Source organism: Vipera berus (assembly GCF_964194415.1).
Source record: "Vipera berus genome assembly, chromosome: Z".
Classification (NCBI taxonomy): Eukaryota; Metazoa; Chordata; class Lepidosauria; order Squamata; family Viperidae; genus Vipera; species Vipera berus.
The window spans coordinates 31829980-31974158 of NC_138205.1; the positions used below are offsets into that span (position 1 = coordinate 31829980).

Genomic DNA, 144179 nt, shown 5'->3' on the forward strand with positions numbered 1-144179 from the left:
AACGTTGTCCATATATTTTAGCTCCAGTCCCCTAGTCATCTTTGTTGCTCTTCTTTGCACTCTTTCTAGAATCTCAACATCTTTTTTATATCATGGTGACCAAAACTGGATGCAATATTCCAAGTGTGGTCTTACCAAGTCTTTATAAAGTGGTACTAACACTTCACGTTATCTGGATTTTATCCCTCTTTTAATGAATCCTAGGACTGCATTGGCTTTTTTAGCAACTGCAGCACACTGCTGGCTCATATTTAAATGATTGTCCACTAGGACTCCACAATCTCTCTCGCAGTTACTACTGTTAAACCAGGCTCCATCTATTCTACACCAGTGCATGTGGTATTTCTTGCCTTAATGTAGAATCTTACTTTTCTCACCATTGAATTTTATTTTGTTAGATAAGGCCCAGATTTCAAGTTTGTCAAGATCCTTCTGAATCTTTTGGAGTGTTGGCTAATCCTGCCAGCTTGGTATCATTTAAAATTTTATGAGTTCCCTTTTCTGTTCCCTCATACTTCCCTCCATGTAGATGCAGTTCTGTTATGGACTACACATTGAGTGTGGTTGGTCAACTAGTCACAAATCCACCTATTAGTGATGCTGTCTAACCCACATTTTTCTATCTTATCAAGTAGTGGTCTATTTTATCAAATGCCTTACTGAAGTAAATTATGTCCATAGCATTTCGCTAGTCCACTAATTTTGTCACATTGTCAAAAAATGTAATAAGATTGGTCTGGAATGATCAGCCCAAATTAAAGATGTCATTTGAAAAATAATTGGTATAAGCATATACCTATTCCAAATATTTGACCACAGCTTTTAATTCAAGACTCTTATCCAGTTAATATTTCTAATATTTCTAATCCCTACAAAATTGGGACTTTCTGAAGATCTCAAAATGCTGAGAACAGCTTAAAGCAATCAGGACTCACATTTCAGCTGACCAAGAGTCCTTGTTTACTTCGTATTTGACAACAACCTCACTCCCTAAATGAATGCTTGCTTTTTTTTTAAAATCCCATTTATATCCCGCCCTTCTCCGAAGACTCAGGGCGGCTTACAATCTAAAGCACAAATCAATGTGCTTAGCAATAGCCTTCATTCTATGTATATTATTATTAGAGCCTTGGTGGAGCAGTGGGCTAATGCCTCCTTAAGTAACACCAGCTGCCTGCAATTAGTGCAGGTTCGCATCCCACCAGGCTCAAGGTTGACTCAGCCTTCCATCCTTCCGAGGTAGGTAAAATGAGGACCCAGATTGTTGGGGGCAATTAAGCTGACTTTGTAATAATGCCGCTTGGGGTGTGTGTGAAAGCCCTAACAAGCAGGCATATACATAGAATGAAGGCTACTGCTAAGCTTGTAAGCCGCCCTGAATCTTCGGAGAAGGGCGGGATATAAATGGAATTAAAATAAATAAAATAAATAAAAATTATAGTGAGGAAGAAGATGGGGGTGGGAAGAACTTCAGACTCACCGAATTTATTTATTTATTTATTTATTTATTTATTTATTTATTTATTTATTTATTTATTTATTTATTTATAAATTGAATAGTGGCTGATCCTCTACTGGCCTTCTCATCACCAGGAGGAAGATACTCTGCCTGCAGCTTCTACAAAGCATTTTCTATCTCCCTCCGCCACAATTGTGGGTATTGTACAGTTGAGCCAGAAATAAAACAGCTCAGCTGGTGAACGCAGATGGTGACATGCAATTCTGGAAGTCTGGAGCTGATTTGGGGGCTATAGAATAATCTCTTGTAGAAATGCCAGTTCTGTAGCTTAAAGCAATTACAGCAATGCTTTCTGCAACCTCATAACATGCAGAAATAAAAAAGAGCCTCAAGAAGCAGACACAGGCCACAACTGGAAGATTGTTGGACTCCTGACTACAAGCACTGGGGTAGGGGAGAGTCAGCTGTACCAGGAAAACTATAAAACTATCCATTACTTTGTCAGTTGGTAAACACAGATAGTGGCCTGCAATTGTAGAGGTCTGGAGCTGGTTTTGGGACTATGCAATGAACTTTTGTAGAAATGCCAGTACTCTAGCCTAAAGCAATAAAAATAATTCTTTCTGCAAACTCATAATAATACAGAGCTTGATATTATTATTATTAACAATAGCAATAGCAATAACAACAACAAAACAACAACAAACAACAACAACAATAATCATCATCATAATGATCATAATAATAGCCAAGATATTGCAATGGAGTTTGGCTTGGACAAATGTGCCACACTTACTCTCAAACAAGGAAAAGTAGTGAAAACTGAAGGAATAAAGATGCCCCACGAAAACAACATTAAGAGTCTGGATGATTACTACAAATACTTGGGTATCCTTCAAGCTGACAACATCAAGCACACTGAAGTCAAGAAAAAGATTAGAGGTGAATACATCAAGAGAGTGAAGAAGATCTTAAATTCCAAATTCAATGGAGGAAATACCATGAAGGCAATCAACACCTGGGCAATTCCAATCATTAGATACACAGCTGGAATAGTGGACTGGACTCAAGCAGAACTAAAACCAATGGATAGGAAGACCAGAAAAATAATGACAATGAATCATGCCATTCATTCATGCAGTGACATTGACAGACTTTATCTATGAAGGCAGATAGGTGGACGTGGAATGCTGCAAGTACATCAGATGGTTGAAGAAGAAAAAATGGCTTTGGAAGAATATCTGAAGGACAATGACGAAGATGCACTGAAATTAGTATATCAGGAAGGCTTACTGACTACTGGAGAGACCAAACTGGCCTACAAGAAAGACCAAATGAAGAACAGAATAGAGGCATGGGAAGACAAAGCACTACATGGCCAGTACATAAAAAAATAGCTGGGAAAGCAGATGATAACAAGACCTGGCAACGGCTAAGAGCAGGAAAGTTCAAGAAAGAGACTGAGGGACTAATTCTGGCTGCACAAGACCAAGCCTTAAGGAAAAATGCATACAAAGTCAAAATTGAGAAGACAGCAACAGACAGTAAGTGCCGCCTATGCAAAGAAGCTGAAGAAACAGTGGACCACGTGGTAAGCTGCTGCAAGAAGATCGCACAGACTGACTACAAGCAGTGGCATGACAAAGTAGCAACCATGGTGCATTGGAAGATCTGCAAGAAAAATCATTTGCCTCTAAGCAAGAACTGGTGTGATCATAAAATAGAGAAAGTCATAGAAAACGATAAAGTTAAACTTCTCTGGGACTCCAGAATTCAAACAGACAAGCACCTGCAACATAACACCCTGGACTTAACAATTGTCGATAGGAAAGACAAAAAAGTCTGGATAGTGGACATGGCAGTGCCTGGAGACAGCAGAATAGATGAGAAAGAACTGGAGAAGATAACAAAATAAAAAGACCTACAAATAGAAATATAAAGACTGTGGCAAAGGCAAGCAAGGGTAGTACCAATAGTAATAGGCGCCTTGGGTGCAATCCCAAAACAACTGGAGCACCACTTGAACACCATTGGCATTGACCTATTCGCCATTAGTCAATTGCAAAAGGCAGCCTTACTAGGAATTGCTTCCATCCTGCCACGATATCTATAATACCATCAAACATCTACATCTGCCTATCCCAGGTCCTTGGTAAGGACTCGATAGGTAGACAAAAATGCCAAATTCAGTCTGAACGTCTGGCTGACTGTGCGATGATCAATAATAATAATAACAATCATAATAACAACAATAACAATAATAATAATGTGGTGATGATGATGATGATGATGATGTTGTTGTTGGAAGGGACTTTGGAGGTTATCTAGTCCAAACCACTGCTCAGGCAGGAAACCCTATACCATTTCAGACAAATGGTTGGCCAGTCTCTTCTTAAAAACTTCCAGTGTTGGAGCATTCACAGCTTCTGCAGGCAGGTTGTTCCACTGGTTAATTGCTCTAACTGTCAGGAAGTTTCTCCTTAGTTCTAGGTTGCTTCTCTCCTTGACTAGTTTCCATCCATTGCTTCTTGTCCTGCCTTCAGGTGCTTTGGAGAATAACTTGTCTCCCTCTTCTTTGTGGCAACCCCTGAGATATTGAAACACTGCTAACATGTCACCCCTCATCCTTCTCTTCATTAAATTAGACATATCACCAAAAGAAATACAAGTGAAGCCTAACATAGTGGTTCAAAATATCATTTTTATACAGGTAGTCCTCAATTTATGACTGGTTATGATGAACCTACCTGGAGAGTACTTATGACTGGATTTGAAGTTCCAGTGATCAGCTCCCTGTCCCCCACCCCCAAGTCAAGTGGCCACACTTCAGGTAATCAGCAACAGGGCTGCATTCACAACTATTTGCAGTGTCCTGTGGTTTTGTGACCATGTTTTTTACTGAAAAGTAGCCTTTACTTCCAACTTTCAGCAAACTCAGCTCATAGGTTCGCTTAATGACCACAATATTCACTTAACAACTGTGGTGTTCAGTTAATGACCACATGTTTACTTAATCAGCATTGCAAAAAGTTAATGAAATCAAGTCAATCACATGACCAATTCACTTTATGATTATCCTGACTACTGTAAGGGCTATAATGGGCAGGCTCCATTATAGCTGTACCTCAAGGACTACCTGTATAGTCCTTTTAGGGAGATAAAATTAAGTCCTTTTATTTCAAGGTGTTCAATAATACTGCAGTAACCCTAAATACCTTTTGGAAATTTGGATGACATGATACAGATGACAATATGTCCTACTAGGCAGTAAAAATTAATTAAAATATTTTAAAAAATATTTTAACCTCTTCCCCCCCCCCCCACACACACAATATTACATGGTGGTGCCTGCAATACAACAAAAAAAACTCATTTTTTTTAAAAAACCCAGAAAATATTGCACAGAAACTTCTAAAACTTATGAAGAAACGGTCTAGCCAAAATTGTCAATTAAAATAACTGTAATAAGTTCCATTTGTATGCAGTGGAAATAAATGTGTGTGTCTTCCAAACTTGAGAGTACCACATCTGAATGAATGAATATGCAAACAAGGTTTTCATACCAAACATTGGGCTGCACTGGTGCTTCCTTTTTATTTTCTAAGAATGCCTCCAGAAGTAACTCTAGAAAATGCCAAGTAAAGTGTCTGGGGATCATAGTCCTTTACTGTCTAATCATGTCTTAAATTTGAGATTGAATGGCAAGTATAAAATTGCAATTTAGACAAAACAGAAAATGTAGATCTCTGGTACTGGGTGAGATATGTAATAGAGCAAGAATATCAAATGTAAGACTAGGGAGGGAATGGTGATGATACCAATATAGATCATAGCATTTTTTTACATGTTTGCAATTCAGAAGACAAATCATTTCAAGGCTACAAAAATATCTTCAAGTAGCATTTTGAAATACTTCCTGGAGAGCAGATTCTTTAATGCAAGAATGTCAGCTTGCAAGTAAAGCTTCCTCATTTGCCTGATAGTAAAGCCAAGGTCAATTTCTCAAGATTGATCTTGGCAATCTTGCCATGCCTGGGAAAATATTTATATTTTTCATCTGACTTTTCAGATTCCTGCTCCCATTCCCCTCCAATATGGAGTATAAAGAGTTCATGAAAGGCAAGGAGTTGATGACAAGGAATACTTACTTTAAAACACAGGAATCACCAATAGCATTTTTTTTTAAAAAAAGGCCTTGACATCTAAATTGAGGTTAGGATAATTTGCTTTTCTCAGCATGCAGAAACTAAGCATGCACAACTTAGTGATCAAGTGACTGTTGACTTAAAGTGTTTAGCCTTGGTTTTGCAATCACAACAGCAGCTCTCAATAGAGATTTGCTGCTTGATCATAGTTTCTGGATTTTTAAAAAAATCTAAACTGGTTTGGCAGCCTGAAGGGAAAAAAATGGAAAACCCACAGCCTAGAACACAGGTCTGCAACCCGTGGCTCCGGAGCCGCATGCGGCTCTTTCAGCCGTCTCCTGCGGCTCCCAGTCCTCTGCCATGTGCAGTCCAAAAAAAAGTGGACTAAAAAAGTTCAACCAACCAATTCAAATATGCAGGGTAGGTGCATATCTCTCCTTGGCTCCACTCTTCAGTCAAACCCTGTTCTGCGCATGTACGCGCATGTGCACACATTTTTGTGGCTCCCAGTTTTTCCTTTTGTGAGGGAACTGGTTCCAAGTGGCTCTTTCGCTGTTTCAGGTTGCTGACCTCTGGTCTAGAAAATGGCTATGCATCTGAGCCTTGTAGCCTTCTTACAAAAATTGCATAAATTGCTGGTTTATGACTGTAAAAAATATGTAAATGCTACTACCACAAAAGGCAATCCTGACAAAGGTGGGCATAGGTGAGAACGGGGCAGAAACTGATAGCTTGAAATACACACCTCCTGACTCTGTCCATGGTGCTGATATCTATTTATTCTGGTGTGTGTGTGGGAGGGAAATAACAATAAGCCAACAACAGAAAAGTGATGGATAATCTCTCAGCTTCTCTGAGGGCAGCAGTAAGAATTAGAAACACATTTCACCATGATTGCCTAAGATATTGTGACTTGTGTGATATGGAGCATGGAACTGAGGTAAATAGCTGGAAGAATGTAAAAACCAGGCCTCTTGTTCGTCCTTCATTCCCATTTGAGTCTTTCCCCAAGAGCTGGGGGAGCTTTTTTTTTAAAGATCCTGCCTTTATTATTTTGTAAATATTTCAAGTTATCAAATGTACCTAATACTCTTTCGTGCTCCTATTTTCCCCATAAAAAACAATCCTGTGAAATGAGCAGAGCTGAGAGAGGGCAACTGACCCAAAGTCACTAGCTGATTTTGTGCTTAAGGCCAGACTAGAAGACACACACTCTGGGTTTCTGGCCTGGTGCTATTAGAAGAGAATCTTGGTCCATTCTGTGGAACAGATAAACAAGCACAATGCGTGAAATGGAGGTAGACTTTATTTGACAAAATTTACAGTTCAGCTCTTCAAGGCAGTCATGAAATTAGAGCAGTAATATTTATAGTGAAAATGGGCTTTGATTGTGAGGCGTGTTGATAACATTGATTGAAGTGTTTTTGTTCTGAGGTGGCATAAAGGGTTAGGAAGTGTTGATGTTTTCTAAGTGTGGAATCTTCTCTAGTGGTGGAATTTTTATCAGGAGTCTGGTGTTTGGGATCTGGCTTCAGGAATTGTGATTTAGGAGGCTTTCATATTTTTGAGAGGATTCCTTCCTGATTCATTCATCTGTATCGGCTGCCAGTTTACAGGTTTTCAGCTTAAATTTAAATGTCAGTTTGTAGGTTTTTTAATATTTAAATATACAGATTTTTAAATTTTCAGCTTAAAGATTTTTATAACCTTGCGTGTGGGTTATGGGAGAATTTTCCTGTGGAATAGATAGAAAAGTGGGGCTTCCTGGCTAAAGAGGGTGTCACTGTTTTGGTTGATTTTTATCTTCCAACGGTGCCTTAACCACTAGACAAAACTCGGTTACTTTATCAATCCCTAACTCTGTTAATCATTCTGAAACACTAAGGCATGCTCAACTACAAATGAGTTGCCCACATTTTAGCCTAGTGTGCATTCCAAACCCATCTTGTGTGCCCTGTTATTATTCAGTATTTTATATGAATCCAGATAATTGAGTTGACTCAGTAAACCATGGTTCAGTTAGCCATGGATGTTTTACACACACAACTCCTGCCTTTCATAATTTTTTCCTCACTATTATACATACAATTTGCCTTCCCAAGTTGTGATTTAGTAGGGGCAACTATATCATTATTACTTCCTTGTGCATGCTAAGTTAAAATGAATGACTGATGTAAATTTACAGGTGGAAAAACTTTTTAAAACAGTTTATTTAAAAATGAGATGCATTCCAACAAGCGTTTGAAGAGCTAGCAGTCTCTTCATTCAACATAATGGCTATGCTTTATTTACAGAGAAGTATATGGCTAGTATGTTTTTTGTCTTTTGTTCAGTGTAGAATTGTGATGAAGGACTGAACTTAAAACTTTGAAGCTATGGATTCAATTTTTTTTTATCCACAGGTTTATTGGGTGACTTTGAATCTATCACTCCCAGCAAAACTCACAGGATAGGACTATTATAATAATAAAAGTGGGATTATGTTTTACTGAAATAAGACTGCTAGCAATTTAGTATTTGAAAATAATTTCTACTTCAATCTAAATCCAGAAAAATGTCCTTTGTGGCTGACAATAGGCTTGGCATTTGAGGACCTATCTTGAAATAGAGTCAGTTGTTGCAAACATTGGTGTCTGCCAGTTGAGCAAATGTTGTAACATACATGACATCACATATATGCCATGACTTTTTACTTGTATCAAACAACATGATATGCATCAGTTGCACGATGGCATCAACATTTTTTATCTCATAGTGGAACGCTATACATGCCACTGGCTGAAAAATATTTGTATCCCTGCCTTCTTGAAACCGTGAATAAGCAAATCATTTGAAAAACATCACAGTCTAATAAGAAGTCAGCTAAATTTAGGATAAATCTGCTCAAATCCAACTCCTGAGATATATTAGAAACCATTATAATGTGAAAGTATGAAATTGTATAAATTTTGTAATAGGTAAGGTAAAGGTTCCCCTGCACATGCGTGCTAGTCGTTTCCGACTCTAGGGGCCGGTGCTCATCTCCGTTTCAAAGCCGAAGAGCCAGCGCTTGTCCGAGGACGTCTCCGTGGTCATGTGGCCAGCATGACTAGACGCCAAAGGCGCACGGAATGCTGTTACCTTCCCACCGTAGTGGTCCCTATTTTTCTACTTGCATTTTTACGTGCTTTCGAACTGCTAGGTTGGCAGAAGCTGGGACGAGTAACAGGCGCTCACTCTGTTACGCAGCACTCAGGATTCGACCCGCCAAACTGCCGACCTTCTGATTGACAAGCTCAGCATCCTAACCCACTGAGCCACCATGTCCCCCAATTTTGTAATAGGTTTACTCTAATTTTAGTTCATTGGTCTCTGGCCAAGAAAGAGGGTAGGAAGTGTCTAGAGAGTGCCCTCAAAAATAAACCTTGATAGAGGAGGAGATGTAGAATATAATAAAATATTGCTGGAAGGGACCTTGGAGGTCTTCTAGTCCAGCCCCCTACTCAAGCAGGAGAACCTGTATCATCTCAGACAGTCTCTTGTCCAGTCTCTTCTTAAAAATCTCCAGTGATGGAGTGCCCACGATTTCTGGGGGCAAGCTGTTCCACTGGTTAATTGTTCTCACTGTTAGGAGGTTTCTCCTAAATTCCAGGTTGCTTCTCTCTTTGATCATTTTCCAACCATTGGTTCTCGTCCTTCTCTCTGGTACTTTGGTGGATAATGTGACCCCCCTCTTCTTTGTGGCAGCCCCTGAAATACTGGAATACTGCTTTCATGTCTCCCATATTTCTTCTTTTCTTTAGACTAGCCAAACCCAAGACCTGCAGCCATTTTTCATATGTTTTAGTCTTCAGGCTTTGATCATCTTGCTCTTCTCTAATTTTTTCCAAACTCTCAACATCTTTTTTGTGACTTTCTTCCCTTGGGTGTTTTTCTGTAAGCTGAACTGATGGACCACCTCAACATGTTATCATGTTGGCAGCTTTCAATCAGTTCAAACTGTTCTTTTCCATGACCAAGGGACTACAAGATTCTTATTAGGGAAATATGTGCCCAATTTTTCTGTGCCTTTACAGGTAGTCTTTGACTTATGACAGTTTGTTTAGTGACCATTCAAAATTACAGCAGCACTGAAAAAATGTCTTATGATTTATTTCATACTTATAACTATTGCAGCATCCCTGTGGTCATGTGATCAAAATTTAGATGCTTGGGAAGTGACTCATATTTATGACGGTTGCAGTGTCCCTTTCTTGTCTGGCCAATAACTCATTTTATAACCTGCTAAAATTATTAAATCCATTCTATCTTTATGAACTAACCACAAACTCTGTATGTTGACTGGAACTTTTGCACACCAAATTGTTTGTTCTGGTGCTTTTCACAGCTCAATAACATACAGATGTTCAGATGTGAAGTTTTATCTCAGTTTAAACAGGAGGACAAATACCATGTAGAGTTCTGCCTAACTGTCCAAGATTTAGAAGTTTGGACAGAGGGAAAATGGCACCAGGCATGCTCTTGTCATAACAAAGTTTGTTGATTTGGACTTAGTAGTAGGATTTGTAAACTCAGCCAGTTGTTCCTTAATCATGAAAACTTGCTTAAAAAAAGCATAGGCATATTATACGAACTCAGGCCAGCAAGTTCAAATAGCCAAGTCTTCAGGTCGCGGCAGAAGGAGCGAAGGTCGGGAGCCATCTGGAGCTCAACAGGGAGCTGATTCCAGAGGGCAGGTGCGCCCACAGAGAATGCTCTCCCCCTGGGGGCCGCCAACTGGCACTCCCTGACCAATGGCACCCTGAGGAGGCCCTCTCTGTGGGAGCGCACAGGACGATGGGAAGTTGACGCCGGCAGAAGGTGCTCCCGTAAATAATCTGGATCCATGTCATTTAGGGCTTTGTAGGTCATCACCAGCACCTTGAATCTCACCTGGAGGGCAACTGGGAGCCAATGCAGCTCGCGGAGAAGAGGTGTTACATGGGACTATTGGGAGACCCCCATCACAACTCGTGCAGCTGCATTCTGCACCAGCTGGAGCCTCCGAGTGGTCCTGAAGGGCAGCCTCATGTAAAGAGCATTGCAGTAGTCTATTCGAGAGGTCACGAGCGCATGAATGACTGTACATAGGGCATCTCGGTCCAGATAGGGCCGCAACTGGTCCACCAGGTGAACCTGGGCAAAAGCCCCCCTGGTCACGGCTCCTATGTGATCTTCCAAACTGAGCTCTGAGTCAAGGAGGATGCCCAAGTTGCAAGCCCTATCTACGGGGGGTAACACCTCACCCCCCATAGTTAAAGATGGAATAGGCTGGATTACCCGAGATGCAGGTATGTACAACCACTCGGTCTTATCGGGATTAAGTCGAAGCCTGTTCCTCCCCATCCAGACCCGAACCGCCTCCAAGCAACAGGACATCACATCGAGGGCATCACTGGGTTGATTTGGGGAGGAGATGAAAAACCACGAATGATCTCAGCCAGTGGCTTCATATAGATGTTGAACAGGAGGGGCGAGAGGACCGACCCCTGAGGAACTCCGCAAATGAGAGGCCTCGAGGCCGACCTCTGCCCTCCTGCCAACACCGACTGCGACTGACCCAGAAGGTAGGAGGAGAACCACTGTAAAACAGTGCCACCCACTCCCAACCCCCTGAGGCGCCGCAGTAAGATACCATGGTTGATGGTATCAAAAGCCGCTGAGAGGTCTAATAGGACTAGGACAGAGGAACAACCCCTGTCCCAAGCCCACCAGAGATCATTCACCAGCGCAACCAATGCCGTCTCCGTGCTGTACCCAGGCCTAAAACCCGATTGGTACGGGTACAGATAGTCAGTTTCCTCCAGGAACAGAGGGAGCTGATGTGCCACCACGCTCTCAACAACCTTCGCAAGAAAGTGAAGGTTGGAGACCGGATGATAGTTGTTCAAAATGGCTGGGTCCAGGGCAAGCTTCTTGAGGAGGGGCCTTACCACTGTCTCCTTCAAGGTGGCAGGGAAGCTACCCTCCCTCAAAGAAGCAGTTATTACTGCCTGGAGCCAGCCTCGTGCCCCCTCCCGAGCTGCATACACCTGCCAGGAGGGGCACGGGTCCAGTAAACACGTGGTGGAACTCAACCTCCCCATGATCCTGTCCACCTCTTCCGGAGTCACAGGGTCGAATTCTTCCCAGATAACATTCCTAAGACCGCTCATCTCCCCCTCCCCCGTCAGACTCTGCCCAGTCGGAGTCCAGACCAGCCCGAATCTGAGCGATTTTGTCTGCCAGATGCTGGCAGACAAGTATGCTGCACCTGGCTGGGTTCATACTAAATCAAAAACAAATGTTAGCATAATTGCAAGTGGAACCTTATCTGTGGCTCTCTTTGTTATCCATAGTTAATCTTGTCACACAATCATGGTTTATGGTATCAACACAATTTTGGGTGGTGTTATGACAAGCTATGATGAAAAATAGTTGGCCAATTATGGTGCCAACACGTCTGCAAACTCGTCATAGGAGTGTGTGAAAAAAGAGACATGGCATCTCTATGTTCTTTCCCTGTTCAAAGACATGGCCTCTTCCTTCGGCCAAATTTAATGGGTGAACCATATCCAACCAAAACCCGATCGCGTGTACTTTGCTTGTGAAATAATAAGAAAAAGCCTGAAAAGAAAGCTTTTCCCGCAAAGTGGGGCTTGGTGGGGCCCAGCGCATCTGTCTGTGAAGTGTTGCCCCTTTAAAACCCCTAGAGGCGACGTCAAGAAGTGATCCGAGCCGGTTCCTAGTCAAGCCAAGGCAAAGCTCAGCTACGAAGCCGCGAATCTCCAAGATCAAGAGAACGAGGGACTTGGTGTTGCCACCCAGTCTCCGGCTCTAATCACCACCATAAACAGGTGAGGGCTGCCAGCTTTTCCCTCTTCTTTCGTTCTGCGCGCCCATTTCCCGCCCCCCCTTTCTCTTTCCTTCTATCCTGTCCCGACTTTGTCTTTAATAAAGGGAGTGGGACGGAGCAGTAAGCCACTGTAAGCCTTCCCACGGTTTTAGTGTCTCCTCCTTCCCACTCCAACCCATTTCGCTCCTCTCGGCTGGAATGTTCCCTCACTGTCGCCCCGGTTCTTCCTTTGCATTGTCATCTCGCCTCTAACCCTAAACAAAATCTCTTTATCTTGAGATTTAGCTGTCGTTGAAGATTTGCTCCCTCCACCGAAACCCGTCTTCCTTCCATCCCTTCTTCTTTCAAATCTGTTCACTCCAAAACCACGCGGATCCTTTCCGATCTCTCTTTTTATTAATGGGCAGATTTGCCGGAGTATTGCATTCTCTCTTTCCTCTCCGTCTCTCGTTTAATCCTTACGCCCTGAGTAGCCTTGCGCGTGCGAGCTCTTGCTGTTGTTTCATTTTAGATTGTTCGCGGCTTTAAGTGTGGTACGGCTTGGAAGAGATCTGAAATGATGAATATAATTCCTCCGATTCCTCGCTGGAAAAAAAGGGGAGGAGATGTGTATTATCCACATCACAGAGAATAGCTGGGTTCATGTGACGTATTTAACTATGGTTAATTGAACCACGATGAACCTATGCCAAATTTCTGGGCTTTCATAACACACTGAATCATAAATTGGATTAGGCGATCAGTATTATTAAGCCAAAATATCGGTAGCCAGGATATGGCTTAGTGTATTGTGCAAAATGGCAATCATTGTACTACATGGGTTTAGTTGTAGTGCGATCCAGTATGTGAGTCTACTTTGAATTAAGTCTCGGTGGGAATTGCTTTCAGAGGAATGGGTGAAATGGTTTGCAGCTTGTTTCTGGTAAGATAAAATGATGATGATGATGATGATGATGATGATGATGATGATGATGATGATTCCTTTCAAATCCAGTTGAATGATGTTCTCTTACTGGGGCATGAATGAATGAATATTTTCTTTTTGCTGGTCAAAAGTATTTTTCCCCCTCTGAAATAAGTGCAGGAAAACCATAATATGCCTTTAAATCACTAAATCTTCACCATTCCCTGGGTATTTTAAAAGCGGTCCTTTTCTTTAAATTGCTTTGCCTTATTTCATCATAGTGTGATGATAGACAAAATGGATGGCACACCTTCTCACAATATTCAACTCCCTAGGTCTCTGCATTATTCCATAATATGGCAACTGTACAGTATTAGTGTTTTGCAGCAAATTAACACAAAGTAGGTGGTGGTCTGCATTTCTGAATTTTAGATAGATTACCTGTTTGGATGTCTAGGATACCTAATATAGTGCACACACACCCAACTCTTGAGAATTCAGAGATTCTGGAAACCTGTTTAGACTTAATGAGAAAAAGAAATTACATTCTATGTTTTCTCTTTTCTCACACTGTATGTAGCTAGGAGTATAAAAGATGCTGTTTTTTAAAAGAAATTAGGAGATGTGCTCTTTTGCTTTGTCACTTATGTGGCTGACTCTCCTCCCCTCCTTACAACAATCTTTTGAGGTAGGTTGAATTGAGAAAGTAGAACTGAAGTCACTTAATTAGATACGTGGCTGAGTAAATATTTGAACCATGGGTTTCAACCAGCACAAAAATTCAGGAGTAACCAAGCCTCTAGTCTCCAAGAGTTTTGAATTGCCTTCCCCTGATTCTTGGTCAATGACCATGCTGATTTTAGGGATCTATCACATCTAGAATAGGCAAAGTTCTCTAGCACTACTTTGAAACTGTATTAAAGTGATTGTTGCTGGCTAATGATCAGTCATGCACAAGGCAAGCTGTGATTTATTTTGCACATTTTCAATTTTAGATTATTTACTCCTGCCTTTATTTTATGTTTTATGTGGCTCAGTGGGTTAGGACGCTGAGCCTGTCGATCAGAAGGTTGGCAGTTTGGCGGGTTGAATCCCGAGTGCCGCGTAGCAGAGTGAGCGCCTGTTACTCGTCCCAGCTTCTGCCAACCTAGCAGTTCGAAAGCACGTAAAAAATGCAAGTAGAAAAATAGGGACCACTACGGTGGGAAGGTAACAGCGTTCCGTGCGCCTTTGGCGTCTAGTCATGCCGGCCACATGACCACGGAGACGTCCTCGGACAAGCGCTGTCTCTTCGGCTTTGAAACGGAGATGAGCACCGGCCCCTAGAGTCGGAAACGACTAGCACGCATGTGCGGGGGAACCTTTACCTTACCTTTACCTTATTATTTTTATAAATAAGCCAAGGCAGCTAACATTCCTAATACTCTTTCCTCCTATTTTCTACCCAACAACAACCGTGCAAGGTGCACTGGGTTGAGAGAGAGTGACTTGCTCAAATCACCCAGCCAGCTTTCATGCCTAAGTGAGACTAGAATTCCCAATCTCCTGGTTTCTAGTCTGTTGCCTTAACCACCAAAGTAATAATTTATTGTTAGATATATTGTAAGTGCCCAATCTCTGTTACATCATTGACAAAGTCCATTTAGTTAATTTTAGTTTCTGACATAACACTTTTATAAAGAACCAACTTTTACAGATAATGTGTTATTTATTTGAATTCAGCCAGCTGTGCTATGCCATGGACCGTTCTGCACATTCTGTCTAAATATTTATTCCAAATTGTTCTGATGGCAAAAAGGTGAAAGTTGCACAGATTATATTATTGGGGGGGGGGGAAGCGGATCACATTAACTTTGCAGATTAATTTTAAATTTATTTGGCATAATAAAGTGTCTGGTTTGCAGCCAGCCATCCCCCCCCACACCAAACCAGTGTGATTACTCATGATCATTAAGGCTTAATTCATAAATAGTTTATATGTGTCAATGCATCATCCATGAATCCACATTTTGTGAGAATGAGTGTTTTATATGGTAAAATTTACACTTTTACATTATCCTATCCATTAGTCTTAGATTTTTAGTTGCTGACCTAGCTTTTGAGAATTTCTTTGTGTGGGTTGGGGGAGCGGGTTGAGGCAAGAGGAGAAAAGCAATTGGATGTTTAAAATTCCAGTAGATAAGAGAGTATAGCTATATTTAACATTTCTTTTCAGCATGTGCAATCCCAGTTGTAGCCAAATTTTGAAACATACTTGAGATTTTATTTTCAAAATGGCCCTGAATGATCTGCATTTCCTTTTTTAAAAAAAAAATCCATCACAATAAGACTCTGTATGTGTCTCTATAAAAATAGAAAGCTACTAAGATTGCACTCTGTGGAGGTGGAGTGCACAGCATATTACATAATATGAAATGTGATGATAGGCTGGCACACCAAATAGATTAGTGGTCTGTTTGCCCCCCCTCCCCGGTCACATGAATTCATTTCTGCATAATGCACAAGTGTGTTGGTGCTGACGTTGATAATTTTGAATGGATATGTCATAATGATGTTGATTTCCTTGGACTACTGAATTGGGGCACATGGGATTAGTGGATGAATAGATTATGATGGCCTGTGTATGCATGAAAGATATAGAGGACTGCTTTGTGAAAGATTGATGCTTTCCTAAAAGCAACATGAGTACAAGCTCAAATTCCTACTGCTATTTTTCCTGTCCCTTAAACATATTTATTACCCTCAGTCAACCATCCATGACTGCCCAAGGTGTTCATACTGTGAACAGCTGCTCTAAATGATCTCTCTTAATGATCCTTCTACCTGCTGTCAAATAGTGGGAAAAATATATTGTTACTTATGCTGTTTGCATACAACCTATGCAGGAGATGCATAAGGAAGTATATCCCCCCCTTAGGAATGATGATGGCCATGGTTTTCCCTTCTAAATTATTCTTAAAAATAAAACATCTTTTGGGATCTAGATATAGCTCACCTTGCATTCAGTGAGGATTTCTGCAATCTTCTATAATCTTGAATCACTTTCTCAAATAATTATTTTCAATCATTTTCCTGAGGACATACAAAATAGTTTCAAGAGAAGTTAAACAAATAGTTAAAAACAATAAAGTTAACCATGCAACTTAAAAGGCATAGCTAACAAGAGAAACCTGAAGCTGCTCTGTAGGAGAACAAAGAAATTATTTCTATGTCACTCTCTTTTCAACCTTTTTCCTTCTTCGTTGAATGTCTTTCCACTGACCTTTTATTTATACCCCATTGGGGATAGATTGTCAAAGGGTAAGGGGGAAATCTATCTATAAGGTCACTGAAAACAACCTTATGACACACAATCAATTTATATCCCACATTTCTATCTAATGGAATCTCATAAGCATTTTTCCCTTCACTTTATAAAGTTAAATTGTTTAAAACATTTTCAAACAAAAATATTCCAGTTTGTGAATACTCCATGCTCCACAATCAGTTTAGCAAATATGCACCCAATGTTTTACTGCCATTCTATGGTATGAACTCATTGAATATTTTCTTTCCCAATTCTTCTCCATCTAAATTGGAATTGAGATTGGAAATTGGAATTCCATTCTGCCTAAGTCATACTCCAAAATTTAATGCCCATACTAGCTCAAAGTTCCCAAAAATTTACTGCTGATTTTTGTTTATTAAAGCAATTCCATAAGAGTTGCTTACTTTGCAACCTTAAGGCTTATGTAGACAACAAGAGCAATATGTGGTATAAAAACATTTTTAATGTAGCAGCAAAAGCAAGGATTTGATAAGATTGAAAATGCAGCAGGCAAATGGAAGCTATTCTAATCTTTAAGGAATTTATTGTGCTTTATTATTCCTGCTTGTCATCCTCCTCCTCCTCTTGCTTTTGAGATTTGCATATCCCTGAAGCATCCTTAGATGATCCTTATACAGATGGGAAACATAATTTGTTTTCAACAGTTTTCTGCCCTGGAATCTGTAGTTTCTGTTTGCCTGTGTCCAAGATGTGAAAAAATAAGATAATGTTGAAAGCCTAAAGGCCAGTCCAGAATTCTATTAAGTGATCATAAATCACAGTGCAAACATCTGAAATAAGAGGGTGGAATACCAAGAACTGATTGAGTCCTGTTTTGTAGGTATGCATTAAATTATAATATGTTTCTTGTTTTCACCCTCTGATTACTGCAATTTGGGTGTGTGGGATCCTGCAGGTTTTATAGACAGTCTGGAGTCTAACCACCTAAGAATCCTTGTTAGAGATTTTTTTTCTTACATGTAAAATCCCAGAAAATAGATATGGTAACCAGAGTAAAAGTTGTATGACCTTGCCTTCTGTCTTCACAATTTAGGCTGGGCTACCAACAATCCTTATTTGAATCTGTTTTTTGATTCTGAGATTCTTTTATACAGTTCAGTCTATACTTCCTGTAAGGAAAGGCTGCATCTCGCCTCTTAATTAGGACCAACTCCATTCCTAATGTATTATTGATTCTCCAATTATTGATTAACTGCTACTCGTGAGCATGTCAGTTCTCTGACTAATATTTTCCTCCTGTCAGCAGATTGGGTTGAGATTTCTCTTGTGAACAGTCAGTGAGGGTTGGACTAATAATGGAACACATTAGAAGAGATCAGCCCAAATGGCTATTTTGTTTACCAAGAAATCATACAAGGAATGTTGGCTAAAACTTTAGAATTTATAAGAACATCTGTATTTTTTCACATATAGCTGGTTCATCTGCACCTCACCTTGGGATGCATCAGCTCATGAATTGCACCGCTAGATCTTACAAAAAGAGACAATTGCTGAAAAAAATGTTAATATTCAGTGAAATTTGGCATTGTGTTCAACAAGTTTAGGGAGATCTTGGTTCAAATCCCCATTTAGCTGTAAGTTTACTGAATGTCTTGAGCCAGCTCCGCTCTGTCAGCCTTCACCATCTCCCAGTGAATTGGAGAAAGAAATAGAACAGTTCTATTGTTTGGAAGAAAATAATAATAATAATTAATATTTTTCTTGCAATATTTTTCCTAGTGTCTGGGAGTGTAATGGACTGTGGGAATGGCCTGAGGAGACAGGAAGGAGAGGGACATACTGGATGACCAGCATGTAAAAGTTCAGTTCATCCAAAGGGAGGATGGTGTGGGAAAAAATTCAGAAGGGATCCTTCCTAGTTTTCTAGAGTGTAAAAGCAAAAGGAAGGGGGAAGGAGAAATACTTTCAGTCTTGTAAACTTCTGTTAATGTAACCTAACAATAAAGAAAGACATAGTATTCCTGATTGCGCTTCTTGTCTAGATAAGCCCATGGATTATTGCTAACATCAATCTTGCAAGAAAAAGAAGCAATTTGATTGCTTTGAGGAAATTGAACCAGTTCATCAATCCTTTGGGAAAATGTGTTTTTAGTTTTTTGGCAATGACCCTTACAGGAAACTAGTCACAAAATGAGTAACCTCTCAATCCTGCTGGAAGGATTTGCCTCTAAGAGCTTACACCCCAACTTCACTGTATTCCATTACAGCTGTATTTGTTAAGGTCCAATAAGAACCAAGGCTTACTTTCTTCTATCTAACCTCTATTTAGTGTAGTAAATAGTTATACACTGGAGAAAGAAAGATTTGGTTTTTACTGTAACTTAAAATTATAGTTCCCCTTCATGGATTACTGCCTTGTCTTGGCGAAGGGGCTTGCGTAATTCAATGAAGCTATGAGCTATGCCGTGCAGGGCCACCCAAGACGGAAAGGTCATAGCAGAGAGTTCTGACAAAACACGATCCACTGGAGAAGGAAATGGCAACCCATTCCAGTATCTTTGCCATGAAAACCCTATGGACAGTACCAAAAGGCAAAATGATATGATGCTGGAAGATGAGCCCCTCAGGTTGGAAGGCATCCAATATGCTACTGGGGAAGAGCAGAGGGCTAGTACTAGTAGCACCAGAAAGAATGAAGTGACTGGGCCAAAGCTGAAAGGACGCTCAGCTGTGCATGTGTCTGATGGTGAAAGGAAAGTCCAATGCTGTAAAGATTTTTTCTCCATAGGAACCTGGAATGTAAGATCCATGAATCCAAGCTGGACATGGTCAAACAAGAGATGACAAGACTGAATATCGACATCTTAGGAATCAGTGAACTAAAATGGACAGGAATGGGTGAATTTAATTCAGATGACCATCAGGTATACTACTGCGGGCAAGAATCCCTCAGAAGAAATGGAGTAGCCTTCATAGTCAATAAAAGAGTAGTAAAAGCAATACTGGGATACAATCCCCAAAATGACAGAATGATCTCAGTTCGAATCCAAGGCAATCCATTCAATATCACAGTAGTCCAAGTCTATGCCCCAACCACCGGTGCTGAAGAGGATGAAATTGACCAGTTCTATGAAGCCCTACAGCACCTTATAGAACTAACACCAAAAAATGATGTCCTTATCATCATGGGGGATTGGAATGCTAAAGTAGGAAGCCAAAAGATAACTGGAATAACAGGCAAGTTTGGCCTTGGAGTACAAAATGAAGCAGGGCACAGGCTGATAGAATTTTGTCAAGAGAATACGATGGTCATAGCAAACACTCTTTTCCAACAACCCAAGAGACGGCTCTACACATGGACATCACCAGACAGTCAACACAGAAATCAGATTGACTATGTGCTCTGCAGCCAAAGATGGAGAAGCTCTATACAGTCAGTAAAAACAAGACCAGGAGCTGACTGTGGCTCAGACCATGAGCTTCTTGTTGCAAAATTTAGGCTTAAACTGAAGAAAGTAGGGAAAAGCACTAGGCCACTCAGGTATGAACTAAATCATATCCCTGATGAATATACAGTAGAGGTGACAAATAGATTTAAAGAATTAGATCTGATAGACAGAGTGCCTGAAGAACTATGGACAGAGGTTCACAACTTTGTACAAGAGGTAGCAACTAAAACCATCCCAAAGAAAAAGAAATGTAAGAAAGCAAAATGGCTGTCTGAGGAAGCTTTGCAAATAGCTGAGGAAAGGAGGGAAGCAAAAGGCAAGGGAGAAAAAGAAAGATGCACCCAATTGAATGCAGAATTCCAGAGAATAGCTAGAAGAGATAAGAATGCCTTCTTAAATGAACAGTGCAAATAAATAGAAGAAACAATAGAATAGGGAGGACCAGAGATCTCTTCAAGAAAATTGGAGAGATGAAGGGAACATTTCATGCAAAAATGGGTAGGATAAAGGACCAAAATGGCAGGGACCTAACAGAGGCAGAAGAAATTAAGAAGAGGTGGCAAAATTACACAGAAGAACTATACAAGAACGAGCTTAACATCCCTGATAACCACAATGAGGTGGTCACTGACCTTGAGCTAGACATCCTTGAATGTGAAGTGAAGTGGGCCTTAGGAAAGCTGAGCAACAACAAAGCTAGTGGAGGTGATAGTATTCCAGCTGAGCTATTCAAAATCTTAAAAGATGATGCAGTAAAAGTGCTACACTCAGTTTGCCAGCAAATTTGGAAAACTCAACAGTGGCCACAGGATTGGAAAGATCAGTTTACATTGCAATTTCAAAGAAAGGCAGTGCCAAAGAATGTACAAACTATTACACCATTGCACTCAATTCACATGCTAATAAAGTTATGCTTAAAATCCTACAAGCTAGAATCCAGCAGTATGTGGATCAAAAACTACCAGAAGTACAGGCAGGATTTCGAAGAGGCAGAGGAACTAGAGATCAAATTGCCAACATACGCTGGATCATGGAGAAAGCTAGGGAGTTCCAGAAAAACATCTACTTCTGCTTCATTTACTATGCTAAAGCCTTTGATTGTGTGGATCACAACAAACTGTGGCAAGTTCTTAAAGAGATGGGCGTACCAGACCATCTTATTTGTCTCTTGAGAAACTTATATGCGGGTCAAGAAGCAACAGTGAGAACTGGATACGGAACCACTGATTGGTTCAAAATTGGGAAACAAGTCTGGCAAGGCTGTATACTGTCACCCTGCCTATTTAACTTATATGCAGAGTACATCATGAGAAAGGCAGGGCTAGATGAATCAAAGGTTGGAATTAAGATTGCCAGGAGAAATATCAGCAACCTAAGATATGCAGATGATACCACTCTAATGGCAGAAAGTGAAGAGGAAATAAAGAGCCTCTTGTTGCGGGTGAAGAAGGAGAGTGCAAAAGTTGGGTTACAACTTAACATTAAGAAAACCAAGATCATGGCATCCGGCCCTCTCAATTCCTGGCAAATAAATGGGGAAGAAATGGAGGTAGTGACAGATTTTATTTTGCTGGGCTTCAAGATCACCGCAAATGGGGACTGCAGCCAAGAAATTAAAAGACGCTTGTTCCTGGGGAGGAAAGCAATGGCAAATCTAGACAGCACACTAAAAAACAGAGACATCACCCTGTCAACAAAAGTGCATATAGTCAAGGCTATGGTCTTCCCAGTTGCAATGTATGGCTGTGAAAGTTGGACCATAAGAAAAGCTGAATGCCAAAAAATTGAGGCCTTTGAACTATGGTGTGGAGAAGACTCCTGCGAGTCCCTTGGACTGCAAGGTGATCAAACCGGTCAGTCCTAGAGGAGATCAACCCTGACTGCTCTTTAGAAGGCCAGATCCTGAAGCTAAAACTCAAATACTTTGGCCACCTAATGAGAAGGAAGGACTAACTGGAGAAGAGCCTAATGCTGGGAAAGATTGAGGGCAAGAGAAGAAGGGGACGACAGAGAATGAGGTGGCTGGATGGAGTCACTGAAGCAGTAGGTGTGAGCTTAAATGGATTCCAGAAGATGGTAGAGTACAGGAAGGTCTGGAGGAACATTGTCCATGGGATCGTGATGGGTTGGACATGACTTCGCAACTAAGAACAAAAAATTATAGTTGTAGATTCCTAACTTAAGCAGAATAATATTGCATTGTTTATAGTTGGAATTTATAGTGATAAAAGTTTAACATTCTTTTCAGAATAATATTTTTCTTATCATGATATAATAAAACTGTTGATTGATTAATTATATACTGTTGAGTCATTTTTCATTTCTCCGTGATGATTTATCTCTGTTAATTCAAGACTCCCAATAGGGTACTTATTGCCACTATAACTGAGTCCTTGTGCTGGTCATCCTCTTCTTTGTTTCACCTTTCCTAGTGCTAAAGCCTTATTCAGGAAGCTAGGTCTTTGCATAATGGACTGAAATAGGATAATTTGAACCTGGTTATTTGTACCTTGAATGAGAACTCTAGTTGATTTATTTGCTGATCCGTTAGCATGTTTTCTTGGCTGTCTGTAGTATCCTCAAAAGGGACGCGGTGGCTCAGTGGGTTAGGACGCTGAGCTTGTCGATCAGAAGGTCGGCAGTTTGGCGGGTCGAATCCCGAGTGCCGCGTAACAGAGTGAGTGCCTGTTACTCGTCCCAGCTTCTGCCAACCTAGCAGTTCGAAAGCACGTAAAAATGCAAGTAGAAAAATAGGGACCACTATGGTGGGAAGGTAACAGCATTCCGTGCACCTTTGGCGTCTAGTCATGCCGGCCACATGACCACGGAGATGTCCTCGGACAAGTGCTGGCTCTTCGGCTTTGAAACGGAGATGAGCACCGGCCCCTAGAGTCGGAAACGACTAGCACGTATGTGCGGGGGAACCTTTACCTTTACCTTTTTTAGCATGTTTTCTTGGCTGTCTGTAGTATCCTCAGGAGACTTCCCCAAACCAAAGTTGAAAGGCGTCAATACTCTTACTATCCTACTTCTTTAAAGTCCAACTTTTGCTTCCATAGAGTATCACAGCATGATTTTAATTAGATACAGTGCTGCATTTGAGTATCTCTTCTAAGGCCTTTGTGGCTGGTCTACTAGTCTATATTGTATTTCTTGTTTGCTTATTCCATTACTGTTGTTAGCTGATCCTAAAAGGCTACTTTGCCAATTCTGAGGCTGGTGGTTCTGCTTGTTGTCATTAGTTGGTCTTTTTTGTATTTAATTTTAGTCCCATTTTTTTCTATTATGTTCTTTTATTTTTAGTACTAGGGCTTGGCAATGCTTTGCATTTTTAGCTATCAGGATATTGTAATGTTATCAACAGAGTGTAGGCTCTTGATGTTTCTCCAATTTTAAAGCATGCTCACTATTTCTAATTATACAGATAGTCCGCTACATATGAACATGATTGAGCCTGCCCATCATGTTGTTGTAATGGTCATAAAACAGGTCAGTCATATGAGCGACCAAATTTTATGACCTTTTTTTGTGAACAAGCAGTTGTAAAATGGCCATAACAAATGCTGCAGTTGTTAAGCAAACAAATGGTCCACTATAGGTATGGTTCTGCTAAAAACTGAAAGTAAGTGCCAGTTTTTAGCAAAATGCTGCAAATAACGATAGATGCAATTACACTCCCATGCACCTGAAGTTAGGTCACATGATCACAGAATGGAACTGATCTTCAAACATAGATTGTAAATCCCTGTTTTTGAGTCAATTGCAACTTCAAATGATTGCTGTACAATCTTTCAGCATCACCTAAAAAAGAAATGTCAGCATGCTGTTCAGTATATGTATGTAAACAATAAGCTATATTTATTATCTGTATTACTGAGGTAAAGAATGTAAAGAAGAGCAACTAAGATGATTAAAGGCCTGGAGACTAAAACATATGAAGAACGGTTGCAGGATTTGGGGTTGGCTAGTCTAGAGAAAAGAAGGAGAAATGATAACAGTATTCCAGTATTTGAGAGGTTTCCCCAAAGAGGAGGGGGTCAATTTATTTTCCAAAGCACCAGAAGGCAAGACAAGAAACAATGAATGGAAACTAATCAAGGAGAGAATCAACCTGGAATTAAGGAGAAACTTCCTAACAGTGAGGACAATTAACCAGGGGAACAGCTTGCCTTCAGAAGTTGTAGGTACTTCGTCACTGGAGGCTTTTAAGAAAAGACTGGACAGCCACTTGTCTGAAATGGTATAGGGCAGTGATGGCAAACCTTTTAGAGACCGAGTGCCCCAAAAGCACCCTACCCTGCCCCTGCCCCACCCTCGCTCCATCCCCTGCCCTGCCCGCCCTCAGGGCCACCTACCACCTCCACAGCCTGCTACAGATCGCCCAGGCGGCCCTGCAGTGCCATGTTGGCCACGCTCTCCGCCCATGCCCCAATGCATCACCTGCATGTGACGGGGCGCGAGGGTGGAATCTTGTCCCTGCTGCCCAGCTGCTATGTGCTTGGCTGCTCTGCTCTGTAGGGGCCATGCCCAGGGACAACTCTCCTCTGGGGGGGCTACTGGTGAGGAGGGGGCCACGGGGGGAGGCAGGGCTGGGGCGATGGCACGCGTGCTCACAGAGAGTGCTCTGAGTGCCACCTCTGGCACGCATGCCATAGGTTTGCCACCACTGGTATGGGGTCTCCTGTTTGAGCAAGGGGCTGGGCTAAAAGACATCTCTCTTCCAGCTCTATTCTGATTGCATTTTTTTATAAAAACTTAAGAGAAATTGCATTTTTAAAATATATTGATCTCAAAGAATATGAGATTAATAAGTAATTGTGGGAAAAGCAAAACAAATGAGATCTAGGCAGAGGGCTTCAAATATTTAGCTCTTACAAGCCTGGCTTTGAATCTTTGTGTTTTTCCTTGGTTGCGATGTATGGTTAGCAATTCTCTTTCCTTGAATGCAGTCTTCATTTTTTCCACAGCTGCACACTTGTGTAGTTCTTTTACTGTTGGAAATAACTGCACAAATTTGAATGGGGCAGATGGTAGATTACTTCATTTAGGTGGGCTTTTAATAAAACGTGCCAGCTTTTGCATATTCTTCATAACTGGGACGGGAAATTTTCAGATTTTTAAAAATTTGAATGTGGGAGAAAGTGAAATTGGCAGAAGATAAGTATCTTCTTGACATTTTTTTCTTATTCCTCTTCTTTATTGTCTAAAGAATAAAATGCAAAAACTAAAATAAAAAAAAATCACCTGGTGAAGACCAAGTCTATTATTTATAAATAATCTCTGAACTTGATGCAGGGTATCAGAATCAAGTGGGTGTATGCTACATTTTGAGATCATTTTTTGAAGAGGTGTTGTTCAATTCTTCTCTCTCTACAGGATCACCACAGAAGAAGAAATAATTATTTGTAATTCTGTCACTGAGAAGACCTCCCTGGTTGTCGAAATGCCTGTTGCTTCAACCAACTCTGAGACAGGTAAGAACTTATTCCTATTTCTGATCCATATTTTTCCAGATATTCTCCAGAAATCTAGAGCTAAACTCTAGTCTTTCTGGTGAACAAATCTGGTTGATTATTGCATTTTCTGTGAGATAAAGCAAGGATATGTAGGCATTTTATACTGCTCCCATAATTTCTTGCCAGTGTCAACTGGATTTACAGGAGTTCAAGTTGGAACTTACCAGAAAACTACAACATTCCTAATCCTTGATTAATGTAATGTGATCCATTTAAGTTTCAGTATTCATAAAACTTGCTTAAGAAGTTGATTGAGTTACCCCATTTTCTGCATTTGCTAAACCTCTGAATCATAAACTAACCCAAATTAGGTATACTTTGATTGCACCAATGAACGGGTCGGAACTGTTTTACAGTACTTCCATCACCTATTGATATTTTCTGGTTAGTAACCATAATAAAGATGTGTATGTATATAAACTAATCAGACTGGCTGGGTTCAGCTAAAAATAATCAAATTTAACAGATTGTACAGATGGAGCTGCTAGGTCTTTGACTTGATTAACTGAGTTGTACAAACCCAGCTATTCTGCTTTTACATTTTGCATTAAGGTTTGCTTTAATTTTAGACAGAGCTTTCTCTCTGTCAGTCTTTTTCAATCTGGTGGAGGCAGCCAGTCTTAGAACTCACTAGATCAGACATGTCAAACACAAGGCCCGGGGGCCGGATTCGGCCCACGAAGTGGTTTCATGTGGCCCGCGAAGCCATCCTGGAAATAGTGAGGGAATGGCCCCCACTGCCTTGGCTCTGGCCCAGAGACCCTCCTTCTGCCAGAGACCCTCAGATCTGTCCCACTCCTTCCCAGGCCCCCATAGGCACCCTTGATGTGAACGATGTAGAGCTGGCCATGCCCACCCAGTAGGCCATACGCACTCTAGCCACGCCCACCCAGTAGGTCATGCCCACCCAGGCCACACCCACCCAACCCCCTGAGGGCAACCGCAATGCTGATGCGGCCCTCAATGAAATTGAGTTTGACACCCCTGCGCTAGATCTTTTGTTTTACAATCCCCAACAGCTCCAGGGATTAAAGATTATGGATATGTTCCTATGCATACCAGAGGAGACATACAAGATGGTTAGCCCTGTCTTTTGCAGTTTTACTAGGACAGGAGAGATTTGGCCTTAAGGAAGTCCAAGCAACGGTGTAAGAGAGAGTGGGCTGCAGAGATTAACTAGGAGGAGGGAGACCCCCTAGACTACCCTTTGCCATTGAGAATTACCGGAATATTTGGGGCCTCTCTGCCAGCATCTCATAAGTTTATTGGCTGTGGGAATAAAATGAAGGTTGATCTCTCTATAAGCTACTTTCAACTCTTGGAGAATATAAACAATAAACAATTCTCTGCAATATTGGATCCACATATTTTAGTTATACAGACAATCTGTGTCTGAATTGTTAACAGACAGATTGTTTGGATTGATAAACAGTGCTGGTAAATATAGTAGTGGGGTCAGCTTACTCTGCACATTTCATTGTTAACTGCCTTATTCTTTGGATCTAGAGGAGTATAGTTTTATTTCTTCAAGATAGCATATTTCCCTCTCTCAGTTGTTGCATTGTATAAGTAGAAAATTATTGTTGATGTTCAGCATATACCTGTTTAATCTCTATCTGTGGTCATATGGTAGACATGCTCAGCTTTGTCCTGACATTGTTCCCCCTGTTCACACACAAGGAAACAGCTTCTGTTTTATTGTAGGATAATAATTTAAAGACACCATTAGTTAGTATTCAGCCAAGACATCATAATCCAATGCAAACAACTGTTTCCTGCCTTTGAGGGAGCCTCTTTTATGTCCAGAATCTTAAAATGATTTTGAAAGAGAATGGAAACCCAATAAGCCTTCTACTTGTCTCTGTGCATTCTCAACTATTATATTGGAATTAGGTTACTGTCCATTAGTTTTAAACCTGGAACAAGATTTGTCTATTAAAGAAATATTTCTTTTTCCTTCAGGGATAGGCAGGGTTTTTCCCCCCAGATAGTAATAATTAAATTTACATTTCAGCTGTCTAAAAAGCTCCAATTCAGATGCCATTTGTAGAAACCAGATGAAATTTTACAAAACTTTCTTTAAAAGGTGATCAAGCCACTTTCTAAATATGATAAATTGATTGAAGTGGGTTGTTTTTGCATCTTCTCAAATAGAATTGAATATTGAATGTAGTCTCTCCATAAAAACAATTCCTGATTTACTATTGATTTTTGAGGAGAGAGAAAAGAATAGAGGGTTAGGCTCAATAGCCAAAATGATTCTTTCCAGATGTATAATTCTGTGAAATTGCTGGTTTTGGTGTTAGTGGTGTTTGGGATTGCAAAGAGTAGACCTGCAAGTTGCTTTACTTAACTTGAGAAGGCAGCTGAGGATTTTCTGAATTTCTAAGTTTTCTACCTTTTTTTAAACTAGGGAGGTAAAGGTAAAGGTTCCCCCTCACATGCGTGCTAGTCGTTTCAGACTCTAGGGGCTGGTGCTCATCTCCGTTTCAAAGCCGAAGAGCCAGCGCTTGTCCAAGGACGTCTCCGTGGTCATGTGGCCGGCATGACTAGACGCCAAAGGCGTATGGAACGCTGTTACCTTCCCACCGGAGTGGTCCCTATTTTTCTACTTGCATTTTTACGTGCTTTCGAACTGCTAGGTTGGCAGAAGCTGGGACGAGTAACAGGCGCTCACTCTGCTACACGGCACTCGGGATTCGACCCACCAAAATGCCGACCTTCTGATCGACAAGCTCAGCGTCCTAACCCACTGAGCCACCGTGTCCCTCAGGGTAGGGAACAGGATACCAAAAGGTTTCAACATGTGACATTAGGGAATGCATGAAATAGAAAATGATGTTTTGTTTTAAACCTGAGAAGATGCATCATGTTTTGGAAGGTTTGTCAAAGCATACTGGGTAGGCAGTAGATTGGCAGAAGCTCTTGGCTGTTCCAGGTTTTGCCTGAAACAAATCCTGGAGAGTCTTACAAAGTGAGTAGACCTTGTCCTTTTCTTCCATCCTCCTCTCCTTGGCTTGAATATTGGCCTGGCTGCCCATCTTCCCAGTGCCTTGCTTCTCCTCTTTCTCTTTAACCGTTGCATTTCCAGTGTCATTGGCTTTCAATACAACCTAGATATAGTTCTCAACTTTTAACTGGTTGCTTAGTGACCATTCAAAATTATGTCAGAACCTCCAAAAGGCATGGCCCAGTTCCGTAGTTCTGATATCCCCCCCATCGTCATGTGACTGCATTTTGGCCACGTGGCAACCAGCCTGCATTTCACAGCTCTTTGAGCATCTCAGAGTCACATGACCCTGATTTACAAAGTTTTTGCTGAAAGTCAGTTTACATCCAGTTTTCACCAAAAACCCCCCACCAAAAAGCCAAAAAAACCCCCAATAGCAAATGTTGGGTTTACTTAACAATCATAGCATTCACTTAACATGTGGCGACTCACTTTAGGCTCCATTACGGTTGTAAGTTGAGGACTACCTTGTATCAGTCAATTCTTCTATACATAGCTAGTTTGCCACCTGCAATGCACGAAGAATAGGCACACAAGCACCAAACAAAATTTATTTATTTATTTATTTTAATTCCATTTATATCCCACCCTTCTCCGAAGACTCAGGGCGGCTTACAAGCTTAGCAGTAGCCTTCATTCTATGTATATGCCTGCTTATTAGGGTTTTCAACCCCCCCCCCAAGCGGCATTATTACAAAGTCAGCTTAATTGCCCCCAACAAAATGAACTAGCAATTTAGGTTGTCAAGACTGGATTGTGTTTAGCATGTATAGATTTCCCTGACATTGTATGCCATATGCCAAATAAATAAATAAAATATATAAATCCTCCATACCTCTGATTTTCTTGGGGTTTTCCTCTCCCTACTTCTCTTTAGCCTTCAAGCACTACAATCAGTGCCTGTGGCTTTTTCCTACCTAACCCAGAAATATATCTTCCAGAACCCATATGATTTAGTCTAAAGGTAAAGGTAAAGGTTCCCCCACACATGCGTGCTAGTCGTTTCCAACTCTAGGGGCCGGTGCTCATCTCCGTTTCAAAGCTGAAGAGCCAGCGCTTGTCCAAGGATGTCTCCATGGTCATGTGACAGGTATGACTAGACGCCAAAGGTGCATGGAACGCTGTTACCTTCCCACCGTAGTGGTCCCTATTTTTCTACTTGCATTTTTACGTGCTTTTGAACTGCTAGGTTGGCAGAAGCTGGGACGAGTAACAGGCGCTCACTCTGTTATGCGGCACTCGGGATTCGAACTTCTGATCTACAAGCTCAGCGTCCTAACCCACTGAGCCACCGCGTCCCTCAATGATTTAGTCTAGGTGGCCCAAATTTACACCTTTCAGCTTGCCTCTAACCAAAGGCTTGGAAAATGTTCCGTGTCTATGGAAACTCAAAGAAAGTGATAACCACAACATGCTTTAAGCTATGGTATACTCTGGAGGTTGCAGAGGGTCTCTAAGAATTCTCATGGAAACTGATCTGAACTTCCTGTGCTAATGTACAGATTGGTGCTTTTCCACCCACACTTTCCCAATGTTCTAATACGTTTCTTGACTAAAAAACACAACCCCAAAATCCTGCCAGTCCATCACTGGAGAGAAAACACAAGAATATAGTAAGGAAGGCTTTTCATGCAGATTTTATAAAAGTCACAGAAAGTTATAGAAATAGGACAACACAGATTCTGCAAAAATGAATTGACTAATTCAGCCGTGTTCTTTGCATTAAATTATAGAAAATCAATTAATAATGATGATGATGACAGCAACATAGTAATAAAAGAAATACAAGTGTCAAATTCAATATGCTACAATTAAATCAAATGATTTGGTAAAAACAACTGTAAAGTCCATATGTTGTTTTAAAAAGAGGGGACAAAGATAGGTAAAAATGTGAAACTAAATCATTATAGTATTTTGTAAAAGTCTAACTGAGTGAGTTGCTTGTCTTATGCTATAGGTAAAATAAATCAAAGAAACAGGATCAGATTGCTTGGGAAATCTTCTTTGTTGCCATTTGTTGAATCACAGGGAATCAGGTGGCTTATAAATTTAGTAGCTTAGTTATTATTATTAATATCTTTTTAAGAGTTGTTATTGGCTTTCAGACATTAAGGATACATGTTAAACATCCATGCTGCATATTAGGCAGGATTGGTCCTTTTAATGTTGTTTGTTTGTTTGATTTATTGACTTTTGTACCATCAAGTTGTTTTCTTCCTATCCTGTTTCTTTCAAATCCATAGGGAATATCATAGCTTGCACAGTTCTGATCTTTCTATGTTGTATAATACTTTTGTGAAAATGAATTGGCTTCATTAGTCTGACAGTATGCAACTGTGTGTGGCAAAGATAATTAGCACTTATTTCAATAACACTGTCGATTACTGTCTTTTCCCTCAGGTGTCTTGCAGGATCTGTGCGTGTGCATGCATACATCTCTGACCAATGCAGTGTCCATTAGCCATACATATAAATAAAAGCTCCAATGTTGTTGTTTATTTTCCATGTACATACTAAGAGGAAATGTATGCCAACTGCAACAATTTTAAAATTACATTGTGAAAAAGACTGGGTAGGATTAGTTATTGAATTAATAACACATTAACATATCTTTAAGAAAACATATTAGATCATAGAGTGAATAATAGATTTATAGAACAGTATTATAGAGGTCACTGTGTCTACCTTTTGCTTAGGACTTTCTAAGTTTGACTTAAATATCCTTCAACAAAGTTTTCCAATTTGGCTCCTATGTTTTTTATTTATGAAATATTTGGAGATCAACTAAATAATCTGTATTCTAAGAACCATATTGTGAAGTCAGTTGAGTTTAATTTCAAGATACATTTTGAATATTGTAAGAGAAGGAACATGCTGTACCTGAGTTTGAAAAAGGGGGATTATTTCTGCTTTAACCTAAGTTTATTCTTGCTTCTTTTTTGCAGCAATTTTGGAAAGTTCTGGGAAGAACAGAACTGTGAGGGTAACCCAGTAACCAAATTTGTACAAAATGCTAAAATGAGGTTGAGTGGTTTCTAATTCAGGATATTGTGAAAAGTTCAGCTATTGTCACAGCATCTGTGAACCGTAGCGAATGTTAAATAGAAATAGTGGCTTCTTTGAGGTTAACATAATATAAAAACAGGGTGATTTAGGGTGTTTTTTTCCCCTGGGCATAAATTTTAGTGGTTTTCATGAGTCATCTATTGGGGGACCAAATGTTCACTTGTATAATATGTAATCTAGTTTTATATCTACTTAGAAATATGCAGCAGGGAAAAAAAGTAGTTGTGCGTAAGATTGACACCTTGAATATCCTCACTACAAGATATTCAAAAAGGCTGCCTATAACTAGCAAATTGCTTATCCCTGAATAGCTTCTGCTGCTATTTTATCTACAAAATCATTTTAAAGAAATACAGTCTGAAGTTTGACAATGAAAATTGTCTTCAAAATTGTGGTTTCAATTGTCACATTCCTGCCCGTGGTTTGTTTGTCTGTTTCTTCATTTTATACATATGTCCCCATCTCAAATTCATAATTCTAAGCAGCTAACATTGTTCTTGGCTTCCTTTTTAGAGCTGAGAGAAAGTGACTAGCCCAAGGTTACCCAACTTGCTTTGTGCTTAAGGCAGGACTAGAATTCATGGTCTTCCTTTTTCTAGCCTAATGTATAACCACTACACCAAACAGTTCACTGACAACAATTAAAAACTACATTATAAAAATCAAGAAACAATATAAAGCCCATACAAATAGAAACAGCAGCCAAAATATGAAAAACAACAGCAGTAATTAGTACAGGCACTGCATGGGTCTACCACACCTTCATACCCAAAGTCTGATTACATCACTCATTTAAATTTTTAGTCTGACTTTACTGATTACATAGGAAACCTAGTCTATAATGCTAGTGATGTTGTGTAGAATCACTAGAATTGCCATCATTGATATGTACACAATAGTGAAAGTGTTGGAAAATATCTCTGAAATGAAAATTACAAAACCAATGATAAAGTTTGTGTGCTGGACTCTGTTTACAATGTGGATACATGTATGGCCACAGCTGCTATTTTTCAGGTTGGATAGTCTGTTTTTATCTTTTCTCTCCCTGAAAAAGTTGAAGTCCACACATCTTAAAGTTGTTGAGGTTGGGAAACGCTTCCTTAAAATATTGTTACCTTGCATTATTAGAATCTTCATTCAGGTTCAGCTTCTCCTGTCTGGGAAGAGAAAATGGATATCTCAATTCTAATGCACATACAGCTAAATGCTAAGAGACCAATTTATGTGTGAAGAGCTCTTTGACATGCTGGTGTATCTCATTAAAAATATTTGAAGATAACGTCTTTTCTAATCTGAGAGCATGGGTGTTATTGAGAAATAAAGTTGATATCCACAACTCTGAAGGCTGGGAAAAATGTTGTAAAACATGGTTACGCTACCCAGAGATGATAGCAATTTATTCAGTACCCCTGAATAGATTTGGCATAATGACCCATTTATTTTGGTTATTTTCCTAAGCCTCCTTCTCATCCATTGTCCCTATGTTGTGTTTTGATTGGTCTTTTTTCCTGACAGACACCCCTATAAATAATATATCCTATGTTACAAGTACATAGTTTTTTCTTTCCCCTTACAAGCATGCTGAGTTGAAATTCAGACACCTTAAAGTTACCAACATTGAGAAACACTGCCCTAGATTGTGCAGTGGTGGGGGTTTCCTAAATGATGCTGTTTTTCTTTACAAATAGTAAAAGATAGGTGCATCTGTGTTTTAATACCTCAATCTATATCTACAGAAGCATGATATATTTAGAAGATATGTTGGAACTGCCAGAATTTTCATCAGGCAATAAGGTAAATGGAAGACTATGCCTGAGAATTCAGTCAATGTCACTTGGCATGAAATATTTGTGAGACAACCCGTTTCTAGCACTAGATCTTTTTAGCCCCAGTTTCTCTCTTTGCAAAAAACTTGTCAGCTTCTCTGAAAAATAGTCAAATTATATCAGTCATAGTAAACAGTTTTGACAATATTTAAACGTTTGCTTTACCCATCCTGGTTTAGTGTAACCTTAGATGCAAATCTCTTCTCCTGTTGCCACAGAAACGAGGATGTAATAGGGTGAGTGCTGGAGAAAGAGGGACCAGCATCTTAGCAGCTAACACTTTTCACTGTTAAAATACTGAATCAAGTGGTGCTCAGACAGAAATCAACTGAAATTGCTTTGTTAATGCCTCTATTGCACACTAACAGAAATTACTGTCACATTTCAAGAAAAGGGCTTGCTAGTATTATTTTTATGAAACTTCATATTACTGTTGAGCTGTCTCCTTTGACAGCTATTTCAGAATTTCCATTGGCTCCTTAGAATCTCAAAAGAAAGGTAGAGAACACAAAACAAGGGCAGTTATTACTGGTTTGACTAATTTTGTTGCCTGCTACAGTACACTTAGTTTGACACTTAGACATCAAGCATAGCACTTCTAAATTGTTGGATAATGGTCCCCTGCCATGAAGGGACTATAGATCAGATGTATAGTAGATATTTTGAATGCAGAGTCTCAAATCCAGTGTCTTGTTTTCATAATTAAAAGGATGAAATAGCAGGCGATCAGAAAATCCTTTGCCGAGCTATGCTAAGAGTTGTGATTCAGCAGATGTTGAGGGTCACTTGTTTTCCATCTCTAAAATACAATATACTATGCTAGATAAACTGAAAGTGTAACCATTCCTATACTCTTTCCTTTTAATATAAGCCACTAGGTCTATCCTCACTCTTATTACTTTGACAAGATTAAAGGCTGTGGTCTATGAAGAATTAAGTTGATGTAGCTAATCCCTATGAGGAAGGTATTTTAGGGTGATGTGGAAAATTATTGACTTTACCCTTAAAAATAAAAGATTGAGCCAGGTCAAATTTGATTTGAGATGAGATAGAGGCTGACCCAAGGAGAATGTTTAGTTAAAGGTGCATTTTTCCTTCTTTCCTCCTTCATGCCATGTCAATGCCTGTCAACATGGTCTTGAACAATTGATGTAGAATATCAGCATGCCTTCTACTGTACATGCTCACATATATGTTACTAAAGACTTCTCATATAAAATGGAATGCTTTGGCTAAGATTATATAATGCCATGTTTCACTGGCTTGGGAAATTTTGAAAAGTGAGATAATAAAGGCCCAGTCTAGTACAATACCAACAAAGAAGAAAAATAACAGCTCTCAAAAGAAACCAGCATGGCTGCATAAAGAACTCTCTGATAAATTGAAAGATAAAAAGGACAAGTATAAGAATTGGAAAGAGGGGCACATAACTAAGTCAGAATATCAGCAAATAGCCCGTGCCTGCAAAGATGAAGTGAGGAAAGCTAAGGCTCAAAATGAACTAAGGCTTGCGACCAAAGTCAAAAATAACAAAAAATGCTTCTTTCAACATATAAAAAACAAGAAAAAAGTTAAGGAAATGATTGGTCCATTAGTGGGGGAAAGTGGCAAGAAGGTGACAAGCAATAGGGAGAAAGCAGAACTATTTAACTCGTTTTTTGCATCTGTCTTTACACAAAGGGAAAAAACAGTCCAACCTACCCAAACCAGTGCCATAAAAAACAGAATAGAAACGCAAGTTAAGATAGGCAAGAAAATGGTAAGTGAGCACCTGTGCAGCCTAGACGAGTTCAAATCACCAGGACCAGATGGATTACACCCCAAGGTTCTCAAGGAACTGGCAGACGTGATCTCAGAACCACTGAACTATATTTTTCAAAGATCCTGGAGCACTGGGGAACTACCAGAGGACTGGAAGAGAGCTGATGTAGTTCCCATCTTCAAAAAAGGGGAAAAAATAGATCCAGGAAACTACAGACCTATCAGCCTGACCTCAATACCTGGGAAGATTCTGGAAAAGATAAGCAAACAACAAATCAGCAAACACCTTGATGCAAACAAAATCATCACTAAAAGTCAACATGGGTTTGTCAAAAACAGATCATGCCAGACAAATCTTATTACATTCTTTGACCAAGTGACAAAACTAGTGGACCAGAGGAATGCTGTAGATATAATTTACTTGGACTTCAGTAAGGCATTTGATAAAGTAGATCACAACGTACTACTTGATAAGATAGAAAAATGTGGGTTAGATAGCATTACCACCAGATGGATTTGTAGCTGGCTGACAGGCCGTACTCAGTGTGTGGTCCTCAATGGAACCGCATCTACATGGAAGGAAGTGTGTAGTGGGGTGCCCCAGGGCTCTGTTCTGGGCCCAGTGCTCTTCAATATCTTCATTAATGATTTGGATGAGGGGATAGATGGGGAACTCATCAAATTTGCAGATGACACCAAGCTGGCAGGAATAGCCAATACTCCAGAAGATAGGCTTAAGATACAGAAGGATCTGGACAGACTCGAACACTGGGCACTATCTAACAAAATGAAATTCAATGGTGAAAAAAGTAAGGTTCTACATTTAGGCAGGAAAAATCAAATGCATAGGTATAGTATAGGTGGTACCTTGCTCAATAGTAGTAACTGTGAGAGGGATCTCGGAGTCTTAGTAGACAATCACTTCAATATGAGCCAGCAGTGTGCTGCAGCTGCCAAAAAAGCCAACACAGTGCTAGGCTGCATTAACAGAGGGATAGAATCAAGATCAAATGAAGTACTAATACCACTTTACAATGCCTTGGTAAGGCCACACTTGGAATACTGCATCCAGTTTTGGTCACCATGATGTAAAAAAGATGTCGAGACTCTAGAAAGGGTACAGAGAAGAGCAACAAAGATGATTAGGGGGCTGGAGGCTAAAACATATAGGGGACGGTTGCTGGAATTGGGTATGTGTAGTTTAATGAAGAGAAGGGTGAGGGGTGACATGATAGCAGTGTTCCAATATCTCAGGGGCTACCACAAAGAAGAGGGAGTCAAGCTATTCTCCAAAGCACCTGAAAGCAGGACAAGAAGCAACGGATGGAAACTAGTCAAGTAGAGAAGCAACCTAGAACTAAGGAGAAACTTCCTGACAGTTAGAACAATTAACCAGTGGAACAACCTGCCTCCAGAGGTGGTGAATGCTCCAACACTGGAGGTTTTTAAGAAGAGACTGGACAGCCATTTGCCTGAAATGGTATAAGGTTTCCTGCCTGAGCAGGGGGTTGGACTAGATGACCTCCAAGGTCCCTTCCAACTTTATTATTATTATTATTATTATTATTATTATTATTATTATTATTATTATTATTATTATTATTATTATTATTATTATTATTATTACTATTATTATTATTATTATTATTATTATTATTATTATTATTATTATTATTATTATTATTATTATTATTATTATTTCCACTAGAATGGAAGTTTAAGCACATTTTGCTTACCCAAAGATAATAAAAGAGGAGGAAAGGCACTGAAATGAATGAGGGAGAGTTGGACCCCCATGCATGTTGGAAAGTCAAACAAAAGTCAACCCAAACAAAACAATATAATGGAGAAAGAATGGTGGAAAATGAGAGACACAGACCTTGCCCCAGCAAAATTCTATGGACTCCCCAAGATACACAAAATAGGAGTCCCCCTCAGACCTTCTGTAGCACTACAAGACACCTCTACATACTGTATATCTGGCTAAATGGCTGGCACAACATCTAAGCTTCCTGACCCAACGACTGAATAGCACAGTCACATCATCCACAACATTTCTGACAAAACTACAAAGCTTAAATGTGGCTCCTAATGCATGTGAAGTAATAGATAGAAAACCAGAAGAAGAATACAACACAGATGAGAACAACCTAACAAGCATACAAATCATGAGGCTACTCCAATACTGTGAACACACCTTTTTCACATTCAAAAGAGAAATGTATGAAGAAATAAAAGGGACATTTATGGGATCCCCAATATCAGGAGTCATTGCAGAAACAGTCCTGTGTGAACTAGAACACCATGAATTTCAGAACTACACATCCAAATTTTGGTGCTGCTGTGTGGATGACATGTTTGTCATCATCAAACAAAATCCACTGAAAGACTTTCATGCCATACAGAACTTCATCTTCCTGGAATACAGTTCACAACAGAGGAATAAATAGCTAGACAATTATTGGTTTTAGATGTACTTGTCAACAGACAAATAGACAGAAGCCTAGAAACTGCAGTTTATTGCAAGGCCACAAACATCCCACGCATTCTGAATTTCAACAGCAACAATTTCAACAACCATTGTCAAACAAAAATATTGAATCAGAACATTATACAGCACACTGAAGCACCCTGCAAGCCAAGCAGCTGGAGAGCAGGTACCTACATGAACAATTCAGGCAAAATGGGTATGCACAGTCATTTGTTACAAGATGTCTGCACAACCTGGTGGGGAAAGGACGAAACAAGGCAGAAGACTAACTACATGGCATAGCCTGCCATACATCAAAAACATTTCAGAAGCAGTAGAGTGCAGCTTCTGAGATCTGCAAGTGAGCATCGCATACCACACAGAGGCTACCATATGAGGACGAATTATGCACTGGAATGATTGCTTGGAGGTCAGAGATACTTCCAATGTGATCTATTGGATCCCCTGCATGAATTGCCCCTGTGACTATGTAGGACAGACGGGGAGAAAGTTAACCATCAAATTGCAAGAACAGAAGTGAGTGGTCAGTCAAGGAGACCCAAACTCATTGGTAGCCTCACATTGCAACAGACAGGAACATACATTCAATTTTGCAGTTACTGAGATCATTGGATGAGCAGGCACAAAACAGTAAGGGAGGTGAAGCTTGGGAAACAGGACCCTCACCAATCAACAGGAGTGCTGATTTACCTCCAGTTTATCAAGTACTTAGGAGGTTGGGGCTTGGCAGCACAAGGAAACAACAGCCAATCAACACACCAATCTATATCTAAAAAGCTACACACAACAACCACCATATAAATATCACACAGAAAACAGCCCAGAGCAAAACAGAGAAGTTCCCTGAAGATAGACTCTATCATGTGTCCAGAAGCTCAGAAGACAAAAACCTCTGGTCCCAGTGACTAACTCAGATTGAATGTTGGAAAGTATCCTTTTTCAAGGGCATTTCTGGAATGTCCATCAACTGTGCAGAATATGATGGTCAATCAGCTCAGGGATAGTCTAGAAATGCTCTTTGAAAAAGGAGTATTTTTCAATATTTGTCAGACTGCACTTAGGATTCCTCCATCTTTTTCTTGTTCACCCAAAGATAGCTAGTAACCTCATTTTCCATGTGAAAGGAAACAAAAGGTGTGATGTTTATATGCAATAAAACCACCTGATACAGTCTGTGTACTTCTTTGCATGAAGTTTGTTTAGGAAAATAGAAAAGTTTGTTTAGGAAAACCAACATTAGTTCTGTTGCTTACCAAGGGTTGGTGAATATTCTGTGTATGACTCTGACATAAATGTAGCATATTCTTTAATTATTTCTTGGATAAAAGTGTCTTTCCAGTTTAAAACTAGTTTCATCTGAATTCTTGCATTCTTTCATATACATGGCGTTTGGGAATCCATTTATCACTATATGCGATTTATCACTAAATTTTAAATTTCTTGTGGAAATGTGATCCTGAGGGCCTAGACATGTTGAACACACCAAGGTTAGTCATTGAAAAATAGGCTGTGTTCAGCAGGTGGCAATTCTCAGATAATACACGAGGGTATTGTTAGCTTCCCTTCTTTGTGCCTCTGTAATTATCCCCAAGACCTTAGGTGATGCTTTGTGATGTCCTTCAATGCCTTAGGGATAATTACACTGACAACCATCTGTTGTTCATTAGAGAAATACCCCTCTTCTCTTGCCCCTCCTTATCTTCTTCCTTAGAAAAAATTATTATGCCTTATATAATAATAATAATAATAATAATAATAATAATAATAATAATAACAACAACAACAACAACAACAACAACAACAACAACAACAACAACAACAACAATAATAATAAAGTTGGAAGGGACCTTGGAGGTCATCTAGTCCAACCCCCTGCTCAGGAAGAAAACCCTATACCATTTCAGGCAAATGGTTGTCCAGTCTCTTCTTAAAAACCTCCAGTGTTGGAGCATTCACCACCTCTGGAGGCAGGTTGTTCCACTGGTTAATTGTTCTAACTGTCAGGAAGTTTCTCCTTAGTTCTAGGTTGCTTCTCTCCTTGACTAGTTTCCATCCGTTGCTTCTTGTCCTGCTTTCAGGTGCTTTGGAGAATAGCTTGACTCCCTCTTCTTTTTGGCAGCCCCTGAGATATTGGAACACTGCTATCATGTCACCCCTCGTTCTTCTCTTCGTTAAACTACACATACCCAATTCCAGCAACCCTTCCCTATATGTTTTAGCCTCCAGCCCCCTAATCATCTTTGTTGCTCTTCTCTGTACCCTTTCTAGAGTCTCGACATCTTTTTTACATCGTGGTGACCAAAACTGGATGCACTATTCCAAATGTGGCCTTACCAAAGCATTGTAAAGTGGTATTAGTACTTCACTTGATCTTGATTCTATCCCTCTGTTAATGCAGCCTAGCACTGTGTTGAATGTGAAGAAAGGGAAAGACAGGATGAGACTAACTGGCAAATGCAGTTAGTTTTCTCTGAAGCTGGGATTATGAGATCTGGTCTGTGTATGGAAATGAATGTGGTGCAGGACCTGTCATTCCCCTAGAACATGATTATGTAATATTTGGCTTGCCTGGGCCACATTGAGTGAAACTGAATTGTCTTGGGCTACATATAAAACATATAATATAGTTAATATATATGAGTTACATATTAATGTTAAAAGTTTATGATCTTATGAGGCCACATGACTACCTGTGGCATGCAAGCATGGGTTGGATCTGCCTGCCCTAAAAGGAATGGACCAGTTTTCTAGACCAGGGGTCCCCAAACATCCCCCCCGGTCCATGGACTGGCACTGGTCCACGCAAACAAGCAAAGCCCCTTCCGCAGGATGCAGGCAGCATGCGAAACCGTGCCCCCTCCAGTCCCCAGAAAAACCTCTCTACATGGAACCAATCCCTGGTGCCCAAAAAGCTGTTCTAGCCAGCAGTGAGCAGAGGCAAAGTATAGAATGATACATAACATCTGGCCTGTGCTTTGCATCATAGCTAATGTGTTGCTCTCATATTCAGCAGAGAATTCTATTCTGTCGTCAGAGTTGAAGTAAAATCAACTAGCAATCTGCTTCACTTGGGTAGATAAAACTAGGAAAAACACCATTTATCCTTTATCTCAGTCAGGGTACTGAGGCAAAATATAAAATTTAGTGGTTTTATTTTATTTTTTTATTATATTTTTATTAACCATTTTTAAGAATGGAGAAAAGAGAAGAAAAAGAAAAAGATGGGAAATAAAGTGAATAATTAGGGAATTGGTTGTTGTTGTTAGCTGCGAAGTCGTGTCCGACCCATCGCGACCCTATGGACACTGTTCCTCCAGGCCTTCCTGTCCTCTACCATCTTCTGGAGTCCATTTAAGCTCATGCCTACTGCTTCAGTGACTCCATCCAGCCACCTCATTCTCTGTCGTCACCTTCTTCTATTGCCCTCAATCTTTCCCAGCATTAGGCTCTTCTCCAGTGAGTCCTTCCTTCTCATTAGGTGGCCAAAGTATTTGAGTTTTAGCTTCAGGATCTGGCCTTCTAAAGAGCACTCAGGGTTGATCTCCTCCAGGACTGACCGGTTTGATCGGCTTGCAGTCCAAGGGACTCGCAGGAGTCTTCTCCAGCACCACAGTTCAAAGGCCTCAATTCTTTGGTGCTCGGCATTTCTTATGGTCCAACTTTCACAGCCATACATTGCAACTGGGAAGACCATAGCCTTGACTATACGCACTTTTGTTGACAGGGTGATGTCTCTGCTTTTTAGTGTGCTGTCTAGATTTGTCATGGCTTTCCTCCCGAGGAGCAAGCGTCTTTTAATTTCTTGGCTACAGTCTCCAACTGCAGTGATCTTGAAGCCCAGGAAAATAAAATCTGTCACTACCTCCATTTCTTCCCCATCTATTTGCCAGGAATTGAGAGGGCCAGATGGTGCCTTAAAAAATAAGCATCTTTAATGTTCTTTTAAACTTTAAAATGTTCTTTAACATAGTCAATGAAGCAGAAGTGGATGTTTTTCTGGAACTCCCTAGCTTTCTCCATGATCCAGCGTATGTTGGCAATTTGATCTCTAGTCAGTGACCACCTCATTGTGATTATCAGGGATGTTAAGCTCATTCTTGTATAATTCTTCTGTGTAATTTTGCCACCTCTTCTTAATCTCTTCTGCCTCTGTTAGGTCCCTGCCGTTTTGGTCCTTTCTCATGCTCATTTTGTCACCTCTACTGTATATTCAACAGGGATATGATTTAATTCATACCTGAGTGGCCTAGTGCTTTCCCCTACTTTCTTCAGTTTAAGCCTAAACTTTTCAATGAGAAGCTCATGGTCTGAGCCACAGTCAGCTCCTGATCTTGTTTTTACTGACTGTATAGAGGTTCTCCATCTTTGGCTGCAGAGCACATAGTCAATCTGATTTCTGTGTTGACCGTCTGGTGATGTCTACGTGTAGAGCCGTCTCTTGGGTTGTTGGAAAAGAGTGTTTGCTTCAACCATTGTATTCTCTTGACAAATTCTATCAACCTGTGCCCTGCTTCATTTTGTACTCTAAGGCCAAACTTCCCTGTTATTCCAGTTATCTTTTGGCTTCCTACTTTAGCATTCCAATCCCCCATGATGATAAGGACATCACTTTTTGGTGTTAGTTCTATAAGGTGCTGTAGGGCTTCATAGAACCGGTCAATTTCATCCTCTTCAGCATTGGTGGTTGGGGCATAGACTTGGACTACTATAATATTGAATGGTTTGCCTCCGATTTGAACTGAGATCATTCTTTCATTTTAAGGACTGTATCCCAGTATTGCTTTTCCTACTCTTTTATTGACTATGAAGGCTACTCCATTTCTTCTGAGGGATTCTTGCCCGCAGTAGTATACCTGATGGTCATCTGAATTAAATTCACCCATTCCTGTCCATTTTAGTTCGCTGATACCTAAGATGTCAATGTTCAGTCTTGTCATCTCTTGTTTGACCACATCCAGTTTTCCTTGATTCATGGATCTTACATTCCAGGTTCCTATGGAGAAAAAATCTTTACAGCATCGGACTTTCCTTTCATCACCAGACACATCCACAGCTGAGCGTCCTTTCGGCTTTGGCCCAGTCGCTTCATTCTTTCTGGCGCTACTAGTACTAGCCCTCTGCTCTTCCCCAGTAGCATATTGGACGCCTTCCGACCTGAGGGGCTCATCTTCCAGCATCATATCATTTTGCCTTTTGGTACTGTCCATAGGGTTTTCATGGCAAAGATACTGGAGTGAGTTGCCATTTCCTTCTCCAGTGGATCACGTTTTGTCAGAACTCTCTGCTATGACCTTTCCGTCTTGGGTGGCCCTGCACAGCATAGCTCATAGCTTCATTGAATTATGCAAGCCCCTTCATCACAACAAGGCAGTAATCCATGAAGGGGAAATGGGGAATTTACAGATATAAAATCAGATAGAAATCTTCAGTTATTTAATTAGTGTTAAATAACTGAATAGGTTGCATTATTTTAAAAACACATTGATTCAAGTAATACACAGCTGTATCTAAATGTTATAATCAACACAGTGTGATTCATAGGTAGGAACTATAGTACATCCCATTTGAGCAGTTGAAAATCTATCCTCATTTAATAGATCATTGAAGATCAGAATATTAAGATTTCATGTCAAGTGAAATCCAAATTTTAGATGTGGCACAAGCTAATAAAAAGTTAAGCCCTGCAAAAGATTTACTATTTAACTATGAATATCTGTACATCTAATTCAAATATGAATTTTGAACATCCAGGTGAATTTTCATAACTTAATTTATGAATCTTCTGCAGAAAGAATTGAATATATTTTCAATAGGAAATGTAAAGTATCCTTGCAGCAGTTGCTGTGTGGAAAGTTAATTTGGTATATTTTGTGGGAATGTGAGATTTAGTAATATATAATAAAAGGAATAAAAAGGAAATTCAGCTTTTAGAATTTGTTTCATTCTGTTAGAAATTATTTTCCAAAATGTTTGAGCTTTACAACATCGCTACCTAATATGGAAAAAAGATCCAACCATTTCCAACAATTTTTAGCAAATAATCTGTCCAGCTTAGTAATCGGTAATGGAATTATATATGCCAGCAGCAAAACATTTTATTCCGCTTTTCTTTAAGTGTAATAGATTTCTTCCACTGAAATTGTTACAATTGCATTGCAATTATGTCTAAATTCTTGTTTGGTTTTTAACTTGTTGGTTTCTGAGTCATATTTCACAAACAGTTTATAAAAAGAGCCAAAAAAATCTCTGAATTTGTTTTATAAGAGATTCAAATTCTATGTTTCTTTGGGTTTCTGCATTCTTTAACACTATTTCATTCATTTGAAGATTTTGAAACTGTGTGTGTGATTCTGATAATTCTGCAGATTAAAAAGATTTCGTATTTGGTTTATTGATGAATGTATGTAATGAATGTAACAATGTGATTTGTTACCTTTCCAGTGAGAAAATTTGTGTTATCCTTTTTGTGAGAATATTGAGGCAAAAGGTGAAATTGTGGACTGATTCTTTTTTTTTTAATTTATCCCAGACTTTAGATATACTGCTTATTATTGCATAATCTTTTATAAGCTGTTTATTTCTGTTTCTATCACTTCAATGAAATATAAATGTCCATTTCATACCTGTGACTTTTAGGCAATTGATGCAAGAGTTGCTCATACACATTTTTAAAACATTCTCTCTGCAAAAAACCAGCACTATATATTTACACAGCAAGCGTAAGATTTACCATTCTCCTTCATGTCTGCAGTAGAAAATTTAAAAAGATGAGACTGATTCCCTGTTGCCTGGATTGGTCTGATTTATGTGGCATTACTTTTTGTCAACTCTTAGCAACCACATAGATTTTTTCCCATGATGATGTATCAGTAACCGGTTCTTTCAGGTCCCCTGACAATATACTCATTGCCTTGCTGCTGATTATCCTCTTTTTTTTCCAACTTTCTAAGCCGTAGAATATTCTCTAGAGAAATAAGTCTTTGCATGATATGTCTGAAGTAGGATAATTTGAGCCTGTTCATTTGTGTCCCAAGTGAGAATTCTGGGTTGATTGTTCACTAAGCCATTTGTTTATTTTCTTGGATGTCCATAGTATTCTCAGGAATCTTCTTCAACAGCAAAGTTCAACAGTGTCAGTACTCTTCCTATCCTGCTTCCAAAGTCCATCATTGGATTTTATTACTTCACACTGCTGCAAGGGAAAGACAGGATTAATACCTCCATACTTTAAAACTTCCCTGAAGAAAATAAGCAGACAATAGAGTATGTTAAAGTATACAAACGTTTGTGTTGAAATGTATATTCAAAAAGATGAGAGCACACTGCATCTACTAACAAACAATGTTTGCTTAGGGGCAGAGGAGCAAGAGAATTTTGTTGACAATGAAGTGACTGGCACAATACTTGGCCTGAGAAGTTTGCTCACTGACACCTTCCTTAATCCCTTAAATTTCTCCCAGTCTCTGGAAAGCAGAATGAGTCAACTCACCATGGCCATCTCAGTGCTGCCTTTTTTCCATGGCCAACTCACTATGGGACACAGGGTGAGTTGTCCTGTGGTGAGATGATCACCCCAGGTTGGCTACAGTGAGATGACTGTGGCGGCATGTACATGGTCCTAGAGCTTCTGAGGAGATAGAAATTTTTGTAAGTTGAGTGCTAAGATATACCTGCTAACTTTTTTAATGTCTTTAGAATGATAAGGGACTCATGATGGGTTCTGGGACACATTCAGAGTATAATAACTTGCCAAAATCTTATGCTTTGTTTGCTGTGTGCTAGCTTTCCTGTTAATTTTTATAATGTTTGAAAAAATGAGACATGAAGCCCAATGTGCATTCTGGAAATTATATATGGACATAGTGATGCTGAAGAACATTGCTTGGAATAGGCAAAAAAACCAACTTTGATTTATTGTCCAAAGTGGTTTCTTTATTTTTTTTTATAAAATGCTACCTGATTTTTTGTTTCTTTCCACTGTCTTTGTTATTCTGCTTGCAATATTAAGAACAAATAGACTTTCAGGGAGAGAAACAAATAAGATAAGATTAGCAACAGATGAACCCCTGGAAGAGCTTCAGTAATTAATATTTGTCTTTAGATATGACTAATGCTGAGTTTTTAAAAATAATTTCCCCTTGTAACTTTGGAAGACTTTCTGCCCTGTTGATTGACTGAGAATAAAATCTTAGTTATTAAATCCTGTATAGATGAATTTATGAAATGGAGATGAGGCCAATGCCTGTGGCACTCTGCCAGTGTTAATCAGCATATTGGGATTGCTTGCCTTAGTTTCTGTCCTGGATATGCTGATAAGAGGAGGGAATGTCAGTTTGACCTAATTCTTGCAAAAGAAGTAGAATATCAAAGGACTTTGTCCCTCTAGCTTTGGTTATATCTCCCATCTAAATCATTCAGCATTGGCTGGAAAAGAACAAATTCAAGTGGACAGCTTATACATTGAATATAATCTATATACAGTATCTTTGTGGGTTGGACAATATGCTGTAGAGCAGCTTGACTAAATCACTGTGCTGAGTTGTTTATACTTCAGTGATCAAGTGTACCCAACCATTTCCAATGGAGCAATTCAAAATGTGAGCCTGATCAAATGCAGAATGCAAAGGCAAATTGCATGACATAATAGCAAAATCATGGTTGTTCTTAAACTCGCTTAAAGTAGTTTAATGAAATAGCTTCAGCAAACACACAGTTTTTTCTGGCAGCAGAAGTTAAGAGAGCAGGTTGAGATGAACTATAGTCATATATATTGAGCAAGAATGTTAGGTTTTCAGTCTTTTGGCTGCTAATTTAATTAGAAAAAAACATGATTTTTAGAGACAGCGAAATGCAACAGTGAGATTAGACTGAGATTAGCAAGGAAGAAGTTCAGATCTTCATTCAATAGGGAATTTATTTTGTAATCTAAACACAAAGGCATCTGTCTCTGCAGCAGTTCTTGAAGTGACCCTGTAGTATTTGAGACTCATTCTGGAAAAATGTCAAGAAAATAAGTTCAATTTCTTTGAAAAATCCTAAAGTGCTGCTGGGAGAAAAAAAGATTATCACAAATTGCTTTCTTTTTTAGTACTGCTGATAGCATTTCTGGACGATGCTATTGACTTGTAACTTGTAAGAAGAGACCTCAGTTTTTGTGAATGAATTACTGATATATATTTATAAAAATTGTATATTTCCTCCTTCCCTCCATGTATATTTCTCAGAATTCTTTCCATTTTCGCTTTGTTTTTCATTGCCACGTGGTTTCACCTCTGTTCTGCATGTACAAGATGTGTTACTTTTCATCTGCTGCTTTTCTATCTCTTGAAAGGCTAGAGCGGATAAATTAACACTGTTTTCATTATTTTTATTTTAATGAGACTAATGTTAGTGCTGTCATTTCTCTACACAGCTATGCAACAGGTCCTGGACAACCTCAGTGATCTCCCCAATTCCATGGGAGCTGGAGATTTGGATCTCATCTTTCTCCGTGGCCTCATGGAGAGTCCAATAGTAAGGTCATTGGCTAAGGTACAGTTAAATGGGTAGTCAGGGATGGGATTGTAGCTGAGCAAAACCTGCACCTTCAGTTCCACTTGCTTCTACTACATCACTTACTGTTACTTGGTCTTGCCCACAACATATTTTTCCAAAATAGTTTAGTTAACAATTTCCTCTGTTCCTTTGTCCCTCCTCTATGCTTCCTTCCTCATGAATACATTTGTATCTTATATTCATTCAAAAACCCCCAACAATAACCAAGTTCATTCCACTTTGTTTATGAAAAGAATTGTTAATTTTAATAACTGTTTACTGAAAAAAAATCACCATTTATAGCTGCAGAATCTACCAAACAGGAAAATGTGAATAACAAAAAAAAGAAAGCTGTTCTTTGCAACAAAAAGTTATAATCTACTGTCCATATACAAAAGCTTAAAGAATCCTGGATGATCCCAGATTGGTGATTCTGCAGTACCTCCTTTCATCTTCTCTCCTGGGAAATTACTGTAATGTTTCAGAAATTCTTCCTAATTTTATCTAAAAGTTTTCTTCATACTAAGAACGAGTTCTGATTCTTGTTTGCCTTTTAATACTTGTTCAATCACTTCTTTCTGTTCCTGGTATCTTCAACACTTACCATTAGATTCCCAGCATTTACTAGCATAAAATTTTTTATTTGTAACTTTTCCTAGAAAAACATGAACTCAAAATCTGGTGGGATGCTACATCTAAGCTGCATCACTTCAGTTTTGTTGGTTTGCCATTGCCTTCTGCTGGGGTCTGTTTTAGACTTAGTTTATTTTATAGCCTGTGATTTCTTGATGGGCCCCCCACCAAGTACTAACCAAATCTTAGTTTTTTGAGATCAGCAAAGGTCATTTGTTATGGTTGTTTTTAGTCCATCCTGTTTTGTTTTATGTTTAACAGTTTTAACTGTATGTCTTCTAAAATGTCTAGAGTCTATTGGAGTTGGGTGGCTATGGTACATTTCATAAATTGTCATTTTCCTCTTCCACCATCCTGAATGTTGGCTCATGATTGATGAAGTGATTGTGTGTCATCATTTTTTATCCTTAGCAACCACAAAGGTAAATTTTCTCTGTGACAATCCATTCTTTACACGGTCTCCCAAGTCTTCTAATGGTGTGCTCTTCACACTGTAACTGGCCCATCCACCTTGCTGCTGTCCATCCACTTCTCTTTCTTTCTATTTTGCTGAGCATTAGTGAGAGCTAGGTCTTCACGAAATGTGTCTGAAGTAGAGTCATTGGAAAGTGTTATTTTGTACCTTGAGTGAGAACTCTGAATCTCAGTTTGCTGTCAGTATTACAACTAAGATTAGAATGGGAATTTACAAACGTCAGTATATTGCTAACTACAGTTTTCAGCACTTTTCACCATTAAACAGGCTAGTTGGGGTTGCTGGGAGTTACAGTTTAGCAACATCGGGAGAGCTAGTAGTTCTCTACTTCCAAACCTAAGATAAAACTTCAAGCAAACTGGAAGACTCCTGCCCCAAAGATACAACTAGAAAGAAATTGTTTCCTCTCCCTCTTTTTTCATTATTCATTTCTGCCCCTCTTGTTTCCACTAATTAATGTCTCCAGTTTTGCACTTGTTAGAACCCATAGGAAATACAATATAATGAAAGAAAAATAAATTCATAGAAATAACGCATGGTGAAAGGCAAGCAGCAGTTCATGTGTTGCTGGTCTTTGAAGGAAAGGGCCGTTAAATGTGACTAAATTCGCTTAAACAGACCAATAAGTGTCTCAACAAGGAATTATATTCGCAATACAATGCCTGTCCCAGAACAAGTAATGAGGCCATATGCTATTTCCACCAAGGCTTCCAATTCCTGAAGGACTGCAGCTCACTCATCCTCAGAAATTGGCAGCAAAGGCTCTCCTAGCCATGGCCTCCATCTGCCTAACAAGCAGTAGCCCTGAGTCTAGCAGTAATCTCAAATGTGTGGTTGCTTTTTAAACGAGAGCGACATCCCGCCCAGTAGCACAGCTGAGCTGGAACAAAGCCATTCGCTTTTGGAATAAATAACACCCATCTTGAAGAGATTCAGCTTAAGTTTGTTCTTTCCCATTCAATTCTTCACAGACTTCAGATACCAGATCTAAGGCCCTTCTGCATTTGGGAGCCCAGCCTGGGGTAGAAACAAATATCTGCATATCATCAGCATATTGATACTTCTTTGTGGGTTAATAGATGACATCTGTCAGCTTCTTCAAGTAGACATTTGTGTGATGTTGTGAGGAGGCTAGGAAAGAAGCGAAAAGGAGAATAGATATAAATAACCAAGAGATAGTTGACAGATTATCTCTTAAATTGCAGTGCATCAGGAAACCTGGAAAGAAGCATTTCAAATCATCTCAAAAAGAGTCTGTCTGAATGAGCTTACTGTAGGTGGGAGTGGAAACCACATTGTGGGCTTGAACATGAACCCATGTTCAGTCAAGCTCACTTCCAAACTTCCTTTCATTTGATAAACCAAGCAGTGTCTCAGAATAAGCAAAAGGAGAGAGGCCATTTCAGAATTTGATCTGCTGAATTTCTAGTGAAATCCCTAAGGCCTGCTAAAATTTGTGTCAGTCCATGAGGCTTCAGGGATGTATCATTTAACTAGTCCTTTGATCCTTCAAATATCAGCAGGGGTGACAGAATGTAATCCAAATAATGCAAAGGATTCACAATTACATCTTCAAATTTCAGATGACATGCCAACTATTCTGGATTTATTATCTGGCTACCACTGTGAATCAGGCTAGAGATTACTTGGAACAAATTCATGGTAGTTGTGCAGGCCACAAGCTCCTAAATCTTCTCAGAATCCATCCCCATCCCAAAGAAGTCAACAGTCTACAATAGTATTTCTCAACCTCAGCAACTTTAAGTTTCACACTTGCCAGCATGCTGGAAGTCGAAATCCGCACATCTTAAAGTTGCTAAAATTACTGGCTAGAAAACTAAAACCAAATCTCAGGAGTTTTCCTATTAAAAATACTGAAAGTCTTCTGACCAAATGCTTGAATGATATCCTCCATGTATTTTAGATGATCAGTTTCCTAATCCACGAGCATTACAGGGTTGGGATGTAGAATTTGTCTTTATTCCATCAATAAAGATGTTCACCGCCCTGAGTCCTTCGGGAGAAGGGCGGTATACAAATTAAATTATTAAATTAAATAAGTGCAGCAGCTTTCCACTTCAGTATTTTCCAGCACTGATTTTGGCAAAGAAAAATAGTTCCCAGATCGGATTCATATTAAGCCTGCTCTTTTCACCCTCCCCCAATCTGAGCTGATTCCATGAGTGAAGTTAAGCCTCTATTTGCCAGTCTATTATTTTTAGCTCTTTCTCTTTTGTGTCTGTTTCCCTGCTTGAGGCTTATCTAGAGCAGCTATTCATCTTTCATACAGCAAAGACCTGTTTGATTTCTGGCTACATGCCACTGAGGGCCAGGAAAAGTTCTCAGTTGTCTCACTGTTCCCCTTGCTGTGCTTCTGAGCAAGTGGGTTGTGTGTTTTCATACAGAAGAGTAATTACTTGGCTTCTTTTTCTTTATAACATGCACAGCCTATTCTTTGTCTTTGTCTTCAGAAAGACTTGACAAAGCTTGACGGGCACCCACTGTGTAAAGCTATTTAATTCTAGAGGTGTCTGAAAGCCTTTTATGCTTATTAAAAAAAAATCAACAAACCTTAAAGTGGTGATCTTGTAATTTTTAGGGAACCCAAAGAATATAACTTAATATCCTTATATTATCTGCCAGGATGCAAGGCAGGAGGACAAAGGGTTAGCATGGGTTTATCTGTTTATGTGTCCCTTTAATCCCGTCTTCTTTGCTCTTTCCCCATCCACCCTGTAGGCTCATGAGCGGCTGGAGGAGACAAAGCTGGAGGCTGTGCGGGACAACAATTTGGAGCTGGTCCAGGAGATACTTAAAGACATCACACACATTGCTCAGCAAGATAGCACAGCAGCTGAACTGGCCCGCATCCTCCAGGAGCCCCATTTCCAGGTAGGAGGGGAACCTTCCTGGGGGTCAGGAGAAAATTGAGGAGCAGAAAGAGAGAATTCCAGAATTTTTGTATGCTTTGTTGATTTGTTTGTAGAGTATTTGGCATTGACTTGGCAGGACAAGGAACAAAAATGGTACAGTTAGGTAAATTTAGATTCTGGACTTCATAATCTCATAGGGGGCCTGCTTGAAATTTTATTACATTTAGAAGCCTTCTGTTCCTGCTTAGAAATCTCCTAGATTTCTTCCCCAAAGTCTATTCCAAAAGGTTATATATGTATTAATTAGAGAGAAAGAAAAAAGGGACAGAAAGCAATGAATACTAGTCATTGTGTTTTGTACCAAGCTGAGAGTGTTAGCATTATATATGATTGAGATGGGTACTGCCACTTACAGCAGCATTTCATTTGCTGGGATTTTATAAGAAAGGCTATCAGATTAGTGCTTTTTAAAAAAAAACACAAAAATCTGAAACATCTGGATGATTGAAATAATTAATGACCTGCATTTATAACATTCTATTCAGTGGCAGCTGCATGTTTTTTCATCCAGGTGCTGAATTAAGAAGGAGTATCTCTACTGTGTAACTTTGACACATATTATATTGCAACTACTTGTACTCTAGTATATGTATAAAAGCGGTTAGATTTGTGTAGCTCGGGGTCGGCAACCTGAAAAAGCAAAAGAGCCACTGGGAACCGGTTCCATCACAGATAAAAAAAAGTGGGAGCCGCATGCGTGCATCCACGCATGCGCATAAAACAATGTTTTGTGCATGCGCAAAATGTTTTTTGTGCATGCGCACGCGTGGATACACGCGCGCGGTTCCACTTTTTTTTATGTGGACGCACCTCCACGCCAGCGGCAACGGGTCTCCGTGGTGACGGGTGCTGGGTTGCAGCGCTGCCTTCAGCCCGGGCGTCGCTGGAGCCACCCCCGCACCTCCAAACTGCCGCCCGACCTCCGCCTGAACACCAGCAAGTCTCGACATGGGTGTTCGGGTGGAGCTGCGCACGCACCTCTCCAAACCTTTGGAGAGGTGCGCACACAGCTCCGCCCGAACAGCGGTTTGGAGACCTGCTGTTGCCGGTGGACACACCTGCACGCCAGCGGCAACGGGTCTCTGTGGTGACGGGCACTGGGTTGCGGTGCTGCCTTCAGCCCGGGCGTCGCCGGAGCCACCCCCGGGACCTCCAAACTGCCGCCCGAACACCATCAGGTCTCGACACGGTTGTTCGGGCGGAGCTGCGCGCGCACCTCTCCAAACTTTTGGAGAGGTGCGTGCGCAGCTCCGCCCAAACAGTGGTTTCCAAACGGGTGTTCGGGCGGAGGTGCGAGAGAGGTGCGCGTGCAGCTCTTCAAACCTTTGGAGTGGTGCGCGCGCACCTCCTCCTGTTCGGAGAGGTGCACGCGCACCGGGTGACTGGGAGCCGCAGGAGATGGCTCAAAGAGCCGCATGCGGCTTCGGAGCCACGGGTTGCCGACCCGTGGTGTAGCTGAAGAGATTTTATAGATTGTTTATTATCTGGTAAGTTTGTGTAATTTAAAACATGGTTATAAAGCCTTTGAATTGGAACAGATTTATTATTAGTAAATTTCAACCACACTGAGTAAAGTGCCTTGCAGCTCATTAGAGATGAGTATGTGTTAAGTATTAGATATACTTTAGTTCTTTTTAGCATGGTCTGTTCATAAGGGCCCATGTTTAACCATGATGATGCCAAAAGAATGAAATATGCATGGTGAACTCATGATGCAAGCTCTCCCCTTCACATTATGTCATGTTGTTTCACTCTACACTTTGTCATGTGTTTCCACTGCTCCCAGATGACATGTTTAAATCTAGGATGGCTGTGTGGCCTAACTTACACTCTGCTTGAACTGCTGTCCAGTTGTCATCTGGCTTTTTAAAAAAGATTAATTAGAAGCCAGAAGATCTGGAATTGTCTGTCCATATTTAGCATTTAGATGGCAAGCTATTCAGCTTGGTCCTTCTCTCTATCATGATACAGAAATTGTAGCCACTAATTCTGAAATTGAATCTATGCATATACATTTTCAGAATCAGCAACTTTTTCTGTCCTTTGTTATGATTTTTTTTCTTTTTGGATGTATATATGAACCTGTGTATTCAGTTGAATAGAATGGCACAAATTTCAATATTTATTTATTATTTATTTTATTTATTAAATTTTTATACCACCCTTCTCCCGAAGGACTCAGGGCGGTGTAAAGGGCAATAAATATCAAAATATAAATACAAAAGTTAAAAAAGAAGTTAAAAAGGATTAAATAATTATGCCCAATATAATACAATAATAAAACTGTGTTAAAACTAAATCCAACCCCAAACCCATCAGACCAGGCCAGATTGTTCAAATAAATAGGTTTTTAAATCGCGCCGGAAGGAGCGAAGGTCAGGGGCCATCTGGAGCTCAACCGGCAAGCGGTTCCATAGGTCTGGCGCACCCACAGAGAATGCCCTCCCCCTGGGGGCCACCAATCGACATTGACAGCCTCTACACCAGAGACAAATTCCTTATGTGTCTAATCACACTTAGCCAAATAAAGTATTCAGTTCAATACAAATGATAATACACATTTAAACAATATGATAGAATAATGGATCGGATGTCAGTAACATGTTTGTGTTAATCGGGTCAGGATGGGGAGGTAACCATGGTGGCACTAGAAATAAGATGGCTTATTGTGTTAAACAAGCACATGCCAACACCATTTTCACAACACTTTGGAGCAACATCTTCATTAGCTCCATGTTTGTGGTTCTCATGTATTTATTTTTATAGGAATAGTTGTAATTTAATTTCTTCCTCACTGTCCAATTTTCAAAATTCTCCCTTTGGAGTTCTATATTGACTGTTTTAAACTTTGTGTGAAGTGTAGTTGTTACACATATTTCACAATAGAAAACCCACATGACTATGCTAAATAGGAAAATAATTTTATAGCCCCATTTAAAAAAGTTTTCTCTCCTGTCCCCAAGGTAAGGAAAAGTAAGCCATGAAAATTTTCATCTGCTGTAAGTTCTGATGTTTGTAATTTAATGGAAACATCTTATAGTATTCTTTAGAATCTGAGCATTTTATTTCCATGTTTCCACTTTTGACTATGTAAAAACAACATTAATAAAGGAGACAATTTGTAGCTCAGTATTGACACAAGCTCTCTGGCTTGGTGCTCATAAAGGGCTCTGCGCGCCACCTCCGGCACGCATGCCATAGGTTCGCTACCACGGCACTAGAATATAAAACTGTCAGCAAACTGCACTCCTTACTAGCACTGATAATGTAACCTAGTTTTGGTAATGAAAGGTCTGCAGGAAAACAAGCAAACTCAGAGAGTACCAAGGACCCTTCACAAAAACAACATTGCTGTCATGATCTCCTGTCAGTAAATCTAGAGGTCTGCAATGAAGGGAGGCATTAAAAACAAGTTGTGAATTACCATAAAGCTAATGTTTCTTTTTCTTCCATTCAACCATATCAGATTCTCAGACTGCCTGAACATGTCCCTGCAGTTTTCTTGGCAAGATATGTTTTGCTATTGCCTCCTTCCTGGGTCTGAAAGAAAGTGACTAGCCCACAATCACTCAGCTGGCTTTATGAGTAAATAGAACTCATGGTCTAGAACTCATGGTCTTCCCCATGGTGCCAATATATCAAACTGGCTCTCAAATCTAATATAACGCCTGTTTATTTTTTAAGATTCCCAATCCAGGAAAGATAGCTCTAATGACTTTGTGAAATCCTGTTTTTTGAGTTTCTAATACAGGATCTTAACAGACATTGTTTTCATGTTAGGTAGATAAAAGTTCCCAAGTTAGAATTGGTCTGCAATTATCTTTCAGATTAGGGAAATATTTGGATATAATTACCCAACCCAGGGCAAGACTTTGTAAGTTTTACTATCACAAATATAAAAGAGGCCAGATGTATGTTGTTGCTGTTCAACTATGTTGTGCTACAAGTTAATATACCGTATATACTTGAGTATAAGCCGAATTTTTCAGCCCACTTTTTGGGCTGAAAAATTCCACTTCGGCTTATACTCCAGTCAACAAAAAAACTTACCGAGGACTTGTGCGCGGCCGAGGCTTTGGTGCTTCCGGGATCGCCCGCACCTCTCCCAAGCCACCGCCGTCCGAGACCTGCCGAAGTTTGGGGAGGTTTGGGGAGGTGCACGCGCACCTCCCCAAACTCCGCGCCTTGCCTGCCTGCTTCTTTCCGCAGCGGAAAGAAGCAGGCAGGCAGGGCGCGGAGGAACGGAGACTTGCCGACGTTTGGGGAGGTTTGGGCGCCTCCCCAAACCTCGGCAGGTCTCCGTTCCTCCGCGCAGACCTGCCGATGTTTGGGGAGGTTTGGGCGCCTCCCCAAACCTCCCCAAACCTCGGCAGGTCTCCGTTCCTCCTGCCGACCTTTGGGGAGGTTTGGGCGCCTCCCCAAACCTCCCCAAACCTCGGCAGGTCTCCGTTCCTCCTGCCGACCTTTGGGGAGGTTTGGGCGCCTCCCCAAACCTCCCCAAACCTCGGCAGGTCTCCGTTCCTCCTGCCGACCATTGGGGAGGTTTGGGCGCCTCCCCAAACCTCGGCAGGTCTCCGTTCCTCCGCGCAGACCTGCCGACGTTTGGGGAGGTTTGGGCGCCTCCCCAAACCTCCCCAAACCTCGGCAGGTCTCCGTTCTTCCTGCCGACCTTTGGGGAGGTTTGGGCGCCTCCCCAAACCTCCCCAAACCTCGGCAGGTCTCCGTTCCTGTTTGGGGAGGTTTGGGCGCCTCCCCAAACCTCCCCAAACCTCGGCAGGTCTCCGTTCCTCCGCGCAGACCTGCCGACGTTTGGGGAGGTTTGGGCGCCTCCCCAAACCTCCCCAAACCTCGGCAGGTCTCCGTTCCTGTTTGGGGAGGTTTGGGCGCCTCCCCAAACCTCGGCAGGTCTCCGTTCCTCCGCGCAGACCTGCCGACCTTTGGGGAGGTTTGGGCGCCTCCCCAAACGTCCCCAAACCTCGGCAGGTCTCCGTTCCTGTTTGGGGAGGTTTGGGCGCCTCCCCAAACCTCCCCAAACCTCGGCAGGTCTCCGTTCCTCCGCGCAGACCTGCCGACGTTTGGGGAGGTTTGGGCGCCTCCCCAAACCTCCCCAAACCTCGGCAGGTCTCCGTTCCTGTTTGGGGAGGTTTGGGCGCCTCCCCAAACCTCCCCAAACCTCGGCAGGTCTCCGTTCCTCCGCGCAGACCTGCCGACCTTTGGGGAGGTTTGGGCGCCTCCCCAAACGTCCCCAAACCTCGGCAGGTCTCCGTTCCTGTTTGGGGAGGTTTGGGCGCCTCCCCAAACCTCCCCAAACCTCGGCAAGTCTCCGTTCCTCCGCGCAGACCTGCCGACGTTTGGGGAGGTTTGGGCGCCTCCCCAAACCTCCCCAAACCTCGGCAGGTCTCCGTTCCTGTTTGGGGAGGTTTGGGCGCCTCCCCAAACCTCCCCAAACCTCGGCAGGTCTCCGTTCCTCCGCGCAGACCTGCCGACCTTTGGGGAGGTTTGGGCGCCTCCCCAAACGTCCCCAAACCTCGGCAGGTCTCCGTTCCTGTTTGGGGAGGTTTGGGCGCCTCCCCAAACCTCCCCAAACCTCGGCAGGTCTCCGTTCCTCCGCGCAGACCTGCCGACGTTTGGGGAGGTTTGGGCGCCTCCCCAAACCTCCCCAAACCTCGGCAGGTCTCCGTTCCTGTTTGGGGAGGTTTGGGCGCCTCCCCAAACCTCCCCAAACCTCGGCAGGTCTCCGTTCCTCCGCGCAGACCTGCCGACCTTTGGGGAGGTTTGGGCGCCTCCCCAAACCTCCCCAAACCTCGGCAGGTCTCCGTTCCTGTTTGGGGAGGTTTGGGCGCCTCCCCAAACCTCCCCAAACCTCGGCAGGTCTCCGTTCCTCCGCGCAGACCTGCCGACGTTTGGGGAGGTTTGGGCGCCTCCCCAAACCTCCCCAAACCTCGGCAGGTCTCCGTTCCTGTTTAGGGAGGTTTGGGCGCCTCCCCAAACCTCCCCAAACCTCGGCAGGTCTCCGTTCCTCCGCGCAGACCTGCCGACCTTTGGGGAGGTTTGGGCGCCTCCCCAAACCTCCCCAAACCTCGGCAGGTCTCCGTTCCTGTTTGGGGAGGTTTGGGCGCCTCCCCAAACCTCCCCAAACCTCGGCAGGTCTCCGTTCCTCCGCGCAGACCTGCCGACCTTTGGGGAGGTTTGGGCGCGTCCCCAAACCTCGGCAGGTCTCCGTTCCTGTTTGGGGAGGTTTGGGCGCCTCCCCAAACCTCCCCAAACCTCGGCAGGTCTCCGTTCCTCCGCGCAGACCTGCCGACCTTTGGGGAGGTTTGGGCGCCTCCCCAAACGTCCCCAAACCTCGGCAGGTCTCCGTTCCTCCTGCCGACCTTTGGGGAGGTTTGGGCGCCTCCCCAAACCTCCCCAAACCTCGGCAGGTCTCCGTTCTTCCTGCCGACCTTTGGGGAGGTTTGGGCGCCTCCCCAAACCTCCCCAAACGTCGGCAGGTCTGCGCGGAGGAACGGAGACCTGCCGAGGTTTGGGGAGGTTTGGGGAGGCGCCCAAACCTCCCCAAACAGGAACGGAGACCTGCCGAGGTTTGGGGAGGTTTGGGGAGGCGCCCAAACCTCCCCAAAGGTCGGCAGGTCTGCGCGGAGGAACGGAGACCTGCCGAGGTTTGGGGAGGCGCCCAAACCTCCCCAAAGGTCGGCAGGAGGAACGGAGACCTGCCGAGGTTTGGGGAGGTTTGGGGAGGCGCCCAAACCTCCCCAAAGGTCGGCAGGAGGAACGGAGACCTGCCGAGGTTTGGGGAGGCGCCCAAACCTCCCCAAAGGTCGGCAGGAGGAACGGAGACCTGCCGAGGTTTGGGGAGGTTTGGGGAGGCGCCCAAACCTCCCCAAAGGTCGGCAGGAGGAACGGAGACCTGCCGAGGTTTGGGGAGGTTTGGGGAGGCGCCCAAACCTCCCCAAAGGTCGGCAGGAGGAACGGAGACCTGCCGAGGTTTGGGGAGGTTTGGGGAGGCGCCCAAACCTCCCCAAAGGTCGGCAGGTCTGCGCGGAGGAACGGAGACCTGCAGAGGTTTGGGGAGGTTTGGGGAGGCGCCCAAACCTCCCCAAAGGTCGGCAGGAGGAACGGAGACCTGCCGAGGTTTGGGGAGGTTTGGGGAGGCGCCCAAACCTCCCCAAAGGTCGGCAGGAGGAACGGAGACCTGCCGAGGTTTGGGGAGGCGCCCAAACCTCCCCAAAGGTCGGCAGGTCTGCGCGGAGGAACGGAGACCTGCCGAGGTTTGGGGAGGTTTGGGGAGGCGCCCAAACCTCCCCAAAGGTCGGCAGGAGGAACGGAGACCTGCCGAGGTTTGGGGAGGCGCCCAAACCTCCCCAAAGGTCGGCAGGAGGAACGGAGACCTGCCGAGGTTTGGGGAGGCGCCCAAACCTCCCCAAAGGTCGGCAGGAGGAACGGAGACCTGCCGAGGTTTGGGGAGGTTTGGGGAGGCGCCCAAACCTCCCCAAAGGTCGGCAGGAGGAACGGAGACCTGCCGAGGTTTGGGGAGGCGCCCAAACCTCCCCAAAGGTCGGCAGGTCTGCGCGGAGGAACGGAGACCTGCAGAGGTTTGGGGAGGCGCCCAAACCTCCCCAAAGGTCGGCAGGAGGAACGGAGACCTGCCGAGGTTTGGGGAGGCGCCCAAACCTCCCCAAAGGTCGGCAGGAGGAACGGAGACCTGCCGAGGTTTGGGGAGGCGCCCAAACCTCCCCAAAGGTCGGCAGGAGGAACGGAGACCTGCCGAGGTTTGGGGAGGTTTGGGGAGGCGCCCAAACCTCCCCAAAGGTCGGCAGGAGGAACGGAGACCTGCCGACGAGCCACGGCCACACAGGGTATTCCTGTGTATTCAGGCTTGCAAAATGGCGGATCGAGCCTCTGCTGGCGGCAGAGGCTTGCAGAACGGCGGATCGGCTTATACTCGAGTCAATAACTTTTTCCAGTTTTTGGGGGTGAAATTGGGGGTCTCGGCTTATACTCGAGTCGGCTTATACTCAAGTATATACGGTAATTTTGACCATGGGCTAGAAGAAGCTAAAGAAAAGTTGCAATTACCGTACATTCTAAGTGGTAAATGAGGCCTTCTATCAAGTTACTAATGTGAATGTTGTTGTTTTGTAAGAGTAAATTAAGGTAATGGTTTGGAGAGGTTTGGAGAATGTACTCTGCTCTAATCTGTGCAGAGAATGTCATTTTATTTGGGTAGAGTTCAAGAGATAAATCTGTACAACCTGAGGGAATTCCTTCCTTCTCCCGTAAAAGATAATTTCTTGGGCAATATTCATTTACCCACAATGCAACTAATAGGATTTTAAAATATGTTTACTTGTAATATTTTTATCTACCCATTTAGTTTTATTGAATGAATGAGCACAAACTCAGACAAGCAAAAGGGATGTTTTTTTCTTTCTTTTTCCTGCTGTTCCCATCCTATACGTATTTCATTGCAAATGGTTTTCAAATTTAATGAAGGGTGATTCCTAAGTAATAGTTTCACTATTCTGCAAAATACAGCATTCAGCATGTTCTATCCCAAGACTCAATCTTCTACCCCATCATAAATATTCAAATTGTGCGAGGGCAATTCGGAAATAAACCTCCATTTGGTTATCAATGACAGACACTCGCAGATAGAGAACTTGTATTATACACATTAGAAACTACAACATTACATTACTTTTTGCCATAATTGCCATTCAAATTGAGGCACTTGTCATAATGTCTTACAAGGTTTGAAATTCCTTCTGCAAAAAAAACTCCCACCTGGGAATGAAGCCACCCTGTAACAGCATTGTGAAGGGCATTGTCATCATCAAAGTTGTGGCAATGCAGGTCACTGTTTCATTTAAAAAACTGGTTCATTTTCAACTGATCTAGCGGACGAGCCAACTGCAACAACCACCTTCTCCTTCCACTCCTCCACCATAGGACGGGCGTCACTATCCCCACCTATTTCTCGCACATGCTCAAATGGAGGCTTATTTCTGAATTGCCACCGTGTATAAAGCTAGGGATCATTTAACATAAGTAAGCAGAAAAAATTCTGAAGAGCTGAAAGAGTATTGTGTTGAAGAAGAGGCTTCAAAGGTTCTGCAGTAAATCTAAATAGTTGAGTGAAAACTAGCAGTGTAATGCATTCAGGCAGATCACTGCAATGTGAGGGGTCAACAACACTTGGCAGGTGCAGCCCTAGGCAGATGATTTTTCCAGTATCTTTGGAGACGAATGTAGTTTCTGGACCATAGGGCAGTGTTTCTCATTCTTGGTGACTTTAAGATTAGCTGGCTGGAGAATTCTGGGACTTGAAGTCTACACATTTTAAAATCATCAGGGTTGAGCAACACTGCCACATAGAGTGGCATGTTGTTACTACAATGATTGGAAGTGTTTCTTATGTGAGGGACAAACAATACTGATCAACACATTGTCCAAGTTATCTTAGTTTCTTTTTGCCATTTGTTGATTGAGGTTGGTTGGTCCTGGCATCTGTTAAGTAAATACACTTTCAAAGGGGAGGAGAGTTTGCTGCTGGGGAGTGTTCTGATTTCCATGACAATGTAGGGAAGGCCTCTGGCCATTAACAAGGCCAATATCTGCTGTGATTTTAGTTAACTGAGTTTTAATATCTTGGTTCTACTCTTCTATATAACTATAGCCTTTGAGGGATAAGGAGTGCAGAATTATAATTTAACATCCAAAGCTTTGCAATTGGTTTTGGTTTTCTAAATGGTGGAATGAGTATCTGTATGACAATCTGATGAATAAGGCAAGTCTCCCTAGAAACAAAATCACTTAGTTATTTCTCTGTCATCAGCATGGTGACACGGTACGTCTCCATCTATCTTTAAAAAGTACGGTCCATGACCACCAAAAACCAGAGCCCACTTTTTCATGAAGAATGCAAATTCCATCTGTAAGTCTCAGAGACGTAAGTATGGCTATGGAATTGGTAGGTTCCCATGAATCCATGTTGTGTAATGGCATATCCAGAATGAGCGTAACCAATGATGGATAAGAAGAGAATATCAGTCAGACAAAAAAGACTAAGCCATTCCCCTCTTTGTGTGGGACACCCTATGTATTATACGAAACATGTATTTCACTAATTCTACTGGGCCTCTGTTCAGAAGTTGCTAGAACCGTGGGGATTCTGCTGCATTCCCTGCACATTTTCAACAACAGTATTCACAAGAGAAGGTACAGGTTCATAAGAGCTTGAGGGTAAGCTCCAAGCAAATCTCTGGGTTGTATGGCTCCTAAGATTACTATAGTCTTGGTTTTTGTGCGCCAGTGTGCATGTCCACCAGTGCGCTGATTTCCACTAACAACTTCAGAATCATCTGTTGCTGTGTGCTTTACCCCAGACAATAGCTATTTTATAGCAAAAAGAACTTGAAGCAAAGCATGAATTAAAGGAGCATGGGAATCTGAGGTTCCTGCAGAGGTTAGAAACTGTCTCTTCTGCCAGAGAGTACCAAAGGAATGTTAAATGCCATAAGCATATTTTAGAATCTGCATAAATATTTGCACTTTGTCCCACTGTCAAGTAGCAGGCATAAGTAAGAGCAACAGGTGCTAAATCTTAAGTATCTCAGGCAAAGAAGAACAGCATGAAGGGAATACACAGAACATCCAGCATTCAATTTTCTAGAGGCATCCTGGTGGCAAAAGCCACCAAAGAAAAGAATGAAATTTGAGGAAACAAGATGGAAATCCTTTGACAATTGGATCAAGCTTCATTGAGAGCTGGCCTGGATGAGGGGTGGAGGACCCAGTTGAATCAGCATCTTCTTTGCAGTCCTTGGTGTTCATCACAATACAGTGTAATTTTTTTAAAGGTCATCCTAATGTGGGGGCAGCAAAAAACGTATGCTTAAAAGAGCAATTGCTAGTTCTGCTTCCCCATCTCACTGTAACGGATTGGAAGTGGTTTCTGCAATGAAAGAATGCAGTGATTTAGTTAAGGCAAAATATTCAGCAACCCATTGATGACAATATATAGTCCACAGGAAAGTCTTTAGAGCCTGCCTAGTACAGTAGCTGGGTAGAGATAGGAAAGATACAAGGTATTCACAAGTCAAGGAAAGTCTTTTGACACAACTCCTACAAGGGAGTTGCAATCAGGAGCTTGTGACTGTACTAAACCAAGTACCGTATAAGACGACTGGGCGTATAAAACGACCCCCCAACTTTTGAGATGATTTTCAAGATTTTTCGTCTTATACGCCGGAAAATCAGCGAGCCCGGGAAGGCACACCCTCCCCTCTCACTGTGGAGGAAGCAGGGCAGGCTGGCGTCTGGCGGGAGCCGGCAGGGCAGTCCTGCGCACGCGCGTGCGCACAAGACTGCCCTGCCGGCTCCCGCCCGACGCTCTTCCCTCTTGAGGCAGCATCGCTCCCCGGCTCCTAAGGAGTCCTCGGGGATGCTGCCTCAAGAGGGAAGGACTGCCCTGCCGGCTCCCGCCCGACGCCGGACAGCTCCGCCGATGCTGCTTCAAGAGGGAAGAGTGTGAGGCGCCTGCCATGGCTCTTGAGGCAGCATCCCTGAGGACTCCTTAGGAGCCGGGGAGCGATGCTGCCTCAAGAGGGAAGAGCGTCGGGCGGGAGCCGGCAGGGCAGTCCTGCGCGTGCGTGCGTGTGCAGGACTGCCCCGCCGGCTCCCGCCAGACGCCAGCCTGCCCTGCTTCCTCCACAGTGAGAGGGGAGCGCGTGCCTTCCTGGGCTTGCTGATTTTCCGGCGTATAAGACGACTGGGCGTATAAGACGACTCCCCAACTTTTGAGGTGATTTTCATGGGTTAAAAAGTCGTCTTATACGCCAGAAAATATGGTAGCTCTTTCATAGAAGAACAAAATTGAAGGATTCTGGAATCCCTGGGGCAGCCAAGCATAGTACATTGGAGTTTCTGATAGATGAAAGGAAACAGATACGGTATTGTATATTAGGATATAGACAACCTAAAAAAAGACCAAAGATTCACAAAAGAAAAGCGAGATGCATCTGGTGGAACAGAAGCAAGGACTATGCTGGGAACAGGAATAATAAGATGAATTGGAATCACAAACTGGTTTACATATCTAAAATCTTGGAACAAAATGGAAAAGATGAGTCTCTTATTGAGTCACCATTTGGCCTTTGGAACCAGCAGAGTGGATGTGCTGGTGTGTCAGAAAGTAGGTACCAAAATTCTTTGAGTGAGATAGGAGGCTGTTAGAGTAGCCATCCTCCTCCTATTCTTCCCGAGAAATTGTATACAGGTAGTCCTTGTTTAACATTAACATGTTCAGTGACCATTTGAACATGGGGTACTTATAGCAGATCCTTGTGGATGAAGCTGTTGCAGCATCTCCATGGTCATGGAATTGCAATTTGGCATGCTTGGTGATTGGCTTGCAATTATGACATCACAGTATGCCATGGTCACATGATCACTATTTGCAACCATTACTGCTGACATCTGACAAGCAAAGTCAATGGGGAAGTCTCCAGAAGGTTGCAAATGATGATCACGGGACATGCGACTATGTGGGATTTGCCCAACAAGGACAACTGGAACCACCGGAAATGGCATTGTAGGTCAGAGCCATCATATGATGTTGTACCTTATGACCACATTGCTTCTTGAAAGTTCGAGTCACAGTGATTGTCAATAATAATAATAATAATAATAATAATAATAATAATAATAATAATAATAATAATAATAATAATTTTATTTGTATACTGCCCTTCTCCCGAAGGAGGGCGGTGAACAGGGCAATAAATACTAAAATACAAAGATACAAAAATTAAGAAAAGATTAAACATAATACCCAATACAATACAACAATAAATACAATACGTTAAAAGCAATAATAAAACCCAAACCCATCAGACCAGGCGGGCTTGTTCAAACAAGTAGGTCTTTAGATCACGTCGGAAGGAGCGAAGGTCGGGCGCCATCTGGAGCTCAACCGGTAAGTGGTTCCACAAATCCGGCGCACCCACAGAGAAGGCCCTCCCCCTGGGGGCCACCAGGCGACATTCTCTGACCGGTGGCACCCTGAGGAGGCCCTCTCTGTGGGAGCGCACTGGGCAGAGGGAGGTTGATGCCGGCCGCAGGTGCTCTCTAAGGTACTCCGGACCCATGCCATGTAGGGCTTTAAAGGGCATTACCAGCACCTTGAATCTCACCCGGAAGACAACTGGAAGCCAATGCAGCTCACGGAGCAAAGGTGTAACATGGGAGTATCGGGAGACTCCCAACATGACTCTCGCGGTTGCATTCTGCACCAGTTGGAGCCTCTGAGTGGTCCTCAAGGGCAACCCCATGTAGAGAGCGTTGCAGTAGTCTAACCGAGAGGTCACGAGCACATGAGTGACCGTACGCACGGCATCCCGGTCTAGATAGGGCCACAACTGGCGCAACTGGCGTACCAGGCGAACCTGGGCAAAAGCCCCCCTAGTCACAGTTACTAAATGATCTTCAAAAGAAAGCTGTGAGTCTAGGAGGACTCCCAAGTTGCAGGCCCTATCTATGGGGGGTAATAACTCACCCCCCATAGAAAGAGATGGAATATTCTGAATTTCCCGAGATGCTGGTACGCACAGCCACTCAGTCTTGTCAGGGTTGAGCCGAAGCCTGTTCCTCCCCATCCGGACCCGAACCGCCTCCAGGCAACGGGACATCACATCGAGGGCATCACTGGGGTGGTTTGGGGTCAAAATAAAAAGCTGGGTATCATCAGCATACTGATGATTCCCAACTGCAAAACCACAAATGATCTCACCCAGCGGCTTCATATAGATGTTGAACAGGAGAGGCGAGAGGACCGACCCCTGAGGAACTCCACAAACGAGAGGCCTCGAGGCCGACCTCTGCCCCCCTGCCAACACCGACTGCGAACGTCCCAGGAGATAGGAGGAGAACCACTGAAGAACCGTGCCTCCCACTCCCAATCCCCTGAGACGCCGCAGCAGGATACCATGGTCGATGGTATCAAAAGCCACTGAGAGGTCTAATAGGACTAGGACAGAGGAGTATCCCCTGTCCCGAGCCCTCTAGAGATCATTCACCAGAGCGACCAATGCCATCTCCGTGCTGTACCCGGGCCTGAAGCCCGATTGGTACGGGTCTAGATAATCAGCTTCATCCAGGAGCAGAGGGAGCTGATGCGCCACCACGCTCTCAACAACCTTCGCAAGAAAGCAAAGGTTGGAGACCGGACGAAAGTTGTTTAACACAGCTGGGTCCAAGGCAGGCTTCTTGAGGAGAGGTCTCACCACCACCTCCTTCAAGACGGCGGGGAAACTACCCTCACTCAAAGATGCAGATATCACTGCCTGGAGCCAGCCTCATGTCCCCTCCCGAGCCGCGTAAACCAGCCAGGAAGGGCACGGGTCCAATAAACACGTGGTGGAGCTCAGCCTCCCCATAATCCTGTCCACTTTCTCTGGAGTCAAACTCTTCCCAGATAACATTGACAAGACCACCCATGTCTTGATCGTCAGACTCTGCCCAGTCAGAGTCCAAACCGGTCCGAATCCGAGCGATTTTGTCCGACAGATGTTGGCTAAACTCCTCGGCACAACCCTGCAAGGGTTCCTCCCTCACCTCCTGATTAAGGAGGGAGCGGGTCACCCTAAACAGGGCGGCCGGGCGGTTATCTGCGGACGCGATGAGGGTGGCGAAGTAATTAGACCTTGCCACCCTCATCGCCGCGAGATAAGACCTGATACAGGATCTTAGTCGCAATCGGTCGGATTCAAACCAGCTGGATCTCCAACAGCTCTCTAGGCCCCGTCTCCGATGCTTCATCTCCCAAAGCTCCGCGGAAAACCATGGAGCCCACTGGGATCTGCACTGGGTCAGGGGCCGCAAGGGTACAACTCGATCGAGTGCCTCCGTGGCTGCCTTTTCCCAGGCTTCCACTAAGGCATCCACCGAGTTGTGAGCAAAGGAGGCAGGTGGGGACCCCAGCGCTGCCTGGAACCTGTCAGGGTCCATTAAGCGCCTGGGGTGGAACCATCTAGTTGGTTCAACAAGCCCACGGCGGGGAGTGGCAAAACGGAAGACCAGCCACAGGAGATGATGATCGGTCCATGACAGGGGCAAAACAATTGGGGAACCCCCACCAAGATCATGTAACCACCGTCCAGATAGAAAAACCAAATCAAGGGTGTGGCCCCCCACATGAGTCGGTCCCTGAATTACTTGTGTCAGGTCCATGGAAGCCATGAACTCCCGAGCTAACTCAGATGATCCTCCCAGGGATGGTAGATTGAAGTCACCCAAAACCATAAGTTTGGGGAACTCAATCACCAGCCCCAAGAGGATATCAAGAAGCTCAGGCAGGGCTGCTGCTGTGCGACTAGGCGAAAGGTACACCAGCAGCAAGCCCAACTGCGCCCTAGGACCACATCTCAGGAGGAGGGACTCACACCCAACTATTTGGACAACGGTGGCCTCCTGCGGGCACAAGGTCTCCATCATAACTATTGCCACTCCCCCGCCCCTACCCTGAGCCTGAGGCTGGTGCAGCACCCGGAAACCTGGTGGGCAAAGATCAACCAGAGGAATACCACCCTCTGGGCCCAACCAGGTCTCCGTGATGCAAGCCAGGTCCGCATGCTCACCCTCAACCAGATCCCGGATGAGAGAAGCCTTATTGACAACGGACCTGGCATTCAAGTACTCCGGCCGGAGCTCAGGTGGCTGCACATCCTCACTCCCGGAACCTCGGGGCAAAAACAGAGGGTCGGAGCGCCTCACCGCTTGGAAATAGCAGAGACACACTCCCGAATGTCGATACGGCCCTCTGTTCGTACACCTGCTGCCATTCCCTAACATCGTGGGAATAGGTAGTCCCACGACCCGCTCCAGAGCGGAGGCAACCAACCCCAGCTCCCCCCCATGTGATCAATCCCGGACCTGGCCTGAACAACAGTAAGCAAGGACTACTTTGGAATATTGAAGGAGTTTTTCCAGAGGCACTTTAATTTTGACCAGCACCCACCTCTGCCAGCAAGATTGTCCTGAAAAAGGGGGGAAGGATGCAGTGTCTCTAACCTGTAAATTATATTATTAAATTACAATATACAAGTCCATGTCCATACACAATATATATTGAATCTATGCAATATATTTCATCTAATAGTTGATTTGATTATAGTAAAATTAGTTAGAATGGCAAAAATGAAAATGGCACTATAAATGCAATAGATTATTAAATTAAAGCAGTCTTTAAGAACAATCACTGTTGGAATGTTACCTTTTCTGGATGTAAGAGTGTCTTCTAATGTCTTTGTTTCATTTTTAAGCACATTTAATGTTATAATCAACATTTCTTTGTGTTTAAATGTTTTATGACTGAGCTAACAGCTTACAGTATTTCCCTGGGAAAGTGTTTTGGGGAGGAGAGACGTATTTTTCTACTTTAATGTGAACTTCCTACTGGATAGCTACCTGGATGGGCATTGGCATTCAAGACCATTTGGATACCCACTGACATTGCCCATCCTAGCCTTAGTCACCCCCCACCCCCAATATGTTTGATTTGCCAGTTTCTGGTCTCAGCTGATTATGTCTTTCCTTCTCCCCCCCTCTGCTCTGTCGCTATCCCTTTCTTTTCCTTTTCTCAGTCCCTTTTGGAAACCCATGATTCTGTTGCCTCTAAGAGCTACGAGACTCCACCACCCAGTCCTGTCCTGGACCCCATGTTCAACAACCAGCCAGTTCCACCAGATGCTGTACGCATGGTGGGAATTCGTAAGACTGCTGGCGAACACCTGGTGAGCAAATACCTTCTATAGGTTGGATTTTATACCAGTTGTTGGCTTATGTATAGTGTCAGCACAAATTATGTTCAAAAACATAGAACAAAATCGTTGCCCCAAAGAGCTTACCATCTAATATTTGACACCTGAAGAAAGTGTTACAAAACAAAAGAAGGTTTGATATAAGCAGATTTATGTTGTTTGATGAGAATGAAAATTCATCTTTTGTTAATGGAGAGGACTGAGTCTAATTGTTTAGAAATAAATATCTAATTGTTTAGAAATAAATTATTTCCAAATCACCAGACAGTGCAGTCTATTCCTGAGTGAATATAAATTTATATAAATTGCTAGCCAGTTATCCAGCTACATGATATGGGACGAAAATGTAGAGAGGAACTGAAAGATCACAGAGTGAGGAATGCTTAAAGTTTTGAAAATGTCTGACTTAGAAAAAGGGAATAGAAAGGAAGAGAATTCGTTGTCATTATAATTTCTGCTTCTAATTTTGCTGTCATCTATCATTGCTTTTAAAGTGTTTCTGAACTGTTTTATTTAGTTTTACTTATGTACTACATTTTAAATGGACATATACTTCCCATAGAATTCCTGGCAGGGTTCACCACAGACCAGCTGATGCCTCTAACATCTATTGCTGTGAAAGTGCTTTGGAAAATTCACTTTTATGAAATCCTGTATAACATTTACAATTTTTCATTATGTAGTAGAATATATTAACTATATGATATTTTAGGTTTTCCTATTCAAGATGTGTTGGCTATCTGTCCACATTTCATTTCCCCCTCTTTATTATCTTTATCATTAAAGAATATCATTATCTTATATTCTTTATAGATATTAAAACATGTATTTGAAAAATAAAAAAGAAAAGGAAAATTCACCTTTAAAAAAAAAGAATATGAAGCTTGGAGAAGCTTAGGAGGACTTCTACATGTTCTTCTTAGCCAGTCTCAAACTGTCTCCCTTCCCAATACATCAACCTACTGCATTTTGCAATTCATGAGGGAGGTATCTAAGGGATGAGTAATAGATGCTCTTGGTAACTGAACGGAAAATGCGAAACATTATGTGAATATTAGAAAGGTAAAGACTCTTAGCTCCCCCATCAAGTCCTGCTGTGCTATCTCATTGTAGTGTGTGTGTGTGTGTGTGTGTGTGTGTGTGTGTGTTTGTGTGTGTGTGTGTCTGTGTCTGTGTCTGTGTGTCTGTGTGTTCTAGGAAGGGATAAGTAAGCAACTAAATCAATGGATCATTGAGCATATCCTACCTGAATTCTCAAGGCATGAATGACCAGGCTCAAATTATCCTACTATGGACACATTATGCAAAGTTGTAGCTTCCTAAGGAAGGGTCTCATGCTGAGAAAAGTGGAAGGAGAGAGCAGAGAAGGATCAGCAGCAAGAGTGGTGTGCTGGGTTACAGTGGAGATAGATGCACCATTGGAAGATCTGAAGGACCAGGCTGGGGACAGATGTTTGTTGAAGAAAATCTATGTGTTAAGAAGTATCTATGACCTAATGGCATGTAATCATCACCATCAAAGACTTTTGAATTAAAGTCAACTCCTGGAAACTACATCTTATTTTCTTAAAAATAACAGGGAACTAGTATGTCATTCTTTCATTCAAGAGGTAGGTTTTTTTAAAAAAATTCCCAGCCTAGCCTATAGCCTAACCAAGTTTGACTTTAGCTTAGAGTTGCTTTTTTTCAAATCATCCAAGGTCCCTGGGTTTGCATTTGTTTCTCTCCTCCTAGGGTGTGACTTTCCGTGTGGAGCGTGGTGAGCTGGTTATTGCACGTATCCTACACGGTGGCATGATTGATCAGCAGGGGTTGCTGCATGTGGGTGATATTATCAAGGAGGTGAATGGGCAAGAGGTGGGCAGTGATCCACGAGCCCTCCAAGAAGTGCTAAAAAATGCAAGTGGAAGTGTTGTACTCAAGATCCTGCCCAGTTATCAGGAGCCGCATCCACCACGCCAGGTAGGAGAAGTAATCCCACATCCTCAGTATGATACTGCTACTTGTGATCATTATTCTTCCTAATTAGAGTAAAATATGGAACATATCTTTCATAGTATTTATTATTTTATACATCTAGAAAAGCAAAAACAAAATAAGTGAACCCATATAAAATAAAAGAAGACATTAAAGATCTATTATATTAAAAGGAAAGGAAAAATGCTAATTCAATTATAACAGTGCTAATTATGTTTATTTAAGAACTGCTACAACTCATCTTTAGCAACAAATCTTGACCACGTAAAATTATATCATCCAACTGATATTCTGAAAAGAGTCCATTCAAAAAGTGAAAGGTGACATTTTTATCAAGCCAATCTTTGGTATCCAGTACACATATGTCTTTCCAGGAACATATGATAAATTTTGACAACAGTTGAAGCATGATTAATTCAAATTTCTTAATAAATAGAGAAATTTCAATGTTTTGGAATATAACTTAGCAACATAGCTTAAATCAGCTCCCTGAATTTGATTCACCATAGCATGAATAGTAAACCAATAAAAAACAAAACAAGGAATATCCAAAGCAGAGTTTGATATTATTGTTTTTTAAAAGTTAATTGGTCCAGTGATCTGCATATAATTTTGATTACAGGTAGTCCTTGATTTACAACCATTTGTTTAGTGAACATTCAAAGTTACAGTGGCACTGAAAAAAGTGACATGACATTTTTTCACACTTATGACCATTGCAGCATCCCCACATGGTCACATGATCAAAATCCAGACTTTTGGTAACTCTCTCATATTTATGATGGTTGCAGTGTCCCGGTATCATGTGATCACCTTTTGTGACCTTCTGACAAGCTAATGGGGAAGTTAGATTCACTTAACAACCATGCTACTTACTTAACAACTGCAGTGATTCATTCAACAACTATGGCAAGAAAGGTTGTAAAATAGGGCAACAGAAATTTTGGGCTCAGTTGTGGTCATAAGTTGAAGACTACCTGTAATTAATCTTGTGCTAAGATTATAAGAAAGGTAATTGGGTGTTAAAATGTGAGATCACTGATTTTGTAGTATAGGAAACTCCAGTTCTCTATTCTAAATTTCTTATATATCATTCGTATCTATTTCAGTAGGGCAGAGCTTTTTAACCAGTGGTACTTTGGCACCTGGCCGGTAGTATGTGACCGTCCTAGAGATGTGGTAGTGGAGGGGAGAGGAATGAGCTGAAGTGGCAGCAGCGTTGCAGAAGCCTTGAGGGAGAGACAGATGGAGCTGCAGGGCTGTCAGGGGTCGGCAGAGGCCCCAGGATTTGTGCACGTGGCTTCAAGCTGTTCGGTGCTTCTGCAGAACTGTCGGGTCTCAGCGCCAGGCTCCAGCTGATTGGTGCTTCCGAAAGCAGCCCTTAGCTAAAGGTGCACGGAAAAGGAGAGGGGAGGAGAGAGGAAACGATATAAAAAGAGGAGGTTTTGGCAGGAAAGGGCCAGTGAGGAGCTGCCCCCGCCCTGCCCCTGGGCACGCGCACAGGAAGCGGCAAGCGCCCGCTGTCCCTGCTGACCGCTCAGAAAGAAGAGAGGCCAGCCAAGGCTGACCGGGTGCTGATTTACAACCTCATAGCTAACATCAAAGCCAGAACGCGCTCAGACTTAGATCCACGGGGCAGCCCTGGAACCAGCCTTGCTGCCTCACCCACCCCTTGGGCCCATGCATAGGAGGAGGCAGTGATCACGTGGGGCCCAGTACCCCTGGGGGCCACATTCTGAGCGCTTTGCAGGTTTATTTTTTTAAGCTGCCCAACTTTCCAGGCAGGAGCCTTCCCATTTTGACCCCTCCCCTCATCCTTGCCTCTGTGCCTGAAGGGCCTCTGCCTGGCTCTCTGCTCACTTCTCCCAGACCATTGCATGTGTTTGTTTGTGTTTGTGTGTGTGTGTGTGTGTGTGTGTGTGTGTGCATGCATGGAGGGGTCTCACCTCTTGCAGCCCAATGCTGTGGCATTGGGGAGAAAAAGAAAGGGAGAGATAAGAGAAGCTGGGAGCTTCTTGCAGCCTTCCATGGGGCTGGGGGTGGGAGCTGAGGGGTGCAGGGCATGATGTGATTGGTGACATGTTGAGAAAAAGAAGCAAATACTCCAAAAAACAGCTTTCATTAGTTTACAGCCTGCCATCACAGAAGGTCTCTGTTGAGGGCACAGGGCTGCAAGGGGTGAGACCCTCCTGCCAACACACACACACACACACACACACACACACAGAGAGAGAGAGAGAGAGAGAGAGAGAGAGAGAGAGAGAGAGAGAGAGAGAGAGAGAGGAGGGAGGGAGGGAGGGAGGGAGGGAGGGAGGGAGAGGGAGAGGGAGAGAGAGAGAGAGATGCGCAGGTCTAGGATAGGTGAGCTGAGAGCCACACAGAGGCAACAACAGGGGGGAGGGGTCAAAATATGAAGCCTCTGCCCACCACTGCCTGCCTGTTTCCACCTCTGCCCGGAGCCTCTAGCAGTTTAAAAAAAAGGGAAGGAAGGAAGGAAGGAAGGAAGGAAGGAAGGAAGGAAGGAAGGAAGGAAGGAAGGAAGGAAGGAAGGAAGGAAGGAGGAAGGAAGGAAGGAAGGAAGGAAGGAAGGAAGGAAGGAAGGAAGGAGATTATAATGAGAAGGAGGGAGGGTCTGAGGGAAGTCCTGCCTCAGCACTTGGCCACAACCAACCCTGCTTTCCTTTTGCCATCCCCTTGTCCCCTCCTCCTGACTCTCCTGGTGGTCTTCCATCCTATTGCTGAGGATGCTTTGGTTACAAAGCCAGGGCTCCTCATATGGAGAGGGATTGGGCCTCCCTCTGGCCCACACATTTTGCCCTCCCGCACACACCATGAGCAACCTGGCCAAGGAGAGCAAGCCAAGCAGCAGCCTCAAGGAGAAGCTAAGTGCAGCTGCCCCCCCCCTTGGGGAAGGCTGGGCTGAGGTGGGCGCTTGCTCTCCACTGCCCAGGGCTCTGGTCAGCCTGCACTGCCCAGGGGTCCTCCGGGTGGCCTGAGAGCAAAGGAACCACCACCAAAGAAATTAAAACTGGTACTTTTTTTCCTTTTTTTAATGGTTTGTAACATTTTATTAGATTATGGAATAAAATACAAAAATACAAAAGCAAATAGTAGGACATAGTGGGGAGGAAGAAGAGGGGAAAAGTGAGGGGGACAAGGAAGGGAAAAAGAAAAGATACTGACTTCTGACTTCCTCTGTTGCAGTAGAAGGAAGCATTAACATTGAACCTCAACTTTTTACTTTTCCGTAATATTATAAACTAGCCATTTCTATAACAACAAATAAATCTAATCAGTAAAACCCAAAATCCACCCCCCTTTTTTCCCCAGTCATCACGCTTTTGACATCTTGCTAAACACTGGTGGTACTCGAATATTGTCATGTCCTAAAAGTGGTACAATCTGTGAAAAGGTTGCAGTAGGGTTTTAAAAGTGTTGATAAAAAGATTCTTGATTTATCTCCTGGGGGAAAAAATCATCTCCACTACATCCAAGTTCACAGGGATTTCCAAGAAAGCCAATGTATTTGAGCTCAAGAATGTAACCATTTTTTTTCAACTGTATTGCTGTTCAGTTATTTCTGAATGATCAGAACTTGTTAAATAATGGTTGCAAGGAGTAATTCAATTTTTTTTTCATTTGATTCACTAACAGAGTTAGGAAATCTGATGTCCTTCAAGTGTCTCTATAAACATTTTAAATTAAAGAAAATTAAAAAGTACATCAATATATAGAGAGGTGAAACAAGGGACTGTTCCTCCTCTTAGAGTTGGCGTGGAGCATCAGTCTTAAAATGTGCTTAACCAGGAAGGGAAAATGCCAGAGATTCATAACTTGAATGGGATCATGGGCCAAAGTGAATGAAAGTGACATATCAGAAATCAACATGTGTGTTTATTCTAATTGTAGCTGAATGCTGTCATTCTTTATTCCTGACAAGTTCTGCTTAGGGGAAAGAGACACATCTGGGCACTTAGCCTGTCCTAGTCCTCCCCACCCCTGTTTTCCCGTAGCCAAAATACTTTTCATTCTGCTCCACCACATAGAGCTTTCTTTATGTCATGCAGAGAGATTTAAACACGAATTAATGCATGAGTGTTTGGGGCAAAGTGGTGTAAGAATTTAATAAGCAGATGTCAACTCAGTTATGTATGGTCCACTAATGTCATCATGACAATGAAAAACTACAGGTTTCCCACACATTCCTTTGCTAATATAATCCTAGAGGAGTTGATAAGTGCTATGAGCAAATTCCTGCTTAGAAGTCAAAGGTTTAAACTGAGCTGTTCTTCAGCATAAACCAGTCTTGTCTCATAGTTCTTCAGAGTACAGAAGAACATGGAAAAAAAACTCCCTAGGGCTCTTCAAAACTGATCAATATTTGTTTGTTTGCCATATAAGCAGGTACCACTAACTGTATAAAAGTTAACCTTAAACCTGTATCTGTCCATATGTGTTGGGATTACAAATCTCATAATTCTCCACCAGTATGACCAAAAGAAGGTCTGGAGGAACATTGTCCGCGGGGTTGCGATGGGTCAGACACGACTTTGCAACTAACAATAACATGACCAAAAGAAGTTCCTGTACTTGTGGAAGGAGCAGGCTGAGAAAGATTGGAACATAAGATTGGACTATAAAATCAGATTAGTACATTGCACTAAGCCAAAGTTAAATAATAGTGGTTTATTCAATAAACTACAATTGGTAAAATTATAGATAAAGGTAAAGGTTCCCCCGCACATGCATGCTAGTCGTTTCCGACTCTAGGGGCTGGTGCTCATCTCCATTTCAAAGCCAAAGAGCCAGCGCTTGTCCAAGGACGTCTCCATGGTCATGTGGCCAGCATGACTAAGACGCCAAAGGCGCACGGAACGCTGTTACCTTCCCACCGGAGTGGTCCCTATTTTTCTACTTGCATTTTTTACGTGCTTTCGAACTGCTAGGTTGGCAGAAGCTGGGACAAGTAACAGGCGCTCACTCTGTTACGCGGCATTCGGGATTCGACCCGCCAAACTGCCGACCTTCTGATGGACAGGCTCAGCATCCTAACCCACTGAGCCACCGCGTCCCTTGGTAAAATTATACAAGACCATAAATCAAAACCAGATAAACCACACTGTGAGAAGCTCCTGCAGACATTTGTTTCTTGTCTTCCATTCTCCAGTTCTATCCAATCCAAACTTATTAAGTTACCTTTAGTATATTGCATGAAACCTGTAAACAGGTGCCCATGTTCTTTTCTACTGCCAGTGTCTATAGGGACATTCATCATCACCTGATTACCTCTTTTTATTTAAATTTAAATTTAAGTTTCTGTGGAACTTTGATAATATTTATTTGCATTATTTGTTAGACAAGCATGGTAAATCTATCTCTCCAAAAAGAGCAAAATTTTGCTACATTATGTGTAAGTTTTGCCCATTAATATCTTAATATATTGTTATTAGGGGTTAACTTTATTTTTTTTAATGCATATCCTTCTATTAGACAATGGCTGAAATCAAGTTTCTGTCTACCTAGATCATATGTCTCTAAATTTTTAAGGACCTGAGCCTTGGTGGAGCAGTGGGCTAATGCCTCCTTAAGTAACACCAGCTGCCTGCAATTAGTGCAGGTTCGAGTCCCACCAGGCTCAAGGTTGACTCAGCCTTCCATCCTTCCGAGGTAGGTAAAATGAGGACCCAGATTGTTGGGGGCAATTAAGCTGACTTTGTAATAATGCCGCTTGGGAGTGTGTGTGAAAAGCCCTAATAAGCAGGCATATACATAGAATGAAGGCTACTGCTAAGCTTGTAAGCCGCCCTGAGTCTTCGGAGAAGGGCAGGATATAAATGGAATTAAAATAAATAAATAAAATAAATAAATGTGCTTTGGGCATCACCTAAATTGGTTGGAAGGTGACGGCTCTGAATTTTCTGTTATGGTAGATGTAGCCAATCAGTGAACACCAGTTTACCAGAAAATAAATATGTAATCTTTGCTATCCCTTCACTTCTTCAAATGTACTCTATCATTCTCAGTTTACCATTATCTTTTGGGAGGAGAAAGACAGGAAGGTCAGAAATCAGCTAAGCGTGATTGTCATGCTGAGGATTTTTCTTTCTTTTTTGAGTTAAAAATGTTACTAAAGTTTGGATCTTTACTGTATACTAGAGCCAAATATCTCTTTTTTTTGTATTGAAAAATCTATATACTATTAAAGATAGGAGATGCAAAGAACCATATGCATTCCATGAGTTCTGGCTGAAGGTTCATTGGTGTCCCCGCATACCCTATTGAGGACTTCTGTGCTAGCTGCTAATACACCCTTCTTATTTCCCATCAGTGAGCATAACAAATAGATGGTAGCTAATTAAGGCACACAGAAATTCAGCAAGATTTTTTTCCTTCATGTAAATGCATTTGTAAGGCTATACTTGTGTGGAGGAAGCTTCCCTAGCTATAATTGAGTACAGATGCACTTTACTATGGTGAAAAGGTCAGTTGAGAATGGGTAATGTATTTAGCTTTGGGGCTTCAACCTTTTTTGGAAGGGGGATAAAGTTGAGATGGATGAAATGGCCATTGCCTGCCTGTTCCAGGGGGATATTTGAATTCCAGTTTGGAGTGACAATTGTGGATGCAATTTACAACAGAGAAAAAAGACAGAGGAAAGGTTAAATGTGGCTTCCACCTTTGGTCCTCTGATATCAATTGCCTTTTTCCTCACTGTGGCCTTCCATGCTTTGCTAACACAGCCAAATTGTCAAGCTACAGCTAGATGAATTAACTTTTACTAAATTAAAAGTAGCTTCACAGTAAAATATGTCTTGTCATTTTCAGCCTCTGCCTTGGGCTTCCCTGCAATTTATGTTTGGACAGTGACATTAGTCTAATTTCAATATCTCAGACTATTCCTACAACACATGTACAACTATTTTCAGCCAATGAAACCCCAGTCTCCATTTTCTTTTCCAATGACCTACACATCCATTTTTATTTTACTATACCAACAGAATTGAATTCTCAATGCTGTGCATTGTAGAAATGTTGACGGAAAATCCAGAAATGGAGATTTGGGGAAGAGATGAGCTGAAATTTCTTTCTACCTTTGTTGCTGAAGAAGTATTGAGTCTCAGAGTTCCTTTGCAAATCCCAGTCTTTGTTCCAACTCTGCAAGCTTTTGTATGTGGAGGAAGAGGAGTGTGAATGAAATGTCCTGTACAGACAGGCTCAGATATGACTGTTTCCCCAGGGACATCAACGGTTTTGTGCTGGCTGGAGTGCAAATAAAAGGAGTCTATGATGCAGGGGGAAGAAAAAAATAAAAACCCTACAAGTGCTTTTCATTGGCTGCCTTCCACTGCCAGGATCCATTGTTCAAAAAAGAGACAACTGGCAGAATGGATGATCCTATACTAGCCATGCTCTTGTTTTGTGGATTTTTTAATTGTACGTAGGCTATGACTTTGATTGTTGGATTGTTGTTTTCAGGTCACAAGAGGGCTGTTGTTGGCAATGGAGAAAAGTTACATAAAGCCATGTGCATAAGCTATCTCAGTTACCCCAATGTATTCAGATGAAAATGTAGCTAAGAATACGGGTAGCTATTTGCAGGATTCTTTGGATTTTGAGGTTCAGTTCTGGGTTGTGTAAGAAAACATGAATTCTAAGAAAAGCAGCTGAGAAAAAGATGTGGATATGGACGTATTAGGAAAATATACTCATATTAGTCCGAAGAAACTTGTCCCTGAAAATACAGGAATGAATTACTCCATTCTTTACTGCTATTCCTGATGCTACTATGTTCAGTTGTAAATAATTTATTAGTAAATTGTACCAAAGAAAAAGCAACCTCATCTCCTCTCACTTTCATCTTTCAAACAATTTTACTGCATTAGCTTTACATTCTGTATTCCTACCTTTTTGGAGCCAGTTGTGCAATATATGGTGAATCTTGATTTTTTTTTCTTCTGATCAAGAAAAACACAGTAGAGTCAGGAGTCAGGTTTTTTGTGTGCTTACCTTATTGAGGCCTGTAGAAGAATTATTTCCAAACCATTACATTATATCAAGCAAGTCAAAGTAATCAGGCAACAATACTGGATCACAGAATGCTTAATGAGTCAGTAACAGTAAAATCTCAATACACTAAAGATCTCCAGGTTTTGTTTGTTTGATTGTTTCAAACTTGATAAGTTAGAGTTCAGGGACTCTTGATCAGTTCTTTGATTCTCATTCTTCACAGTTATTCTTATCCAACTTATGCTCCTGGGATAAGGGATGAAGAGAAGTTTGTAGCCTTAGAGGGAGTGAAGAGTTATTAATTTATTTATAGTTGTTATGATAAAGCTTGGAAATACATTTCTTTTTTCTGTTCTTTTTATATTCCAACTTTTTCTCTTTTTTCTTGTACTTTTTATTTCTTTCTATTCTATTTTCTTTCAATTTGTTTTAGGTTTTATTATTATAATAATAACAATTCTTAATAAAATTTATATATATGAAACGAAACAATTCTTCTCACACAGCTTCCTTTTCCTCCCTCAGGTATTTGTGAAGGCACATTTTGACTATGATCCAGTCACTGACAACCTCATTCCATGCAAGGAAGCTGGTCTGAAATTTGTAGCTGGAGATCTTCTTCAGATTGTCAATCAGGATGATCCCAACTGGTGGCAGGTATAACCCTTGTGTCTGTTGATGAACCATTTGTAATACTGGGACTTGATATAAGGTCCAGCAAGGACAAAATTCATAACTCTTGTCACTAGGTAGAAGTAGGCAATTTACTAATGTAGAATGTCTTTAGAGTAGTAACAGCTTCCTAATTATTCTTCCAGAACCCTCAGCCATGCCAATATCTTAGAGTTTATTTTTCACTCCTTAACTAGCATGCTATTTGTAAGTGTAATGGAGGGGATCCTGACCAGTTGCTAGTTTATATTAATATCTGTTCCTGGAATAGAAGTGGAGAATGGGGACAACACACGTTGTGTCAGGCAGCAAAATATTTTGAGCCCTTCTTGGTAATTTATAAGTGTTTACTAAAAAGCTTAGCACTACTGTAAAGTTAACGAGCTTCAGTTCAAAGGAACATAATCACAGTCTTCTTATGTTAACCTCTTTCTGTAGTTGTATTCTAGACTGTCTTGTTAGTGAGAGAGTATTTTGGGTAGAACAAGAGAAAAAATTCACAGTAAGTTGAAATCTAAACGGAACAGAATAGAACCAGTAATATCCCCAGCCCCTTCCCACTCAGTTAAACCCCTGATGTTTCCACCATCTCCCATTTTTTGTGGTGAAGTGATAAAATTCCTGCCAATTGCCCTACCTTTTAGCTCCCCTTTCTTATATATTAAGAAATTTTCCCTGCTCATTGCCAGTATATGTTGGAAATTTTTCCAACTTCTGCCAAGCTATCTATTGGGCTTAGAAATATATCATTTTTCTCAAATTTACTCTGTTCTGGATTGCTATAAGAGGTGGTAGGCAGAAGGCAGAAGTCAATATAATATAATATTGCCAGAAGGAAATATAATATAATATTAATATTAAATGGAGAGCAATATGATGATGCTGCCACTGCTGCTAAATGCAGATATGAAGATGCTGCCATTGCTAAAACCTGAAGTGGAGTATGGAAAAGATGTTGACATCAATGCTTTTGACAGAGTTTGTTAAATATGAGTTTATACTTTTTGTTAAAAGTAGTTCCTAACAGTTTTCCACATAACTCTTGAAATCAAATTTGAATTAGGGATGGGTTGAGTATTACCTATACCATATAGGCCATACACTTATTTTGATTGATTCTTATCACAGAGACAGTAATTGAGCTTCCTCAAAGAAATATAAATTTAATATATTTTGAGATTGATGCACGCTGAATTCTGTCAGCCACTTGGTGGCAATTATTTGGAATATCTGCCACTGCAGCAAGACCAGTCTTGTTCCCATTAAACCATCCCATTATTCTTTCTTCCCATGTGGCCTAGTTGCAGTGAGAAAATAAACTTGTAGGTTCATAGAACCTGGGCAACATTATAAATTATCTCCCAATTGTATAAGCCTAGAAGGAGAGAGAGTAGCATAGCCTGGCTATCTATTTAAAAAAGCTCCACAGATGAATTTCCTTGGAATTTAATAGAAATATGGAGAGCCAATGCAAACCACTGAAGACAGAACTGGGCAAGGAAATATAGGCCTTCTTGTAACCACACACACTCTTGAGAATTTTACCAAAGTTTATCTTAGTTGTTGAAGAGGTTTCTAAAGCACAGAATCTAAAGAAACTAAAGAAATTTCCTTAGTTGATGAAGAAGTTTCCTTTGTTATACTAAATGGAAACTGGTAGGAAGAAAATGCAAGAATTTCTCTGCCTGGTCCTGTCTGTTTAAACAAAGGAAATGCCTGTTGAGGACCGAACTTGACCCCTATTCCAGAGGTTCAAACCTCCCTTTGTTTTTGCAGGCCTGCCATGTGGAAGGTGGGAGTGCAGGGCTGATCCCAAGCCAGCTGCTGGAAGAGAAGCGCAAGGCTTTTGTGAAGCGCGACCTTGAAGTCACACCATCTTCAGGTAACAGGCAGAGATCCTATCAGCAGTAGAATTGGAACCACTTAGGGACATGGAAAACAAGATTCTCTATAATGTCAATAAGACCAATAGAAAATTAGTGCTACATGTCCATGTTAGCGATCTGGCTACAAGCATTCATGAACATCAAAGTGTAAACAACAAAAGACAGCCTTGCTGGCTCTGGTCTAAGGCCTGTTTGATCAATGAGCAACCCGATGCAACCCCAAAACTCATAAGTAGCATATGAGGGTGATAGCATCTTATACTGCTACTGTCCAATAGTTGGCATTTAAGATATACTTTATTTCCTTCTGGTCCAGAGATTATATAAAGCTACCAGTGTAATAATGTTTCCTCCGTTTTTTTTCCTCGCCATCTTTCTAAAGAATTGATGTTATCTCAACATTTTTGGCTATGAATTGTATAGTTTAACTGATGCATTTCATTTCAAGGTATTATTTTTATCAGAAAAAAGGATTAGTATCTTCCCCACTTAACTTTCTCCCGTTCAGTGAGCTTTATATTTAATGGAACTGAGCTCAGCCCTCCATGGACTAAGTCCAACATTTTAATCTTTATGCACCAATGATTATTCTCTCTGAACTTACTCTTGGGGGAGACTTTGGGAAGAATTCAGGTTTATTTTTCTTCCAATTTCACAAGTTTAAGTTTGTGGTTAATTTTCTTTGCTTTCTTTCTTTCTTTTTTAATTTTGTCTCTAATTTTGGAGACTTGAGTTAAGCAGCCCTATAAATCTTTAAATAAATAAAGGTGGGTAAATAACGCCACTAACAGATAGCAGTGCTGATGTGCTTGAAGTTCTGTCACTTTTTTAGCATCTTTTTTTTTACCCCTTCCAAAAGGTTCATAAAATGGAGATCTCCAGCGAATATTCCTCAATGCACTTTAAACAATGTGCAGTGATTGAATTTTTGACTGCTGAAGTCTCTCTATTTGGGACAAAAATATATAAAAATAGTGAACTGGGAAAAGCTGATCTCTGAAATCAAGAGCAAAGTATAGGTTGTCCTTGACTTATAACCATTCTTTTAATGACTATTCAAAGTTACAACGGCATTGAAAAAGTGACTTATGACCATTTTTCACAATTACAACTGTTGCAACACAGTTATGTGATCAAAATTTGGATACTTGACCACTGGCATGTATTTATGAGAGTTGCACTGTCTCAAGGTCGTGTGATCACTATTTGTAACCTTCCCAGTCAGCTTCCAACAAGTAAAGTCAATAGGGGAGCCAGATTCAGTTAATGACTGCATGATTCACTTAACAAATGTGATTATTTGCTTAACAACTGTGGCAAAAAAGATGGTATAATGAGGTAAAACTGCCTTCTTTAGCAAGGGAAATTTTGAGCTCAATTGTAGTTGTAAGTTGAAGATTATCTGTAGGTGGCCAGGAAGAGCAACAAAAGAGTTTTACATCATAAAAATTGATGAAATAAATGAAGACAATAAAAAGGGAATTGCAAAACTTAAGTGTTTTGCAGAACTGTATGTGATTCATTACTAACATTCTTCAGCATCAGAAAGTTTATGCAAAAAAGGTTGCTCACATTCTGACAGCAGAGATAACAGCTTCAAGAACTGAAATGTACAGCAGTTGTTGTTGTCATGCAATGAGAAAGAAGGTGATGAATTTTTGTCATAGCATTGTGACAAACCACAAAACATGGGCTTATGATTCTGATTCAGACATGAAGTATCAGTATTGTTATTCAATGGATTTCCTTGAATCTGGCAACACAACTCAGAGGATTACATTGTAATACTTGAAATTTTTAAATAATTAAGCAGAGTTTAAAAACAACAGATTTTTGCGGCAACGTGACAACTCTAGGATTTTTTATGAACCATTCAAGAGGTAACTGCAAAGTTGGATTTCACTGTGTTACCCTATCTGCTATGCAGTCTAGTCTTGGCACTATGCAACTTCAACTTTTTGCCACAATTGAAGAAATACCTTTATGGGCTTCTCTTTATCCAAATGAAGTAGTAGAAATAATTGTACTCTAGACCAAATTGAAGGGACAATCTGTGGAGATTTTTATGACAGCCTTAGGAAACCTGTCCATTGTTGGCAGAGTAGACCAGTGATTATGTGGAAAAGTAAGTAAGGATAACAAAAGAAATAATGTCAAGGTGTATTTTCCTAATCATTTATTAAAATATTTCTATTTGAAATTATGGAGGTGTAAGTATTATTTTTCATTCATGTCTTTTTGTTTTTATTGGTCTTGAGCCTTCCCTGTTTTTCTTGCTCTTCAGTTTTGTGAATTTGTAGCATAGTTAGATAATACTATACTCTGGATTTCTAACAATTTTAAGGGGTGAGATACTTTTTCAGACGGTAATATTAATTATTTTACTTATTTCAAAGTATATAAATCACTGTCTGGCTGCAGTTGGATAATGTGCCTATTAAAGGTAAAGGTAAAGGTTCCCCCGCACATGCGTGCTAGTCGTTTCCAATTCTAGGGTCCGGTGCTCATCTCCGTTTCAAAACCGATGAGCCAGCGCTTGTCCGAGGACGTCTCCGTGGTCATGTGGCCGGCATGACTAGACACCAAAGGCGCACGGAACGCTGTTACCTTCCCACCGTAGTGGTCCCTATTTTTCTACTTGCATTTTTACCTGCTTTCGAACTGCTAGGTTGGCAGGAGCTGGGACAAGTAACAGGCGCTCATTCTGTTACGCAGCACTTGGGATTCGACCCGCCAAACTGTCAACCATCTGATTGACAAGCTCAGCATCCTAACCCGCTGAGCCACCGCGTCCCTATTAGATCACACTAAAGACCTTTAGTTTAACATTTGCTTCAGTGTACAAGATTCAACTAAGATTGGACCATTTTAATGATTCATTACTGCTCACCAATATCATATCATGTAGAGGTCATTTTTTGTTTTATCCCATCAAAAAAACCCCTCAAGCACATAGATAGAATTTGAATTGACAGCTCTTTGATTATAAGCTGAGAACAATTACTATAATTAGACCATTTCTTAAACAGGTTTTTTATTATTAAGGAGCCTTGGTGAAGCAGTGGGCTAATGCCTCCTTAACACCAGCTGCCTGCAATTAGTGCAGGTTCGCATCCCACCAGGCTCAAGGTTGACTCAGCCTTCCATCCTTCCGAGGTAGGTAAAATGAGGACCCAGATTGTTGGGGGCAATTAAGCTGACTTTGTAATAATGCCGCTTGGGGTGTGTGTGAAAGCCCTAATAAGCAGGCATATACATAGAATGAAGGCTACTGCTAAGCTTGTAAGCCGCCCTGAGTCTTCGGAGAAGGGCGGGATATAAATGGAATTAAAATAAAATAAAAAAAAAAATAATTAATTATTTCCTAGAGCTGTCTCATTCTGGAATTTTACTTCTCTTATTCCAGTTTACTGAATTTGCTTCACATTTTCTTTCTTCCTTTGGCAGGGGCCTTGTGTGGAAGCCTTAGTGGAAAGAAAAAGAAAAGGATGATGTATTTGACCACCAAAAATGCAGGCAAGTATAGTACTCATCTAACTAATGCCTGAAGCGAACATAGTTGCAGAAATCCTTGACAAAACACTGTGTCCTGTCATCTTCTCCATCCCAGCCTGTTGTTCACCAAGGTGGTATTTTGAATAGAAGAAAGGTAAGGAGAGGCAAAATTTTCTTTCTTGGCACTATGTTTATTTAAAAATGTACATGGTTGCCTATATTATGCAAAATAATCATAGGTGGTTTACACAGTATCACATATTGTCCCCATACTCTTAACCTTGTTGGACTTGCTTCTATCCTAATCTAGAGCCCAGGTAAAGAGCCAGGTTTCACTCTTCCAAAGGGTTAATAGGGCAGAGATCTTCCAAAACTCAGAGGGGAGGCTCTTCCAGAGGGCACTATGTTTATTTAAAAATGTACATGGTTGCCTATATTATGCAAAATAATCATAGGTGGTTTACACAGTATCACATATTGTCCCCATACTCTTAACCTTGTTGGACTTGCTTCTATCCTAATCTAGAGCCCAGGTAAAGAGCCAGGTTTCACTCTTCCAAAGGGTTAATAGGGCAGAGATCTTCCAAAACTCAGAGGGGAGGCTCTTCCAGAGGGTTGGGGGAACCACAGAAAAGGCATATTCCTGAAGTCCTGCCAAATGACAACATTTAAGCTAGACAACCAGACACTTGCCTGCCTTGTCTGACCTGGTGGAATGGGCAGATACTCTCAGGGAGGAAACCTGGTTTCATGCCATTCTGGCTTTAAATATTTTTGTACAGACTCTTCAAAAGAACAATATGTTTAGAATTTATTATTCTATTTCTCCTACTTCGTGTTTGCTTGCAGAACTGTGAATTTTTAATAGCTAATTTGGGAGATGGAGAGGTCTGGTAGGGTTGGCATTCCTAGTAAATGATGGATTTGGGGAGTTGGAATAGAGGGGTTTGATTTGTCAAATGGTAACTTAGCAATGTTGTCTCCATTTTGATGAATCAGACTGCTTCAAAAGAATAATTTCTTCATATATGGAATATAAGATAAAAATATCAAGCAAATCCATTTTGGCAATTTTTTAAATCTGTCCAAATATTTTTCTTTGGAAAAACTGCCAAGATTGAATTTACCCAGCTCAGCCTAGAGAAATGAACTCTGTAGTCTAACCAGTCTCAGAAGGTCACAGGGACTAGTGACCAGTTAACTCTGCAGTACAGTTAACAGTGATATCTTTCCTCTTCATTGCAGAGTTCGATCGACACGAGCTACTGATCTATGAAGAAGTGGCTCGAATGCCCCCTTTCCGCAGGAAAACTTTGGTGCTCATCGGTGCCCAGGGGGTTGGACGGCGTAGTATTAAGAACAAGATTATCATGTCTGACCAGTCTCAGTATGGAACTACCATCCCATGTGGGTCAGGGCTGTAGTGGAGTTCGGAACAGAGTGTCTTTTGACCATACTTGTTCTCACTGGCTTTCTGTCTAGTCTTCTACTATATTTTAGTAGCATTGTTTAGTTGCAAGGTTGGGCAAGGAGAACTCATAGTAAGTTGGGCAACCTATGATTTTCACCCAACAGCAGACTTCTTCCACTTGAGGAACAGGAGTTATCTGGAGTCAAATCTTACTTAAATACTGACAATGAGGCAAACATCCTTCATTGCATTTGAATATATGGGGCTCGGGGCATGCCTGTGTTTCAAAGGGTTGCCCGTGTTTCCAATTCTCTGCATCTATGGTCTTAAGCCATTAATTCACCTACCTCAGAAATAGCATATTTTATGCATGCTTGTTTTTTATGGAAACCTTTTCTTCATGTAATTTCTTGCTGGGAAATACTAAGCAATGCTAAGATCCTTTTTAGTGGAAAAATATTTTGATTTCATAGATAGGCAGGCTGAGAAGGAATTATGTACCTGAAGCAACCTGTGGATGTAGAAGAAATATGGATTTACTCTTAGTTTTTCAGTTCTCTTCACTTAATGGATTACCTAAGTCCCTATGAAGTTCTGTATAATACTATATAATAGTATATGATGCTTAGTATATCTGGAGACATTACGTTCAAGCCTCAAATGCAACAACAACAACAACAACAACAACAACAACAACAACAACAACAACAACAACATTTCAAACTCACTCCATAGCTCTTTACAGCATTCTCTGGGCAGTTTACAATATAAGCATTATATGCATAATGCCCCCAACAGGTCTTCATTTTACTGACCTCATTTTACCAGGATCTGATATTTGCCTTTTGATTACTCAGCCGTGGGAATTTGCTAAATTAATGCTGGCTCTACTGTATGTTTTGTCCTAGTTTTTGCCATTCTTTCAGAGCAGGAAAGAAAAATATTACAAAATATGGAATGTTTTGTTTCTTACTGATATAGTCAACCTCCTGCCCAATCACTTCATTTGCCTTATTTAATTTACTGGTTATGCAATATGAACTGTGCTTTTTAAAATGCTGTGCTAGCTTTTTTAAACCCTGGGGAGGGGAGGAAGAACACTTTCAAAGTGCTTTAAAAGTGTGCAACAAACCCTTTGTTGACTGGTTTGACGAGCACTTGGAAGAACTTTCCTTTCTCTTTTGTCATGCTATGGGAGATTGTAAACCAGTTGTTTAACTTAAAGAAATTTTGGATGGAGGCATCGTCTGTGATGTTGAACAAGGTGAGAGGCATTGGATCCCCCAGCCTGGATGTTTTTCTCCCCTTTAAACACCATAGAGAAGTGTTTCTTATTTTCAAAGGATATAAATCTCCTAAATATTGTGAGGACAGTTACCATCCCAACTTTATTATGAAACGATTTCACTTAGAAAATTGTGCGAAGGCAACACAAGAGAAAGAAGTTGTCACCAAAGGTCCTGTGAAGAAGCTACATGAGTAATCCTAGAAAGGAATATACCAGGAAATAAGAAAGAGAAGAAAGAACATTACATCATAGGGGTCTAGAGATTAAACCCAAAAGTCTAAAAAGGTAGTCCTCAACTTACAACAGTTCAGTCAGTGACCATTTGAAGTTATAATGGCACTAAAAAAAGTGACTTACGACCATTTTTCACAGGACCGTTGCAGCATCCCCACAGTCACATGATCAAAATTCAGATGTTGGCCAAGTGACTCACACCTGTGACAGTTGCAGTATCCTGGGGTCATGTGATCACCCTTTGCAACTTTCTGACAAGCAAAGTCAATGAGGAAGCCTGATTTACTTAACAACTGTATTAGTGACTTAATAACTGCAGTGATTCACTTAACAACTGTGGCAAAAAGGTCATAGAATGGGGCAAAAATCACTTAACCAGTGTCTCAGCAACAGACATTTGGCGCTCACTTGTGATCATAAGTTGAGGACTACCTGTACTAGGTCCTGATTCTAATAGAAACCCAGTGGGAGGATCCGCAGTACTTAGAGAAACAAAAGAAGATCCAGGACCATGCAAAGAGTTTCTTCTGGACCTGGATCAAAGGTTAAATATCAGTTCTGACCTTTAATCATGACTAGGAGTTACAGGTCATCTCCATATTCAAAAATCAGGAAATGAGAACCATTGGACTCTGAAGTGTACCTGTTGCAGTTTCGTGAAATCACCAAAGATTTTTTTCCTTTTTTTAAAAAGACCCTATAATCCCTTAATTCGGGATAGAGTTCAGGTGACTGAATGAAGCTGAGTATTTATTGGTTGGATGCCCTTCCTGATGCCTACGGATATTTTCTCTTTGTGCCTCGAAATAGAAACATTTGTTGCTACCTAGAATTGAACTCTCAACCTTCCAAGTGGAAAGCGAGTGTCTTCACCAATCAGGCCACCACGCTGCTCAAAAATACCAAAAATTGTGGCATCATAAAATTGTGTTACTTTAAAAATGTTTTTGTAAAGTTATGTCTGACCATGACAGTATCCAGGCTAAAACATTGCCAAAGTTTATTCTATCTGAACCCAATTTCTTAATCTATCTCTGACAGACACCTCACGGAGGCCCAAGGAGCATGAAAAAACTGGACAAGTATATAGCTTTGTGACTAGAAGTGAGATGGAAAGAGACATCAAAGCAGGCCGCTATCTGGAACATGGTGAATATGAGGGGAACCTCTATGGAACCAAGATTGACTCCATCCATGAGGTGGTGGAGTCAGGCAAAATGTGTATCCTGGATGTTAACCCACAGGTAGGGAATCTTTCCCATTATCCACCGGTTACTTGGGTAGAGATTTGTCCATTTACAGCACGGGTGTCAAACTTGATCACGTCACGTGACATATCATGACATTTTTTGCCTTTGCCTTTGCAGAGCTGGGGTGGGTGTGGCCTGCACATGATGCATCCGGCCCACAGTTTGACATCCCTGATTTATAGGATTCCGGACACTGGGTTTCTGTAATTTTTAGAAATATCAGTATATCTGTATAAATTTTTAATATGCCAGCTTCTTCAGTTGTAATAATCCTAACTGTGACAGATAAATGGGATTTCCCCAAATTCAGTTTTCTCTGTTATTGTTGAAATGTTGACAATTATACTGCCTTGTGTTCATGTTACTGTGCAAATCATATTTCTACACATTTTTCTCCCAACATACCTGGAGAAACAGCTATTCACTAAGTTGATGTCAACCTTAGTTTATTTGTATGATCTCAGGATACTGAATTAATGTTGTGCTAACCTGGAAAATGGAATAATTCTGTAATCAGGTTAAATCCGGGGTAAATGTGTGACTACAAAAAGAGTGAATAGCATCTCTATTTTGTATAGTGCCTGGCATGGTAGTGGTGTGGAAAGATGGGCATTTGTAATGGCAATTATTCTCTTTGTTGGATATTTGGATAGGCTGTGAAGGTGTTGAGGACAGCTGAGTTCGTCCCATATGTGGTGTTCATTGAAGCACCAGATTTTGAGACTTTACGAGCTATGAACAAAGCAGCTTTGGATAGTGGTGTAGCTACTAAGCAACTCACGGTGAGTCTCCATGAGAAGTTTTCAGGATCTGGAAATGAGAAGAAGTGACAATTTGGAAAGGGAGCTAACTAATCATGCTAAATTCTATAACTTTATATTGTACTAACACGTTTGTGTTTGTAACCTTTAATTGGGCAGATTGGTGGGTTATAAGGCAAAATCTTGTCAACAAGGAGACCTCAAATGGACTAACTTACCAATGCTGGGACCTGGTCACATGATCCTAATTTTCAATGTTCCATGACAGTTTCCAAGCCACTCATGCAATCTTTTGCTCCCACTCCCACTCGCAGCAGCAGCCACTTACCTACCTCCTGGGAAGGGAAGAGGAGGGAGGAAGGGAAGGAAGGAAGGAAGAAGGGAACGACCATTGTAATTTTTCTTGCACATCCCCACATACTTTTATATATATATGCCTAGGTGTATATATACACATACCATACACAAAGAGCGAGACATATATGTTTATTTTAGGGAGTGTGTTACAGTTTTTGTATATTTTCACTTCAGAATGGCATGAAATTACCTATAGAAGTTCAGTGGTTGCCTTCCTCTGATTTACAGCCTAATCTGCTATTTTCTGTATTTAACCAGGATGCTGACCTGAAGCGTACTGTGGATGAAAGCTGCCGAATTCAGCGGGGCTACGGGCATTACTTTGATCTCTGCTTAGTGAATGATAATATGGAGCGTACATTCCAGCAACTTCAGGTGGCCTTGCAGAAGCTGTACAATGAACCACAGTGGGTTCCTGTCAGCTGGGTTTACTAGAAAGGAGTTCCCCTCTCCTGTCCATAGCTCTGAGCCTTGATTTTCCCCACCTTCTATTATCTCCATTTTTGCTAGGGGACCCTAGATTTTTTTTTAATGTGCCCATGTCCCTTTTCAACCATTAACCTTACTCAAGTATCTAGGCTGTGTAGATTAAAAATTCAGTTGGCTTCACTCTATTCTAAAGAAAAGGTGTTTCCTCATTCCATTTCAGAACACCTTCAGCCTATCAGGGTTTTTTTTTATTGCCATAAGTGAATGGATGTCCTTCATCTCCTTTTTTTTTACAGTAAATTGTTTAAATATGAATTCAATCTGGTGAACACAGAATTGGAGGAGGAGTGGAGCAGAGCTACGCAATACCCACAATGCCTTGCTAGATTTGCTACTCCTGATCCTCTCTTTTGTAATTCAACCATTGTGAGATGAGAAGGATATTTCTCCAGTCACAGCTAACTCACTGCCAAAATCGCTGTTTTTCCTAGATGGACCACAATTCTGATATTGCCAAAAGAACTTGTCAGCCTGAGATAACTGGATGTCTTGCTCACTGAGATCGTTGAACCAGGGCAGAATGCCTTGTCCAAATAAGCCTGGCCTGCACTAATATTGCAAGATTTAAAGGGGAATATATGGATACATCCATAAAAGGTTTATAGTGGAAATTTGTGAATGATTGGTCTTTGGGCAGGAACTTTGGTTTGGAACCTAATGCCCTGGAAACACTAGGGCAGTGATAAGAAGCAAGTGCTGTGTCTCAGTTTTGCTATCTGTAAAATGGGGCTAAGTATAATAGTAATTATGTTTACACTCTGTGATATTATTTGTGAAAATGGTGCAGATCTCTTGGTTGAAATTCTTGGAAAGCTATTCCAACTTATAACAGACAAGGTGGATCAATGATCTAGCTGAACCCAACAGTTTTATATAACATTTTCTATGTCAACTGAGATTTCTTTCTTATCCTACCAGCCTTCCAGAAACTGATGTATTAATAGGAAAGATGCTTGGCTGTCAAATTGAACATAAATAATTATTTCAGTATTAGTCAATCTGGATGCTTTTCCAAGTTATGGACCTCATCCTCCAGAATTCTCAGTCCTCTCATGCTGACTGGAAAATTCTTGGAGTTGAAATCTGTACCTCTGGCACAAGCCCACATTGGCAAAGACTGACCTGTATTATTCATTGATCCAAATTGCTGCTGCTTCACAATAATTGTATAGGTAGTCCTTGATGTACAACCATTTGTTTAGTGACCAAAGTTACAGTGACACTGAAAAAAGTGACTTATGACCACTTTCACACTTATGACCATTGCAGCATCAATGGTCATGTGATCAAAAATTGTATGTTTGGCGACTGATTCATATTTACGACCATTGCAGTGTTCCAGGGTCACATGATCCTCTTTTGTGACATTCTGACAAGCAAAGTCAGTGGGGAAGCCAGATTCAATTAACAACTGTGTTTCTAACTTAACAACTGCAGCGATTCACTTAACCACTGTGGCAAGTAAGCAAAACTTACTTAACAACTGTGTTGCTTAGCAACAGAAATTTTGGACTCAATTGTGGTTGTAAATTGAGGACTGCCTGTAATACACCCTGATGCATACCATAAATCTCTCCCCCACAGTTTCTATATCCATTCAGGACAGGCTTCTCAACCTACACCATCCACATGTGTCAATTTCAGAATTCTCTAGGCAACACACAGCCATTACTAAGAATTCAGTTCCTTGGTTGTGCCAGCCTTGCCTTCAGTGGGATTCTTTTGGGTTGGAGAAATGCCCGTGATGGACCATTCAGTTTCTCTCATCTTGGCTTTTGCCATAATAATGCTAGGTTCAATGCTTCATGATTCTAGGGTTCCTGAGAGAGCAATTACCACTACCTCACATATTGTGGCAGCTGTTAAATGGTGGCAGAAGCCTCTGCAGACCAAGGGTAGGACCTCGGCCTCAGCTTTTCACTGCCAGATCTAGAAGGGCATTTCTAGCAATCCTTTTATATGCATTTAATTTCTTTATTTCCACCTGTCCTCATTCTGATTTTTCCACATCTTAAATGATGCTTGGAAAAATGCTGAGTCTGCCTAAATTGGTTGGAACAGGGACAGGGCAGTGTGGAGGGATGAGATTAACAGCCCTGATGGAGCTAGCCTATTTAGTCCAGGATTCTGTGTGTCACACAGTGGCCAAACACTCAGAAATGATTTCCCTCTTCCAGCAACTGATTTCTAGGGTAGATTGTCCTTGTATACTGGAAGAAGCATGAATTTGTTTTGTCTTCTTTAAAAACTATTAAATTGTGGCCATACCACATCTGATGGCTGAACACTCTGTTATTTTTAGCTGGGCTTTGTGTAAAAGCATTTCACTGTACTGGTTCTGAAACTTCCCTGCATTTGAATTCAAAATGGAAAGACTTCCCTTTTCAACTGGAAAAAATGACTAATGTGGGTGACTTGGTTACTGCACACCCGGCCACCTCCCTTGTTAGATTTTCCTTTCCTGTAACCAGAGCATTTACTTTGTAAAGCAATAACGTGATCTGTTGGTAATCAACTGTGGTGGGCCTATAATTTTAGTGTCCTACAAACACTATTCAGGGAATCGACTTGACTATTGTGAGGGCAGCAATGCATTAAGGCAGTTTTATATTTAAGTATTGGCTGCAGCTCAACTCCCCCCCCCCTTTTTGGAAGTATTTATATATGGCATTAAATACACATGGATGGGGAAAAGTAATGCTGAGGACAGTTGGTGGCTGAGTGCAAATAATTAAATGTTTGGTTATTGGCCTAACAGGACATCTACTTTGTCAACCTGGAAGCCCAACTTCATAGCAATCCTATAATGTGCCCACAATATATTCTAGATCAGCTCATTAACACTGAAAGATTTGGGAACCATTATTCTAATCCACATTTTCTTCCCCATTTGCTATGTAAAGAACGCATGCCAAACCCCCCCCCCCAAGTTTATCAGATTTATCCTATATTTCCCTTCCTATTGTTACCACAATAGGAATACCTCAACCTCCATACTTTGAGCGTGGTGATCTGGGCTTTACTCTGTGATCCATACATACAGTAGTAAGTTTTAAGTGATCTATTGAGGTGGGCCTTTGAAGTGGATTAGATGAAGGAAACCATTATTGTCTAATTGGAGCATCCATGTTTTTCAAGATGGGCCCAGAAGGATTTGACTTTCATGTCAAGCACCAAAATGCCCCTACACCAACCCCGTTTTACGTTTTTTTCCCCTTCATGTAACTTCATTTTCTTTTCTCCTGTGCTTAAGCCCTTTGCATTCCCTCATTTTTGATCCTGCCATCTATGTGTCCTCAAACAAACCAAATGTAACATTTATCTGGCTTTTAATTCTTGCTTCCAGCATTTTCTGTCTCAGTAATTAAAAGGGCTAGATTTTTTTGTTCCTTTGTATAATATTGGTCATTAAAACACACCTATAATATACATGGTGAAAAAAGAAATTATCCACAGAACAGTCCACTTCATTACTATTTTAGTAACTATTTATTTAGGCATTTCCCTTTCTACATGCATTTATATATGTTACCAGTGAACAGCATTAACATTTCTTATATATATATATATATATATATATATATATATATATATATATATATATATATATATATATATATATATATATATATATATATATATATATATATATATATATATATATATATATATATATATATAATAAAGGGAACACTTAAACAACACAATGTACTGTATTTAATAGTAGGATGTCTTATCTTGTGTTCCCTTTATTTTTTTGAGCAGAAAGGGAACACAAGATAAGACATCCTACTATTAAATACAGTACATTGTGTTGTTTAAGTGTTCCCTTTATTTTTTTGAGCACTGTGTGTGTGTATATATATATATATATATATATATATATATATATATATATATATATATATATATATATATATATATACACATATATATAAAACTGCATATAGTGTGAAATAGAAATCCTTGGAACTGTAATTTCCTGTATTCGTCTTCTTCCTCTTTTAATTTCTTTTTTTTAAAAAACAAAACCTTGCAGATATCTTCTCCTTGAATAATCTGATGTGTTTTTAAAACCAGAATATTACCTATTTAAAAGGTAAATAGTTAAGTGTCTATTTACTGTCTGTGTTAGATGAGTTTTCTCAAAAGTGTTGTTATTTCAACTAGCATCATGTACTGGCAAATGATGGTTTATGTCTTTTTTTAAAAAAAACATGTCTTGAAAGCTTGACTTGGCAGAGTTTCCTCTTCTTTATAAGTGTTAATTTCCTCTTGATTCTAGGCAAAAATGCATTCCTTGTAGATAGCTAGAAGAGAAATTATCCAAGTTTTCCTATTTTGAACTATGTTTTATTATAATTGGATATTTATTTGTAAACGAGCAATTCACTGATTATAGGAATGTTTCAAGTTTATTGTGCAGTTATTACCAATCGCATGAAGAACCTAATTTGAACTTTCAGTGAAATATTTGATCATGGCTGCTCAGTTCTGACCTCATAGTTACTTTTGTATTGGTTTGAGTTTCCTGGAAACTATTCAGATCATTATCAATTTGCTTGGGCATGTTGGAAAGGAGATGATCTGTAGTTCCTATTCTCCTTCTTCTCTAATTCTACAAATTACCCCTATTAGAGCTTGGTTTGCCAACCCTTGTTTTTAAAAGTTATATGATGTGCTCTGCTTGTTCAGTATCTATGTCCAGGCTGTTTTTACCCCAGGTTCATTACAAATTGGCAGCGGGAGTCAAATGGGCCCTTGCAGACCATTAACTAGGGAGCACCAGATAATGGTAAGAAGGAGAGTTAGTAAAGGTAAAGGTTCCCCTGCACATGCGTGCTAGTCGTTTCCAACTCTAGGGGCCGGTGCTCATCTCCGTTTCAAAGCTGAAGAGCCAGCACTTGTCCGAGGACGTCTCCGTGGTCATGTGGCCAACATGACTAGATGCCAAAGGCACACGGAACGCTGTTACCTTCCCACCGTAGTGGTCCCTATTTTTCTACTTGCATTTTTATGTGCTTTCGAACTGCTAGGTTGGCAGAAGCTGGGATGAGTAACAGGCGCTCACTCTGTTACGCGGCACTCGGGATTCGACCCGCCAAACTGCTGACCTTCTGATTGACAAGCTCAGTGTCCTAACCCACTGAGCCACTGCTGCCACCTAAAAGTGGTAAAAACATCAACAGCCAAAAAAAATCCGTATCTTAAAGCAAGGCACAGTAGTTCAAGAAAGAAATCTGTAGTGCAGAGCATTCAAATGTTCAGAATATTTCTACATAGCCACTGACTGCCATGTATATCATAAGCAATGGCTTCACACTGCTTCAGAAAATCTCTGTGGTGTGTCCTTCTTTAGATTTGCTAGAGATTCTCCTTACCTAGTCAACGGGAGAATGCATACAAAAGCAGCTACTCAGTGCCTTGCTTTCCTTGTTCCATCATGGTGTCAAATTTTTTTTGCAGCAAGGAAAAAGTGTTTTAAACTTCCAGTTAGACACTGCAGGGAAGCAACCAAGTTTTCCTTTATTTGCAACTGGGAAGGGGGAGGACAAATGATCAGCTTCAAAAAGGGAGGCAAGAATTCTGAGTAGATAGGCAGGATGAAGTGCTTGTTTTTGCCAATGAGAAACTTAACAACACCTTTAGAAGAATCACTGCAAAATTGCTGTCATTGGGTTTCCTTGCAGCTTCCCAAAGTCTGTGCTTGAGATGTGGAATGTGGCAATGTCACTAATTTCAGACTGGTGCTGTCTTGGAAAGGATACTTATTTTCACAACAAGTAGATTAGATGGTATATAAATGAAAAAAAAATACATAAATATGATCGGTCAGATGTTTGTACAGGTATAGTAGCTATGAGTTTGGGGGAGAAATAGGCAGAGGTAGGTATGCTCGATATATTCACCCCCTCAAGTTATTTGTGAAAATAATAAAGATGGGATAGAAATAAATAAATGAAATAATATAATAACTGCTTTCAAAATGTTCATAGGAATAATGGCAAAAAGATGGATAATAATAAAGTGGGAGGAGAATAGAGGCAAGAGGCAGGAAGTAAGCAATAGAAGATATTTCAGTTGGCATACATTTACCAGCAACTTTTATTCATAAGCCACGTGATTAAAAATAAAAATGCTGGCATCATGAACATCAGGATCTCTACATGTTTGTGCTTCTCCAACTTCCACCGAATCATCCAACAAGAACAGTAGTCAGTGTGGAATTGTAGTCTAACAACATCTGCTGAAATGAATACTCTTTCCACCCACCCACCCCTCAACTCTGGGATTAGATTCCATCAGCTCAGACCTATTCACTCCTATTCAGAATTAATTCAATCTGAGTTCAATGGGTCTTCAAGATATGGTTATATTGGAATTACTGCTGAATTAGTAACTGAGTTGGACACCCATTGTATGGAGCTCACTATAGCTCCAGAAATAATTGTAAGTCAAAATGTGAACATTATTGATCTAAATCAATAAAGAGGGATAAGGAACCAAAATAATCCCCTCTGCTTCTTAACGTTTTTCTACCTCTCCAATAGTTCATCAGATCTTTTGTTGCCATTTTGGCCCTCTTTTTAAGATAAATTCACACTCTTTTTTTTAGTAATTATTTGCATTACAGTGTACTTTCTTTGAGAACTCTGATACTGTTGTGTATTTTTCTCTTCATTATATCTATTATAATCCTATAGCTACTAACTGAAACAGCTTCCCTTTGTTATATTTCTGTTTACATATTAAATTTCAGAAAGAAAAAAAACCCACAATGTTGTGCTTTTGTGTCTTCTTCTGACTAGGTGATATTTATTTTTAGAAATCATCTCTTATGCTGTGACATGCTGGCCTTTTCACATTTTCTAGGCAACTAAATGCTCATGATGCTTTTCTCACATAATCATCCAATTTCAGATATATACAGCTACCTGCCAGTCTACATAATATGCCAAATGGAGAAATGAAAATGGGCATGTATTTTCATAATTGTGTCTTAGACTTGGTAGTCTAAAAATCTCCCATAAATAAACTTCTAACATATCCCACATTATCATCATTTATTGTTATAATTAATTAAATTATAAATTATATCCTGCTTTTATACCTAAATAAACATTAAAAGCAATGTGCAACAATAAAATATGAACTACAAAAATATTTTTTAAAAACTGCTTAATAGCTTGACAAAAAGAATTTTGCCATTTTGCTAAATCCTGTGCGAAAGGGTTGGAGTCGGGGAACGAAGAGTGTCTCCTATGTCATGTTTCCCAGCCTTGGTGGCTTTAAAATATGTGGACTTCAACTCCCAGAATTCTGGGGGTGTAAAGACCAAGCATTTTAAAAGTGCCTAGTGTTGTGTATTAAACAGTTCCTGTTGTGTATTAAACAAGTTCCCATCTCTCACAGTTCGTGAGGAGAAAACGCAGCAGCCCGCTGACAGCTGTCAAACGGGCTGCCGCTCACTACCACGCAGGCGCGGCAACCGGCTGACAATGGCAGCTGTCAAAGCGGCCATGCAGGCGCAGCTCAATAACAGCTGTCAGGTTGCTGGAGGCTGCGCATGCGCAGTAGCGACCAAGCTTTCAAATGTTGCCAGCTGGTCGAAGGCGCAGCACGTTGACAGCTCACGGCTGTCAACAGCTAGCCACGCCTGATTGGCTGCAACCACGCGGCGGGAGAACGCCGCACTGTTATTGGTTGTCACTTGTACAAGTATTTGTATAAATAGCAGGGAGTCCCGGCGGTGTTCCTAAGCCAGTGCTTCCCCTTAATAAAGGTCTGAGAACCGTGCCTGCTGTCTCCTGGTCTTGCTTCATGCCAATCCACCTAGGCTGAGAAACACTGGCATTATGCATTGGGCCACACAGAAGAAGACCATGTCTTGCATATCAGACAGCCAGCCTTTTTCAAATGACCCCCTCCTGTTGATCTAAGAAAGTGAACAAGTTACTGTTGAGAGAGGTGGTCCTTCAATTGGGCCCTAAGCCACAAAAAATCAATACTTTAAATTGCACCTGTTAGATAACTGACAGTCAGCGCAGGCATGATGCAATCCCCTTGTCTTGCATGCCACATGCAATTTTCAGGCATATCAAAAGCAGATCCACAAAACACATAATAGGGCACATGCAGTTCTTTCTGACTCTAGGGGGTGGTGCTCGCCTCCATTTCCTAGCCAAGGGAGCCAAAGTTCTCCGAAGACACTTCCATGGGTCATGTGGCTGGCAGGACTGTAAGCTGAGGCATATGGAACACAAAGTGGTACCTATTTACCTACTTGTATTTGCATGCTTTCAAACCGCTAGATTTGGAGAAGCTGAGGCAATGAATGGAAGCTCACCAGTTTGGTTTATTTCTGTCAACTGTTGACACTCCCTAAAACCTTATTCATCCTTCAGGACATAGGCAAAAATGTCAAGAGAAACTGGGATGTCTGGATGAACCAGCTGTGAGTTGGATGAGATTGTTGTTCAGGGGCATTTTGCCTCTAAAGAATGTCATAGACGTCACAGATTGGTTACCTTCTGCCATCAGGGTCTAACTGTGTCTTATCTTTGGTCCTTAAGACAAATAAAACTCTCTTATCTTTAAGCCAAAAGATTAAATGCAATATCAAAGCATGCATTGTGGGGCACATCTTAACAGTTAAATGATACTGTGAGATATCCATCTCCTGTTAGTCTCTGTGTTCTGAACAGAGAAAGCAACTTTCATATTTTAAATAACAGTTTTTATCGATTCCCCAAAATGTTCTCTCCCTAGGGGATAAGTTGAAATCTGAATTCCTTTCATATTTTGTTGACATTTTACTTTCTGTCTCTTTTTTATTCCTTGTGGCACTGCAACATAACATATCCACTGAATTTGTTTCTAAATATTGTTTTATTGCCACGAAACCAGGTATATCCCACTGGCTTTAGTAAAAGAAGTATAACAGAATGGATACAGGGTTCTACATATGACACGCAGGTAGTCCTCAACTTATAATCATTTGTTTAGTGACTGTTCAAAGTTACAACACCACTGACAAAATTAAGACGCATGGCATCTTGTTCCTATATATGACACTTGCAGTGTTATGAGGTCATGTGATCACCTTTTGTGACCTGAAAACAAATCAATGGGGAAGCCAGGTTCACTTAACAACCATGTCACTAACTTAACAACTACAGTGATTCACTTTACAACTGTGGCAAGAAAGGTCATAAAATGGGGCAAAATTCACTTAACAAAGGTCTCACTTATCAACATAAATTTTGGACTGAACTGCGTAAGTCAGGGACTTACCTGCACATAAATGCCCTTTCAGGCCCATGTTGTTCCTGCTCTGTCTCCCAAACAAGGTGGAGTGCCAAGCACATGGGGAAGTGATTTGCATAATTACACCTGAAGTTCATTATGAAATTATGCTTTTATGTTTTGGAATTTTTGTAGTACAATGTTATCCCTTAATAGCTGCATTTCTTGCTGAATTTTTCTACTGCACGTACATTGGCTTTGCTTTGTTACAATCGAGCAGGGGTTCCCAACTCCCAGGCTGTGGCCCAGTACCGAGCCTTGAGCCTTCTGGAACCGGGCTGCAGAAGTGGCAGGAGAGCACAGGTGTGCATCCCCATTCACGTGAGCAGTGGGCGAGCGCGGGCGCACATGCTACATTTGTGTGAGTGGTGTGTGCCTGGAACCATCCCCTCTCCATCCATCCCCCCACCAATCCATGAAGCCAAAAAGAGGACTCGTATCCTAATACTGCAATAGAGGACTCCTATCATAACACTGATATTTCTGAATTTTCCCAATAGTAAAAACACCTTTTATTTGCAATGTACTCTTTAATATCAGGATTTATGACCTCAGATAATGCTGATTAGTGTGTAAAAAAATTACCTCTGGAGTGGGTTTAGACATCACCTGGTAGAAGATTTGTGATTTATTTATACAGCTATTTCCCTTTTGGAAATAGTGTTAACATATATGCATATGGAGTATCTCTATCTTCAGAGATTGTGCTTCATTCCTGGTGTTTTTATTGTTATGTATGGGGATAATAAAATATAGCAGCAGTTCTTTGTGACCATCAGGTGGCGCTGTACCGTAACTGGATTGGCTGGTAAGTGCTCGGGAAAACCTAAATAAGGGATTGGCTGCCGGTGCACCTGGCCAAGTATATAAGGGGGTACAGGTAACCGCTTTGTCTGCTTTTGAACTACCACCAATAGAGAGCTGCCATGCTGAGTCCTTTGTCTGTTGTCTGACTATGTGGCCAAGAACCCACTACACAATAGTGGCGACGAGGATGGGATCTTGTTTCTGCTGAGGAGCTGAAGTCACTAAGTATTGGTGGAAAGCAATTCCCCGAACCTTCCTCGGCCAGCTAAGCAAGAGCTTGTGGTCAGCAAAGCGGAGAAACAGGATGGCCGTGGCACAGTACGGGCAGGTGCTGCCATTCAATATGCAGCATCCCGAGAGATGGGCTTCACACCTGAGCCAGGTAAAAGGGTTTTTGCGGGCTAACCGGATCACTGATGATATCCAGAAAGCTGCATTCCTGACCTGCCTGAGCGGCCCTGCGATCCACAACCTGGCTGTTAGCCTCTGCGCACCAACAGCGATTGAGACCGTGTCGTACAAGGATGTCGTGGAGAAGTTGAATAATCATTTCAAGCTGTGAATGTCCGAACTGGTGTGGTGAGGCCAGTTTGACCAATGGTGCCAGCGATCAGGTGAGATGGCTTCTGAATTTATTGCAGCTCTACAGGAAGCCGCATGCTTGTGCAATTTTTCTAATTTAGAAGAAAGGTTGCGGGATCGATTAGTGTGCGGGCTCCGAGACAAGCGACTACAGCAGCACTTATATGCCCGGCTGACGATCACATTATAAGATGCTCAGGATGAGATCTTGGCCAGCGAAGCCGCTGGGGGAGCAGTAAACGCAACCCATCAAACTCGACCCAGCAGCCCAGGTGGTTCCATTCATCACGGAGAGGCTGTGAACGGTGGGTTCAGAGAAGCAGCGGAGGAGGCTGAGATTGATGCCGTGCATCAAAAGCAAGGACGACAGCAACCACGGTGCAACAACAATGGAAAGCGGTGGAAGACACCAACAACTAGTAAATGCACAAGCTGCAACTACAAAGAAACCACTCAAAAATGTGCTAGCTGTGGGGGAAACCATCCGAGGGCAACCTGCAAGTTCAGTTCTGTTAAGTGCCGGTCCTGTGGTAAGACAGGACACATCGCGGCCATCTGCAGAAATCACACACGGGACAACTCGCACGAACTTCAATTGGTGGACGCGTGGCAAGATACTGAGTCCCCTCACCTCAAATCTCCTCTGCCCTCCCCCACCAAATTCCTAGGGAACAAGGTGACTGTCTCAGACACAGATATTCACTGGGTTCTCACACCAAAAATAACACTAGAGGTCCAGTTGCAAGGGGTACCTTGCAAGATGGAACTCGACTCCGGATCCGCGGTCTCCATCATTTCTAGTGATACATTTAAAGCAGTTTGCGGCCGGAGTAAATGGTGGGTTTCTTTGAAGCCCACCAACATTCAGTTAGCTGATTTCCAGCATGCACCCATTAAAGTTAAGGGGGTGGCCACCATGTTAGTGGGGTTCAAGAACTTCCAGGGTCCATTGGACATCCTGGTAGCCGAGGGCCAGAGGACCAGTTTAGTGGGGTTTAATTGGTTTCAGGCTCTGGGAATAGGGATCTCAGGGATCCATAGCACCCAGACCAAAAGCCTTGAAGCCATCTGCAAACGTTTGCAGACTTATTTGATGGCAAGTTGGGTAAATACACAGGGCCCCCAATTAAGTTTAAATTGAACCCCAATATTCTCCCTGTAAGAATAAAGCCCCATAGAGTCCCCTTTGCTCTCAAGCACAAGATTGAGAGCGAATGGATAAATTAGTGAGTCAAGGGGTGTTAGAACCCGTGGACGGGGGAGAGTGGGAGACCCCGATAGTCACCCCACTCAAAGCCAATGGGGAAGTAAGAATTTGCGTGGATTATAAGGCCACGGTGAATTGGGCCCTAAATCCGCACGCTTACCAGCTCGACTTGGTGCAAGCGTATCAGCAGCTCCGCGTTACCAGGGAGACAGCTGATGCTCAGACTATTGTAACTCACAGAGGAGCCTTCAGAGTCAACCGATTGCATCTTTCAGGAGGTGATAGAGAGGACTCTGAAGGGCATACCTGGAGTATGCCCATACTTTGATGATGTCCTCATTGCTGGAGATTCTGAGGAGGTCCTGGCTGACAGGTTGCAGGCTGTGTTAAACAGATTCCATTCTGCAGGGCTGAAACTTAAGAAGGAAAAATGCAGTATTGGAGTGGCATCAACTGAATTCCTGGGATTCAGAATTGATGCCAAAGGAATTCACCCTACTGATTCAAAGGTAAGGGCAATTAAAATGGCTCCTACTCCAAAGAACAAAGTGGAATTGCAACCTTTCTTGGGGTTGTTTAATTTCTATCACACATTCTTACCCCACAAAGCAGCAATTGCTGAGCCATTACACAGGCTCTTAGATAAGAAAACTCCTTGGAATTGGACCAAGGTCCACGAACAGAGTTTTAGGAATTTAAAAGACCTATTGTCATGCAACTCAACAGTTATACATTTTATTGAAACCAAACCCATCTGCATTGCATACGATGCATCCCCCTATGGAGTGGGTGCTGTACTAAGTCACATAGAAGACAATGGGGAGCAGAGACCTATCGCTTATTACTCCCGGACACTGTCAAGGGCAGAAAGGAATTACGCCCAAATAGATAAAGAGGCCCTGGCAATAGTGTCAGGGGTCAAGAAATTTCATGATTACTTATATGGTAGGGAATTCACTATTTTCACAGATCATAAGCCTCTGTTGGGGTTGTTCACGACTGACAGACAAACCCCGCAAATCCTATCCCCAAGGATGATGATGTGGTCCATTTTCCTTTCTGCATACTCGTGCAAACTGATTCATAAACCAGGAAAGGACATGGGTCATGCTGATGCATTAAGCAGATTACCGATAGCCACTACAGAACCGGACCCAGCACCTGCTGAACAGATTATGGCAATCCAGGACCTGCCAGAATGCCCACTCCACGCTAAGGACATTGCTGCAGGTACCACAGCAGATAGGATCCTCAGCAGAGTACTGGTGTGGGTGGCCTCAGGTTGGCAAGAAAATAGTCCTGGGCTGGAATTCCAGGCAATCTTCATGAGGAGACATGAGCAGTCTTCTCATAAGGGATGCCTATTGTGGGGTAGCAGGGTCATCATTCACGAGAAATTTAGAGACAAGGTTTTACAGTCATTACACGAGGGACACCCGGGCATAGTCAGGATGAAAGCATTGGCCAGGAGTTATTTGTGGTGGCCGGGCCTGGATAAAGCTATTGAGAAGCAGGTAGCGGGATGTTACACATGCCAAACATTGAGGCCAGATCAGCCACATGCACCGGTCCACAAGTGGGAGGTGACACACAACCCCTGGTCCAGAATCCACATAGATTATGCTGGTCCATTTCAAGGCCATGCTTTCTTAGTGGTGGTGGACAGCTACTCCAAGTGGCTTGAGGTGGTACCAGTGACCAGTATGACCACAGCCAAAACGGTTAAGGTACTAAGGGAACTCTTTGCTACTCATGGCCTGCCTGATATGATAGTTTTGGATAATGGCCCGCAATTCACATCTGCTGATTTCCAGGATTTCACGAGGGCCAACTTGATTAGACACGTCACCTCCACGCCCTTTCACCCGTCACCTAATGGGCAGGCAGAACGTATGGTGAGGATGACTAAGGACGCCCTGAGATGCATCATCACTGAGGACTGGCATCAGAGGTTGGCCCAATTCCTTCTGGCTCAACACACTACCCCGTGCACAACCACAGGCAAGAGCCCAGCTGAACTGCATTGGGGCAGACGTCTCATCACAAAGTTGGACAGACTCCACCCTGACAGAGTGGCCCCAGAGACTGAACAACCTTTGCCCCCCAGGGAATTTCACATGGGAAACCTGGTTTGGGCCAGAAACTACGGGCCAGGACATGTGTGGGTTCCGGGGAAGGTAATTGACAGAACAGGGCCGTTGTCCTACATTGTAGAGGTGGAGGGGGGTTGCCAGGTCAGGAGACACATCGACCAAATCAGGAAATGGGTTCCTGAAGAGTCACAGGACGACCAAACCTCCCAACCACAAACTTGGGGGTTAGGGGAGGAAGAAGACCTTCCGGACTCTGTACTGTTGCCTGAGGGTTTTGGCAGGCCTGAACAGCAAGGGGTTGCAAGGCCCCAGGGCCAGGACTCAATACATGATGCTACTGTCCAGGGAGGAGAGCAAACCCTGAGAAGGTCAACCAGGACTCATAGGCCACCAACTTATTTAGAGAACTATGTAAGGATGTAAGGAAGGACGCAAGGTGTCTACACAATACCAAGAAGCTTGTGTTAGAAATAAAAATTGTTTATTGTTTTTTTTATTATGGGGGAAGGGGTGTTATGTATGGGGATAATAAAATATAGCAGCAGTTCTTTGTGACCATCAGGTGGCGCTGTACCGTAACTGGATTGGCTGGTAAGCGCTCGGCGGGAAAACCTAAATAAGGGATTGGCTGCTGGTGCACCTGGCCAAGTATAAAAGGGGGTACAGGTAACCCCTTTGTCTGCTTTTGAACTACCACCAATAGAGAGCTGCCATGCTGAGTCCTTTGTCTGTTGTCTGACCATGTGGCCAAGAACCCACTACACAATATTTATCTAAATTATATTTCTCAGCCTTGGCAACCTTAAGATATATGAATTCCAGCTCTCATAATTCTGTGAATTGAAGTTCACACTTCTTAAATTTGCCAAAGGTGAGAAACACTAATCTAAATGGTTTTAGGTACAACATGGTTTTTGAACTGCATGACAATGAAGATACCTTTTTACTTTCTTTTTCAGCAATTTCAGCGTGAGGGTGATTTGATTAACAAAGACGCTAATGGTAAAAGAATTGGCAGTACATACAGAGAGAACAGAAAGGGCAATAGGATTTTTTATTTCTAAATTCTTTATCTCTAGACTAGCAAGGAAAAACACTACAAGATTTCTACAATAGACTCTCAAGTTTAGATGTTTAAAATGACACACACAAAAAGAGAGCTCCTTTTATCCCTTCCTACCTATACAGGCTTTGTTGACTGCTGCATAGAAAGATGATGTTAGATTAATTATGCCTAATAAAGAGAAGGGCTAGGGGTGATATGAAAGCAATCTTTCCACATCTAAGGGGCAACCACAAAGAAGAGAGACTCAACCTATTCTCCAAAGGACTGAGGACTGGGCAAAAATAATGGGTGGAAGATCATAAAAAACAGATCCAATAGTGAGAAAAATTAATCAGTGGAACAGCTTGCCTCTGTAAGTTGTGGATGCTCCATCGCTGGAGGCTTTCAAGAAGACACTGGACAGCCATTTGTCCAGAATGTTTGAGCAGAGGTTTGGACTAGAAGAGGGGTCCCCAACCTTTCCAGCTTGGCGACCGGGCCTAGGACAGGGGGTTGGGTTATGTGAGTGACAGGCGCACAAGTGTGCACACAGCTCTCTTCTACTTCATAGGTCTCCAAACCCTGGACCCTGACCCACTACTGGGCCATGGCCAGTTTGAGATGGGACTGCACAAACAATGGGCAAGTGTGTGTGTGTGAAGCTCCACTCACACAAATGGCGGGCACTTGCATTTGTGTGCAGAGCTCCACTTGTGCGAGCGGATGGCCTTTAAGTGGAGGGCACTTGTGCTTGTGTGTGGGTGCATGAAGCTCCATTCTCATGAATAGAGTTTTGCACATAAGCACAAACACCCACCTGTGTGAGTGGAGCTTCACGTGCATGCACAAGGGCCCACCGTTCTCGTGAGTGGAGCATCACATGCGTGCACTTGCCCACCATTTATTCAATGGAGCTTTGCATGTATACACTTGCCCATTGTTCATATGGCCCAGTTTCAAACCAGCTGCAACCTGGTAGTGGGCCACAGCCTGAAGATTGGAGACCCCTATATTAGAAGGCCCCTTTCCATTCTATTAAGGGACGCAGTAGCTCAGTGGGTTAGGACGCTGAGCTTGTCAATCAGATGGTTGGCAGTTTGGTGGGTCGAATCCCAAGTGCCGCGTAACAGAGTGAGTGCCTGTTACTCGTCCCAGCTTCTGCCAACCTAGCAGTTCAAAAGCACGTAAAAATGCAAGTAGAAAAATAGGGACCACTACTGTGGGAAGGTAACAGTGTTCCGTGTGCCTTTGGCATCTAGTCATGCCAGCCACATGACCACGGAGACGTCCTTGGACAAACGCTGGCTCTTCGGCTTTGAAACGGAGATGAGCACCAGCCCCTAGAGTCAGAAACGACTAGCACGCATGTGCGGGGGAACCTTTACCTTTACCTTCCATTCTATTATTCTATGTTCTATGAATTGTTCCTTACCTCCTAGATTCATTTTGAATCCATGTACCTGGAGTCAATATTAACTCCTGGCAATTGCCTAGACCAGGGGTAGGGAACCTTGGTTCTTTTATGACTTGTGGACTTCAACTCCAAGAATTCCTGTGTCAGCATGGTTCAGGAATTCTGGGTATTGAAGTCTACAAGTCATAAAAGAGCCAAGTTTCCCCACCCTTGGACTAGACAATTCCATGGAGTTTTCTTGCCCTTACTTGCTTCTTGGGGTTCAAAGAAAGTGCCTGGCCCAAGGTAATCAAGATGGCTCTGTTGCTAAGGAGGGACAAGAACACCATCTCCAGGTTTCTAATGTGGTGCCTTAACCACTACACTAAATCAACTATCTTTTCAGATAATAGCACTTTTTACTCTACTGTCAGAACCTCAGAATTCCCAATGTTCTTCCTCTGTGGCATAGACAGTTGGAATGTCTAATCTACCTATTCCATATCCTTTTTCTGAGCAGCTCACTGTCTCTATAGGACCTATTGCTCTTCAGCAAACCTTTCTCCTCTCTTGTCTAAATCTTGTTGGAAGAGATCTGCTGTGCTATTTAGGAGGCACTCAATGTTGCATTTTCCAGCATAAGAAAAAGCCATGATTCTACCTGCAATGCCCTTCAAGAAGGTAGCCCAGGGGTAGGCAACCTTGGCTCTTGTATGACTTGTGGACTTCAACTCCCAGAATTCCTGAGCCAGCCATGGTTGTTGAAATCCACAAGTTATAAAAGAGCCAAGGTTGCCTACCCCTGAGATAGCTTGTTTGAATTTGCAGGCGATTCTGCTTTGAAACAAGCTCCAGATATTCTACGGGGGAAAAAACATTCTAATTTAGTGAGACACAGAGCAGTTAACATTCAAGTTGACCCTACAAAGCCATTTTCCAGGAAAATGCTATATCCTTTAATCCCAGAAGCTAAAAAAGAAATTAAATCAGTAATTGAAATCCTCTTGGACCAGGGCATAATTATATCCACTAGAAGCCCCGTGGCAGCATCCTCATCTTCATTCTCTTCATTCAGAAAGGGAGGAGGCAATAATAAATAGCACTTTATACAGGATCTAAAAATAGTGAATTAATTGTAATGCCCACTTTCCTGTGGTCCTGGACCCTAATACACTTCTGGCTAGCATCTCCCCACTTGCTGCTTATGTTTCAGTCATTAATCTTTGCAGTCATAACCTGATTATCTGTTTCCACGTTCCCTTCTAGGACGCACCTCAACCATCTTACATATTTTAGAAAGTAAATGCAACCTTATGTTTTCCATGTTGTGGTCCTCATGGATACAAGTAGTCCTCAACTTATGACCACAGTTGAGAACCAGAATTTCTGTTGTTAAGAAAGCCGGTTTGTTCAGTGTGTTGGCTGTTAAGTGAATCATGTTATCATTATGTGAATCTGGCCTCACCCAGGGACTTGTCAGAAGCCAGCTGAGAAGATCACAAATGACAATCACCTGACCCTGGGAAGCTGCAATCATGGTAGACAATTTTGATCACATGATTGTGGGGATGCAGTCACAGTTGTAAGAGTGAGGACTGACCATAAGTCACTTTTTTCAGTGCTGTTTTGTAACCTGAATGGTTGTAAGCAGAGGACCATCTGACTTGTCCTGTGACTGATGTATATTTTTAATTCAAATCTTCCACTTTAACCCAAATTAGGTAGTGATTTCCTTCTTTTGCCTTTGTAAGCATTCTATACCTGCTAAACCCCTTAATTAATATGTAACCTTTCCTTGCTGTGCCTAAACTAAGCAACTCTGGGAGTGGAGGGGGAGGGAAAGGTTGAAGGGCTATAAAACGTGGCCAACAAAAGCTATATCTCTATTGGCGGACGTGCTCGGCTGAGCACGATGGCGGACGTGCTCGGCTGAGCTCTGCAAGCACCAGTTGTTAGGCGTCCCTTGGGAGCCCCTCATGAGCCTTCGGGCTTTTTGAGTATGGGGATTGAGGGGTTGGGGAATTAGGCAGCGAGACAACTAGGAGGTCGACGAAGCTGGCAATGACTTACTCCATCTGCTGAGCTGCCCGTCTGCTGGCCCTGCTGTTTTTCGGCTGCTTCCTGTTGTCCGCCGGCTGTTTCTCTTTGCTGCCGCCTTTTTTGGACTATTTACGGCTGCTTGGGGCCGCCCGCTGGCCCTGCTGTTTGTCGCCTGCTTCTTGCTGTCTCCCGGTGGTCTTTTCCAGCGGCTGCTTTTCCGGACCATTTGCGGCTGCTTGGGCCGACGCCGGCTGTCTTCTTCCTTGTCAGCTGTTTCTCCCCGGTTTGTCTGCGGCTGCTCGGGGCTGACGCCGGCGTTTTTTTTCCTGCTCCTCGGGCCGTTTTGGGCCGCCTAGGCGTTCCCGGACTGGCCCCGGTTGTCGGGGTGGACGCCGGTGAATCTGCTCGGGCGGCGGCGATTTCGGGCGATGACGAAGGCGGTAATGGCGGCAATGATGGTGATGGCGGCAATGGCGGCAATGGCGTGGGCGGTGTCCCTGGCGCTGGTTGCGGTGGTGTCTGGGCCGCGCCTGGCGCCAACGGCGGCCTGCGCTCGGCAGCAGCGGCGGCAATACGTGTTCGGCGGCGACGGCGAAGATGGTATGTTCTGGCCGTTTTTAGCGGCCCAACAGCTGATGAGACATTTCTGGGGCCTGCTTTTGGACTGCTTACGGCTACACCAGCGTTTCTTGGACTGTGTGCCTGTTTGCCGGCGGCTGGCTTCGAGCTTTTTCGGCTTTTGGCCCTCTCACCAGCGGTGGGATTTCCACATTGCCCTATTTCGCCTTGGGCTGCTTTTTAGCGGCACTGTCGCCCTCGGGCCGTTTCGACGGTGGAAAGGGCGACTGTTAGTCATCTTGGCGGCGACGGCGTCTTCAGTCCATTCAGTGGCGGAGAAGATGACCGCGGATCATCATAATGGTATTAGGATGACGTGGTTCCCCCACCGCCTTTGGATTGCTTTTGCAGCGATGTTCGCAATTTGGACCATCTTCACTACCCTGGCCTGCTTGCCCTTTTTGTCTCGGACATATGGACATATATACTTATCATCTTGTCTGCCTACCTTCCCCCTCTCCCCTTGGATTTTGGGACATAACTGGGTATCGGCCACGGTGGGAGAGTGGCTTGACTTTTTCCATCTGCGACCCCATGGAGGTGAGAGCTCTATGGGGTTGCCTACCCAGAGGATATCTGGCCCACCTCCAGGAACAGAGTTGCAACCCGTCGTGAGAGGGCGGGGGGTGGCCTGTCTCTGGGGGCACCCAACTGAGTGGCAGTGAAGTTGGGTGGGGACCAAGATATCTGTCTTTATGCTTCGATCCTCCCACTAATGGGACGCCTTTCCTGGACTTACTAGACTTATGCGGAAATATACTAGCACGGATTTGTGTGCCCTCAGGGGAGCCCCCCTCTCCTGGGTGCGACCCGCCTCTTTAGACACCTTTAACCTCGATGACGGGCCCGAGTTTTGGGACCCTGAGAGATGGCCGGGCAGGGGCAGGGGCCGTCAATATAAAGTTAACAGAAGGCCTCTGATCATTTTTTTATCTAGATTTTTTATAGGGTTAGGGAGGGGGGTGGGTGATAAGGGTTGTCTGGCCTTGGGGGGTGGCCAATCAACCATGGTTCAGGCCGGACTTGGGTCTGACCGTGCGGCGGGAGAACGGGGTGTCGCTGTCTCCGGAGCTCACGAGCGGGTCGTGGGATTACCAATTCCCACGATGGGGAATGGCAGCAGGCGGATAGACAGGGGGCCGTATCGCTACCGGGAGGGCCATCTCCGCTACTTGCAAGCGGTGAGGCGCTCCGACCCTCTGCTTCTTCCCCGAGGTTCCGGGAGCGAGGATGTGCAGCCTCCTGAGCTCCGGCTGGTGTATCTGAATGCCAGGTCCGTGGTTAACAAAGCTCCCCTCGTTAGGGATTTAGTTGAGGGTGAGCATGCGGACCTGGCCTGCATCACGGAGACCTGGTTGGGCCCAGAGGGTGGGGTCCCTTTGGTTGACATCTGCCCACCAGGCTTCCGGGTGCTGCACCGGCCAAGAGCTCAAGGTAGGGGTGGGGGAGTGGCGGTTATTATTAGGGAGACCTTATGTCCGCGGGAGACCACCGTTTCTCAGATAGTCGGGTGTGAGTCTCTCTTTGTGAGATTTGGTTCTGGGGCGCAGTTGGGTTTGCTGCTGACGTACATTTCGCCTAGTCGTACAGCGGCAGCCCTGCCCGAGCTGCTTGATATCCTCTCAGGGTTGGTGGTTGAGTTTCCCAAACTTATAGTTTTGGGAGACTTCAATCTACCATCCCTGGGAGGCTCATCTGAGCTAGCTCGGGAGTTCATGGCTTCCATGACGGCCATGGACCTGACGCAAGTAATTTCTGAACCAACTCATGAGGGAGGCCACACTCTTGACCTGATTTTTTTATCTAGACGGTGGTTGGATGATCTTGGTGGGGGCTCTCCATTTATTATGCCCCTGTCATGGACCGATCATCATCTCCTGCGGATGGTCTTCCGTTTTGCCACCCCCCGCCGTGGGGATACGGAACCAATTAGATGGTACCGCCCCAGACGCTTAATGGATCCTGATAGATTCCAAGCGGCGCTGGGGTCCCCACCTGCCTCCATTGCTCACAGCTCGGCGGATGCCTTAGTGGAAACCTGGGAAAGGGCAGCCACTGAGGCACTTGACCGGGTTGTACCCTTGCGGCCCCTGACCCGGCGCAGATCCCAGCGAGCTCCATGGTTCTCCGCGGAGCTCCGGGAGATGAAGCGTCGGAAACGGGGCCTAGAGAGCTGTTGGAGGTCGAGCCGATCCGAACCCGACCGGTTGCGGTTAAGAACCTATATTAGGTCTTATCTCGCAGCGATGAGGGTGGCGAGGTGTAATTACTTCTCTACCCTCATTGCGTCCGCAGATAATCGCCCGGCCGCCCTGTTTAGGGTGACTCGCTCACTTCTTAATCAGGAGGTGAGGGAGGATCCCTTGCAGGGTCGTGCCGAGGAATTTAGTCAACATCTGTCGGATAAAATCGCTCGGATTCGGACCGGGTTGGACTCCAGCTGGGCAGAGTCAGGCGATCAGGACACGGACGGTCTTGTCAATGTTATCTGGGAAGAGTTTGATTCTGTGACCCCTGATGAAGTGGACAGGATTATGGGGAGGCTGAGCTCCTCCACATGTTTGTTGGACCCGTGCCCTTCCTGGCTGGTTTATGCAGCTAGGGAGAGGACACGAGGCTGGCTCCAGGCGGTTATATCTGCTTCTTTGAGTGAGGGTTATTTCCCCACCATCTTGAAGGAGGCGGTGGTGAGACCTCTCCTCAAGAAGCCTGCCTTGGACCCAGCTGTGTTGAACAACTTTCGTCCAGTCTCCAACCTTCGCTTTCTTGCGAAGGTTGTTGAGAGTGTGGTGGCGCATCAGCTCCCTCTGGTCCTGGATGAAGCGGATTATCTGGACCCCTACCAATCGGGTTTCAGGCCCGGGTACAGCACGGAGACGGCATTGGTCGCTCTGGTGAATGATCTCTGGAGGGCTCGGGACAGGGGATATTCCTCTGTCCTAGTCCTATTAGACCTCTCGGCGGCTTTCGATACCATCGACCATGGTATCTTGCTGCGGCGTCTCAGGGGATCGGGAGTGGGAGGCACGGTTCTTCGGTGGTTCTCCTCCTATCTCCTGGGACGTTCGCAGTCGGTGTTGGCAGGGGGGCAGAGATCGGCCCCGAGGTCTCTCGTTTGTGGAGTTCCTCAGGGGTCGGTTCTCTCGCCTCTCCTGTTCAACATCTACATGAAACCGCTGGGTGAGATCATTCGTGGTTTTGGAGTTGGGTATCATCAATATGCCGATGATACCCAACTTTTCTTTTCGACCCCAAACCACCCCAGTGATGCCCTCGCTGTGATGTCCCGTTGCCTGGAGGCGGTTCGGGTCTGGATGGGGAGGAACAGACTTCAGCTCAACCCTGACAAGACTGAGTGGCTGTGCATTCCGGCATCCCGGGACATTCAAGATGTTCCATCTCTTTCTATGGGGGGTGAGCTCTTACCCCCCGTGGATAGGGCTCGCAACTTGGGAGTCCTCCTAGATTCACGGCTTACCCTAGAAGATCATGTAGTGGCCGTGACTAGGGGGGCTTTTGCCCAGGTTCGCCTGGTGCGCCAGTTGCGGCCCTATCTGGACCGGGATGCCCTGTGCACGGTCACTCATGCGCTCGTGACCTCTCGCCTTGACTACTGTAATGCTCTCTACATGGGGCTTCCCTTGAAGACCACTCGGAGGCTCCAACTGGTACAGAATGCGGCCGCGAGAGTTGTCTTGGGAGTTTCCCGGTACTCCCATGTTACACCTTTGCTCCGCGAGCTGCATTGGTTACCAGTTGTCTTCCGGGTGAGGTTCAAGGTCTTAGTTATGATCTTTAAGTCCCTACATGGCATGGGTCCGGGGTACCTCGGGGACCACCTGCTGCCGGCTTCAACTCCCCTCCGCCCTGTGCGTTCCCACAGAGAGGGCCTCCTCAGGGTGCCTCCGGTCAGGGAATGTCGACTGGCGGCCCCCAGGGGGAGAGCCTTCTCTGTGGGTGCCCCGGCTTTGTGGAACCAACTGCCGGTGGAGCTCCGGACGGCATCGGACCTCCGAACTTTCCGTCGTGGTCTGAAGACCCATTTGTTTGAATTGGCCGGTCTGGCCTGATGGGGGAGCTGTGTTTTAAATTGTCATTTTAGATTGCATTATTGTTTTTTAATTGGGCACTGATTTAATCTTTGTTTTAACTTTTGTATAGTATTGTATTTTTATTTATATGCCCTGTGAACCGCCCTGAGTCCCCAGGGAGAAGGGCGGTATATAAATTAAATAAAACATAAACAAACATAAACATATTGTGAGTCAGATCCACTGACTACCTACTTCCACTGCAACTCAAACTCACTGGGATGCACTGAGATGGTGAGTATCTGGTCCTTTAAGCATAGGAACCATGTCGGCATCTTTCCTAGATGTCTTTTTTGTTATCCAACCCACAACTACACTAGCTATCAACAGTATAAGGGGAATTTAAGGTGAAGGCCTCATTTAAAACTCTCTAAAAACTAGTAATAAAATTAAGCAGGAGCTAAAAGACAATGCGTGTTCCTGAGCTGACAGGTCTGCCTCTTCCCAGCTGGCAAAAAATTCTTAGTGTTAATGGCTGTATAAATGCATGTTTTTGTGGAGTTTTGTGCAAGGTATTTGTGTGAAGGTATAAATAGTTACATGTGACAGATGGTGTACAGAAGCCTTCTCCAAAGAGGCCATAAATCTGGAGAGATTTGTTCCAGTAGATTTCAATTTATGCAGCAGGTGGAAGAATGCTAAAAGGAAGAGTACAAAGTTGATTCAAGGAGAAAAATCTTTTCAAAATGTGAAATGGTTTCAAAAGGAAAGATGGGCCATGAGAACTAGATGAAAGGAGGATACTCAAGTGGAAAAGGCAGGAAAAGAATACTAAACTGGGACTAGCCAAGCCTTGTTTGAAATTATAGAAACTACAAAAGTTATTTTACAAATTTGTCTATATCCCACCATTTTCCTTCTCTGATTCTGGATTGCTATACAGGTAAGTCCTTGACTTACAACCATTTGTTTAGTGACTGTCTGAGGTTATGGGGGAACTGAAAAGAGTGACTTTTGACCATTTTTCACACTTATGACCATTGCAGCATCCTTATGATCACATAGTTAAAATCCAGACACTTGGCCAATGACTCATATTTATGATGGCTGCAGTGTCCCACTGTGATTTCTTTATTTCAGGAAGAGATAAGCATAGAGGGGTTTTTTCCTAGTTTTGTTTATGAATCAGAATGTTAGATTTCTTGTGGTATGGTTTCTTTCAAATGCTCAGTTTCATTATAATATTATATTATAATATTATTATAATATTATAATATTGTGCTAGTATATTTTAACTACAAGGGAAAGAATACAGAATCATTTCTGTAAAGTCGCGTGCTTCACATAGAGACGGACACAGAGCTGGGGTAGAGATGAGTTTATTCTGAACAGAACGAACTGGGGAAACAGGGAAGCCTGGCGTCTATTTGTACCTGCCCAGGTGGATGGCATCCAATCAGTTCAAACCTGGGCTTCCTGCCAGTGCAGGTGACAATGGGTGTAGATCCTGGCTTCCCACCAGGCTGACCATGCCTGGGGCTGTCAACAGCTTAAGTCATTAGGCTTATCCTGAGTGAGCAGTTATCGCCCGGAGCTGTCCAACCCCTCTGCTGATCTGTACCATCAGCCTCCTGCTGTGCTGTCCTTTGTGTATGCTGGGAGGCATACACTGCAATTTCCATGGCACTAGTTTCTCAGGTTTAGTGAAAGTCATTTTTTTCCTCACAATTATTTTAACTGAAGCATTATGTGGTATTGAGCTTTTTGTTATTGTTGTTAGCTGCGAAGTCATGTCTGACCCATCGCGACCCTATGGACAACGTTCCTCCAGGCCTTCCTGTCCTCTACCGTCTTCTGGAGTCCATTTAAGCTCACACCTACTGCTTCAGTGACTCCATCCAGCCACCTCATTCTCTGTCGTCCCCTTCTTCTCTTGCCCTCAACCTTTCCCGGCATTAGGCTCTTTTACTAGTGTTTTAGCTTTTAGTAGTGTTCTTATTTATTTATCATTAAATTTGTATGCTTCAGACTCTCAGCAATTCTGAGATGTTTACAAATTCTTAAAAACGTTAATACAAAATAAAAGCACAAAAGCAAAAAAGATCAAAGATGGCAGAGGTAACAAATTCAGATGGAAACAAACAAAAGGAAGCTATAATCACATCCATCGAAGGCCTGGATCAAGAACCAAGTTTTCAGGGCCCTTTAAAAGAACCACATTTGAATCTCAGGGGGGAGCCTTATTCCAGAAGGAAGGTGCTGTTTGAAACAGTCTGCTAGCCTTTCAAGGTAGTTCTGACAAGAAGCAACGCAATGAATTCTGGCTCTATCTTATTGTAAGGTCACATCAGCAGAATCTTGCAAGTCTTAGATTATCCCTCCCGTTCATTACTTTTATTCTCTAAAAAAATAGGGAAGATCCTTCCTGAGACATTTTCTCTATCCCCTCTCTTTCAGACTCAAATTATGTTCATTGGACATGGTACAAGTTAAGAGATGAGGAACCCTGGCCCTTTTATGACTTGTGGATTTCAGCTCCCAGTTCACAACTCATAAAAGGGTTAAGATTCCTCCACCCTGATGTAGGCTGTGGTTCTCCAAAGGTCATTCCCACATACCATGACATTTTGGGAGACGGGAGGAAAAGCCGTGGCTAGACAATGGTCTAATACGAGAAATCTAAGTCCAGAGGAGGGGGGGGGCAGAGGAACCATCTCAGACAGGAACCTTCCTAGTTCTTTGGAAAATAAAGGCAGGGGAGGGAGTAATTGCTTTCAGACTGTTAATGTAACCCACAATAAAGCCATTTTAGAACTCATTGTTTTGTTTTCCTGTCTGGGCTCCCTTGAAGGGCTCACTGTACTACAGAAAAGGGCCACTTCAAGGATCCCAATTGATGGATTTGTTTGAACAAAGGAATCTGAAGTGCACCAACCCTGCATTAGCCTGTCAGATATTTTGGGAGATAGGCATTCCCACAAGTACAAAGGCTGATGTGGCTGAGATGCTTTGCTATTACATTACGCTTTATTTCGATCCCATTCACACACTGTCCTAGTAAAGGGCAATTATAAGTGTTATTTTATAAAAACAAATCTTCTTTTTCTGTTTTTCGTTTGCCTCCAAGCCCTAACACCAGAAGCTAATTGGATGATTGTACGGATAGATATATTTCAGGAGATATTTCCATTGTATTTACCCATCCATTTTAGATGGACGACCCCAAATGCTCTCATGCTATGAATCTGAAATCCCGTGTTTCTAAGATTTCCATTTTCTTTTTCATCTCTGTATTTAGCCAAGCAGGCATGAAATTTGCTTACATAACATCCTTCTCCTAAGAAGAGTACTAGTTAAAAGCAAGGTTGACACCAGCCTATTGGTTCATTCGGCAAACAAGGTGGACTGGGAAGGCAGGAAGAGAAACTGTTCAAAGGAAAGTAATAGGTGCCATGAGGTAAAGAACATCTGGCACTTAAAAAAATGACAATTCGCTCCATGATGAGTACTGGGAGAAGCCTCTAATGGGACAGGCCAAAAGTCTGCATAACACAGCCAAAGATGTGAAAGCCAAGAGGAAAGAGTTGAAGGAAGAAAGAGCTGATCTGCTCCTCCAACTTGCCTCACTAGGGGCCACCTACTATTTGGGGAAACAGGAAGAACTGACATCACACAGAATCCATCCCTAGTCTACTGAGAAGGAGATTTCACCTTGCAGTTCTTGATGGGCATCGAAAACAGTATTTTTCCCCCTTCTGTCCAGTCCACTTGCATCACTTTCTTGTGTAAATGCCTCCATTTCATTTGGCTGGTGGGTGTTCAAGTGAATGTTCTCCCCAGCTCTACCCTCTGCCTTTGATAACTAGTTTCTATGATGGTGCTGTTTTCAAACAGGTCTAGTAGTGCAGACATGTCAAACACAAGGCCCGGGGGCCGGATTCGGCCCGCGAAGTGGTTTCATGTGGCCCGCGAAGCCATCCTGGAAACAGTGAGGGAATGGCCCCCACTGCCTTGGCTCTGGCCCAGAGATCCTCCTTCTGCCAGAGACCCTCAGATCTGTCCCACTCCTTCCCAGGCCCCCATAGGCACCCTTGATGTGAACGATGTAGAGCTGGCCACGCCCACCCAGTAGGCCATACGCACTATAGCCACGCCCACCCAGTAGGTCATGCCCACCCAGGCCACACCCACCCAGCCCCCTGAGCGCAACCGCAATGCTGATGCGGCCCTCAATGAAATTGAGTTTGACACCCCTGTAGTAGTGTCTCTAGTAGAGCCTAGTAGTGTCTTAGTCTCTACAAAGGGTGAAAGGCTGGTTATTCCTTTGTTTGAGCTGGGTGACATTGACAGTGTTTTGCCAAGTTTCTTCTAAAGAACCAGATGACTGGAAGCTGTTCTCTCCCCCCCCCCCCCTTTTACCAGTCCTCCAAAGACATAGACATAGAATGAAAAGCAATTTGCACTTGCCGTGTTTGTGTGGGAGGGGGATCCATTAATCGGGGACTAACCACAGTCTGGGCAGAACAGCTGGCCATCACTGTGGACAAGTGGAGGAAATAATTGCAATCATTTTAATTAGTCCAGAAATGGATTTTTTTACTGGCTTCATTGTCAGCCAGTTTATGAATGAGAAACAAGTAGCTGAAGGCTACAATGTGAAAAAAGTCCTAAGGCAAGAGAGAAAAGCTTGACTGATGGTGGCAGAACACATCTTTTGCACGAAGAAGAAATATTTCAGCTAGCATGTTTAAAACTGAAACGTAGGACACTAACACATGAAAATATGAGACAGTGTGAAATATGGATTGATGTCACTACTGCAGAGTTGAGCTGTATTTCTGGCTCAGCTGCATTGGAGCTGAAACCCCCACAAAGTTGTATCCTTGTTATTTTGGGTGAGATGCTGTGGTTTCATTTGTCCACTAGACGGAACTCTCAACTCACCACTCCTAGTTGCAGATCCATCAAAGAAAATGATGATTTTCCAGATCTCCCTTCTGGAATCAAGATGAAACAAGCAGGGATGAAATTCACCTGTGACAACTCAGTATTAAAAACCCAGCACAGTATTCCCCTTCCTCCTTTTTCTTTTTTCTTTTTCCATTTGCAAGGGGTGGGACACTGAGATTGGAAGGGGGGATATCACAAAATGTCAATCTCATTGAAGTGCCCCATCTTGTGAGTGTTCCGCCAATTCTAATTTTGATTTAATAATATTTAAAGCTGTGGTTCTCTGGGTGTCATTTTGACATATTATAGTACCAGCCCGGTAACACAGATTAACAGGAACCAAAATCAGGGCCTTATTTTCCATAAAATTGTGTCAGGTTGTACTACAGAACAAAAATTGAGTGAGGAATTAGAAACATGATTTCTTCCAGAAATACTTTTTCTGAGCTTTTATATCCATTAGGAACACCACAAATGACTCAGGAATTCAGTACAATTCATGTAATTACATATACGAATAGCAAGTTGAACCTTTTGTGTCTGCACTTTTTGATCCATTAAATGTAACCGATTACAACATTACTTAGGAAACCAAAGGGAAAGTAATATACTCATAACTGGATTCCTTTTCTTGTAAACATAACTCAAATGAGAAGCAGATGTTGGGGTAAAGCAACATTTCATCAGGGCTTATTCTAATCTACAGTCTTGGTCTAGAGCAGGGGTAGGCAACCTTGGCTCTTTTATGACTCGTGGACTTCAACTCCCAGAATTCCTGAGCCAGCCACGCTGAGGGAAAAGGGAGAGGTTTCCAAGCTGAGCCATGCTGGCTTAGGAATTCTGGGAATTGAAGTCCACGAGTCGTAAAAGAGCCAAGGTTGCCTACCCCTGGTCTAGAGGAAAAAAGAAGGATTTAGTTGTGGGCAGGCCTGCTTGTTTATTTGTATCCAACCTTTTATTTTTACAAATAACTCAAGACAGAAAACATATCCAATAAACCTTTATCTTCCTATTTGCCCCACAACAACCACCTGTGAGGTGGGTTGAGCTGAGACAGAATGTATTCCTGGAGATACAGTGTTAGAATGAGAAATTTAGATTTCCCTCAGAAGTGGTGGCCGTGAGCATCATATTTTTTTCTCTGAATATTTCACCTTGCAAGATAGTTTGTTAACATAAACTGGAGGTCTGTGGAAGCTACTTAAAGCTCTCTGTAAGGAATGTGAATAAATGCAGCAGAAATAAATGAATTCCTATAATTCCAATTGATTTAATCTTGAAAACATTTACTACCAAAGATGAAGCTACTTAACAGTTATGGTCTGAGATCTGAAGGCCTCTGAGCAAACCTTAAGCACAGGTAAGTGGTAAAGCACGATTATCCTCTGCACATTCTACAGAGCTAAATCATTTTGAAGCTATTACTAGCAACTAATGCAAAGGGGCTCTTAATTAATACAAAGAGATGGATAATGGCAACAAGGATTAAAAGAGGTTTAACCATTTAAACTAAGACTAATGTATTGACAGCATATACCAGGTTTTTCCATCCTTTAGTTTAAAGAGAGATCTAATATATTTAAGTGTTTATCTAATCACTACATACAAATATAAATCACTACCATATTCAGCATGGTGATTATTAGGTTAGACTGTACTTTAGAGTAAGATAACATCAACATCAATCAATTAACTCTTAGACAATGGAATCTCCATCTTCAGAGGAAGCATAGCTCCAATTATCAGAAACAGGAAAGAATGCATCTGCACATCTGTGGGATAAATCGAAATCTGCACATCCAATTTAATGAGAGGACAGTCTATCAAAGTTGATGTGCTTCAGGTCTCTTCTATTAAGCAGTGTCATCTTTTGGAAATGTGGCTTCTGTGCCATGGCTTCTGAATTTGCACCTGAAATCTGGGTATCTCCCACCCTGGTAGCATTCCAGAGGGTCTTAAAGATTTGGCTTCTTCTCCCAGGCTTTGGGCAAGGGTGAATGCAGCCTCTTATGAATTTTGTTGTTGACTACTAGATTCACCATCTTTACGTACTTCATCTACTTTTGGAGGTGGGATGTGTGTGTCTTTTCTGGCTTGTTTTTAAATTTTAATTTCTGACCCCTTTTGTACTGTACTGTACTGTACTTATTTCTTTTTGTTATATAGTGAGCTGCCCAGAGTTTAGGAATTAGATGGCACTTAAATTAAATCAGATCAACCTCATTATATATCAGAAGCAATTACAAAAACATTAACACCCCCCTGCACAATTAGTAATGTGAATAGCCTGCTTTATCATTTCATCTGTGGAAAAGAAGAGCCTTCCAATCTTTCCAAAACTTTTCCGTAATCACCATAAAACCCATGGAAGCATCCATGCCCAAGAGTCCTGGCAGATATGTTAGGCCACCCTCCAAGCTAAACAAAATAACCCTAAATGACACCAATTTCCACCTAAGTGCCTTTATTAAAGAATTAAGCCCGGAAGAATAATATTTTTGGGGGGTGGCTTATTAAACATATACATATACATATTTTTGAAGAAACTATAACAAGGTATAAAACCAACTATCACTAAGGAAATAAATGTCAAAGAGGAGGGAGGACAATGTCCAGGAGGAAAATTCACATTTGCCGGTCAATAATTTGGATGACCAAAGCCTTAAGGGATGTCTTTTACTACATATTCAGCATTAGACCAAGTTATAAGAAGTTTGGGATATGGAGTCATGTAGATCTGGTTGTGTCGGACACATTTTATGCTCATAGCCATGACCTAACATAGAAGAAGGGAAAGTGGGTACTCTTACATCTTATATATAAGCATAAATACATTAGTGAGAAAATAAATGAAGATAATTGTCTTATCCATCAAAATTTAAACATCCGAACATTCCAGAGTAACAGCAAGCAAAAACATTAGACAGTTGAGGTGTTATTCTTGGCAATGAATACAATAGGAATGGAGATATCAGGAGGGGAGACACAAAGCATGGTGATATCTTCATAGGCAGGTGGATGATCCAGAGGAGATGGGCAGCAATCTGGTTTGCTTACAGCCTAAAGAAAAAATGGAATAAAATGAACTGTAATCTTTTTATAGAACGGTCTGCAGCATAAATATCTGATATACACAAGCTGGGAGAGAAGTAGTCTGAAGAAAAGATTATAAATCTTTGATCTTAAGAACAGATGTGGTCACCTCATGCTTTCCTAGAATCCCTTTCTCATTTGCTGTTGAATTTCAGTGGTGCTGTATCTAAATAATGCTTCTCTCCATCCCCTTCTTAGTTTCTTCTACTTATTTATTGCCTCCTCATGTCATAGTTACTGTTACAGCTGTGGAAAATGTTATCCTATTGGAAATTTTCTGGAGTATTAAGTTTGTATCACAAGTCCACTCACTGAGGGAATGCTACTAGTCAGAAAACCTAGTTTAGGCACAGTCTTGGTGGAATCGTGTTAAAGAAAGAAGCTGATGTTCTAACACATTTGCTTACTAATTTGTCTATGGCAGGGGTGTCAAACTCAATTTCATTGAGGGCCGCATCAGCATTGCGGTTGCCCTCAGGGGGCCGGGTGGGTGTGGCCTGGGTGGGTGTGGCCTACTGGGTGGGCATGGCTAAAGTACGTATGGCCTACTGGGTGGGCGTGGCCAGCTGTACATCGTTTGCATCAAGGGTGCCTATGGGGGAGGAGTGGGACAGATCTGAGGGTCTCTGGCAGAAGGAGGGTCTCTGGGCCAGGGCCAAGGCAGTGGGGGCCGTTCCCTCACTGTTTCCAGGATGGCTTCGTGGGCCGCATGAAACCACTTCGCGGGCCGGATCCAGCCCCCGGGCCTTGTGTTTGACATGTCTGGTCTATGGCATATTGTCCTCTAGCTTTAAGCCAAACATTTTGCAAAATAGCTGAGGTTTAATTTTCTGTCCAAATTTGCTTTTAAATTTATCAAAGGGTTTTTTTTTATTCCTCCACGCAAGTTTGCCCTTTGTTTTTCTTAAGGTGCAAAATGTTGGGTTCAGTTGTGGTTTTGAGTGGAGAACCATCTGTATAGATTATGTAGATTGCTTGGTAGCCTTTTTAATTTAGAAAGTACAAGAATACAAGACAGTCAGAAAAATTTCTTACAAATCATCTTAACCTTTAAAAGCCTTTCAAAAGCAACTTCTCATTTTTTTTGGAATTAGATCCCTTTGATTTAGAATGAGAAAAAAAAAACCTTTAGAGATGGGCAAACAGAAAGAAGTAAAGGGCAGCGGAATGTGTAGGATATATGCCTGAAAAAGACAGAGGAAAATCATCAGCCACAGTTTAGAACAAATTCTCTTTGGAAAAACTGCAGGAAAATGGATGTTTGTTCTAGAAAAAGTCTTAATATCAGTATATGTTAAAATATTTTAAGAAAATATATTTTGAAAAAAATACATCAGGAAACTTGTGTTTTACCAAAAGACATATGCCACAGAGATTTTTTTTAAAAAAATAAAACTCTGTGAGAAATTTACATAAGAAATCCACCAGGGAACTGTTTAGATTAATGAGGTTTATAAATTGTATTAACTCAAGTTGCACACAACAAATGGATACAGATGTTTGTTACAGGATTGTTAAACGGTTCTTGGTAAAGCATGATGGACAAGAACAATGCTTTGTTAAACTTGAATCTTATTTATCTTTGGATACACTTACACTGATCTTCACTGGTTCAATTACTGAGAAAAGGCGATTTAGCGCCTGAGACCTGCTGCTAGGGAGAAACAGAGGCAATGTTGCATGGTTCCTGGTCTGCTTTGGGTTTCTCAGTCAGGAAAAACATCTTTGGCAAGCCAGAAACAAGGTAACCCCCTTACCTCATTATAAGATGGTGGTATCCTGAGTTCAAAATTTGGAGCTGAGATCAGATCAGGGATGGGGAACAAAGGTGGGCTGGGCAGAGTTGATGGACGGCGAGTACCTTCCCTTTCCTTGTAATAGTAGATACACATCCTGATGCAACAGCTGCCAATGATAGCCAGAGGAACAAGACAGATGGTAGGCCTGGGGAGGCAAAGAAAGGGGAGGTAAAGTAATACTTGCCACCTAGCAGATTCAAAGGGAGGTATCTGCAGATAGATTGGTATTTACAGATGCTGTCCTGAGGATCCCAGCTTCAGCTCCCGGAATTTCAAAGATCCTTCTCATGTCCCTTTGGGTCATTTATTTTAAATCCACAGGTCACAAGGAAACCAGGTAGTTCTTCTGCCCTAACTGCAACATTTAACATTTGCTTCCCGCAAGTAGTTCCTAGTCTTAGTTATAGCTTTGCCCCAAATCTCTCCTATTCTTACCTTCATGAAAATTGTACACTCTCTGTCTCTCTCTCTCTGTCTCTCTGTCTCTCTGTCTCTCTGTCTCTCTCTCTCTCTCTCTCTCTCTCTCTCTCTCTCTCTCTCTGACACACACACACACACACACACACACACACACACACACACAATTGTACATGGCTCCCAACAATCACAACCAGTTTTATTGAATACACTGTTTCTGAGCTAAGTTTGGGATTTGACTTTTTAAAAATAGGGCTAATCTTAAAGCAGATCTCAATTTATGAAATTGTATACCAATATAAAAGCCCATATGTTATATTGTGAGCCTTTTTGAAATGTTGGCAGTTTTATATAGACATAGTGTTCAGACACAAGAGGACAGCCTCTAAGTCAAACATTTATCCCATCAAATTCAGTTCACACACACATCTCTACTCAAGAGATGCTCACAGAAAAGATTATCCTTCTTGCCCATTACGTACATAAGCCAATTAGGCACTTCAGGTTTACAGGTGCAATTAAGACTGGAATCAGTGACACACCTTAGGAAAGAAGAGATTAAAGGTTTAAAACAAGTTTCTTCCATCATGGTTTCATTATTAGCGCAGAGCAGCTTTTGCTAGTCTGATCCCAAGTATCTACATTAGTGTTTCTCAAACTTGGCAACTTTAAGATGTGTGGACTTCAACTTCCAGAATTCCTTAGCCAGCATACAGCATGGCTGGCTGGGAAATTCTGGGAATTGAAGTCCACACACTTTACAATTGCCAAGTTTGGGAAACACTGGTTTAGATGAACTGGAATTCAATTCCCATAATCCTTAATTAACAGAGTCAATAGATCTTCAGAGATTCTGACATTGGTGTTCTGAAAACCCCACTAGGATTGCCATAGAAAACAGTTATCGGTGTCATTGTAAAAAAGGAAAAGAGATAAAACTAACCAAGTCAAAGATTTCATGCATTAGGATAAATATTTCTGGGAATGGAGCAGATCAGATCAAATCAGAGAATAGAGGAATAGAATAAAATGCAGGTAGTCCTCAACTTATGACAATTGACCCTGACAACTATGGTTATAAGTCATGACAATTGTAAAGCAGGTTACTGTGTGATTGGACCTGGTTTACATCTTATTTTGCAGCAGTCATTAAGTGAAACAGTGGTCATGAAGCAAACAGCACAATTAAGCAAACCCAGTTTGCTATGGGGTGGTTTTGCTATGTAAATTAGGGTCATATAACTGAGGTGCTGCAAACAGCTGTAAATATGGGCCAGCTGCAGAGCATCCAAAATGCACATGACTGTGGGTGGTGGTAGAGGAGCCAACATCAGAGTTTGAAAACAAAGTCATAACCCAAGGACCACATGAGGGGCAAATATCTTACATTCCCAACATATCTTTTATTTAGGAATCCTCTTGCAACTATTTTCTTTTTTCAGCTTTAGTTGGCTGCTTATCCATTCACCACTTGGATCTGATCTGAACTAAGAGGAAAAACAAAGCAGCAACTTACAGAAAGGTCCAGCACTCATTTTGGTAGGATGAAACCTAGAAAGAAAAGAGATGAGGTATGAATGAGCAGAAAAGAGCATCTGTGCTGAAATTAGTCCTCCCAACTTCTCACCAGCTTCTCCTCCTGCAATAGTAAAAGATAAAGGTAAAGGTTCCCCCGCACATGCATGCTAGTCATTTCCAACTCTAGGGGCTGGTGCTCATCTCTGTTTCAAAGCCAAAGAGCCAGCGTTTGTCCGTGGACGTCTCTGTGGTCATGTGGCCGGCATGACTAGATGCCAAAGGGGCACGGAACGCTGTTACCTTCCCACCGTAGTGGTCCCTATTTTTCTACTTGCATTTTGATGTGCTTTTGAACTGCTAGGTTGGCAGAAGCTGGGACGAGTAATAGAGGCTTCTGTTTTTCTATCTCATTTGTAGGGTGCTTCCTCTATTCTAATGCTCTTGCTTTTCTAGTATTCCTCTGACACTCTGAGCTTCCTTCCCCCCAATATGAAAAGACCCCAGCGTGTTGCCCTCTTCTGGCACTGAACTGAATACAGGAAGCCAAGGAAGCTACAGGCTGCTGGAGGGATGTTTCGAGAATCAAAAATGGAATACTCACCTTCGCCATCCATGTAACTAAGATTAATTGAGGAACTGCAGCATAAGATTTATACTGGAAACTTTTTTCTCCTTTGGAAAAGGAATTCAGGAACAATTGTTTGCCATCCTATTGAACATTTTTCAGTATAACCCCAGATAAGATACTTTGTTCTGCTTGATAAATGTACATTCTTTTTTTTTTATTGAAGAGTTTTATCATACATTTTATCTTTAACAATCCCCCCTAGCCCTTGATTGGAAATGGTGAGAAGAATTGAATCTGGTTGGAAATGCTCCATCATATTTTATGTACCAATGTAAGGACAAAATAAGGGACGCGGTGGCTCAGTGGGTTAGGACGCTGAGCTTGTCGATCAGAAGGTCGGCAGTTTGGCGGGTCGAATCCCGAGTGCCGCGTAACAAAGTGAGCGCCTGTTACTCGTCCCAGCTTCTGCCAACCTAGCAGTTCGAAAGCACGTAAAAATGCAAGTAGAAAAATAGGGACCACTACAGTGGGAAGGTAACAGCGTTCCGTGCGCCTTTGGCGTCTAGTCATGCCAGCCACATGACCACGGAGACGTCCTCAGACAAGCGCTGGCTCTTCGGCTTTGAAACGGAGATGAGCACCGGCCCCTAGAGTCGGAAACGACTAGCACGCGTTTGCGGGGGAACCTTTACCTTTACCTTAAAGACAAAATATGGCTCAAAATTCAGGCCTGGTGTGTTTATGTGTGTATCAAAGAATTACACTAGCAATCTAATGAACTAAATAGAAGATCAGTGGCCAGCAAATTATATTGGTGCTTAATTGCCAATGTTTTACTACTAGCCAGTGTATCTCTTGTATCTCACATGCAAAGTGCTTTCCCCTTTTAACCAGAAGGTGGCAGCCTATTCTTACTAAAGAATTTTATAAGGAAAGAATATCGAGGTCAGAATCCTTTTGACACCACTTTTAATCATCCTTCGATTTCCCAACAGAAAATTCTTGATCAGACAACTGATCAGGATTCCAAATTTCTTGGAAGTGTCAGCATCAGAGTTCTTTCTATCTCTTCTATGCTGGTTGTAAGAATGGAGGGGGGAAATCTACTCCTAGTGAGACAAAAAAAAGACTGCCTTAAGTCATATAATGCATTCTTTAATAGAAACATCTTTGCTAAATAAAATCATGGATCCATTGAATCTTACAACAAATGACCAACAAATATTTCCTATTCCACTTCTCAAGCTGGCATTCAAAGGCTGTTGTGCTGATGAAATAAGGAGGTTGAGAGCATTTATAAGCTACTTTTCAAGCTTAATTTTCCAAGGAGACCTAGTTCTGGTGTTGACTTACTTCTTTTTCTCTTTTCTATTAGTTGCTTTTGGTTTCTCCCTCACCCAAACTTTTCCCAGCCTTTTTGCTAAAAGCAGTTTAGCTTGATGCATAGCATCCCTATAACAATTAACTTTTACCCCAGTCAATGCTGCAGGTGGGTGGGTGGGTGGGGAAGCAGAATAGCTCTCGTTCTAATAATTTTATTACATTTTACAAAGCATACACATAAAAAAACAAACTAACAATCAAGAGAAATTATAAAGAGTAGAAAGAGAATAGGGATAGATGTATGAAAAAGTATAAAGTATTTTCTTTTTCCTTGTAGTTTAGGCTTCTTTATATTTTAGACTTCTTCTAAGGATATAAAGAACTTACTTTTTTTTACTTAGTTTAGGACTATAGTAAAATCTCCATTTCTCCCCCCCCCAAAGAAAAGGAGAAATAGTTTTCCATTTTTAAATTTTAACAATCAAATCCATATTTCAAAATTTGATTTTTCTCCATCTCCTACAGGGCTTCCAACTACAGATAATTTTTTTCATCATTTATTTTTCTCACAAGAGGCATTAATTTGATAACTTTGTAGCTCTAAATGGACTTTTGCAAATCCTCTGAAATAGCAACTATCACTTATAGCAACAACTTCCACAACTTTTCCCTGTTCATGAAGACACATTTCATTTCATCTGCCCCAAACCTCCTGCCAATTGCTTTCCTCTCCGTTTTAATGTGGTGGGAGCCACCAAAAGAGGCTTTCGCCATGCAGTGGCTCAACACACATCCTTTCTGAAAACCTGCTTGTAGCTTCTCTGCCACTGGTTTGATTTTAATTCTAAACTCAGTTGCTTTAACTTTTCCTTGCAAAGAAATCTGGCTAGCTACCAATAGCTTGGAATATTCTTTTCGTAGTCTTCTCCCAAAATGTGTACTATCTACCCCCTGCATTTTGTTTCCTTACCTCTATAAAAAGTATGAAGAGCCAGGTCAGAATTACTCCTCCTTGGAGTTGCAGTGATGGCGCCATCCTTCTCTATGGTCATGCAATTCAATGTCCTAGGGGAGAGAAGATCTAACACCACGGGAGGACTCTTATCTGCTTTCTCACCACCCTATGGACTTTGGTTGGCTAAAGACTTAGAGGATGAGGAATTCCCACCAACACCTGTTTCGTTCACGCGCTCTGCTAATTGGTCCCAGGTGCAGGGGAAAAAAAGTCTGAAACAAATATGAAGCTCTTCCTCCCTAAATACTTGCATTATTGGAAGAATGTAAACTTATTGCAGAAATAATATCTATGGAAAGCTTCTCTTGCACGGAGCTATCGAAAATGCAGGCACCCCTATTCTTTCTTACTCTTAGCCTGCCCCATGTAAGACATATATATGACAAAGTACCTAGATAGGAAGGAAACAATCTTCTTTTAACAATGATTAGCTAATTAAACAGTGGTCATAAAAACAACTTTATTGTAAAAATACAACTTTAGCTAGTCCATTGTTCATTCTCCTTATCGCTCCTTCAGAGCAAAAAAGTTTTTATTTTAATTGGAGCTGTCATGCTTAAAGAAAATATTTGTGGCGGTTACTTTAAACATCTTAAGGGAGGATCCGCCTGTTCTTTATCTTCTTAATTCTCACAGCTAAAGGATATATATAATAATTGCTGAGAAAAATTAACTGTTTCTGTTTACAGTTTGAATCTCTTTCCAGGCCTCTGGTACAGGTAATGATCAAAATATGTGGCGAGTATTTGTATAGCCAATGTTTTGTATTTGGGGGGAAAATATGAAATATGAACAAAAGCTAATTTTTAGAAACTTTTAAAAGCTTTCAATGAGTCCCAGCAACTCAATTGTTAGTGCTTGCAATGACACAGGGGTTCACGTAGAAATAATTATTTTATTGTAACAAGAACAAACAACAGTACATTTATTATTTATCAGCCTAACTAAAGAAAATTGAAGAATTATGAGCAATGCTTTTTAGATAAGATTTCCACTCTGAAGCTTTTTTAATGATAACTTTATTAAAGTTTTAAACAAGAAAATAAAAACCAATAGGTAAAGGTAAAGGTTTCCCCACACATGCGTGCTAGTCGTTTCCGACTCTAGGGGCCGGTGCTCATCTCCGTTTTAAAGCCGAAGAGCCAGCGCTTGTCCGAGGACGTCTCCGTGGTCATGTGTCCGGCATGACTAGAAGCCAAAGGCGCACAGAACGCTGTTACCTTCCCACCGTAGTGCTCCCCATTTTTCTACTTGCATTTTTACGTGCTTTTGAACTGCTAGGTTGGCAGAAGCTGGGACGAGTAACAGGCGCTCACTCTGTTACGCGGTACTTGGGATTTGACCCGCCAAACTGCCGACCTTCTGATCGACAAGCTCAGTGTCCTAACCCAAAGTAATAATTAAGATGAGAAAAGTAAAGAAATAGAGAACAAAAGCAGAAGTGCAGAAAAAGAAAGGAAAAAAAGAAACATGAAACATGACTTGCAATTTTCTTTCACAGTAGAAAAGCTATCAGTATAAATTTAAACTGACATCTTCCTCTAGGGTTACAACATAATTTTCATCCTTAATCTATCATCTAGGATTTCCACTTTGAAGCTTATTACATTATGATAACTCGGATTTACTTTTAAGAGACCCATAAATGAAAGGCATAGTCAGAACTTCTTAGGATGTCAGTATCAACCAGGGTGTGTGCATCATTTAAAAGACTCTGACTCCCAATGCCTTAAACATGGATCTTTTAGAGTTGGACCACCTAGTTAAGCATTTGTTCCTTTTGCTGACCTCCTTTTCACTGACACAAGGAAAGAGGAATCCAAATAAGCTATATTTCTGAGGCACTTTGATGATTTAACCTCTAAAGCTGCCCTGGGCATCAGAAGTGATAAGGGCTAGATACTAGCCAGATAGACAAGGCTGTGTTAAATCTCTTTGGAATCCTTAGGATGGTAGGCAATTGGACTTGACATATCCATTTTAAAAGATGGCCGTGTGGGTTTTCTAGTTTCTAATTATTTAAAATACAACTTCTGCCAGCAGAAGGACCACATTGGGCATGTAGATGTCAAGGGTCACACTCTAAAAAAGTCTACATGTTGTGACACTGTGCTTAAGACGTTGGACCAGGACAACATTGAGAGAAATAAAGAGAACGAACAAATACAATAGTGGCCAAAATTGTGGAAACCTTTTGGGAAAAGTGTACAATAGAAATGCCACCTTTGGTTAAGTTTCCACCATTTTTTCTTCTAAATTCTTTATAACTGTAGCCTTGTTCACTTAATAATACTATTTTACATTGCTTTCTGGGAGACCAGTCAACTCTTTGCACCATTACTTTAATTTTATTACATTTTGCCGGGGGAGGGAGCTGGGCGTGGGTTGAAGGGGTAGGGGGGTGGAGTATTTACGCAGGCCAGGCGGATGCTGGTCTGCACGGGGGAGGGGTGGAGTCTAGGGGTGGGGCTGCTACCTAGTTACAGATTCAGAATAAAAGGTGCGTTGAGAGCGTGTGGCTCTCAACGCTGGCTTTGTTAAGGTATAGAGATCCTGCTATTAAAGGTACTCTTTCCAGTCATCCGTACTTCGTCGTGGTTTTTCCTGTGGGCTTGTCGATCCGGCGAAGAAGAGGAGTTGACAGTAAGCCAGCGTTGAACTAGCACAGCGCTCCTCCTGTTGGGCTTTGATTTCTGCCTGCCTCCATGGCTGAAGGGACCCAGGGTGGGGTGCCTGTGGCAGGAGAGGAGGGGCCCGCTGGGGTCGCTGTGCCTCCTGAGGGGGGGGACTCGGCAGAGGTCCCACCTGTGGTTCGGCCTAAGGTCCGGGACCTTGGACCAGCGCCAAAGGAAGCTGAGGCCTTGGAACCAGCTGCTCAGGAGAAGCCTGGGGATTGGTGGCTCAGCCCTGTTTTGAGTCGGCCAGTGGCTGGACAGAACCAACCATCCAGAGGGAAGGGGTCCCTCTGGGAGTGGAGAGAGCGTCGTGCCACCGGCGAAGACGAGGAGTTGACACTCACTAAATGAAAGAACACAAAAAACCCCCAACCAACTTGATAGCAATCACATAACACACTGACGCTTCAATACATGACATCAATAACTGAATCCTACTGTGATTGGCTCATTGCCAAAACAAGATGACACCTGATTAGCTCTCTAAACATTCATGCTCATTGGCTACAATCAGATGAAGGAAAGCTACCTGATATCAACCTAAGCAAGTTGTGCTTCCTTTTTCTGGTTATTTGGCTATAACTTTTCATAGAATACAGTACAGATAATTGAACAAACTATGTTGCATTACATTCTTGATTAAATTATTTCCATTGATATATAATTTTATGGTACTACTCCAGAAAAAAGTGATGTTATTAGCCATCAAACCTCAAGAATACACTTTTTCCAAAAGGTGCTATTTGGCCACTATTGTACATCCTCCAGATCTGTGTCTGTGTCTATGTCTGTATCGCTCTCTGTGTGTTTGTTTTTCTCTCTCTCTCTCTCTCTCTGTGTGTGTGTGTGTGTGTGAGAGAGAGAGAGAGAGAGAGAGAAAGAGAGAGAGAGAGTGAGAGAGAGAGAGTTTGTGGGGGGGAAAAATGGGACTTCAATTGTGCAGTCATTGTTATGTATGCAGGCACCTGCATAGCAACAGCCACCAGGGGGCATTGGCCTGAACGGTTTTGGCGGGAAACCTAGGGCCAACCCCATTGGCTGTCCGCTTACCTGGCTAGGTATTTAAGGAGGCCAGGTAATCCTCACCTCCCAGTTCACTACCCCCTTCCAATAAAGAGCTGAAATCACACACCAGCTGGCGTCTCTTCCTTGCGTCGGACCCACTACACAATAGTGGCGATGAAGGTGAGATTGCTGCCGACCAAGAGCTGAAGTCACTGGGGAAATGCTCCGTGAGCTGAAGGGAAAGGCATTTTTCCTTCCTTCTCTCCCCACAACCGCCAGCCGACCGGACCAGCTGACCGGACCACGCCAGTCACTGCATCCGCAACTGAGACCGCACACCACACCGTGACCGAGACCACACCAGCACCGTGATGGCAAGGGCTGGACAACCCCGCGAATTCGACACCCGCCGCCCCAAGACATGGGCCCGTTACCTGGCTCACGCCAAACTGTACATGCGGTTCAATCAGATCTTGGAGGATGGCGCGAAGGCGGCCGCCCTGCTCTGCATCGGGGGACCAGTGCTCCTGGAGATCTCCGCAAACCTGTTCACCCAGGAGGCCATCAACACCGTCGCGTACTGGGACCTTGTGGCCCGACTCAACGCCCATTGCAAGCCCTGGTGCTCCAAAGTGGCTGCGCGGTCCCAATTCGAGAAGAGGGATCAGTGCCCCAACGAGACCGGTGCCGAGTTCCTCGCCGCCCTCCGAGAAGCCGCTGTTGCATGCAGGTTCTCGAACTTGGAGGAGCGGCTACGGGACTGGCTGACCTGCAGCCTATGAGACAGGAGAATCCAAGAGCGCCTGTTCGAGAGAGAGGAGGTTTCGCTCCAGGAAGCTGAGGGCGCCATCCTAGCCCATGAGGTGGCCTGTGGGGCCGTCCAAGCATGCCAGGAAACCCAGACCGGCAGCCAGGCGACTAGCATCCACTGGCAACTTGCCACAGAGGAGGACGACCAGAGCATCGACCTCCTCCAGCAGAAGTCGACCCCCGACCAGCGAGCCAGATGCCCAGACAAGCCCAGGCCTCCCAGCAACACCGCCAACCCTCAGAAGTGCGCAGGGTGTGGTGGGAACCACATGCGCAGCCTCTGTATGTTCTGGTCCACCACGTGTCGGGCCTGCAAGAAAACAGGCCACGTAGCCACGGTCTGTCATAGCCGCCGCCCCCGAGAGGAGATCCACGTGCTGCAACCGGAGGAATCACCGTTCGAAGGTACTGGGGCCCCGACCAAAATGCGAATTGGCTATGTTGAGAGCCGGCTGGCCATTAACCACACGGGTAGCCGCCAGCTACTCAAACCCAAAATTAGACTAACAATCCACTTGCAAGGCATCCCTTGCAGCATGGAGCTTGACTCCGGATCAGCGGTCTCGATCATTTCAGACGAGACCCTTAACTACATAAATAGCCGGAGCAAGCAGCGGATCAAATTACGGCCTACAAATCTAACCCTGACTGACTTCCAGAATTCACTGGTCAAGGTAAAGGGGGAGGCTACAGTCTCGGTGGGGTTTAAGGGTCGCGAAGAGCACCTGGGGGTTGTAGTGGTAGAGGGCCGGAGAGCCAGCCTGGTCGGCCTAGACTGGTTCGAGGCCCTGGGAATCATAGTCACCGGGATCCACCGGATCCAGGGGGACTCCATCAAGGCCGTCTGCGAGGAGTTCGCAGACGTCTTCGACGGGTCACTGGGCAGGTACACAGGGCCCCCCATATCGTTCAAGCTTAACTCGAACGTTTCCCCCGTTAGGGTCCGGCCGCGGTGAGTCCCCTTTGTACTGAAACAAAAAATAGAGTGCGAGTTAGATAAGCTGGTGGCCCAGGGAATCTTAGAGCCCATAGATGGGGGGGAGTGGGAAACCCCTATCATCACCCCCCTTAAATCCAATGGGGAAATAAGGATCTGTGCCGACTACAAGTGCTCGGTGAACCGCACCCTGAACCCGCACGCTTACCCGGTCCCCACGGTCAGCCACGTTCTCGCTTCCCTCCAAGGCGGCGCCATCTTTGCAAGGCTCGATCTTGCGCAGGCGTACCAGCAACTCACGGTTACTAGGGCAACAGCTGACATTCAAACCATAGTAACACACAGGGGGGCGTTCCGGGTGAATAGGCTGCAGTTTGGAGTTAGCGTTGCTCCTGGCATTTTCCAGGAAGTTATGGAAAAGACACTCAAGGGCATTCCGGGAGTCTGCCCCTACTTTGATGGCATCCTGATCGCAGGAGCGTCAGCAGAGGAACTAGCAGGTAGGCTCAGGGAGGTACTGTCCAGGCTACGCACAGCTGGACTCAAACTCAAGAGGGAGAAATGCAGCATAGGTGTTCCCTCCACAGAGTTCTTGGGGTTCAGAGTAGATGCCAGGGGAATCCACCCCACAGAGTCCAAGGTGAGGGCCATCAAACTAGCACCCACACCCAAGAACAAGGCAGAGCTACAGGCATTCCTGGGCCTGTTGAATTTCTACCATGCATTCCTCCCACACAAGGCAGCCATTGCAGAGCCACTCCACAGGCTGCTAGACAAGCAGGCAGCATGGGTCTGGTCTGCCGCCCATGACCATAGCTTCAAGGCCTTGAAAGCACTACTGTCGGATAAGTCCACAGTAACCCATTTCATCGAGTCCAAGCCCATTTGCATTGCATGCGATGCATCCCCCTACAGTGTGGGAGCAGTACTCAGTCACTTTGAGCCAAATGGGGCGCAAATTCCCATAGCCTATTATTCCAGGACGCTGTCTGGAGCAGGAAGGAACTACGCCCAAATCGACAGAGAAGCCCCGGCAATCGTGGCAGGAATCAAAAAATTCCACGATTATCTATATGGCAGGGAGTTCACTGTCTTCACGGACCACAAACCACTCCTGCGCCTGTTCACAACGGACAGGCAGACTCCACAAATCCTGTCCCTCAGAATGCTCCGGTGGTCCATCTTCCTTGCAGCCTAAAATTGCAGGCTGGTGCATAAGCCAGGGAAGGAGATGGGCCATGCAGACGGTCTAAGTAGGCTACCCATAGACACCCCTGATCCAGACCCGGCCCCAGCCACACAGATCCTAGCACTGCAGGAGCTACCAGAGTGCCCAGTTCATGCCAAGGACATTGCCAGCCACACAGCCATAGACAACATCATGAGCAGGGTACACTCATGGGTTTGCACAGGGTGGCAGGACAAGTCCCTGGGGCCTGAGTTCCAGGCCTATTTCACCAGGCGCAATGAGATCTCCACGCACAGGGGCTGCCTCCTCTGGGGGAGCAGGGTCATCATTCCCACCGCAGTATGGGGCAGGGTATTGGACTCCTTACATGAGGGACACCCGGGTGTGGTTAGGATGAAGGCTCTGGCCAGAAGCTACCTCTGGTGGCCGGGGCTGGACAAGGACATTGAGGAAAGGGTCAAGGCCTGTTACACGTGCCAGAGATCCAGGCCGGAAATGCCACACGCACCCGTGCACAGGTGGAAGGCCACACACACACCCTGGTCCCGCATCCACATTGACTATGCAGGGCCATTCCAGGGCCAACTATTCTTAGTAGTGGTGGACAGCCACTCGAAGTGGTTGGAGGTAGTCCCAGTGCCCAACATGACCTTGGGGAGGACGATCCAGGTGCTCAGAGCTCTCTTTGCCACACACGGCCTCCCTGATGTAATTGTGTCTGACAATGGGCCTCAGTTTACCGCTAATGATTTCCAGGCATTCTTGAAGGCGAACTGGATTAGGCACGCCACCTCCGCGCCCTTCCATCCATCGACCAACGGGCAAGCTGAACGGATGGTAAGGACGACCAAGGACGCACTCTGGCGCATCATTAGCGGGGACTGGCACCACAGACTGGCGAAATTCCTACTTGCCCAGCACACTACACCATGCGTTGCTACTGGGAAGAGCCCAGCAGAACTGCGATGGGGACGGCGTCTCATCACCAAGCTGGACCATTTACACCCAGACCAGGTAGCAGCCGAGACGGTTAGGCCACCACCACCACCACCACCACCACCATCATCATCATCATCACCTTCATTGCCATCGTCACCAGCACACAGAGTTCTCAACGTGGGGGACCTGGTCTGGGCAAGGAACTACGGGGCAGGGCATCCATGGGTTCCAGGGACAGTGACTGAGATAACTGGACCCCTCTCCTACATCGTGGGGGTGGAGGGGGACAGACATATAAGGCGACACATTGACCAGCTCAGAGGAAGGGTCCCTGAGCGCACCACATACGCCTAACTGGAGAGCCACACCCCAGGAGAGGCCAGCTCAACCGGAAACAACACAGAGCAGGAACCAGAGGAGGAGGGCCTTCTGAACCCAGCTCTATTCAACTCAGCACAGAGGCCCCAGGAACCAGCTGTCCAAGTCCAGGGCCAGGCCACACCCAGACGGTCCACCCGGACACCTGCCTACCTGTCGGACTATGTGTGCAAATGACCCTACACAGTTGCATTGTTTTTTTTATTGACACACAGTGTATATAGTTATAGTTAGTTGCAAGTTGTTTCATTGTTATGTGGTTCTTCTCTAAGGGGGGAGGGGTGTTATGTATGCAGGCACCTGCATAGCAAAAGCCACCAGGGGGCGTTGGCCTGAACGGTTTTGGCGGGAAACCTAGGGCCAACCCCATTGGCTGTCCGCTTACCTGGCTAGGTATTTAAGGAGGCCAGGTAACCCTCACTTCCCAGTTCACTACCCCCTTCCAATAAAGAGCTGAACTCACACACCGGCTGGCGTCTCTTCCTTGCATCGGACCCACTACACAATAGTCATGGTGTTTGTCTTCACTTTTTTAGCACACATATACACAAACCCCAGGTGCCACTGCTACTTCTCTCCCCTCCTTTACTTTCACTCTCCAGAAGGTCCATTTTGAAAGGCATTCCACACCATGCCCACCCCATTCTGTGAGATGAGATATTTTTTACACGCTGGTTGTGCACTCTGCAGCTCTTCCTGTTTCTCAAGGTCCTTTCCACAAACCATTAAAGAATGGGAAGGATGTTTTACTGGTTGAAAATAACAGATAGTGGGGTATGCTCCTGGCTTTCTTGAAGAGTGGGTACAGCAAGCCCCACTAAAAGCCCCATTCACATGTATTTCTTTGGCAGATTTCAAAAACAAATCCCTAAATGAAACAACAGCCCAACCCCCCAAAATGAACAGTTCAACAGGGCAGATTTTTTTTGATCCATTGTAGGAGGCTGCCAGCCAGGCAAGGAGGAAGGATCAAGTGGGAAATTGACCTTGAATTCTTGAACAGCTGCAAGAGACCTAGGGCTGACACCACAACCTCCCACACTTCCCAAGATCCATGGGACCTTATCTGTTTGTTCCCAAGAGAAAGCAAGCAGTCTGGGCAAATGACTGTACTGTAGGCAGAATACAGTAACAGTAATATGGTTAGCTTGAAATCTACGTGTTTCAATATGGTTGCTTGATTCTACATCCTCACATCCATGAATGAGAGCAGTTCTTAAAGACAACCACATAGTGGCACTACAGGCCTAACCACTGCAAGCTGCTTTGCTTATCATGATCTCTCTAGTAGAGATGCAGGAATCTAGAGATTAGATGATAGATAGATAGATAGATAGATAGATAGATAGATAGATAGATAGATGATAGATAGATAGATAGATAGATAGATAGATAGATAGATAGATAATGTGTGTATATGTATGTGTGTGTGTGTGTGTGTGTGTGTGCGTGTATGTATGTGTAATGGATATTTAAAATCAAGCAGTAACAAGAGAAAATAAAAATAAAACAGAGATATACAAGCAATATAAAAAGTGACCTGAGCTTATTAAGAAATCTACCACAAGTCAGCAGAAGGAGTTAACAAAAGTTTTCACTTAATCTAACTAATATTTCACACTCCTCCCCTGCAATCCCATTTGGAGGCAGAGGCAGAGACTATCCTTTTTAGGAATTATGTTGTATCATTCCTGAAGCACTCAAAAAAGAATTTCAAGCAGACTCTTCCAGCAATCTTGTTTCTGATTGGCCAAATCTATTATCCCTCTTGTACTTTCCATAACAAATACTGGTCCTGCTAAACAGAAGTATTGCAACACATGGCCAGTCTGAAAGAGGAAGCCATTTGGCCTGTAGCCCATAAACCTGATAGCTAAATCTATCAATTTTCAACATATCACACCCTCCTCCTGCTCACCATCATTTTTAGCAGGGAAAACCTGCAGTTGCTCTTCTTAATGGAGTTTGTCAAGATTTGTCTGCAGTTAACCCACCCTTTCAATCTGGCTAATATGCATCCACACATAATTTTTATTTTGCTTCTATAACTCATGTATGACTGCTAAATATAAACCCAATCTGTGAGAGTATTATTTTAATCTCTTACAGTTATATTTCATTAACATATCAAAATATGTTTAAAATATAAATTACAGCTAGCCCTCAGCTCACAACTGTTTTTAATGGCTGATCAAAGTTACAAAGGCACTGAAGAAAGTGATTTATGACCTTTTTTCACACTTATTTTGATCATGTAATCAGTGGGATGCTGCAACAGTTAAGTGTGAAGAAAAACAGTCATAAATCATTTTTTTCACTGCTCTTGTAACTTTGAACAGCTACTGAATGAGTGGTTGTAGGTCAAGGACTACCTGTATAATGGATGGGTGTAATTTATCTGCTTAGAACACAAATCTACATCTACCTCCTCATAGGTAAGACCCCCTTGCTTCCTAAACAGAGTTCCTAAGACTGCCAAACTCTACTTATGTTGGTTCTAGTCTTTCTAACTCAGTCACTTTTACTCAGAGAAGAAAAAAATTTGGAGAAGCAAAACATGCTTAATGTAGTTCCTGAAGTAACACATTTTTCAGGTTCGTATCATTCATTGCTACATATGCTAACTGAACAGGCTACATTTGCAGACCAAACCTCGGAAAAATACATAAAGCTAGCCAAACCTGTTAAGCTTTGAACTAACCCTGTTATATATTGTGCGACTCTCAGGACATTAATCCTGTGCCCAGTGCTTTTTTTGTAAAAGAAAAAGGTGCCAGAACTCAAACGTCATACAACCTGCCTTGCCTACCCTACAAGGTTCCATCCAAAAAAGGTGCCAGAACTCCGTTCTGAGCATTCTATGACAAAAAAAGCCCTGCCTGTGCCTGTGTCTCTTGAGAAACCTATATGCGGGTCAAGAAGCAACAGTGAGAACTGGACATGGAACCACTGATTGGTTCAAAATTGGGAAAGGAGTCCGGCAAGGCTGTATACTGTCGCCCTGCCTATTTAACTTATATGCAGAGCACATCATGAGAAAGGCAGGGTGAGTTGTCTTGAGGGACGACAGCGAGACAGCAGGCACGGTTCAAACAACGCTTTATTTGGGCAGAGGTCCCGGGCGAAACAATGCCGGGAATCTCTCGTATTTATAGTGAACAGCGATAACAACAACAACAACAAGAACCAATAAACAAGCAAGAATCTCCCGCCAGACAAGGACGCCCAATAAGAGGGAGACCGGCTAAAGGTAGGCGCGGCTGAGGCGGCTTGTTGCCGGGGCCAGCTGGCAGCTTTGACAGCTCCGGCCGAGCTGCGCATGCGCGGCTCTCTGAAGTTTGACAGCTGTCAGTGCACTGCGCATGCGTGGCAGTTTGACAGCTGTCAGAGTCGGCCGGTTTGACAGCTGTCAGTGTACTGCGCATGCGCGGCAGTTTGACAGCTGTCAGAATCGGCCGCTAGCCGCGTGTGGGGGGGGGATTGCCGCAGCACCCTTTTGACGGCTGTCAACGGCTGCCGGGGATCCCTTATAGATGTGAGGGGGTTGTTTGTGTCAGAATATGTAACACCCCTTCCCCCCTTGCCCCTGGAAGTTTAGGTGGGGTCAGTTCCGCTAGTCCTGCTGCCGGCCCATTCATAGTTCGCCAAGTACGAGGGAGCCTTCCGCGGTCTGGCGGAGCGGTGGAGGCTCGGGCTGGGCTGACTTGTGCTGGGCTGGTCTTCCCTTTCCACGGTGGGGAGAATTTCGGGGTTGGTAGGTTGGGGGTCAGTGGCGACGTCAGGAACGAGCGGTAATGGGCTAGGTGGCGTTGACGGTGTTGCTGGGGAAAATAGTGTGCCCGGTTGGGCTCGGGAACTGCGGTCCTGCGGTGTGCGCTTCCTTAGTTGGTCAGCGTGTCTCCGGATAAGCCTTCCGTCTCCTAAGTCGACGAGGTAGGAGACTGGGCCAGTTTGGTCGGAGATCACGCCTCGTAGCCACTTGTCGCCGACCCTGAAGTTCTTTGCCCAAATGGGCTGGCCGGGAGGGAAGACCTTTGCAGTCGGTGCATTGGTTTGTTCGGCGGCTGCCCTGTCGGGGTGCAAACGGTCCAGTTTTGTGACTAGGCGGCGCCCCCAACGGAGTTCGGCCGGAGACTTGCCGGTGGTGGTGCATGGTGTGGAGTGCTGGGCCAGGAGGTATTTCGCCAGTCTGCAGTGCCAGTCGCCGGAGATGATTTTTCTTAGGGCATCTTTGGTCGCCTTCACCATGGCCTCTGCGAGACCGTTCATGGAGGGGTGAAAAGGCGCGGAGGTGGCGTGCCTAATCAAGTTGGCCTTGATGAAAACCTGGAAGTCAGTAGAGGTGATTTGGGGCCCGTTGTCAGATACGATCACATCAGGCAACCCATGGGTGGCAAATACCCTCCTTAAACCCCTGATTGTGGCTGCTGAAGTTGTGCTGGAAACTGGGAGGACTTCGAGCCATTTGGAAAAACTATCTACTATTATTAGGAAATTTTGTCCCTGGAAGGGGCCGGCGTAATCAACATGAATCCGGGACCAGGGGTTTTTTGTCACCTCCCACTTATGGACAGGAGCGTGAGGAAGCGGTGGCCTGGTCTGTTGGCACATGTTGCAGGTTGCGACAAAGTGTTCGATGTCTGCATCGAGCCCTGGCCACCATAAGTAGCTGCGGGCTAGGGATTTCATCTTGACCACCCCTGGGTGGCCTTCGTGAAGGGAGGTTAAAACTTGTTGCCTGTGTGGGGCGGGTACGATGACCCGACTGCCCCAAAGGACGCAGCCGAGGTGAGCTGACAGTTCCAGGCACCTTAGGAAAAAAGGCTGAAATTCTGGCCCCGGGGATGTGGATTGCCAGCCGGTTTGGACCCAGGTCAGAACCCTGCCCAGGATTTTGTCCTTGGTGGTTGCTGTAGCTATCTCTTTGGCTGATACGGGTTGGTCTGGCAATTCCTGGATCGCCAGGATTTGGCCGGCGGGTGCGGGGTCTGGGTCGAGGTTGGGCAGGGGCAGTCTGCTAAGGCCATCTGCATGGCCCATTTCCTTGCCTGGTTTATGTTCAATTTTAAAGGAGTATGCTGCTAGGAATGTTGTCCAGCGAAGCATTCTGGGGGATAGAATTTGCGGGGTCAATTTGTCCCAGGTGAAGAGCCCTAGCAGGGGTTTGTGGTCAGTGAAGATTGTAAAGTGGTGGCCGTATAAGTAATCGTGAAATTTCTTCACGCTCGCCACCAGTGCTAGGGCTTCCTTGTCAATTTGCGCGTAATTGCGCTCGGCTTTGGACAAGGTCCTGGAGTAATATGCGATGGGCGATTGAGTTCCATCGCTGTGGAGGTGGCTGAGGACAGCGCCTATGCCATAGGGGGAAGCGTCGCAAGCGACACAGAGGGGCATTTTCTCTTTGTAGTGGGTGACAGTGGACTTGCTTGAAAGGAGTTGTTTTAAATTGTTAAAACTGTCTTCGTGGGCTTGAGTCCAGAGCCACTGGGCTCCTTTGTCTAATAGCCTGTGGAGCGGCTCTGCTATGGAAGCTTTGTGGGGGAGGAAAGCATGATAGAAGTTTATTAGACCCAAAAAGGCTTGTAATTCTGCCTTATTTTTGGGGGGTGGTGCTGCCCTGATGGCTTTGACTTTAGAATCCGTGGGGTGGATTCCATTAGCGTCAATTTTGTACCCCAGGAATTCCGTAGAAGGAACTCCGATGGAGCACTTTTCTTTTTTTAATTTAAGCCCGGCGGTGCGAAATCTTTGAAGCACCTCTCGCAGCCTGTCAGCTAGTATGTCTTCCGATTCCCCTGCGATGAGCACGTCATCGGAATAGGGGCAGACCCCAGGGATTCCCTTAAGAGTCCGCTCCATGGTCTCCTGGAATATTCCAGGTGCTACTGCTATTCTGAACTGCAGGCGATTCACCCTGAACGCTCCGCGGTGGGTGACTATGGTTTGGGCATTGGCGGTTCGATCTGAGACTGGCAGCTGCAAGAATGCATGGGCCAAGTCTAATTTGGCAAATATAGTGCCTGCCTGGATAGAAGAAAGCACGTCCCTGACAGCTGGGACTGGGTAGGCGTGGGGGTTTAAAGCCCGGTTCAGGGTGGCTTTGTAGTCCGCGCAGAGGCGGACCTCCCCGTTAGGCTTGACAGGGGTGACTATGGGGGTTTCCCAAGTGCCCCCATCTGTGGGTTCTATGACTCCCAGTCCAATTAGTCTGTCCAGCTCTGCGTCAATCTTGGATTTGAGGGCAAAGGGGACTCTTCTTGCCTTAATCCTAATGGGCAGGACTTCTGGATTTAATTTAAGGTCAATGGGGGGGCCATTGAATTTCCCCAGCGACCCGTCAAACACGTCTGCGAATTGTTGGCATACGGCCTGTAATTGGCGAGGCTGGAAGTGGTTCACGCCCAAGATTTTTATCCCTAGGGGTTCAAACCAGTCGAGGCCAATGAGACTGGCTCGTTTACCTGTTGCGATTTGGGCTGTTAATTCCCCCTGAAAATGTTGATAGCTAATAGAGAGCCTCGTTTCCCCTTTTAATTTGATAGGGGCGCCCTGGAAATCAGCTAGCAGAATTTTGGAGGGGGTAATAGGAAAACGGCGCCTGCATTGGCGCGATCCCTTGGAGAGTGTCCCAGGACAGAATGGAGACTGAGGACCCAGAGTCCACCTCCATTTCGCAGGGAATCCCCTGAATCCGGACCTGAATTTTAATTTTGGGGCGGATAAAGCTGGTAGTTAGGGCCCCCTGGTCCGTATTAGTGGTCATGACAGATGACCGTAGGGCCTTCCCTGGTAATTTGGGGGGGGGGAATATTACCTTCCGGGGCCGCCTCCAGGTCGTGAAGGGTCTCACGGCCGGTGCTGCGGCAGGTGGAGCGAATGTGGCCAGTTTTGCCGCAGCCATGGCACTTGGCGTTACGAAATTTACAAGATGCCCTGGCATGGTTGCCACCGCAACTGGCGCACTTGGAGCGGTTGGTGGTCTCTTTTTGGCCTCCGGCCGGACGATCTGGCCCCTTGTCGCCCTCCCGGCGAGTCTGAGGGTTGGTGGGTCTCGGACGGATGGCGTCCACTTCAGACTTCTGCTCGGTCGTTCCCGGGTCGGCACTTCTAGGGCAGTCGTGGTGGACTGACCCCATGAAGGGATTTCCAGGTGGCAGCGCATCTTCCCGATGGCTATCTTCATATGCCATAATTTCTATAGTTAATTCGGCCAGGTCCATCGTCGGCTTAGTAACGAGCTTCTTCTGGAGCTTCAGGTTCCGCAGACCGACGATGACCTGGTCCCTTATGCGGTCCTTGAGGTCCAGGAAACGGCAGCGTCGGGCCGCTTGTCGGACCGTGGCTATGAATGATTTGGCCGACTCGCCTGGTCGTTGGTACTGGCGGGCGAAGTACAATCGCCAGTACAGCTCGGACCGTCTCGGGGCGAAATGACGATTGAGGCGGTCGACCAGCTCGGCATATGGCACAGAAGCCACCGGAGCAGGGTCGCAGAGCCCCACGGCGACATCATAGACCGCCGGGCCGCTGAGGCAAAGGAGCGCCGCGGCTTTGGGGCGATCCTCGACAATGTTGTTGACGAGGAGGTACCCCTCCACTTGCCTGAGATGCGATTCCCAGCCCTCGGGCTGGGAGACATCAAATTCGCGGACATGCCCAAGATTTGCCATACTGTCAGGTCCACGGGTCTGCTTGGGGTGGAATGCGTGGAGGGCTCTCCTGACCAGCAAGTGACTTCAGCGGTGTCAGCTGGTGGGACGGCTTCCCTCCTTCACTTGTGGCTTCAGCTAGTGACTTCAGCTAACAAGCAGACCCGAATCCCACCTTCGTCGCCAGGTGAGTTGTCTTGAGGGACGACAGCGAGACAGCAGGCACGGTTCAAACAACGCTTTATTTGGGCAGAGGTCCCGGGCGAAACAATGCCGGGAATCTCTCGTATTTATAGTGAACAGCGATAACAACAACAACAACAAGAACCAATAAACAAGCAAGAATCTCCCGCCAGACAAGGACGCCCAATAAGAGGGAGACCGGCTAAAGGTAGGCGCGGCTGAGGCGGCTTGTTGCCGGGGCCAGCTGGCAGCTTTGACAGCTCCAGCTGAGCTGCGCATGCGCGGCTCTCTGAAGTTTGACAGCTGTCAGTGCACTGCGCATGCGTGGCAGTTTGACAGCTGTCAGAGTCAGCCGGTTTGACAGCTGTCAGTGTACTGCGCATGCGCGGCAGTTTGACAGCTGTCAGAATCGGCCGCTAGCCGCGTGGGGGGGGATTGCCGCAGCAGCCTTTTGACGGCTGTCAACGGCTGCCGGGGATCCCTTATAGATGTGAGGGGGTTGTTTGTGTCAGAATATGTAACACAGGGCTAGATGAATCAAAAGTTGGAATTATGTTTGCCGGAAGAAATATCAACAACCTAAGATACGCAGATGATACCACTCTAATGGCAGAAAGTGAAGAAGAACTAAAGAGCCTCTTG

The 144179-nt window shown here is 43.1% G+C and overlaps 1 protein-coding gene across 1 annotated transcript; it reads left to right on the top strand.

Moving 5' to 3' along the window:
• The first annotated feature begins 12449 nt into the window (after positions 1-12449).
• On the top strand, positions 12450-90955 carry LOC308677906 (MAGUK p55 subfamily member 2). The gene is made up of 13 exons (XM_081344608.1): positions 12450-12458; positions 25455-25552; positions 47161-47279; positions 51130-51282; positions 67964-68113; positions 69875-70102; positions 78650-78781; positions 80573-80678; positions 84130-84207; positions 85423-85584; positions 88152-88354; positions 89014-89142; positions 89737-90955. The coding sequence occupies exons 2-13, from the start codon at positions 25522-25524 to the stop codon at positions 89911-89913; spliced, it is 1668 nt and encodes a 555-aa protein (XP_081200734.1). The 5' UTR covers positions 12450-12458; positions 25455-25521; the 3' UTR covers positions 89914-90955.
• The last annotated feature ends 53224 nt before the right edge of the window (positions 90956-144179 follow it).

Bases quoted from the DNA above. Each gene is read 5' to 3' on its own strand.
- LOC308677906 (XM_081344608.1), top strand. From the start codon at position 25,522: ATGCCTGTTGCTTCAACCAACTCTGAGACAG. The intron at 80,679-84,129 runs GTAACAGGCAGA...TTCCTTTGGCAG, and splicing joins TGAAGTCACACCATCTTCAG to GGGCCTTGTGTGGAAGCCTT. The intron at 85,585-88,151 runs GTGGGTCAGGGC...TATCTCTGACAG, and splicing joins GTATGGAACTACCATCCCAT to ACACCTCACGGAGGCCCAAG.